General features: G+C 40.8%; 1 protein-coding gene across 3 annotated transcripts; it reads left to right on the top strand.

Moving 5' to 3' along the window:
- Nucleotides 1–56,564: 56,564 nt before the first annotated feature.
- On the top strand, nucleotides 56,565–128,679 carry LOC108719725 (BTB/POZ domain-containing protein KCTD1). Of its 3 annotated transcripts, XM_041567857.1 has the most exons (6): nucleotides 56,565–56,829; nucleotides 83,134–83,214; nucleotides 109,821–109,999; nucleotides 122,925–123,069; nucleotides 124,089–124,394; nucleotides 127,751–128,679. In XM_041567857.1, the coding sequence occupies exons 3-6, from the start codon at nucleotides 109,836–109,838 to the stop codon at nucleotides 127,907–127,909; spliced, it is 774 nt and encodes a 257-aa protein (XP_041423791.1). In that variant the 5' UTR covers nucleotides 56,565–56,829; nucleotides 83,134–83,214; nucleotides 109,821–109,835; the 3' UTR covers nucleotides 127,910–128,679. The 3 variants fall into 3 exon arrangements, with proteins under 3 accessions (XP_041423791.1, XP_041423790.1, XP_041423789.1); XM_041567856.1 differs by lacking the exon at nucleotides 83,134–83,214 and having other exon boundaries at nucleotides 56,566–56,829; XM_041567855.1 differs by lacking the exons at nucleotides 56,565–56,829; nucleotides 83,134–83,214 and adding an exon at nucleotides 88,123–90,249.
- The last annotated feature ends 15,500 nt before the right edge of the window (nucleotides 128,680–144,179 follow it).

The raw sequence follows: 144,179 nt of genomic DNA, 5'->3' as shown, positions 1-144,179 counted from the left end.
AAAACACTAGACAGTTAACAGTCTGACTGACAAACTCATGCAACTGGCAAGACAAGACAGCTACCAATTCCTTTTCTGCGAAAAAAAATAGCATTGTACTAAAGCTCCAAACCAAATCAGTGTTTTTATTACGGAAATACATAGTCACACTGTATCCAGGGCTCCTCCTCCTCCTGAACTTGCCATTGTTATTTACAGTTCTGCAACTACTCTAAGCAAGAACATGTTCCTGCACCAAATGAAGTTTGACCAATGTAATCACCCATTGGTAATTTTAGACTCTTTAGAGTATGTCACACACAGGCAGAGCAGGGCACACACAGGCAGAGCAGGACACACGCAGGCAGAGCATGGCACAAACAGCCAGAGTATGTCACACACAGGCAGAGCAGGGCACACACAGGCAGAGCATGGCACAAACAGGAAGAGCATGGCACAAACAGGCAGAGCAGGGCACAAACAGGCAGAGTAGGGGACACACCGGCAGGGCACACACAGGCAGAGCAGGGCACAAACGGGCAGAGCAGGGCACACGCGGGCAGGGCACACACAGGCAGGGCACACACACACAAGAAGAGCAGGGCACAAACAGGCAGAGCAGGGCACAAACAGGCAGAGCAGGGCACACAAAGGCAGAGTAGGGCACACGCAGGCAGAGCAGGGCACAAACAGGCAGAGCATGGCACAAACAGGCAGAGAATGGCACAAACAGGCAGAGCATAGCACAAACAGGCAGAGCAGGGCACACAAAGGCAGAGCTGGGCACACACAGGCAGAGCAGGGGACACACAGGCAGAGTATTGCACACACAGGCAGAGTATGGCACACACATGCATCGCAGGGCACACACAGGCAGAGCAGGGGACACACAAGCAGAGCAGGGCACAAGCAGGCAGAGCAGGGCACAAACAGGCAGAGCATGGCACAAACAGGTAGAGCATGGCACAAACAAGCAGAGCAGGGTACCCTCAGACAGAGTATGGCGCACATAGGAAGAGTATGGCACACACACAGGCAGAGCAGGGTGCACACAGCAGAGTAGCGTTAACACAGGGTGCACACAGCAGGTAGGTGGGGGGGACACACAAGGGTGAGGATGCAGTTGTAGTATGTTAATGTATCCCAAAGGATAAAGTGGCCTTCTTGGAATTGTACTCTCTGACTGGGGCGGGCCAAGGCACCCCTAGCTAACCCGACAGAAACCACACTCCTCACACCAGTGTGTTCTTATGATAATATTTGTGCATTTATGGCCACCTTAGGGGTACCTGCCCAGCATCCCCCCATTGTTGTGCCTTAGGCGGGTGCCTCTTCTGCCTAGACACCTGTACCCAGCATTGGCTAGTGAAACAGTAAGAGATGTATGCAAACCATACATAATTAGTGTATGTATTACTATGATACTAAGCTCTATAGTTAGTATAGGTATGGGTATATAGAATTTAATTAAAAGTAGGGAGGGGTGTGTGTATGGATGCTGGGTTTTCATTTGGAGGGGTTGAACTTGATGGACTTTGTCTTTTTTAAACCCAATTTAACCCATAACCATACATAACCAAGTTCAGCAGCCATTTGCTGCAGGGTAGTTCTAAGATGATATTGTATAGTTGTGATTTTAGGGGGGAAAAGGATGTCAGGTTGAAGCTCAGAACCCTTGAACACAACTAGGTGAATGTTTTGTACTTTGCCTAAATTCCCTGCTAAGTAGTTTTGTAGTACTATGCAATGGATTGATTTAATTGCTCAGAAAGAAGAGGGCAAAATCAAAATATAGCAAGATACCATGATTCAGTCTGCTACAAAAAAAACTAAAGTTCACTAAAAGGTTCACCTTTCAGCAGGATAACAAATTAAGTTAATATTGGCACAAGTGGCTTGTACTGCCCTCGTGGCACTGTACTGTGTGTGTGCAGCTAGGCAGTCAGCTAAACAATAGATAGAATCTTCAATAAACTGAAGAAGTTGCTTTCTTGTTATATTACTGGTAGATCCTTATTTTTTACAACATTTTCTACAAGGCGAACCCTGGCAATGTGTGGTGTATGGTGATTAGTGTATTTATTAGCCAGCCATAGATTTGTGGAGAAATTCTGAATTTCGCCATGTGCAAATTTTTTAAAGTTAAACTGTGGCAAAAACTCGCCGTGAAAAAATTTGCCAGCAAAATAAGCCCCCTTAACAAAAAACGCCCATTGACTAGTATTAAAACATAAAAAGTCGCCATTAGAAAAACCGCCTATTAACTTTAATGCATTAGGACAAAAAAAGTCGCCATTAAAAAAATGAATGTAAGTGCAGTATACAAAGTACAATTTTAGAGGAAAGTCTTATCTAGCAAAATGATATCTGCATGTGATTCTTTAGACTTAACTTTTACTTTCTCTACTAGCTTCTTCTGACCAGGGACACTCACAAAAGGTGGTGGAACAGAGGCAGTGGCACTGAGCTCAACTATACGGCATTGCAAGGAACTGCTTTGGACACAAGCACCTTTAATAATGAAAGCTGACAATTCATAGAAAGACAGCATTCACAACTGCAGCTATGGTTTTAGTTCCTAAATGAAGACTTGTAGCTGTCAACACACATTTGTGTAGTTCATATTCTATTAGTTTTCATCTGTTTGAAATAAACCAGGGCTGTATTTAGGCGCTAAACATGTCCCTACATCGTGCACGCTGATGTCAAGCATTGCGCGCACTGACGTCATGCGATTTGGCGGAAGTGACGTCAGCACCCCGTGCGTGTGATGTCACTTCCGCATTCCTCCTCGGCCCCCCTACCCTTCACTCCCTCAGCTTTGTCGTTGGATTTGCTAAAAAAAAAATGAAAATGAAAAACATAGGCACCCCGAGGGCCGCCCCCAAAACCGTGCCATCCTAGGGGGCCTATATATAAAAACGGAACCTGAAATGAACAGAAAAAATAAATGTATTAGGATATGATGAACTGTCAATCACACCCTTTAGATTCTGGTTTGGTAGCAGATGCCCTCAGTTCCTTGGTTTTAGTTTGCTAACTGCTATGCGTTTAGGCATTAAGCAGGTGCAATGCTTTTTGCCCTAAAATTGTCTCTTCGCAAGAAAAAAAATGCACCAGTCAGGATAGTCAACAGATTATGATCAACTTGGGTCTGTAGAATATTTACTAAAAGAATTTAAATTTAATGCTGGATGATTTATATGGAAAAATAATTAAAATACAGATAAATGTGTTCCCCTGGATTTATGAATGAATTACTACAACTAAATAATAGGATGGTTCTTTCATAGTCAGAAAAAGAGAACTTGTAAATGCATAGATATGACAAGAGTAGAGATCCAGATATCCTGGAGGGTCATATTTAATGACATCTAATTCCCAGTATGGTCAGAGTCTCACGATCTGACGATGAATAAAACATTCTGGTAGATGTCTGTCAAATATGGTTAAACTTGTTAGAGTGGACCTGTCACCCAGACATAAAAAGCTGTAGAAATGAAAGTCTTTTGCAAATTAAACATGAATCCCAAATAATTTATTTCTTTAAAACATCCATACTTTTTATACACTCATGATAGAAATATGATAGAAAAGAATTTGCAATATTTTCTTTGGGTGACAGGTCCCCTTTAAATATACACAGATATCATCTAGCAAATCAAAGTGCTTGGGGCAGGTGAATTTAACTCAAGCATTATAAAACTATAAAATCTTACGTCAATCATTTAAGAAGGAGCATTGTAATTAAATATGGCAAGCATGAGATTATAGAGAACTTATAATTTGTGTATTATATATATAGCTGCAGTATCTTTTGGCAAGTAAACAAAATACAAATATATTATTATTATTATTATTATTATTATTAATAATAGTGCAATCATGTAATTACCAGGTAGTATAGGTATGTGATCCCTTGTCTAAGATAGCAAATAAATCCACTGGAGAGCCAGTCAAACATCTGTGTAGTGTTTATTTAAACATGCAGAGCACTACATGTTTGGAACCTCTTTGGTCCTTCCTCTTGTGCAGTTAAAGAACACTAATTTAGAGTCAGCCTATTTAAGGCCACCTACCCCCACACCGAGTCATGTGAAACAAACCAAAAATTCCCAGTGTACACTAGCTCCATCTAGTGGCCAGGTGTTATACATGCTGAACACTAGATTTTTTTTTTATTGCTGCAAATTTCCTAGTGGGATCCTCTGAAGTGTATCCCTCAGTGCCCATTAGGTGAAGGATTCAGTCTCTCTTAAATTTCCACAAAGGTTCCAGGTTTGCTGGATTGCCAGAAGGTATGTGCCAGGACTAAACATATAGGTATGTGATCCTATTCTGAGGGAGTATGCCAAGAAAGGGTAGAGCCTCATTCATATACTGGAGGTAGCCCTCAACATAAATAAGTGTTTTCCAGAGTGTTTTTTTGTTTCAAACCCCTGTAGGGACCCATAGGGTTAATGTGCCCCTATGGCTTTAAATCCCTACACTCCCTGATCTCCCTAGTTGCTGGGCAGATGCCCATGTAGCTAGTTGTAAATTGCATAGTTATATTATTGGTCAAGAGGTGCTGTGACCACATCCTGTCACACTTTGGTATAGTGAGTGAGAAGGGGTGGATCTTCCTCTTAGGCTTCTGGTGTCTGACCCATTCGGATGTTTCCAGGGAGCCTGGGTACACCGAGGCCCAGTAAAGCCAGTTTGCCCTAGAGGGACCTGAACTTTTAGTGCGGAAGTCAGGGAGCAGGGACCCCATGAATGAGGCTAGTGAGTGGCAGGAATATAATTGTTATAGACTCTCTAGGAGACTAAGACAGTGAGGGAAGATAGTAAGAGCAGCTTTGTGCTCCATCAAGGAGGTGTAGCAGGGAGTAGCTTCCCAGGCTGTAAGATTTGCCAACAGTGAAGGAACAACAGTGGATAGGGTGTCAGGCTTTAGGTTTTCCTCCCTGACCCCTCCACTGGGTGAGATCCAGACCACGTGTGAGGTATTTCTGCTTGGAGGTATGCTGTACTGCCTTGACTAAAGCCTCATGTATCTCTGATATACTGTCTGAGCTGTGTGCCTATATATTCTGCAAAGGCCTCTTTACTGATGTAAGTAACCTATGGATCATTTGTCTCTGACAAATAAAAGTTTTTTATTTTGACTGTTTGACTGCAAGAACCTTCTGGTGCCCATTTCTTTATTGGTTAAAGCACAGTAGCATGTGGGAGTTGTAGTTGCGCTACACTGCACCTTCATTTCTTCCATTTTGAGAAGGCCCTGCCTTAAGTGTTAGAGTCTAGTCTAGTGTAACCCATGCTCTAGTTTACTAGCTGGTGATTAACCCTGTTGGCCTGGATAGTACAAAATAGTGTTGAGGTCCAGAATTTGGTTAGGGCATCTCTTAGTTCATAACAAGGTCACACACATATATGGAGACAGCAATTAACCAAAAGATTCAAGAATACCCAGGCTAGTAAATAATCACTCCATATCTCAACCTATTTGACTTGAAAAGCTGGAGTTGGTATGTCAATTTGTTTTCCTACAGTATGTACATGCAGGAGAACCTGGGAAAATAAACATGCACGACTTTGCAATTATCTTTAGATTTCATTTTCACATTTGCAACCTGAACAATGATCTCTTAACTGTAGAGCCTTTTAATGCAGAAAAAAAGGTGGTAGTTATTTTAAAGTGATTCCATGTTCAGAAATGTATTTTTTAAATAATGCAGTACAGTACAGTAATGAAGAGTAAGTAAAGAACAATATGCCATGTTAAGATCTGGATTAACAGATGTAAATAGTAAAGAACAATATGCCATGTTAAGATCTGGATTAACAGATGTAAATTAGTCACAGCTCATAAGAGAATGCATATTTACTTGGGTTATTTAGCTCATGCTCTGTTCCCAAATACATAAACTCCGAATAGAAAGGATGCATTGTTTTCTCAATTCTTTACAGGACTTCCACGGGAATTTCAGAAAATAAAGAAATCAAGAAAAGAAAACATGAAGAAAAGATATTCTATATTATATACTATAGGACAAATGGTAATATTCAGCTGCTGTACCATTTCATGAGTACACATTCCCATGTGAGTTATATTTCTGTCAGTCAGCACTAACTGTATAACAGAGTTGTATGTAGGCATATACTACACATGACCAGTTCACCACTTGCACCTTAAACCAGTCAACCCCATCTGCAGGATCAGCTGAAGGAAAGGGTATCTGCAAGCTGAAAACTATGCACCAGGAACAAAGAGCCATAAATATGGATTCTGGCCTGACAGAAGGAAAGTACTGTATATAGGCTATAAATAGAAACTGTTAAGGTGGCCATAGACGCAAAGATCCGCTCGTTTGGCAACATCGCCAAACGAGCGGATCTTTCCCTGATATGAAATTAACGAGCATGGCTATATCGGGGGTAATCTGATTGTTTGGCCGTATGGCCGAACGATCCGATTACGATGCGCAATGGGCTCTGGCGGGATCGGTCGGGTCAAAATCAGCCCTGACTGATCAACCAAACGACCGATCTCCGCAGGACGAAAGATGTTGGCACATGCCACACACAATCCACAAAGGATCTGTGTGTCTATGGCCACCTTTAAGCATGAGCTATGTGGAAGGATTTCAGCAGGGGAGACGGGTGACATTTTGGGGCAACTTCAAATAGCAGTTTTTCCACTTGAGAAGTTATAGTTTTATAAGAATATATAGAAGCCGGACTATTTTTAAGCCTCCCTAAATATTCCTTACTGTACTATCCACTTACTGATTTCAGATACAAATGTGGTGCAAAAAACGAAATTTCAGCATCAACATTTCCTGATGAAAAAGAGCCCTTGCAATTGCTGCGGAAACCAGTGAGAAATATTATTAGAGTGCATACAGGGCACGAAATGCGTTAGTTTGCACACCCACTGCTGTGACATTAATATGTGTGCTTGAATAAAGCCTATTTAATATCAGAACGCCTCCTTTGTCCTGGTCAGCGCTAAGAAGCAAGGGTGATACAGTGCATACTTCATATGGTTTCTAATAACTAACTTTATGCTGATGATACTCAAATGTATCTCTTCTCTCTCAATCCCGTCCCAGATCTCCTAGCTAGAATATCTTATTGTTTGCCAGCCATTTCTACTTGGCTGTCCCTGTGTTACCTTTATACACCGCTATTATCACCTCTCCAAGCTGGTGCCTTTTATGCATTGTATCTGACACCTACGCAAATGAGTCAAACCTCATATTTGAAAGGGTCTTCTACACATTTCTGGGTTCATTTAGGAAAGGTGGTAACCCTAAATGACACTATCAAAGGATAAAGGGGATCTAAAGCTGATCTGCTAACAAATCATCACAGCAGCTTGTGCATGTTATTGGCTGAGATGAGATATAACCCTATATTAAGAAGTAGGATGTGATTTTGTAAAGCACAAATCTGATGAATGGCTGGATGACCTGAAACATTGTTGATACCAAGCATGTTGCACAGATGAAGAGAACAAAGAGAAGGCTCTGATGATTTTATAAGTATATTGACTTTATTTATTTTGGCTCAGTTCATATATAATGGAATTTTTTTATACTCCATTATTTTTTCTTTTTTGTTTTTACCATGAAAATTGGATCCTGCTGAGTGGAACTGAAATTGCATCACGTGGTTTGCTGTTGCAACCAAATTCAGTTGGAATCCGATTTTCATGCTGGTCTGGCTGAATAGGATCACAGTCTATACTGTGAATGAGACTTCAGGCAAATCTATTCCAGGAAGCAAATATGCAGCCCCCTGCTGTCACCATAGAAAATATATCTGATATCTGAAATATGCACACTCATCCCATTTAGAGTCTGTTGAACAGATTCATGCCTTTTACACTATTTCAACCGGACTATCTTTGTAATTTAGCAAAGTTTGGGATCTATTAATTTGACTCGGCAAATATTGCAGCAGCTGCATTTCATTCGACATATAATGTCCTTTAATTATTTCTAAGAATGCATTTTATGTCAGTAAGCACTAACGTTCCATCTGTTTTTGCATACAGTGAAAGGAAAGTGTACGCATTTAAAACTGTGACTTTTTAAGATCTAGTGAATACAAGTATGGGATCCGTTGTCTAGAAACCTGTTATCCAGGAAGCTCTGAAATGTTATATAACAAACATTCCATTTTATCCAAAGTATCAAATTTTTTGAAAATGATTTCCTGTTTCTCTGTAATAATAAACTAGTACCTTGTATTTGATCAAAACGAATTAATGCTTATTAGAAGGAACAACTACACGTCTATTGGGTTTATTTAATGTTTGCAGCAATAAACACCTATATAATGTTATATGGGGGTGTGTAGCCTAGACAATTAGCCAATTACTTGTCTACATGTATGTGATCAACAATTTATCTCATTGTATTGCAGTACTATTTTGTACTTGGCAAGAATATTTTTGGGACTGTACAAATGTATGAAAGAGCATGTTTTCAACAGTTTAACAAACTATAATTGCTTGTCATCTGCTCACCGAGTGAATGCATCACACTGTTTAACAGGTTTTATCCTTTAAAGTAGTTGCTATTGTATAAAGGGCATTGTTATTGGAGGTACTGTGACTGTTATGGGAGGTACCATGAATGAATGCTGAAATCGATTATAGAGTGTTCCTCCCCATTATTTTCTACTTGAGATAATACGGCTCCTATTCCATAAGTGGTAACATCCATTTGAACTTTAAAACGTTTTGGAAAATCAGGAGTGGTCAGGACTGGAGTGCGTGATAACTCTCAGGGTGCTTCCTCACATTGAGGAATCCATAGTATAACCTTCCCTCTCTTCTGGCTGGTTTAATCTGTAAGGGGTTTAAAAATGGAATTACTATATAGTTAGGAATGAATTTCCTATGGTAATTCGCAGTACCTAAGAATACCTGCACCTGTTTCTGGGTAGGGGGAATATGCCAATTGGTAATAGCCCTTACCTAAGAAGGATCTGGAAGTAGCCAGCCCTCCACCCACACGATGTGCTAGACAGGGCACCTCCGCCATGGCAAACTGGCACTTGTCTGGCTGTAATGTAAGGCCAGCCTTTTGGATCTAAAACTTCCTGTAAGTGTTGAAGATGTTCCTCCCAAGTGTCAGTGTAGTCATCAATATCATCCAAGTAAGCCTGGGCAAAGTTCTGGCACTCACTAAGAAGGTAGTTCATCAGACGTTGAAATGTGGCAGGTGCATTCTTAACGCCGATTAGCAGAACTTAAATTGATACAATCCAAATGAGATTATAAAGGGAGATTTATTTGCCAGTAACCCCAACTGAGATCTAGTGTGATTAGGTAGCGGGCTCCCCCAAGGCGATCCAGAAGCTCATCTATACTGGCATAGGGTAGGCATCAGTCTTTATGATAGAAGTGAGTTTCCTGAAATCCACACAGAATCTAATACTCCCATCTTTTTTAGGAACCAACACTACAGGGGTAGTCCATGGGCTTTGTGCGGGTACTATAACCATCATTTCCAACATTTCATCAAGTTCTTTGCATATGGTAACCTGCATTGATTCCGGTATACCATAGGCCTGGCAGCGGATTGGAGGATGATTCCCTTTAAGGACTTGGTGTTCTGTTAAATTGGTGTAGCCTAGGATGGTTGTGAAGAGGTATTTGTATATTTGCAAGAGTTCTTGAAGTTGCTCCTGCTGGGAGGTGTATAGTTATTCTCCCAATGTTACTTGCTGGAGAGATGGTGTTTGTTGATCCCGAAGTAAATCAGGAACGCTGGACTCATGGTAATGCTCAATGGGAGGATTGTAAATGGCTGAAACCATTCCACCTCTATTATAATAGGGTTTCATCATATTTATATGTACACTTCTACATTGTTTGGGGGCATTTATGGGGAAACCACATAAGTTGTATCATGAAGCCTATGTGTTACTACAAAAGGGCCATCCCATGCAGTTTGTCTTTATGAGACGGTAGGAGAAGGAGAACTTGATCACCTTCTAAGAATATACTCTCACAAGCATTACTGTCATACCAAGCTTTCAGATGTTGTTGAGTTGTGGAGAGATTTTGATGAGCCAGACATGCCATCTGGTCTAGTTTTTTTCAGAATTTAAGCACATATGTTATAACTGGCTCACCATTCCTTGGTATTCACCTTCCAAGTATTCCCTTAGCAGTCCCAAATCCAGAACTAGCTCCAAGGTCCCGGTCACGGCTCACTCTTCCACCTATTACAACCACCGTTGGCTTCAGGAGGAGCCCTCCACTACTCGAGTGCTGCCAGGTTTTAGCGTGAGAGGACCAGGGAGGGAGTTCTGGGCAGGCAAGGGAATAGTCAAGGTCACAGGCCGAATCAAACACACCAATTTCGCAGTACAAAGCAGGATCCAAGAGTAGTCAATATATGGCAAAGGTCAGCACAGGCAGCGGACTAGACAAGGCCAGGGACAGTCAGGGTCAGGAACAGATCAGAAACACTCAGTATCGCATCCAGGAACTATTGTAATAGACCTTACGTTGGGCAATAAACATTAGGCAAGGAGCCCTTTAAATATTCAAACTTCGAGCAAATGCGCCATGATGTCATGCTCGGCATGTCAAATAAAGCCGAAGATAGCTGAGCCACGCAAATAGAAGAACGTGGCACTCAAATTAAGAGGACAGTGCAGAAGGGAGTGGACGCGGCAGGCTGTGGATGCGACAGGCGTCACTATCGCACCCCCACTAGACCACCAGTCTCTCATACCCTATATGCAAACAAGACTTGTGGCAAGTAACGTTCCCAGTCTTTCTTGCCAGATACCAAAAAAGTATTCAACATAGTTTTCAGGGTCCCATTAAGACTTTCAAACAGCCTGTCAGATAACATTACATAAGTCCACTACAGTTAATATACATTGTTTTCCCTGTTCGACTGGGCTTTGTCAATGGTCCTATCAAATCTACAGCCACCCTCTGGAACGGCTCCTCTATGATAAGGAGGGGCTACAAGGGTTGTTGTTGCATTTCTCCAGCTCTCCCAATTCCTGTCACAGGAATGGCAGAAGTGTGCCACATCCTGAGAAATGCCTGGCCAATAAAAGTTTTTTGTTAATCTGTGTTAGGTTCATTGTACCCCTTGGTGTCCTGCTAAGGGAATTTTATAAGGTAAACACATTAATTCAAGGTGATTGATTCAAGGTTGGTTAACTACTAATTGTCAAGTGCCAGCCCATGGTTGCCTAGGAAATGCCTTAGTGACCCTATAATAACTGTCTTGCTCCAATTCAATGCTGTTACCCTGTTAATCATCTAATCAATTTTTAAGCGTGTGACAATCTAGCTGATTTTCGTCCAGATATCAATCAGGGAAGCCTGTCGAAAGGCCCCATACTCATATACAACTTGGCGGAAACTTTCATATCAATGCAGGTCTGTAGGGTTTAAAATAAGCACTCTGACCCCAATGAATTAAAAAGATAAGATAAGTTCCACTTTATTCCACCAATAAACTGACTGATTTATTAGCACAATCATTAATCGGAACTATTTATATGAAATACATATTCAAGGGGAAATCATCCTTTATATTGGAATCTATTTACTGAATTTTATTTATTGTAGCAGTTGTAATACTAATTATTGGGCCCCCTAGCAACAGCATTGGGCCCCTAAACAAGGCATTTTCCTTACCACATATTGCAACTGTGTATCAGTCACAGTCCCATTGCCCTACCTATAGTTTCCAGGTCCCCCGGCAGTTGGCCTGTTTGCTCTATAGTTGCCCCCTGCTTTTCAGAAACATGATTTGTGAAAACTCTTGAACTAAGCATTTGTGTTCATAGAGGGGCCCAGACAAATATGTCGCATAGAGTTTCAGAAAGCAGCCCTGCTTTAGAAAAAAAAAGGATGCTGAAAAGAGAATGGGCGCAACATACCTAAACAAGGGTTTGCTCAGTTAGGCTTTTTTTAGGGTAAGCAGGGAATTCCAGGATAACTGAACCAGATATTTCCTTTGTAACTTCAATTAACTAACGCAGTTGTTTCATTAAGAAGTTTTATTCTTTTATTCTTAGCCCCTATGCTTTGCTCTCTCTCGATTTGGCAATAATGCTAAAAATATTAATTAACTAAAAAAAATAATCAGCTCAGAATGTAAATGTTTTCCCTTTATAAAAAGCCATCAGGTTGGAGGGTAATGAAAAGTTTATGAGGGAGGCTGATGAGCTATTTATTAGATCCATTTGCTCGGCGGCATTTATTTGTCACTGTGATGTCTTTTAAGATTTACCGCTTGGTGCTGCCGCACTCATATGGTCTTTTGCTTCAGTGCTGAAAGGGTAGCAGCGCAACTCATAGCTCATCCCCAGGGGCCAAAACAGAAGAATAAAAACAGCGAAACATTTGCATCTATTTAAGAATGCCAGTTCTAAGACTTGTATCAGAGAAAGTAAAAAAATCCATATCTGCGGGTTAAACAGGGCTGCTTGGTAACTTTGAAGGCAGCTAAGCTCTCAAGGCATATATTTATTGTCAGAAGTGACCCAGGAATTCATGCCTTCATGATTAAATATACAAAGTGGAAGATAGTAACGATATTTTGCATTTTTTCCCCGTCTCCTTTCTACTGCCGAGCATCTGCCTAGGTGGCCAAAGAAAAATTTCATGTGTCTGTTATAGGAGGAAATGAAATGAGCCGACGGCAAAAATACAATTATACAAATGTTATTACAGACTAGCCTGCGTCTGTCCTAGTTTAATTCACAATTCGATGCCACAGGCAGTGCTGCTAGCTGTAGCCTTATTGAATAAATCAACATTTGCTTACATCTAAATTATAAGGGGAGCCACGTGACTTTGTTTATTGTATAAATTATAGCCAATGTTATTCATTAACCCTAAACAGGACACCCTGACGTTTACAGGCTGTACAGAGGTGTTTATAATTGGCACAGTGTTTGTTTCCTTTGCCTGCTATCACAGACAAGACCACGTGTTTCACAGTTACTGGTCAGAAAAGTCAGATGCAGTCCTCCAGTGTTGCTAACAGCTTAGACTTCAGCGCTATGTAAGGGCTTAGGTATCAATCAAAGTGACGGAGCCAAACATACATGGATATCCTTAAACTGTGGCCTCTCGGTGCTGCTGCAGGTCTCTAGCAGTTTTTCTCTGTCATGGAGCATATATTGTTTTCACAACAGTAAGAGATTTTGATCCAAGACCAGCAAGTAAGACTGCTCACTTTCTGATGCATATTAAAGGCAAAATACAACCGGAAGAAATGTTTTTCAAGGCACTTATTGAGGCTTCGAGCTGAGGCATCTGTGTAGTCCTTCATAGAATGTGGCTGCACATGAGAAACATTGGCAAGGGCCACAATATCCCTTTGATGCTTCCACAGTTCAGTTCCCCCATTTGAAGGGGTAGTTTGTCTTTAAAATAACTTTTAGGGGGTTATTTACTAAACTCCAAATGGCAAAAACCCGAAAAATTTGTGGGTTTTTTTTTAGTATAAAATCCGAATTTTTAGTGGGAAAAAAATCATGAATTTTTCAGAACTTATTATACCCAGAGGATGGAAAAAGTCAGAATCCGAAAATCCGCATCTCAGGTTGCATATAAGTCAATGGGAGAAGTCCCAAAGATTTTTTGATCTGCGCTGGGTTTCATGCAATACCTCGAAGTTTTCAGGCAAAAATCTGAGTTTTTGGGTGGAGATTCAAAAAAATGTGTAAAATTCGTATTTTTCACGATTTTTTCGGATTTCTCCTGTATAAAAATTTTCGGGAAAGTGTATTAATAAATAAGCCGAAAAAACCCATGCGGATTTGGTCAGAGTTGTTTTCAGAAACTATTGAGATAAATTCAGACTTTGATAAATAATCCCCCAAGTATGTTATAGCATACAGTGATGGGCGAATTTGTCCCATTAAAATTATAAACCCGCATTGAAGTTGATGGCCGTCCAAATAATTTTGATGCGTAACGTTCCAACTTCATCATTTATTACTTTTTTATAGACTTTTAATTATTTGCCTTCTTATTCTGACTCTTTTCAGCTTTCAAATGGGGGTCACTGACCCCATCTAAAAAAGAAATGCTTTATAAGACTACAAATGTATTGTTATTGCTACATTCTAGCACTCATCTTTTTATTCAGGCCCCTCCTATTCATATTACAGTCTCTTATGTAAATATCATGTCGACCCTAACAACCAGATTGCAGAAATGGCAAACTGGAAAGCTGCTGAATAAAAAGCTAAACAACTGAAATAATATTAAAACAAAAAAAAAGAAAAAATTAAAACCTTTCCAATTGTCTCAGAATAGCACGCTCTACATCATACAGGTATGGGATCAGTTATCAGGAAAACCGTTATCCGGAAAGCTCTGAATTACAAAAAGGTCGTCTATCATAGACTCCATTTTATCCAAATAGTCCAAATTTTTAAAAATGATTTCCTTTTGCTTTGTGATAATAAAACATTACCTTGTACTTTGTACTAAGATATACTGTAAATAATCCTTACTGGAAGCAGAACCAGCCTATTGGGTTTATTTACTTTTTAAGTCCATGATTTTCTAGCAGGCTTAAAGGGATGGTTCGCCTTTAAGTTAACTTTTAGTATGTCATAGAATGGGCAGTAACTTTTCAATTGGCCTTCATTATTTATTTGTTATAGTTTTTTATTATTTTCCCTTTTCTTCTGACTCGCTCCAGTTCTCAAATGGGGGTCACTGACCCCATTTAAAAAATATATGCTCTGTAAGAGCAGGGACACACGCTCAGATTCGGGGAGATTAGTTTCCCAGTGACAAATCTCCTCTTCTTCAGGGCGACTAATCTCCCTGAACTGCCTCCCTGCCGGCTAGAATGTTAATCACCAGCGGGATGGCAATCGGTGGGATTTGTTTTCCGAAGTCGCCCGAAGTTGCATCACAAGGAAACTTCGGAAAATGAAACACTCCAAGCATCATCCGAGTGCCATCTAGCCGGCGGGAGGCAGTTTGGAGAGATTAGTTGCCCGGAAGAAGAGGCGATTTATCGATGGGCGACTAAATCTCACCGAGTCTGAGCGTGTGTCTCTACCCTTAGGCTACAAATGTTTTGTTATTGCTACTTTTTAATACTTACAGTATCTCTGTATTCAGGACCTCTCCTATTCATATTAACTCAAAGGTGAACATACCTCTGTGAGTACTTATCTTACTGTTCAGGACCTCCCATATTAATTTTTCAGTCTCTCATTCAAACTGCTAGCTAGTTGCTTGGTAGGTTGGACCTTAGCAAACACATAGCTGCTGAAATTGAAGAGCTGCTGAACAAAAAACTAAATAACTGCAAATGAAGACTAAATAGAAATTGTCTGTCTTAGATTCTCAATGTCTATATAATACTAAAAGTAAAAAAAAAATGTGCAGGTGCATTTAACAATGAACTTACTGTGCCTAATATAAAAAAGGATTATTTTTTTATCAAGAGATGCACAGGTACAAATTTAACGAGGTATGCACCTTTTTACAAAAAAGAAAGGCATTTTTTCCCTTGCAACCTTTTAAAATAAATGCATGATTATTAAGTAACAGTGATGGGCGAATTTATTCTTCAGGCGCGAATTCACGTCCAATTTGCGCGATTCGCCGCCAGCAAATAAATTCGCGAAACGCCTGCGAAAATGTGCCCGAAAAAAATCAATGGCGTCAAAAAAACGGGCGCCGTTTCGCACATTTTTTTCCGCAAACGGCGCAAATTCGCCCATCACTATTAAGTAATAATTAATGTTTATTTCTGGCAATCCTGTAGATTTGACATTCACCTCCGGAGAAGGGGATCTCCAACCCCATCCCATACTATGAAGATGCAGAGGGAAAAAGAAACTGTGGCTGTCTGTAAAGTCCCAGAACTTCTGCACATGCCTGGTGTCTTTGTTATTAATTTGTATACCATTAATTCAATAGTATTAATGATTATTCTGGATTTTCCAGTTTGTCTCTCACTGTTGTCGATCCCTGCCTAAAGCTGGCCATAGGCGCAAAGATCCAATCGTACGAATCAAGGATTCAGTGACTCTTGTTAATTGTGGGCTCTGTAATTTCTCTTGTTCTTTTTCATACAGTATATTATAAGTTTGTACCACTGGCCACATTCCTCGTATAGAGGGTGGCTTTATCATATTTCAAAAAACCAATGAATGCTCACATTGGAGTGGCTGATGTTGAATCAGTGATATCAGGGTCAGACATAAGGGCAGAGACACACGGTCAGATTCTGGGAGATTAGTCGCCCAGTGCCTAATCTCCTCTTCTTCGGGGCAATTTATCTTCCCAAAATGCCTTTCCCTGCCTTCCCGCCGGCTAGAATGTAAATCGAAGGCAGGATGGCACTCGGAGCGCTTCGTTTTCCGAAGTTGCCCAAAGTTGCCTAACGAGGAAACCTCTGCAACTTTGGAAAACATCCCGCCGGCAATTTACATTTTATCTGGCGGGAAGGCAATTCGGGGAGATTAGTTGCCTGGAATAAGAGGAGATTTGTCGCGGGTTGACTAATCTCCCCGAATCTGACCGTGTGTCTCTACCCTAAGAAGAAAAGAGATAGAAGCCTAGATGGAGAAACACGGCAGGCTAAATATTCCACCTTATATAGACTTGATGCAAATTTTATTAAAATGGGATTGATGATCAGGATCATAAAGAAGAATATAAATGTGAACTGAAACAATGTAGAGTGGCTGGTGTTTGTATCAGATGTTAAACTACTGTATGTTACACATATATATGTTAGAGTCGGTGATAAGCAAACTACACTTGATGACCTATTTATCAAAATTCAAATTTGTGAATTTGAATAAACGTGGAAATGCAGCAAACTCAATTGTGAGTTTATTTATTAGAAAACCTGAATATTAAAAGAAACTTGATAAAAAAAAAACTTGAAAAACTTGATCATTCTCAGTAGGTGTACAAATTCTCCAAAAAAACATGAAAAATTAAAATTAAAAAAATTGCTTTCATTTTGCACTTACTGATCAGCTTTTAGATGCCAAAGGTTGAGTTTTTCAAGCTTAATACATTAATAAAAGTCTCATTATGTAATCTCTAATTCAAATTTGAAGAATTGTGGTAAAACTTTTAAATTGAACTTTTATAAATCAGCCTTTAGCGTTATGTTAGCCTTGAAACTTGACAATATAATTTCTAAAGCTTTCACATGCAAAAGTTCTGCCCCAGGATAAAAAGAAACAGAAATAAAAAAAATATTTAGAGTTATTGAGATCACCCATTTTTCATTGCAGCAAAACAAAACAGACCAAACAGAAGATCTTATAATGAGGCAACCTGGAAAAACTAACATTTCTTCCAAAAGTCGACAACCCCTGTAAGCAACCTCGATACTGCAAACGTTTCTTTTCATTAAACCATGCACTGACTAGAACAGCAAGCTGATTTCTAGTGCTGTTTCTTGATTATAAACTAAGTACCTTTCCATATTTTTCCTTCCTGGAATTCCTGGGGCTAAATGACTAATGAGCTGCATGGGTGCATAATAATATCGGACTGAGCACTATGAGATTTGTTTAATCTTGGAACTGGGAATGCTAGCAGTAATTATTTCTCCAATCTGTTTCTAAATGAGATTGTACAAGTGTGTATTTAAACAAGTGATGAAGAACTGATATCTGGTAAATAGCAACCGATTTAATAAGTTGTTGATGTTTTCAAATAGGACGAACAAATATGAATGCAGGATGCATGCGAGATTATGTGGGTGCATTTAAAAGATTCAGAGACAAACGACTACCATGCACAACTCTACATAAAAGTGCTTGCTTACATCTTTTGTTTAAAAGTCCCTGTGTGCACGATAAAAAGCATGTTATCCGGTGTCCTGCTAGGCACACTAAAATTCTGCAACTCAGTGGGGCCTGAAATCTGATTCACCTAATATCAAGGAGATGTATGAAAGACCATCTTCATATATGTTCAAAAATATACTATTTTAAAAAGGAGAGCTTTCCACTAATATGTTCCCCAACACATGGGAATTGCTTTGAAATGCTAAATAGCTTGTATAGGTCTAAAGGTGGCCTTAGATGCACCGATAATATCAGACAAAACTAATTTTCGCACGATATTCGGTGCGTGTATGGTGGGAAAAGAGCCGACCGATATCGGCAGAAGACTTGAATATCGGCCGGCTCGTCAATCGGGCTGGACAGAAAATTTTGATTGGGTGCCTTTGAAACATCAGCCATTGTTAGTGCTGAATCGTCAGATTTTTTATATATTTTATATCTTTTATATCTGGAACGGTCTAATTCCTATGACTGACGAATGGCTAGTGTCAGAGGGTTGATATTTGTTACCCCCGCCCTCTATGACGCCATAATGCTATAGGGCCCAAGGCAGGATGGACTATAAGGGCTAATGGTCAACTGTGGACAATGGTCACTCATATAACTTTTATAAGCCATACAAATAAATGAACTCCACTCTGTTACTTAGAAGAGTGTCAGCATAGTGTCAGCATGTCTCTTGGGGCCCCTTTTGCAGAAGTGCTGCTCAATTACTGGCTTTACCACAATGGCTATGTTTAGCCAACAGATGTTTACAAGGCTGTGGACAGTTGGAACCAGAAAACTCTTATGTTGCAAAACTGCACATCTTACAGGAATGTATAAATATATATGCCAGTAAGTCTCCTCGCCAGACCATGTATGCATGCATGCATGTCCTTGTACCCCTTGTCACAATTACTGTAAATGCCTTCTGAAAGCTATATAACGCTTGGACCAAGAGGTGGGTCTTTGGTAAGTCCTTGGGTGACATTCTGTGTGTTACTCTAACAGCTTACCCAGACAAAACTGTTATGTTGTATTCTGTATGAATAAATTGCCTGACTATTACTAAAGGTTTTCCTTTACTGAGTTTTGTCTTACACAAGGTCAAACATGGTACTTCTAAAAATACCATCAAGATACAGTTAGAATTCTATTGTTTCTACCTGTATATCTGACAATTCAGCTCTACACGTGTGTATTGATACAAACGATCTTTCTTGGAAAGATCTTTTCCAAGAAAGATCATAATTGTTACATCTATGGCCACTTTTAGTTATACTGGGCGGGCTGGACCACAGAAAAAGATACGATGGGCCCCACCAACCCAGACCTATTCCCCACCTGAGATACGTTGTACTGCTCCATAACCTCCCCCATTAGCCCTGATCATGGCCATAAGAAGGAAGACACGACACGCAGGGGGCTGGCGAAAGGGCATTGCGGCTGGGGTGTGGGACCAGCAGACAATCAGATGCGGCACCAGCAGAGGGGCAGGGGTTATAGTTGGAGAAGTGGCTTGGGATGGGGTCCTGAGGTGGCAACCCTGGTTCTCCCAGTCTAACGCTGGTGGTAAACAATTCACACTGTACTACAGGACTATAATTATACATGTTGCAAAAAATGAATCTACGTTATAAGTGTAAAGGACAGAATTGTACAGCACAGATTCATTGTATTCAATGGAACTGCATCTTGATGGATCATAGGAACGTTATAAGGGTTTCTTGTAGTGGATTTTCACTTGAATTCACATTTTCTACTGGATATTTTATAGTTAGAGATAATTTGAAAGTAATGTCAACTTGCACGATTTCTATCTGCAATGAAATCAACATGAAGGAAGAGTTGTTGAGCAAAGATTAGATATGCTAACATATTTGGCCTGAAGCTGGAGAGGTTTAACAAAGATATAACATCAGTCTTCAATGACAAAATAGAATGAACAGATTTATTAACTCATGATCACAATCCAGATCTTGACAAGGGTGCTCAATGTAACTAAATATCTTCAGTTGACTTAGAAACTCTCCATAGACATGAAAATAAGTATTGTGTTAAAAGAATGTACAAATGAAAAAAAACAAAAATAGGTTTGGTTGAGGGTGAACCACAACACTCAACTTTAAAGCTAATTTAGGAATAGCCACTGTTTTCCTTCTTTGAAAAATTGCAGCAGCAGAGAGTTGCAACCTTCTTCAACTGCCCAAAGTTGAAAAAAAATGGCAGATTGTGGCTGTTTTTTTGCAATTTGCACACTGCTTTGATGGATGCTGGCCTTAATGGCCACAAAGTTAAAATGTAAACCACCAGCTACTTTCTGTAATTATGTATTGTGTCCAGTAAAAACACAAATTCAAATGTGTATTTGTACCCCAAAAGTATAGCGTATCAATTAAGGATAACCCCAAAACCTTTAGAGGCACATTCACCGGTAGAATTTGGAATTCGTGTGAGTTTTTTTAAACTCCTCTAAACTGCCATACATTCGAAATTCGAAATGTATTAATAAAATCTAATTTGTTAAAGCCAAACACATTTAAATGACCCAAAAACTCAAATCGAATTTGATTAAAATGACTAAAACTCGATTGTCAGGAAGGCTACAAACATCACCAAATTGATCCCTGGACATCTCCCATTGACTTATACAGTAATTCAGCAGATTTTAGGTGGTGAATAGTCAAATTTGAGTTCTTAAAGGGCCAGAATGATTAATCTCGAAATTCTAATTTGAATTAAAACTTAAATTGAGTTTGGATAATTCACAATTCAAATTTGAATTCGAATTTTCACTTCGACCTTTAATAAATCTGCCCCTAACATGCCCCTTAATGAAGATGCCTCACGAGAAAACTTCGGACAACTTCGGAAATTCAAAGCGATTTGTATGGCGTGCCACAGGTGATTCGTATTCTTGGCATTTTCGGGAGAAGATTTGTCGCTGTGTGACTAATCTCCCCGTCTGCCACCACCCTTAAAATGCTCCCCACCTAGTGGTATATATGAAATCATCAATCAATAGTAACATTTCCAAGTCTGTCTAAGCCAAGTCACGACTTCCTCGGTTATCGTGAGTAAGAAAAACAATAGTCCATCTGAAAGCAGTTGCATTGTGAAGTGCTGGCTCTTTCTGAAAGCAGACGGCCAGGCTAAATGACCTGAGATGTCTACACACCAATATTACAACAACAAAAAAATTAATTTTTTGATTCAAGAAAAAATATTTAAATGGTACAATGTACACAATTTAATTTATTATTAAAAACAACACCATATAAATCATGCCAGAGTCCCTTTAACATTTAAAGCAATAGCTTGCTAAGGGAGCACTTGAAGATTTACAGAGACTGTGTATTTGGTACTGCGTTAACATACTGTATTCTATTAGGTGGTCAGACAGTTTGATCTGGAAAAGATAGTTAGATAGTTAGATAATGAGGTCTTTAATGCCATTTTGCTAAAAAAAATAAAAATACTTAAGGCGTTATCTAGTTTCTGTGTTGTTACTGTTCCAAGTGGGTGTATTCCCAGATTCTAATAGTTCATCAGTTACCCAGTTTCTCCCAATACCACTGCAAAGTGGATGAGGTTTGTCCCGTGCCAACTGGTGAGCGCCACACGTGGGGTGTAAGACTGTGAGAAGTGCCAGAAGGGGTATCGATAGGGTTACATTAACATTTAACACCAAATGCATTATCTATGCATCAAAAACAGCAGCTTTTTTATTTTAATGATGTTTTTGATTACACCTGCATATAGGGATGCACAGAATCCAGGATTTGGGTCAGAATTCGACCAGGATTCGGCCTTTTTCAGCAGGATTCGGATTAGGCCGAATCCTTATGCTCGACCGAACCAAATCCGAATCCATATGCAAATTAGGGATGGGGAGGGAAATCGCGTGACTTTTGGGCACAAAACGAGGAAGTAAAAAATGTTTTCCCACCCCTAATTTGCATATTCAAATTAGGACTTGGATTCGGTTTGGTATTCGGACAAATCTTTCACGAATGATTCAGAGGTTTGGCCGAATCCAAAATAGTGGATTCGGTGCATCCCTACTTGCTTAGAGTGCAGGGCATTCTCTTTCCATTTCTTTCTGGTACAAACAGTAATACAAATAAGCACCTTACAATCCTCCAAAGGATTTGCTTATATAATTTCAAGAACGCAGGCAATAGCAAGAAAGCTTTACATTTTATTTCGTATAGTATTTTCCATGGTCCATGAATCCAGCCACATATATTCTTTTCTGGCTAATATTATTATGCCTTTATATTTATATATATATATATAAACCCTTAGTATACATTACAATAATGCCTTTATCGTTATGAAATCAGCATTTTTATGAACTGCAATATAGGAAAAACTTGTTAATGCCATTTTTAATTTCAAGTTTTTCTAGCAGACATTCCGATGGCTAGAGGCACCTATTATTGACAGCGGCAGAATCTAGTTTATAGATACCGTATTTCTTTAACTTTGCTTCTCCTCATTCATATGCAGCCTAGACAGCAACGCTACTGAGGAGCTTGCGGCAATTTATTTAACTGCTGGGTGTACGGCTAATGTCTTCAAGGCTTTTCAGATAAAACCTTTTTACTTTGTGGTTCAGAATAAAATGTATTTTCAATTCTTTTGTTCAAAGTAAACTTCAGAATTGCTCAACTCAATTTATATTTTATGATGAGGCATTTTAAAAGCTGCACATCTGGCCACAGACATATTCACAAATAATCTCCAAAGTGAAATCATTTACATTTACTTTTTATGTGTTTTTATAGTTTCCTTATTACTTCATACACTTAAGAAGGTATGGCAAGTTTTATCATAAAATAATCTCATGGGGAAAGAAAGTCCTTGAAAACAATATTTCCCGAATAAGTGTAATCAGAAATCAAAATACTTTTTTGAAGAAAGAAAACCACCTGTGTGTTCCATGCTTCCAGGCATGTATTGATATTTTCCTTCTGTTGCTGCCAGACTGAGAAAAGAAAAATAGATTCCCCATAGAACAGACAACCAGGGAAATGTACACTAGGTACCCGCCTGATATTAGCTTTCTGTATTTAAATATTTTCATTCAATTCAATTAGCAGTTAACTACAGTTAACTACACACTGTTGAGAGGCGGGTACAGTAAGAGGCACATTTACTATGGGTTGACCATCGAAGTTAAATCCTTCGACTTCGAATATCGAAGTCAAAGGATTTACCGCAATTCCTTCGAACGATTAAATCCTTCGAAACGAACGATTCAAAGGATTTTAATCCATCAATCGAACGATTTTCCTTCGATCAAAAAAAAGCTAGGAAAGCCTATGGGGACCTTCCCCATAGGCTAACATTGATGCTCGGTAGGTTTTAGGTGGCGAGTAGATGGTCGAAGTTTTTTTTAAAGAGACAGTACTTCAACTATCGAATGGTTGAATAGTCGAACGATTTTTAGTTTGAATCGTTCGATTCAAAGTCGTAGTTGAAGTAGCCAATTCGATGTTCGAAGTAGCCATCTATTCCTTCACTCGAGCTAAGTAAATGTGCCCCATAAAGAGCAGCTATCCACGACACTAGAGCAAGCTCCACTGGCATCCCAGGGGTTCTATGTATGATATCTGTTCAGGTCTACTTATCAAACCCTACCCACCTTAAATGAGGGAAATTTAAGTGCAAAGTAAGGCAGCTTCTGGCAAACGCACTGTAAACACAATAGCTATTTAGCACCTAAGAGTGAAAAGCTTTTAAAAAAATAAAACACAGTAGTAAAATATTCAAACTTTTATCCAAAATGATAATTAATAAAAAAATACTGTTGCTTTTTTGTTGTTGATTTGATTGCTCAGTTGCTTGCACCACTCACAAGCCTGTTACTGTCGCTGGGACCAGGGCGGTGTAGGGAAAGCGTCATTCTGTAAATTAATACTAGTCACCATTCATTCTTACCTGTTCCAATGTCATTCTGTAAGAAAGCTAGTTACCATTCTGATTTTCCCCTGATTTATAAAATAAAATAACTAGTACAAATGCTTTGACCATTATAGTTGTGCAGTGGTCACTGCCATCGAACAGACAGCAAAGTCTAGTACAGGTATGGGACCTGTTATTCTGAATGCTCGGACCTGGGGTCTTTCTGCAGTAATTTGGGTCTCCATATCTCTACAAAAAAAGTATTTAACTATTAAATAACCCCAATAAGATTGTTTTACTTCCAGTAAGGATTCATTATATCTTAGTTTGGATCAAGTGCAAGGCACTGTTTCAGTATTGCAGAGAAAACAGAAATAACTTCTAAAATATAGAATTATTTGTTTAAAAGGGAGTCTATTGTAGATGTTACCTTCTTTTGAATACAAAAAAAACAAACAAAGCTATAAAGATTAGGTTATTTCCTACCATACCTATTACTATATTACTAAATTCAGTCAGTTTATACAGCGTTTCTACATAAGACCATAATCAGGAAAAGAGCCTGAATTCATTTTACAGTCATTTAATAATAATAATCATCATCATCATCATCATATCTTGTAAAAAAAGGATTATTACTGCTTTTAGAGATAATTACCCAAACTTACATGGCACCACTTTAAAGAGCATTAAAGAACACTAGTAGGGTATGGGTTACATTAGACTACATTTGCTGAACCATGACATTTCTACAGGTACTAGGTGTATTTATGCAGTGGTGGTACAGAAGGTGTATAAGCAAAAAGAATGTGGTACCATAAGCAAACAAGCAAGTGCAACACTGTAATATGTGGAGCAGGGATTACATCAACAGACAGTGTAATGCCTTATGCATCATGAGTTGTGCCAAGAAGTGACATAAAGGAGAACCAACCCCTTTTAATTAAAATCCCCTACCCCCTACCCTATATAGACCCCCCTCCCTGCTCCCCCCAGTGTTACCCTGGGTAAATGCCCTAACTGTTTACTTACCCCACTTTGCAGATTCAGGGTTGCCATCTTCTTCTCTTCAGTAATCTTTGTGTCGGTGCATGCACAGTTGGCACAAACTGCTGGTGCACATGTGCCAAAAGCCACGGAAATTGCTGAAGCGCCAGAAGAAGACCCAAAGATTTACAAAGAGAAAAAGATGGCACCCGTGAACTTCGATGCCCTGAGTTTGCAACAAGGGGTAAGTAAAACGTTAGGGGCATTTACCCAGGGTAACACCTAGGCTGGGGGGAGCAGGGAGGGGGATCTATGTAGGGTAGGGGGTAGGGGATTTAAAAAAAACGGGTTTGGTTCTTCTTTAAAGAAGAGGCCTACACCAAAATCTGTGCAAATCTGAGCGGTATCTCACCTTTTTTATGTCTAGTGAAAGCACAATTGAGTTTAAGAGTGATAACCCTTCTTAGAAAGCAAGTGTGATCGTCATTTCTTCTCTGTTCAATTATTAGGAAAGAGAGATAGGAAAGAAGCCTACTAAGTAAGAAAGGACAATTGGTGGTTAGTGGGCAAAATATTTTGCCGGGTTTCACAGTGAAAAAGATGCCCATAGACGCCAATGGGTGAAATAAATTGTGGCCAATAGACTTCAATGCATTTGCCAAATTTTTTGCTGTTTAGACAATTTTTCAGAGAAGCGAAACTGGTCAGATTCCCCCATCACTACTGGTGGTCAATAAAGCCATAGGGGAGAGGGCCAGTACCAAAATAAAGGATCAGTATCACTAAAAAAAAGCCTTATTGTGTGCACAGACCTTTTTCTCTCATTATATTTGTATTTGCAGGTACATTAGAAAATAAGCCCCATGCAACAACGGTAAATGTTCTGTGTAAGAAATGCTGTAAAGTTTAAAAGGTTGAACTTGATAGATGAGTACTTTTCTTGCCATATGATGTGTTGGAAGCAGCACTGACTTTGAAGAGAAGTTTGGGTGTGTTAATAAAACATGAGTATGCAGCAGAGATATGATTAAATTAAACAATAGCTGAAGTAGCTATAACAACCTTCCATAATGAAGCATAATGATCAAGTGTAATAACATTAAAAAAAATTGAGCAGGAAAGATTAGACTTTCAATGTCCCAGAGAAACCTTGCGGGTTTGCTGAGAATTCTGAAACTCCCTTGAAGCCGTGACAAATACAAAAGAGAATTGGACTGAAAGAAATGTGGGAGTGGTAATGAATTGGATGTGGCATGTCTCCCAGCCATCAAGAAGCTTGTAAATAATAAAGCAAAGAAATAGAAAGTGATGTTCTCATAAATATATATCTTTAGGCTGGAATGCCACTAGAAATCCTTCTGTCACTTTTGAGTACTTCGCTCTGGGGATGTCTAGTAAGAGGGTATATTTTGATGTTAAACAGGTTGCACATACTTATACTATGTCTAGAAAAGGGGGACAGTTATTCTAATGTGTTTGTCCAAGCTTTAAAATGTTTGATGGTGACCAAATTTGTTTTTCTTTCAGCTTAGTAAATAGCTGTTAATCATAAACGCACACTTCACAAATGTGTCTATTGCAGGGAACCGCCTTGCGCCAGATAATAGTGTGTAGCTGCAGGTTAATCAACCACAGTATAACAAGAATTTTAGTGATAAACAATAGATTTAACCGACCATTGATAATGCTTCTAGATACTACTCTGTTCCCTTCATGACAAGGCCGGATGCCATTTTCTTACTATAGGTGTGGGATTCATTATTCAGAAACTCATTATCCAGAAAGCTCGGAATTATATGGCCATCTCCCATAGGGGCAAATTCACTAACCTGCGGAAAGTCGCCAGCGCCGGCTTCGCAACAATTCGCCAGGCATAGATTCGCCAGGACAAAGCTAATTCACTAAAATCTGAAGTTGCGTCCAGGGCGCCGAACTCTGGCGAAGTTGCACTAATGTTACTGCACCAAGTGGAGCGAAGTTGCGCTAGCGTTGCCTAATTTGCATACGGTGTGAAGTTAAAATTGAATGGACGTATTTGTTGCAATAAATAAACTACACAAGCCCAGGAAACCTTAATAAAATAAAGTTGTTATATTGCCCTACACATGAGCCCAGTGTATAGTTTATGTGCCATATGTTAGGAAATGTATGGGGGAGCCCATCACCCTGAAAAAGTAAAAGCAATAACAATAATAATAATAAAACAGAACCTTGTATTTGATCTTAACTAAGATATAAATGATCCTTATCGGAGGTAAAACCATCATATTAGGTTTAATAAATCCTTAATAAATGTTTCAATGATTTTTTTAGTCAACTAAAGGCATGGCGATCCAAATTACGGAAAAAAACCCTTATCCAGAAACCCCTGGTCCCCTGGTACCATTTTGGATAACAGTACCATACTTGACATTGTGATTACTATTGATCTGAGACTTCTAAGCAAAGAAAGTACTCCTAGTTAGGGATGGGCGAATAAATTCGCCATGGTTAAATTCGCGGCGAATTTCTGCGTTTCGCCGCGGGCGAATTTTTCGCGAAATTGCGGCAAAAATTCGCCTCGCGACTCGTTTCGCCGCGCGTCGAAATTTTCGTCGCGCGACGAGCCGCGACGCCGCTAATGCGCGTCAAAACAAAAAGACGCGCGACAAACTAAACATCACCCACAGCAGCCAATAAGATGTGAGCCATCCCTGAGCCAACCCACTGGCTATATAAGGAGCTGCAGAGGCGGCCATTACTCGTGGCGTTTCTGGTAGAGGTAGAGAGAGCAGGATAGTGAGAGATTTGTGTGTGATTTAGCTAGTGGAGATTGTGTAGAGAGCTTTTTTTTTTTCTGAGTCAGTGCAAGTGGAGGTTGTGGATTTCAGTTTACTGTTTTCCCTCTTCTGCTTGCCTGCTCACCACCCAATAGCCCTTTTTAGGGCTAACTGTCTTTGTCTTTGTCTGTGCTGGTGTGTGTACTCCTTGTGGGTGCACACTTCTGCTGAGGGGATTTAGTTGAGGGTTTTATTTTTTTCTCCTTTCCTTCCCCGAAATATCCAAACCCCCCCCTTATATATATATTTTTTTTTTTTAAGTTTAGTTGCCCAATATGACGGGCCGTGGGAGAGGGGGGATGGGTGGTGGTGGTGGTGGTGGGAAGAAGGGTGGGTTAGGGATGGGTGGTGGTGGTGGTGGTGGGAAGAAGGGTGGCCGAGGAAGAGGCCGTGGTGCTGGCCGTGGGCATCCAACCCCACAACAGCCATGTGCCATGCCCAGTCTGGGCACTGTAAATCAGTCGCAGCACAAGCTGCCATCAAAGCAGCTGCCATCACAGCAGCAGCTGCAACAACAACAGCAGCAGCTGCAACAACAACAGCAGCAGCTGCAACAACAACAGCAGCAGCTGCAACAACAACAGCAGCAGCAGCTGCAACAACAGCAGCAGCAGCTGCAACAACAGCAGCAGCAAATGCCACAGCAGCAGGTGGCTGTGGGTCGCAGCAGCGGGGCAACTGGTCCACGTAGGACTGTGCCCGATTTTTTTGCCACTGCTTCGCGACCCATACGGTCGCAGCAGGCAGAGGCAGTGGTAGACTGGCTGACCCAGGCTACCTCATCTGCAGCAGGCACCAGTGAGCGGCAGGAGGTGGCATCACCTGCTAGCTCAGTGTGGGATGACACCCCATCCCTCTTATTTGATCCTGAGGTGGACTTGGGCCCAGACACCCTGGATCTTTTTGATGATCAGGCAGGAATGGGGGGGGCATTCATGTCTGATGAAGAGGAGGAGGTGGTCATGTCACAGCCCACATCAATAGGGGATATTGGGCAGGGTCCCCTTATGGCAGGGCAGCAAGTTGCTGGTGTGGGGTCAGACACCAGCATGCTGGATGTGGGTATTGATGCCATGTATGATGCAGGGTCTGGTCTGGGGGAGGACGATGACAGGGACAGACCCTGGGAGCCGGCTCCAGAGGATAACAGCAGCAGTTCAGGGGGGGAACTGTTTGTTGTTGATGAGGATGAAGAGCCGGCTCCACCGACCACTGCTAGTGGGGGCAGGCAACAGGGCAGCACTGCGCCTAGGTCCAAAGCCTATGTGCGTACGGGTGGGGACCATCCTCAACCCTCCACAGCAGGCAAGGCAGTGGCCCGCACTTCAGCAGTGTGGGCTTTTTTCACGTGCCAGGCAGAGGACCAGGCAATAGCAGTGTGCCAGCTCTGCCGGCAGAAGGTTCGAAGGGGGCAGGCAGGGTCACATATGGGAACATCAGCTTTAAGTTCCCATATGAAACGTCATCACAGGATGACGTGGGAGCAGCACCAAAGTGGCAGGGCACCGGGTGGCAGTGGTGCTTCCTGTCCACCTCCTCCCATTCCTCAGGGAAGAGGTGCTAGCTCCCCAGACCCTGCAGCAGGTGAAGAGGATTCTGGGGCTCACAGTCGGAGGCAGCCACTGTGTAGCTCAGCCTCTTCTGCAGCCTCCTCCTCCTCAATGCGGCCCCTGTCCCGCCAGGTTTCCCTCCCCCAGTTCCTCAGCCGCAAGACGCCTCTCTCCCCCAGCCACCCCCAAGTGCAGAGGCTTAATGCTGCCTGGCAAAGCTTCTGGCAGTGCAGCTGCTGCCCTATCAGCTAGTCGAAGCAGCCCCCTTCCGACAGCTGATGGCTTGCGCTGCCCCTAACTGGCGGATCCCCAGCCGCCATTATTTTGCCAGGAAGGCCGTCCCTGCCATCCACCAGCATGTGGTTGAGAATGTGTCCCTGTCGCTGGATCATGCTGTTGGCGGCAGGGTGCACTGCACCACTGACACGTGGACCAGCAGGCATGGGCAGGGGAGGTACATAACCTACACTGCGCACTGGGTCACCCTCATGAGTGCTGGGGAGGGTGCAAGCCGGGGCGCTCCCCTCAGGCTACAGGTGCCTCCCCGTGGGGTACAGGGCAAACCCCACATGTCCACCTCCTCCTCCTCCACTATGGATGAGCCACCCCTGAAGCGTCCCCGCAGCTACGCTTCAGTGCAGCACAGGCGATGTCAGGCTGTGCTGCAACTCCTCTCCCTGGGCGAGAGGAGTCATACTGCACCTGAGCTCATGGCTGCCTTCCAGACTCAGGTGCAGCGGTGGTTCACTCCCCGCCAGCTCCAAGCAGGTAATATTGTTTGCGACAACGGTCGCAACCTGCTGGCCGCCATCCGCCTAGGGCACCTGACCCACATGCCTTGCTTTGCACATGTCCTCAACCTTGTGGTGCAGCGCTTCCTCAAGAGCTACCAAGGGTTGGGTGACATGCTGGAGAAGGTACGTAGGGTATGTGCCCATTTTCGCAGGTCCCCCACCGCTAGCGCGTCTTTGGCACGGATGCAGCGGCAGCATAGTCTGCCACCCCACCGGCTCATCTGTGACCTGCCGACGCGCTGGAATTCCACCCTGCACATGGTGGAGCGCCTCGTAGAGCAGCGCTGGGCGGTCAGCAATTACCTGCTGGAGCACAGTGCCAGGGGTACTCAGGGGGCAGATTTGGGGTACTTTAGTGCAGAGCAGTGGCAGCAAATGAGGCAGCTCTGCCAAGTACTTGCCCCCTTTGAGCAGGCGACACGCTTTGTTAGCAGGGACAATGCGTGTCTTAGCGATGTCATACCCCTGGTGTTCCTCCTCAAGCGCACGTTGGATGGGCTGCTAGAGGAGGGTGACGTGCCTGAGGAGGAGGAGGAGGAGAGTAGGCCCCGTAGGCAGGCAGAGGGGGCTGAGGAGGAGATGGTGCCCGATGAGGAGGATGAGGGAGAGGAGGACTGGGTGCCTGCGCAGCATGGGGAGCAGGGCACATGCCACCCAACCACCCCAGCTATTGTCCGCGGCTGGGAGGGTACAGAGCAGGGGCAGGTCGAGCCAGATGACCTGCTGCATCTGGAGGGCAGTCAAGAAGAGGTTGGTCGGGGGCACCTCTTTTACATGGCTGCCCATATGCAGACTTGCCTCCGAAGCGATCCCCGGGTCTGTTCTATCAAAGACCGGGAGGATTATTGGGTGGCTACTTTGCTTGACCCACGGTACAAGGGAAAGGTGGGGGAGTTCCTTGTACCCAGCCAGAGAGAGAGGAGGATGGGTCAATTGAGGAAGGCTCTGTGCTCAAAATTAGTGGAGGCCTTCCCCCAGTCTGACACTTCTCAGGCCTCCACTACTCCACACACCCAGCAGAGACGGGGGCCTAGCAGCAGCAGCAGCAGCAAGGGCGGAGATCTCATGGGTGTGTGGAAGAGCTTTTTCGAGCCTCAACGGCCAGCAGCAGGCCCAGTCAGCACCCAAAGCCACCACCAGCAGCGGGTGGAGCATATGGTGGCTGACTACATGGGGTCAGTCAGCGTGCAGGATGCCATTCGCCCTGACGATGACCCCATGCATTATTGGGTCTCGAGGCTCGACCAGTGGCCAGAACTGGCACAGTACGCTCTGGAGGTGCTGGCTTGCCCCCCTGCCAGTGTCCTGTCAGAGCGTGTCTTCAGTGCCGCAGGTGGGGTGGTCACTGAGAAGCGGACACGGCTATCCACTGGCAGCGTGGATAAGCTGACATTCATTAAAATGAATGAGGCATGGATAAGCGGGGATATCCAAGTGCCCATTGCAGACAGCAGAGACTAGCCTCCTCTCCTCCTTCTCCTCCATAGATTTATCCTCCTCTCTCCATTGCTGCCCATACTCTCCTCCTCAGTGGTATTGCCCATTCCCCATCTGTCTGCACCTGCTGCCCTTGCTGCTGCTGCTGCTGCTGTAGCCTGCTACTAGCCCTAGTAGTACTGCTGCTGTGCTGCATTGTCTGCAATTTTTTTATGGTGGGGGCCTATCAAAGCTCCTACTGCTATCGTAGATACTACTGCTGCATTGTCGGCAAATTTTTTTAGTAGTTGAGGCCTAACATGGCCTCTAAATATGTTTCTTCGAATACTGCCACATTGTTGGCTAATTTCTTCTGGTTGAGGCCTAACATGGCTTCTAAAAATGTTTCTACGAATACTGCCACATTGTTGGCTAATTTCTTCTGGTTGAGGCCTAACATGGCTTCTAAATATGTTGCTTATAATTTTGCCGCTAAGTTGGCTAATTTCTTCTGGTTGAGGCCTAACATGGCTTCTAAAAATGTTTCTTCGAATACTGCCACATTGTTGGCTAATTTCTTCTGGTTGAGGCCTAACATGGCTTCTAAATATGTTGCTTACAATTTTGCCGCTAAGTTGGCTAATTTCTTCTGGTTGAGGCCTAACATGGCTTCTAAAAATGTTTCTTCGAATACTGCCACATTGTTGGCTAATTTCTTCTGGTTGAGGCCTAACATGGCTTCTAAATATTTTTCTTACAATTTTGCGGCTAATGTCTTCTGTTTGGGGCCTGCCTCATTTAATTCTTCTGGCTCTAATATTGAGTTGATTAAAAGTTACAAGTTACAAAATGACTGTTGCTGCCACTGCTGTTGCTATTAATGCCTCGTTATTTGGCAAAAGTCTTCTCTGTTTGGGGCCTGCCTCATTTAATTCTTCTGGCTCTAATATAGAGTTGATTGAAATTTACAACATGACTGTTGTTGCCGCTGCTGTTGCTACTAATGCCTCATTATTTGGCAAACGTCTTCTGTTTGGGGCCTGCCTCATTTAATTCTTCTGGCTCTAATATAGAGTTGATTGAAATTTACAACATGACTGTTGTTGCCGCTGCTGTTGCTACTAATGCCTCATTATTTGGCAAACGTCTTCTGTTTGGGGCCTGCCTCATTTAATTCTTCTGGCTCTAATATAGAGTTGATTAAAAGTTACAAGTTACAAAATGACTGTTGCTGCCACTGCTGTTGCTATTAATGCCTCGTTATTTGGCAAAAGTCTTCTCTGTTTGGGGCCTGCCTCATTTAATTCTTCTGGCTCTACTATAGAGTTGATTGAAATTTACAACATGACTGTTGTTGCCGCTGCTGTTGCTACTAATGCCTCATTATTTGGCAAACGTCTTCTGTTTGGGGCCTGCCTCATTTAATTCTTCTGGCTCTAATATAGAGTTGATTGAAATTTACAACATGACTGTTGTTGCCGCTGCTGTTGCTACTAATGCCTCATTATTTGGCAAACGTCTTCTGTTTGGGGCCTGCCTCATTTAATTCTTCTGGCTCTAATATAGAGTTGATTAAAAGTTACAAGTTACAAAATGACTGTTGCTGCCACTGCTGTTGCTATTAATGCCTCGTTATTTGGCAAAAGTCTTCTCTGTTTGGGGCCTGCCTCATTTAATTCTTCTGGCTCTACTATAGAGTTGATTGAAATTTACAACATGACTGTTGTTGCCGCTGCTGTTGCTACTAATGCCTCATTATTTGGCAAACGTCTTCTGTTTGGGGCCTGCCTCATTTAATTCTTCTGGCTCTAATATAGAGTTGATTGAAATTTACAACATGACTGTTGTTGCCGCTGCTGTTGCTACTAATGCCTCATTATTTGGCAAACGTCTTCTGTTTGGGGCCTGCCTCATTTAATTCTTCTGGCTCTAATATAGAGTTGATTAAAAGTTACAAGTTACAAAATGACTGTTGCTGCCACTGCTGTTGCTATTAATGCCTCGTTATTTGGCAAAAGTCTTCTCTGTTTGGGGCCTGCCTCATTTAATTCTTCTGGCTCTACTATAGAGTTGATTGAAATTTACAACATGACTGTTGTTGCCGCTGCTGTTGCTACTAATGCCTCATTATTTGGCAAACGTCTTCTGTTTGGGGCCTGCCTCATTTAATTCTTCTGGCTCTAATATAGAGTTGATTGAAATTTACAACATGACTGTTGTTGCCGCTGCTGTTGCTACTAATGCCTCATTATTTGGCAAACGTCTTCTGTTTGGGGCCTGCCTCATTTAATTCTTCTGGCTCTAATATAGAGTTGATTGAAATTTACAACATGACTGTTGTTGCCGCTGCTGTTGCTACTAATGCCTCATTATTTGGCAAACGTCTTCTGTTTGGGGCCTGCCTCATTTAATTCTTCTGGCTCTAATATAGAGTTGATTAAAAGTTACAAGTTACAAAATGACTGTTGCTGCCACTGCTGTTGCTATTAATGCCTCGTTATTTGGCAAAAGTCTTCTCTGTTTGGGGCCTGCCTCATTTAATTCTTCTGGCTCTAATATAGAGTTGATTGAAATTTACAACATGACTGTTGTTGCCGCTGCTGTTGCTACTAATGCCTCATTATTTGGCAAACGTCTTCTGTTTGGGGCCTGCCTCATTTAATTCTTCTGGCTCTAATATAGAGTTGATTAAAAGTTACAAGTTACAAAATGACTGTTGCTGCCACTGCTGTTGCTATTAATGCCTCGTTATTTGGCAAAAGTCTTCTCTGTTTGGGGCCTGCCTCATTTAATTCTTCTGGCTCTACTATAGAGTTGATTGAAATTTACAACATGACTGTTGTTGCCGCTGCTGTTGCTACTAATGCCTCATTATTTGGCAAACGTCTTCTGTTTGGGGCCTGCCTCATTTAATTCTTCTGGCTCTAATATAGAGTTGATTGAAATTTACAACATGACTGTTGTTGCCGCTGCTGTTGCTACTAATGCCTCATTATTTGGCAAACGTCTTCTGTTTGGGGCCTGCCTCATTTAATTCTTCTGGCTCTAATATAGAGTTGATTAAAAGTTACAAGTTACAAAATGACTGTTGCTGCCACTGCTGTTGCTATTAATGCCTCGTTATTTGGCAAAAGTCTTCTCTGTTTGGGGCCTGCCTCATTTAATTCTTCTGGCTCTACTATAGAGTTGATTGAAATTTACAACATGACTGTTGTTGCCGCTGCTGTTGCTACTAATGCCTCATTATTTGGCAAACGTCTTCTGTTTGGGGCCTGCCTCATTTAATTCTTCTGGCTCTAATATAGAGTTGATTAAAAGTTACAAGTTACAAAATGACTGTTGCTGCCACTGCTGTTGCTATTAATGCCTCGTTATTTGGCAAAAGTCTTCTCTGTTTGGGGCCTGCCTCATTTAATTCTTCTGGCTCTACTATAGAGTTGATTGAAATTTACAACATGACTGTTGTTGCCGCTGCTGTTGCTACTAATGCCTCATTATTTGGCAAACGTCTTCTGTTTGGGGCCTGCCTCATTTAATTCTTCTGGCTCTAATATAGAGTTGATTGAAATTTACAACATGACTGTTGTTGCCGCTGCTGTTGCTACTAATGCCTCATTATTTGGCAAACGTCTTCTGTTTGGGGCCTGCCTCATTTAATTCTTCTGGCTCTAATATAGAGTTGATTAAAAGTTACAAGTTACAAAATGACTGTTGCTGCCACTGCTGTTGCTATTAATGCCTCGTTATTTGGCAAAAGTCTTCTCTGTTTGGGGCCTGCCTCATTTAATTCTTCTGGCTCTACTATAGAGTTGATTGAAATTTACAACATGACTGTTGTTGCCGCTGCTGTTGCTACTAATGCCTCATTATTTGGCAAACGTCTTCTGTTTGGGGCCTGCCTCATTTAATTCTTCTGGCTCTAATATAGAGTTGATTAAAAGTTACAAGTTACAAAATGACTGTTGCTGCCACTGCTGTTGCTATTAATGCCTCGTTATTTGGCAAAAGTCTTCTCTGTTTGGGGCCTGCCTCATTTAATTCTTCTGGCTCTACTATAGAGTTGATTGAAATTTACAACATGACTGTTGTTGCCGCTGCTGTTGCTACTAATGCCTCATTATTTGGCAAACGTCTTCTGTTTGGGGCCTGCCTCATTTAATTCTTCTGGCTCTAATATAGAGTTGATTGAAATTTACAACATGACTGTTGTTGCCGCTGCTGTTGCTACTAATGCCTCATTATTTGGCAAACGTCTTCTGTTTGGGGCCTGCCTCATTTAATTCTTCTGGCTCTAATATAGAGTTGATTAAAAGTTACAAGTTACAAAATGACTGTTGCTGCCACTGCTGTTGCTATTAATGCCTCGTTATTTGGCAAAAGTCTTCTCTGTTTGGGGCCTGCCTCATTTAATTCTTCTGGCTCTAATATAGAGTTGATTGAAATTTACAACATGACTGTTGTTGCCGCTGCTGTTGCTATTAATGCCTCGTTATTTGGCAAAAGTCTTCTGTTTGGGGCCTGCCTCATTTAATTCTTCTGGCTCTAATATAGAGTTGATTAAAAGTTACAAGTTACAAAATGACTGTTGCTGCCACTGCTGTTGCTATTAATGCCTCGTTATTTGGCAAAAGTCTTCTCTGTTTGGGGCCTGCCTCATTTAATTCTTCTGGCTCTAATATAGAGTTGATTGAAATTTACAACATGACTGTTGTTGCCGCTGCTGTTGCTATTAATGCCTCGTTATTTGGCAAAAGTCTTCTCTGTTTGGGGCCTGCCTCATTTAATTCTTCTGGCTCTAATATAGAGTTGATTGAAATTTACAACATGACTGTTGTTGCCGCTGCTGTTGCTACTAATGCCTCATTATTTGGCAAAACTCTGGTGGGTGTCTATCAAGGCTCCTACTGCTGTTGCTGACACTACTGCTGCATTGTCGGCAATTTTTTTTGTAGTTGAGGCCTATCATGGCTTCTAAAAATGTTTCTTCGAATACTGCCATATTGTTGGCTAAATTTTTTCTGAGGGTTGAGGCCTATCATGGCTTCTAAAAATGTTTCTTCGAATACTGCCACATTGTTGGCTAATTTCTTCTGGGGGTTGAGGCCTATCATGGCTTCTAAAAATGTTTCTTCGAATACTGCCACATTGTTGGCTAATTTCTTCTGGGGGTTGAGGCCTATCATGGCTTCTAAAAATGTTTCTTCGAATACTGCCATATTGTTGGCTAAATTTTTCTGAGGGTTGAGGCCTATCATGGCTTCTAAAAATGTTTTTTCGAATACTGCCATATTGTTGGCTAATTTCTTCTGGGGGTTGAGGCCTATCATGGCTTCTAAAAATGTTTTTTCGAATACTGCCATATTGTTGGCTAATTTGTTCTGGGGGTTGAGGCCTATCATGGCTTCTAAAAATGTTTCTTCGAATACTGCCACATTGTTGGCTAATTTCTTCTGGTGGTTGAGGCCTATCATGGCTTCTAAAAAAGGTTTCTTCGAATACTGCCACATTGTTGGCTAATTTCTTCTGGGGGTTGAGGCCTATCATGGCTTCTAAAAATGTTTCTTCGAATACTGCCACATTGTTGGCTAATTTCTTCTGGGGGTTGAGGCCTATCATGGCTTCTAAAAAAGGTTTCTTCGAATACTGCCACATTGTTGGCTAATTTCTTCTGGGGGTTGAGGCCTAACATGGCTTCTAAAACTGTTTCTTCGAATACTGCCATATTGTTGGCTAATTTTTTCTGGGGGTTGAGGCCTATCATGGCTTCTAAATAGGTTGCTTGTAATTTTGCCGCTAAGTTGGCTAATGTCTTCTGGTGGTTGAGGCCTATCATGGCTTCTAAAAATGTTTCTTCGAATACAGCCCCATTGTTTGGCTAATTTCTTCTGGGGGTTGAGGCCTGCCTCATTTAATTCTTCTGGCTCTAATAAAATTCATTACAACAATGCTTGCTGCTTGGTTGTCAAATGTATTCACACTATTATTACCCCTGAAACGACTGCGGCCAAAAGTCCTTTGCCTCTGTCATTATTCTTTCTTTTGAAATGATAGGAGTGCTCTAAAAAATGTATACAGGGAGGGCATGTGTGTATAGCAGTAACTGAGTGGAACATAGGTGCGAATTGCTCTTCCCATTGATTCCAAAGCAAAACATGGCATATATACATTCATCACTGTGTACAAAAGTAAGGGAAATGTTTTAATGGTAGTCCCAAAGCCATGTCTGGTCTGGGAGTCAAAATAGGCCCTTGCATTCAAATTACACAGAGGCCCAAACAGGCCCCAAACATCAGCCTAGTAAATTTGACTGGAAACCAACCAACCTGGCAACCCTGGCTGACACAAACATAGCCATAAACTCTGCTTAAATTCATGCTGTAAGTAATAATTTAGATTGAATTTGTCCTCTATGAATGCTTTTGTCCTTGAGTTAAATAAACGAGACAACACAGTTTGCTTAATGGAAAGAGGAATTTCATTCCTAGATGATGTCCATCTTACATCCCACTTTCAGCTGCATCTGCTATTTTGCGACTTTCAACTTCACAAGCAGTCTTGTCCCAGTTTGCTGTCCATAACCTTCAAAGAGAACAAACGCCATCCTTTGTTTCCAAACACTTTACACAACGTATTCATAGATCCAGTGCAAAGCCCTTAAAGGGGTGGTTCACCTTTAAGGAAACTTTTAGTATGCAATAGTATGGCAAATTCTAAGCAACTTTTAATTTGGTTTTATTGTTTGCCTTTTTCTTCTAAGTTCTGACTCTTTGCAGCTTTTAAATGTGGGTCAATGAGTTGACCCCAACTAAAAAGCAAATACTATGTCAGGCTACAAACGTATTGTTAGTCATTGCTACTTTTTTACATTTAGGCCTCTCCTATTCATATTCCAGTCTCTTATTTAAATCAATGTATGATTGCTAGGGGAATAATGTTACTTCTAATAGTGCCTAATTGCCAAATATAGTGTGACTTAATATCATAATTTATTTTAAAAAATCAATGTATTTGAGTGTTACAGTAGTCAATTTATCAATTTCGTCGCCGTCGCGACGAGGTTCGTCGCCGTCGCGACGAGGTTCGTCGCCGCCGCGACGAGGTTCGTCGCCGCGCGACGAGGTTCGTCGCCGCGCGACGACATTCGGCGCGCGCCATATCAAAACTGTGTTTGCGCATGCGCGCGCGTGCGTCATGTGACGCGCGTCGTGTGCGCGCACGCGTCATGTGACGCGCGTCATGCGCGCGTCAAAAATGGGCGTCGCCACTATAAATAGCCCCGCCCGTGCTTACATTTTTAGGAGTGCAGTTTGAAAATGGCAGGACCTGGCATGATGAACCGGGACCAGCTGCGGTACTTCGTCAGGTACCTGCACCAGGAGGGATACGACAATATCCCTCCTGGAGTGAGAGGAATCCAGGCGCTCCGAAGGAGCATAATGGATCGGCTGAGGCGCAGGCTGCGGAGGGAGTACCACCTGCGCTTAAGTTTGCGGGAGCTCCAGAGGATCTGGAGCGACTTGAAAAGGCGCCACAGCGCATTTGTAGATGAGCTGCGCGTGGAGGTGGAAGGTAGAGTTATTTAAAAAGAAAACATCTTATAATGATTTGCTATTTTACAGCAAAAATGTATTTAAGTGAATGCTGTAATTAGGATTGGAACAGTTGACTTTGACTGACTGACATAATTGCAGACAAGTTAGATAACAAGTAAATGAGCTGTCAAATGGAGATTATTTAAAAAGATTATAATATTTATTTAAATGCAATACATGAGTTTCCCTTCTTAACTACAATAAAGCCACTTGATTCCTATTTATTTTGGTATTTTGGAGCAAATGTGTATTTGTTTAGGCCTGTGACAAGGCTAATAAGAATTTTACTTCACTTAAAGGTAGATTTATTTAAACATAATAAATAGGTTTCCCTTCTTAACTACAATAAAGCCACTTGATCAGGCTCGGATCTGTGGAAAGGTCACCAAGGCCCGGGCCTAGGGCTGGAAGATTTTAGGGTGGCGGCATGCTGCCCAACCACACCCATATTGGTTCAGAAAAACTGGGGATGCACAGGAGATACAATAGTTTCCCATGCAGCAATCCCCATTGCTCCTGTCCAGATGATAAAAATTTGCCCGAATAAAGGGGAGGGGACAGGGGCGACGAATGGCAGTGGGCCTAGGGGTGCCTACTATGTAAATCTTGCCCTGCACTTGATTCCTATTTATTTTGGTATTTTGGAGCAAATGTGTATTTGTTTAGGCCTGTGACAAGGCTAATAAGAATTTTACTTCACATAAAGGTAGATTTATTTAAACGGAAAAAATAGGTTTCCCTTCTTAACTACAATAAAGTTAATTTTCCTGTAGTTACAACATGACACCTTATCCTGTATAATTTATACTGTACAAATGCAATTGCTGTGTTACTCAAACTGAAATTTATTCATTGCCAGCTGAATGGATCCAAGATGATCCTGATGATGGGGAAGTACCACCACCACCACCACCACCACCTGACCAGGCAGCACCGCCTGCACCTGATGAGGCAGCACCGCCTCCACCTGATGAGGCAGCACCGCCTCCACCACCTGTCCAGGCGGCACCACCACCTCACCAGGCGGCACCACCAGCGGACGACCAGGGGCTCAGTGTAGGCACTCAGACAGAGCATGCCTACTATGACCAGACTGAGCTCCTGGTCACAATAGCTCATCAAGTTAATGCCATGCGGCAGGAGCTGGGAGAGCTCAGGGACATGGTTGAGTCCGGGCAGAGGGTAGTTCCTCCTCCTCCTCCTCCTCCACTTTAATTTATTTATTTAATCTTGCAGCACCCGTTGTGCTATGTTGTAAATTAAAATTTTTTTTATATCTCTATATTTTGAGTTCATTTTTCATTTGACTAAACTAATACTCACATGGTACTTGGAATTGTTTGGATTCTAATAACACAACGATGACTATTCTTAATCGTAGTCATTAAAATTACATTACATAGTATTTCAGAATCATTACAATAACATGATGTAAATATAAGGTTCATTCACATAAACATATGGTTTATTCATTTTTATCTGAGATACAAAGCATCCAGATACTATCTGCTCAGATTTATTAGTTGTACTTGTGTTAGTAATCTACTATTAGATATATGAAGTACAGATGGTACTTTTTGGTTAAACAGTGATATAGAGTAGTAGTAGATACCATTACCAGTTGACCAGAGGTAATGTGAAAAAATCCACAAACGTTAAAAGTTTAAGAAACTTGCAAAATGGGAGCCATTTTTTCAAGATAGGAGTCCTCTAACAATGCAGGGCATGTGTGTAGCAGTATACTAAGTGAAACACGCATGTGTATTGGTCTTCCCATGGAGTCCAATCCAATTCAGCACATTCAGACACAAAGCAAAAGATACCATGTTCATTTATCATCACAGACTACAAAGCTTGAAACTAAGGGGAAAATTTTTATTTGTAGGCCCAAAGATGAAAAAAGGTTATACAAACAAAACACCCATAGAAGATGGGCTTCATCAAATTGCACTGCGCGTCAAAAATAACGTCGCGCGTTAAAACACATACTTGCGTCCGCGACAAAATATTTCGACGCGCGACAAAATCGGGCCGCGCGACTCGTTTCGCGAATTTTTCGCCGTTTCGCGAATTTCGCTGGAAATTCGCGAATTATTCGGCGAAGCGAAACGCGACAGATTCGCCCATCACTACTCCTAGTTGCTATTACTTTAATATATTTATTAATTATACAAAACGATTACAAATAAAATATATAGCAATGGAGCGCTATTACTTTGGAATGCTGATAAAAGACCCTCTACTCTTTGTAATATAAACTTTGGTTGGAAAAAAGTCATATGGGTATGGAATTCTTTATCCAGAAACCACATATAAAGAAAGCTCCAAATGACAGGAAGGTCATCTCCCATATAGTCCATTTTCAGCAAATAATTCTAATTTTTAAAGATGATTCCCCTTTTCTCTGTAATAACAGTACAGGTATGGGACCTTTTATCCAGAATGCTCAGAATTTAGGGTTTTCCAGATTAATATGCTTTCTGCAAATCCTAAGTCAAATATTATCTCCCATGAGAGTAAATTATTGACTTCCTTTTTTCTAGCTGCTTCTAGGAAAGCTTTATTTAATTTCTGGTTACAAAAGGAACCCCCCTCATTATCGGACATCATCTCTTATATGAATCAGCTTAGTTGGCAAGAAGCCTTAATAACTAAAACTAAAGGAAGTATTTCCAAAGATTCTTTTAGGCTGGTTTGGTCTCCTTATTTTGAAATCTGTAACTCCAATACTGGCGATCAAATAATGCGCTTTCTTCAATAGTTAGATGACCTATCTGACACTCCAGATGATAAATGGGCTTTTTCTTCCTTTTATTACTTGTGCATCCACTGGCTTAGTTAATTTTTAGTTCGTTTTTTGTTATTTTTCATGAATGATATATTTTTGATACTATCATGCCATTGTCTCCTTTGCAACATATTTTCTTCATCTGCATAACATTTGTTGTCATTTTGATTTCATTTGTTTAATATGAAAATCAAATAAAATATTTTAAAAGAAAGAGGGTTTTCCGGGATGATGGATCTTTCTGTGATTTCAATCTTCATACCTTACTTCTACTAGAAAGTCATGTAACATCTAAATAAACCCAATAAGATGGTTTTATTTCCAATAAGGATTAATTATATCTTAGTTTGGATTAAATACAAGCTACTGTTTTATTATTACAGAGAAAAAGGAAATCATTTTTAAGGGGCAGATTTACATAGCGTCGAATATCGAGGGTTAATTAACCCTTGATATTCGACTGCCTAATGTAAATCCTTTGACTTCGAATATCGAAGTTGAAGGATTTACCGCAAATAGTTTGATTGAACGAAAAATCGCTCGATCGAACGATTAAATCCTTCGAATCGTTCTTCGACCAAAAAAACATTAGAAAGCCTATGGGGACCTTCCCCATAGGCTAACATTGCACTTCGGTAGGTTTTAGGTGGCGAACTAGGGGGTTGAAGTTTTTTTTAAAAAAGACAGTACTTTGACTATCGAATGGTCGAACGATTTTTAGTTCGAAATGTTCGATTCGAAGTCGAAATCGTAGTCGAAGGTCGAAGTAGCCAATTTGATGGTCGAAGTAGCCAAAAAAAACATTCAAGATTCGAAGTTTTTTTTATTCTATTCCTTCACTCGAGCTAAGTAAATGGGCCCCTAAGTATTTGGATTATTTCATTATAATGGAGTCTATGGAAGACAGTCTTTCCGTAATTCTGAGCTTTCTGGATAATGGGTTTATGGATAGTAGCCTAATATGGTGATCAAATTACAGAAATATCTCTTTTCAAGAAAAGCCCAGGTCCTGAGCATTCTTGATAACAGGTCCTATACATGTAAAATAAACTTAATAAATGGTATTAAGTTTGCCTAGGAGCATTAATCCATAACAACCAATCAGCAGGCAGCATTTCCCGATCATCTTATCTTATTGGTTTTTATGGTTTATTGCACTTGGTGCCTTTTGTTTTATATGGGGTAAAAACTCTAATGAGCCATAATAATGTTTAGCTATAAGTATAGCCACTTGGATAATCATATAAATGCAAATAGAATTGTTATCCTATTGGGCAACTAATTTAATCAAAAGTAGAAAAAGGTGTTACTCTGACAAGAGAATGAAACATAATAAGAAAGGGTTCTCTATCCAAGCTCCATGTCAATTTATCAGTCATCAAGTAAGACATGACATGATTGGTTGATGACATAGGGGCTTATTTGTTTATAACATCACTGCACACCCTGTTTTACCCTAGGTATAAGGATTATTTTTTATTATTTAATTACTAATAAAATTATAGCAAATATTTTTCCAGTTTTTATATAGTAGTGTAAAAAAAAGAAAACTAAGATGCTTTAACAAAGATCCATTATTCATAGATGTGTGCCATGCTATGGGAATATCCCTACAGGTACCTATCCTATTGTGTGACAGGTTGCTGCTCTAGAAGCAATTGTGCCCTTTTTTTATACATAAATATAAATTAATACAGGTGAAAAAATGATGTGTCAGACAAAGGGCATTGTATTGAGTTGCTGACCCTCATTCACAGGTCCAGGGGTTATTATCCTTTTCTCATCAAAGGGGAACTATTGCAAAAATGAAAATTTAATATAAGCCTTGTTATACTGAAATAAGAAACTTTGTAAAGCAATTAAATATTCTGCATTGTTTCTGAAATAATCAAGTTTATGTCCACTACCCCTCGCTCAGCATCTGTTTGTCTTCATTCTCTCTTCTTGCAGCAGTTGGGTGTCACATAATCATTGACAGTTACATCCAATATACATCATAGGGGTGGTTCCTTTCCTATCAGATGTATTAGAGCTCATTCAAATAACTAATTCCAGATCCAACAAAATCACAGTAGTTCCCCCCTCCTGGGAACTCTCTACATGCACAAATTCTGCATGTAGAGAGACAGGATATCTGTTGATTTTAATAGTTTAGCTCTAATACATCTTCTAGGCAAAAGGAGCCCCCCTATAAGATATATTGGATCTAACTGTCAATGAATATCTGACACCCAACTCCTGCAAGAAGACCTAACCTAACTGTTAATTGATCTTGAAGAAAGGAAAAAGAAAGCTGTCTGAAGCCTCTCCAATTCAACTTGTACTAAGAGCTATATTCAATAACTCTGCATCTCCTCTCTTGCTTAAAAGCCATCCAGCCCCTTCTTGAAGCTATCTAATGTATCTGTTAGTACAACGTATACAGTGAAGTGTTGGGAGGTAACACTAGCTAGTTTCCCCTTTTGAATTATCAATGCTTTAAAAAACAGAAGCAGTGACTTATAACCAGTTGCTTTTATCTGCACCGCACCCTCATCAGGGCTCTATGAATGTGACTGTTTTGCCACTAGCAATTTTTATTGCCATGGGAAAGCATTTGCAGATTGGAGATTATTCGCCCACAAAAAAGGAGGTTTATCGTGAGTGTGATTAATCTCCTTCCGACAAATAGTGATGTGGAAATGGCGGAGCTCACCCAACACGCTCCATCTTCTCTTCGATCGCAGCTCTCGTGATAAACCAGCTACTTCTCTCCTACTGCAACTTCATATACTGATTTGCTTGTGAGCAAATCACAAGCATTTCTTGGAGAATGGTCAGATTAATAACAAGTTGGCTTTATTAAAAAGTTCTGATGAAGTGCCGAGCATGTTGGAACGAAATGCGTTAGTTTTGCACACCCATTGCTGTAATACAATTTATATGTGAGCTTTAATAAAGCCAACTTGTTATTAATCTGACCGTTCTCCAAGAAATGATTTGATCAGCGATCACAAGCGAATGAGTATATGAAGTGATTACTCTCCTTGTCTGTCATTGCCCTTTTGTTTTCCTCTGCCAGGAGGGGGGAACTACCAGGAATAGCCAAACTAACCCTACCCTCAGGGGCGATCCTCGCCCATCCGCCGCCTGAGGCAGCAGCAGTTGCTGCTGCCCCCCCTTCCCTGGAAATTCGCTCTTAAAGTACCAGGAGCAGCATTTTTGCTGCCCCTGGTGCCTGAGGCGACAGCCTCAACTTGCCTCATTGGCGAAGCACCCCTGCCTACCCTTAGTGCCTGCTGCCCTCCACAAAAATGCACAAATCATATCTTGCAAAATACAGCCTATCATCTTACATTGGTCTTAAATTAAGTGTGATGTGTTGGTGAAAGAACATGCAACAAATGTATAAAATCTTACATTTTATTATCTTGTAGATCAGTGATGTCCATGATTTTCCATGCTGTGGGCCAATTATTTGCTATTTTATATGTCAGGGTATCAAATGAATATAATATATTGATGTCATATAAAGAGGTTTAAGGAGATCTCAAGTACGCTTGTGGCCATAAAAATCTGTTTGACAAACACATTCAGCCCATGGGCTCACCCTGTTCTATGTGGACTAGGCAGTCTTGGTCTGTAGTCTTTCATGCCCATTTACTTTCCATTCATCCTCTCTACAGCTTGGAATTGTAAATACTGTCTTGCTAGAATCAGTCAGTTACCAGACAACAATTTCCCCCATTGATCAATTTCATCCACCTTGTTTCTTTCCATCCTGCTTTCATGTTCGCTAATCCCCTTTTTTGTTATTGCTGCTTCTCTCTTTTGCAACAGCTGCTCCTCTAACACATAATTTGCTCATCTGAAAATGTAGGAGAAGCTCTCACAAAGCTTTCCATACACATATCATATTGGTCGGTTTTGACAAACAGCAGATGCTTGATTTGAATCATATGGGATTAACGCAGAGCCATCAGCCATCGCTGCCCTTAGTCAACCCTAAATTCAATCAACATCACAATGAGCCCCTAGTCTGATATCAATAGTAAAGGCGTTGTTATCTTTTTAGATTGCACCAGTCTACACCTGGATTGTCAATTGGCGGCTGCTTCTTTGTGCTTCTAACTGGGCAGCATTGAATGATGTTCTCCATTATGTATATTTGTGAGGGATCCAGTTGTATGTGTGCCTAGGAAGCTGAGTTTGAAATAGATGTTCTACTGTATACATGAGTATCATACTCCGCTTTGAGTTATAAGAAATGGATTTGTCAGTGCTTGTACTCGTTTTTGGTAAATATACATATTGTCATTAGTTTTGGGAGTTTTTTGTTTATTTAGTGCCATATTTTATACCACAGGAAGAGAAAATGGACACAGATGGGGGAGCAGAACTATAATAGTGTTATGGGTGATTAGAGGGTGCTGCTTACTAGACCATATGGTCTAATGTTAAGATGCTGCATAGCATGGGCATTGATATGAAGCTTTTATGATAACTCCTTGCTCCTTAAGGTGCAGGGTTCTTGCATTAGTCAAAAAACCACATAAGTGCATGATATAGAATGGATGAACATATAGGGGGTTATTTATCAAAGTTCGAATTTATCTCAACATGTTCTGCCAAAAACTCAGATTACATCCGCATGGGTTTTATCAGCTTATTTATTGGTTATTACATATTCCAAGAAATTTGTGAATTTCACGATTTTTTAGGATTTTCCACCAGAAAACTCCCATTTTGTATTCTTTTTTCCCAAAAACTCAGAAATTGGGGAATTGCACAAAACACAGAGAACATCAAAAAATCATTGGGACTTATCATTGGGACCATTGACTTATATGCAACCTCGACAGGTCTGAGATGCCAAATTTTATGATTCTGACCTTTTCCTTCCTAGGGGTATAATAAATTCTGAAAAATTCATGATCTTTTAAAAGTCCAATTTTACACAAAAAAATCACGATTTTTTTGGAATTTTTGCATTCAGAGTTTAGTAAATAACCCCCATAATGGCTACTTGGTAATTTTTTTGTTTTTTAACCAATAATATATTCTACACATAAATGATTATTTCTAAATGGTTTATTTACAATCCAAAACCTGAAATAGATTATGGGTGAAGGATTGTCCCTTCCAAATCTCCATCTGATTTGTGTGCTTACAAGCATGGGGAACTGGAACACCGAAAGTAATGGGCAGCTTTGCAGATAACAAACAAATTGGTGTCTGAGATTACTGATGTGTAACAATGGCCCCTTAAACAGATCAGCAAGCGAGGAAAGATTTTGTGCCAAATCATGTTGGGCCGTTAACCCAGAACATTTCTGGACAGGAGGTAGCGAGGCAAGAAATTAAATAGTTGCTTCAATCACTTTAAAAGATAACTTTTAATCTCCTCAGTGCCTTGCAAAGAAATGTAACCTGGTATCATTACATTTAACTGAAGCAGCAGGATCAAACATTGGTTGAGAGAAGCAGATTTAAAGGAGCAGTATATGGTTGACTAGACTAAACCTTGATCTTTTCCTCTTGGTTGTCATATGCTCTTTATCATTCTGCTTTGTAATATTCATTGAAGCTAAATACCCTTGCATATAATGGCTACACAAACAATATACAGCAATTGTCACTTCAGTGCTAAGTTAGCAAATGCCACCTTCAGGGTTCACAAACTGCCCTTACTGGAGTCATAGGGAAACCCAGCAAGGCAGTTTGTGAAGATGTATGACGGGTCTGTTTGCACATATATCTTGCAGCTGATTAATTATGCTATTAACTTTCTCATGCAGAATAATAATATACCTGTTAGTCTGTCCGTGATTGTAAAAAACCCTCTTCTTCATGCCAATACCAACCCAATACCAGTGGCAAGTTCAAGATCCTACTGCCTCTGGCACTGTCTAGCATAGCTGGTGTTAAAGGAGTCCCCAGTCCCATGCAACAATTCTAGTGCCCTGGTGGTTTGGCATTTTGGGCTCCCTGTATCAGCATTAGGTAAACATGATCTGTTAGTTTTACAGAATGGATTTATCTTTATCTCCTAATATTAAGAGTTATGGGCTTTCCTTTGCAGAAAAACAGATTTTGCATAAACATTGCCCTTGCTTTATGAAGGTGCAGCAAAGTCCTTTTTCCAAAAAGCCATTGTCAACTTTCATTATGCAGATAGGCTGTACCTGTTAGTATATTTCCACTGCAGTTTTGTTGTGCAAGCTATAGAGCAGGATTCCCCCCGGGTATTGCTGTAAGAGAAACAGCAGATGGTTCAGCCCTAAGGCAGATTCCTTTTCCCTTACTCATTCTCTGTAAATGACAAGAAATGTAATATAGTTTCTCAATTGTATGCTTTGTAGCTCTCCGTTGTTCTCATTGTTTGTATCTATATGAATATATTATATTTATATCTACTGTATAGATAAATCAATCCATAGAAATTGATGACATTCTATATAAGAATCATAACTGAGAAGCACAAATACCCAAGAAGTCTTTGTGTAGATTTAGGAATCTATAGTGTGAAAACCCATAGTTATCCTAATATATGATGAAATAATAGTACAGGCATGGGACCTGTTATCCAGAATGCTTGGAACCTGAGGGCTTCCAGATAACGGATCTTTCTGTAATTTGCATCTTTATACCTTAAGTCTACTAGAATAAGTCTACTTATTGAAACCATGTAGCAGTAGCAGCCAAGACTCCCAAGAATCCCACAATGCCGTGCATGTTCTGTTACAGACAAACATGTAAAGTAGGGTGCACAGCATTATGGGAAATTAAGTCTTAGCTTAGAGGAAAGTTGACTACTGCTGCATAGTTTCAGTGATAAATGTAATTCAAACAAGCAGAACAGAGAATAGCAAATGACATAAATATTTTATTTTTGCAGCAATTACATTTACAAATAACTTAAATCATTGACATTTTGTAATTAATGCTTATTGGAAATAGCTTAAATTTTAAATTTGATTTAGTTATGCAACATTTAATATATGGGTTAGTGTTAGTCTGAAGAGATTTAGATCCAAGGTTATTTAAGCAAATAGCTAAAAAGTAATAAAAAAAAGTTTTGCTTCTCCAGGATTATCAAAAAGATTTTTTGAGTAAATGGACAAGATAATCACCCTTCATAATGCGCTCCTGATTTATCTGTGCATTGGTTATCACATTATCTGCCTCACAAGGGCCAAACATAAAGAACTTTTAATTGTCCTGTTTGACCTGTTCAGCTCAGGAAACAACAAAACCATTTTTTATGATTAAAACAACAGGGGGGAAGTATGTCCAGCAGACTGTTTTGCATACACAAGAAACACAAGTAATGTACCCTCCTATCCTGACCCTCCAAACCAGTGGTTGGAAAACAGCAGTGTATCAGTCATTCAGCCATCATTCCAAAAAATGTCTAGGGCAGCAAATAGGTTATCACCCCAAGTCTCACTATATTTAACCAAAGCTTGAGGTGGGGTGAGGTGGATCTAGGAAAGAAAATATGCATTCTCCTAAAATTAATTAATTAAATACTTTATTTTTTAAGCAGAGCCCACCAGCACTGTTTTAAGCCCCACAGCACTGCTTTAAGCCCCCCAGCACTTCTTTAAGCCCCCATGGTGTAGCCCCACAGTTTGGAAACCACTGCTCTACACATTCTTGTGCTGCATCTGGTGCAGCACAAGAATTCACCATCACACACTATAGAGGTGAGGCTGTAGGAGAGCACAGGGTGCTAAGAATCAGAATGTCAGAAAATCCCAGAAGCTAGAGTCTAGTTTGGTGTTGAACTACTGTATATTAATTAATGAATGCCTCCTCTTATTTAATTCTTTAAAAGTATATGATTCAGCTGAATTCTGGTGGTAGTTACATTCAGTTTTATATATAAGACAAAAAAAATGAATAGTAAACTGTGTGGTTACATTATTCATACAATCAATACATTTCAGTGTTAATGATATGCAGAATCTGTAGTTTATAAAGTTCTATTTGTTTAAACTTTGTGCCTCCCCCTGAGAGTGTTAGCATTTCCCAAAGGAACCGGTTTATTTTGCTCTAAACAGCATGCACACAGTGTAAAGGTTTGCCCGAGGAGATATTGGGCATGTGATTCCATTTATAATCACCTCAAATGCTTAACCACATCACAACTTCCAGATTTATCAAAGTGCAAAAAGAGTGCTATTTGAAGGTTGCCGGTTCATGGGAAAAACTGGAAATACATTTCCAAATTCATCTAGAAGGTCTGCACTAATTTCAGTAAATATAAGTGCAATCAGATTGTAGTGGGTACATCAAATAGACATGTTCCTGATTCTGTAGAGTAATGGCACTCAGTTTACTTTTTTTAAAATGAATGGGAAAACAATGTAATAATTATGTTGAAAAGATTATTATTTAGAAACACAGCAAGCTAAAAAGATTAAAAAGGCAAGTGTGTTACATGGGTTAGATTTACTTAGTCCCAGATAAATTTAGAAGCAGTTTAGGGTGGTGAAAACCCAGTTCTATTTACTGAGATCTTTACAATTTAATAACCAGAGCCCCAGGGCTTAAAGGACAAGGAAAGTCTAAAATAGAATAAGGCTAGAAATGCTGTATTTTGTATACTAAACATAAACATGAACTTACTGCACCACAAGCCTAATTAAACAAATGATTTATACTTTCAAATTTGGCCACAGGGGACTGTCATCTTGTAACTTTGTTAAACATCTTTGCAAGACTAAGACTGTGCACATGCTCAGTGTGGTCTGGGCTGCTTAGGGATCGTCATAAACAAAGCTGCTTGAGTTCTGCATGGCTGGGAAGTAAGGCGGGGGCTCCCCCTGCTGTTCATAAGTATGATTGTTTCCCTGCTCAGCAGTTAGGGACCATCTGACAATTCCTATCCACAGCAGTAAATGAAGGGAGAATTTCACTGCATACAGTCAGGTTTCTTATAAAAACGGTACACATTTTTTAATTAAAGTATACTGGAGATAGGTTTCTTTTTCATTAAAGAAAGTAAAAATGGGATTTTACTTTTTTGCCTTTCCTTGTCCTTTAATGAAACACTACCGAACTCTTCATTTCCCTTTAAAATTCTAGACATGCTGCGTTTTATGTGGACACGCTGCCTTGGTTGTATAAACTTGCACATTGTAATATAGTAGTACCACTGTTAAGGGGCAGATGATGTACATGGTCCTGTGTGATTCCCATTCAACCATGAGACTGTATGGAAAAAAAAAAGCTGAGACCTTATTTATGGCAAGTAAAGGTCACCACTGCCTACAGAGTCTGCTCAAAATCACTAAATGTGCCCCCCCCCAACCATCCTCTTTGGTGCATATGGTTATAGCAAATGCTCATGCTCAGCAGATGAACAACCCCTTTAAAATTAACTTAATGGTGAACACCCCCTTTAAAGTGGACCTGTCACCCAGACACAAAAATCTGTATAATAAAAGTCCTTTTCAAATTAAACATGAAATCCAATTTCTATTTTTTATTAAAGCATTCATAGCTGTTGTAAGCTCATCTAAAAATCTCAGCTGTCAATCAAATATTGTCTGCCCCTCCTCTATGCCAGTGGCATAGAGGCGGGGCAGACAATTACTTTCACTTTCCATTCAGCACTTCCTAGATGTCACTGCTCTCTCCACATTCCCCCGTTCTCTTTACCGTTTAATTGTGTAGCCAGGGCATTCTGGTGCACAAACAAGATTCTGAGATGATACAAGACTTGCCTTAATAACACTGTCCACAAAATGGCTCCTGCCTGCTTGCTATAATTATGAATCCCCAGACTGAAGGAAACACGATTCAAATAATTTATATAGTGTAATTAACGTTCATTTTGCTTGACTAATGTGATAAAATAGGATTTGGAATTTTTTTTTGTCCCCTTTAAAGTATTCCAGATTCTATTTTTTTCATGTTAGACAAGCAAAATTAACTTAAAATTACACTGTAAAGATTATTTGAATCATTTCCTTCCATGTGGGAATTCATAATTATAGCAAGCAGGCAGGAGCCATTTTGTGGACACTGTTATTAAGGCAAGCCTGGGGGACCTGATGTCCATCCCCATGCCCTGGCTACACGATTAAATGGTTAAGAGAACTGGGGGAATGTGGGGAGAGCAATGACATCTAAGAAGTGCTTTTTAGTATGTTATATGTAGTCCAAGATTATATATTTTTTAAAGAAATAACCCCAATGGCAAAAGGGGAAAAGTAGGCTATAAAAACCTAACTGTCAAAAGGAGATTGATTATTTACATAGGAAAAGAAATACCCGTTGTTGAGACTAGTCAGGTGCAGGGTTATTGCGTAGCAGGCGCAGTTATCTGAAATTTTGGTAAAAGAATGTTGCATTCTATTTGCACTCAACCTAATGAGTTTAAATGCAGTTCCATTGAGTGTTTGTTGCAAAAATACAAAGAGCAGTGTTTGCGTACATGCAAAGTAACACAACACCAACACTCATGGGTTATATAGCATGGCCCAATGTGTTTTTATGTTTAGCCTCCTTTGCACACTGTCATGCTGCAGCTCAAGTGTGTTGTCAAAAAAATGCCTGTGTGGAAATAGCCTAAAGGGTAAAGCATTTGGCCTAATCTCTGGCATCTCAATAGCAGGGCCATCCTTGGTAGTGTAGGCCTGGGGACTTCATTATTTACATTAAGTCAGGCTGTCACACTTGCAGCCCTCCAGCTGTTGTTGAATTACAAATCCCAACCTCCCCCAACAACAAGGGTGTTGTGTTTTAAAAAGAGCTGGAAGGTGCAGTTTGGATATCCCTGACATTGTTACTGTTCATTTGTTTTCTTATCATCCCAAAGACTACTTATCTCACTGCTACTTGGGACTGTAGCCTAGAGATATATTTGTGGCTTACTTCTCTGAGGAGTCCCACTGGTAGCTGTCCCTGCTTGCACCCCGCTTTAAAGAGACCTCTGCTTAATAGTTGGACACTATGTAAAAAGCAACTGCGACTGCAGTCATTTTATATCCTTATTTACACCTATATGAGACTTGCGTTTATGATATCAATAATGTCTGGCACAAACAATAGATGCCACTTTCTAGAAAACTTTTAGAGCCCTTAAACAGATACTGACACTGGAAATTAAACTGGATCTGGCAGGGATGATCTTAGCCTATTTATGGCTGCGGCCTTCCCCGCTCCTCTTTTGGTGGCATTTTTACCACCCTGGTAACCAGTGGGGTGTTGCAGCCTGAGGCAGCACCCAACTCAACTGGGATCTGCATAGATCTATTATCATACATTGTCTTTGCATACTATTGATAATTTTGCCATAAAAGTATTTGCCTGATGCTTATCTATCTGACTTCCCATGTTTGTGTATGAATTTGTGCAGCAGATGTCTGTTAGCATTAGAATCTTTAAATGACGGGTTGAAAAGGGACAGTCAAGTTGACAAAACAGTTGAGTTTAGGATATTCAAGACCTATCTCTGAAAAAAGGATCATCATGATCTATAAGTAACATGTAGTGCACATTAATATTTTAAAGAGTAATTTTTTAGTGTCGGTAGCACTTTTTTAAGGATGAGCATTTTTGCCTGTGTTCAGTTATCCTGGGCCATTCATGCAATCCTGTTCAGGTGGGTACAGGAAGAAATGCAGTCCTGTATTTTCTATTTTTTTTTTTACTCTTTGTAGCACTGAAGCTGTGTTTTTTTCCAGCTTTCCTCTGTGCTCATGTACACATGAATGACCCAGTGCAGCAAAACACAGGCAAAAACGCTCATCCCTAAGAGCTCGTACACCATGTACTGACATGAATATAGATAGGCTGTGCAAATAAAAAATGTTTCTAACATAGCTAGTTAGCCAAAAATTTAATCTATAAAGACTGGAGTGACATGAATATAGATAGGCTGTGCAAATAAAAAATGTTTCTAACATAGCTAGTTAGCCAAAAATTTAATCTATAAAGACTGGAGTGACTGGATGTCTAACATAACAGAACACCACTTCCTGCTTTATAGCTCTTTAACTCTGAGTTAGTCATCGACTTTAAGGGGGGCCACATGGGACATAGCTGTTCAGCGAGTTTTCAATTGATCCTTAGCATGCAGCTCAGGTTCAAAAGCAACAGTTATGACACATGTGCCCCCCCCCTCAAGTCTCTGATTGGTTGCTGCCAGCGGACACCAAGAGAGCTGCAAAGCAGGAAGTAGTGTTCTGGCTATTATTTTAGACATCCAGTCACTCCAGCCTTTATACATTACATTTTTGGCTAACTAACTATATTAGAAACATTTTTTTATTTTGCACAGCCTATCTATTTACCTAGTTTTTATTCTTACACTGAACAATTCCTTTCAGTTTTTCTTTTTACTCATATAGTGACCATTTTGTGAACTTCCTTTTTAAAGTAATTGTTCAGTAAACTTATTTTCCAGTTTTTTTTGGCATGCTAGCAGTTTTTTTAGATAAAGCATTTTCAATGCCTTCAGGGTTACCATAACACTGCTACATTGCCAGTGTAAACTAATTTAGGGTCCTAATGTGTTCTGAAGACTGGAAGACAAGAAACCCCTCTTCTCTGTCTCCTACCCTTAGTCTGGAAAACATATAAAGATATGCAGAAGTTGTGGAAAGTGTGACCTCAGATGTTGAGTAGCAGAGGTGCTGTTTGGAGAACAGTTCTAGGCACCAATGCAACAGGTGAGGTAGGCAGCAGACAGAACAAACAGGGATTGAAGCTAAAGGAGTAGTAGAAGTCAAGCCAGGTTAAAACAGGAATTCAGCACAGAGAAACGCTTAGTGTCAACCCGAAAAGGACTGGGCGCAATGGATCGACAAAGGTTGCACTCGTAGACGTGAATGCATCATAGTGTGCTCGTCTGAACGACTTGGGAGAATTGATGCGCATGCAAAAAACCACACGTGCTCGGCATGAAGACTGACACCCTTTAAGCTACTGATTCAGTCCCTTCAGGCCAAGTCAGCAACTTAACTACCAACGGGTCTGCTTGACAGATATCTGGTCAAAAATTGGCCAAATATCAATTGACAGATATTAAGCATGTGATGCGGTTCTCATCCAATGAGTTGCCATAGGCCCAAAATGATGAAATTATTGTCGATCATTTGGTCCTCAAATTTATTTTCTATTATTTTTTAAAGATTAACCTACCTATTCTTAATCTTTCCAATACACCTCAGCAACAGACTGACTGTAAGGTTTCATTATTCATTTTTTTCCATTTTCCTTGGTCGTTAGGATCACTAGCAACCAAATAACTAGGTAGCAACCAAGCCTGAGAACTGCAGAGGAAGAGCTGTGATGTAGAATGGGCTGATTGGGTGGAGATTGGGAGAGTAGACAGGTTTAAGAGGAAAGCAGGGAGATTTAGATTGAGAGGGAATTGGGGTGGGTTTGGGGAAGAACCACAGAGGATTACATATTGGTAATACAAACACAGGCCCTGACTGGTACATTACTGCCTATGCCAGTGAAATAATGGTCAGGAGGTAACCCTAGTAACAAATGCCAGGTCTGTTAAACAACTGGCTTGCAACATTGTTTAAGGAGACATTGCCAGTTATGCACAGAATGTAGATTCGGGGAGTTTTAAATAGCCTCTTCATCGGGCAACTAATCTCCGAAAACTGCCTCCCGCCAGCTAGAATATAAATCGCCGGCGGGATGGCACTCGGAGCACTTTGTTTCCGAAGTCGCCCTAAGTTGCCTCATGAGGCTATTAAGAGCAGGACTCGACGGACGGATGCAGTGGAAATAAGGTAACTCTATTGTCCGATCGTGTTATAGCGTTGATGCGACGCAACACGACTGTCGGATGCAGACGCTGCACGCATAAACAATACGACACGATCCGACAATAGCATTACTTACCTTATTTCTGTTTCTGCGCAGCACATCGGATCGCGCCAGAATAGTCTGTGGAGTCCTGCCCTTACATTCTAGCCGGTGGGAGGCAGGAGATTAGTCACCCCGAAGAAGAGGAGATTTGACGCTGGCCAACTAATCTCCCCGAATCTAAACGTGTGTCTCTACCCTTAATGTAAGATGGCTAATGCCTCTGAACTGTTAGATTGTGGGTGTGTGTGTGTGTGTGTGTGTAGCACCACACAACGTTCATTTTGTGCAAACTGTGGGCCAAATTGTCTAATTATCATGGTAATAGTGACTAGCAAGCACTTCAGTTCTTTGTTCGTTGCTTAGTGCAGTTACAATCAGAAACAGAAAATAGAAGTTCTTCATTGTGTTTTGTGATTCTGCATGGTTGAACATTGGAAATGAGTTTGTGTTCAAGGCCCCCGGGGCAATGATTCAGACTTGATTGGGGTAAAAGCAGCCTCCTAGTGCTTATTTTTTCTACACGTCACTGTGGAAGTTCTATAGCCCAGGGAATGAAAATGGTGCTGCTGTTCTGCTGCCAAACAATCGCACATGCCTCGACCAGACAGGAGGCGATCTTTATCAACAAGTCGCACGACCTTAGCGCAGTGACAATGTCAGGTCAACTTGGGGTAGTAGAAAGACTCAGACACATCTAAATACAAATAATAAAAAAAAAAAAAAAGAAACAAGCAACAATCCTTATAATTATCATCATCTGCTGTTTTCTCTCTCTCTCTCTCTCTTCTGGCAAAGAAACACTCCATCCATTTGCAGAAATCGCCCGAGGAAACGTTACATCAAAACTAATCACAACGATTAAAATCAGCTTTTCTGTGCAAGGGGAGAGTAATCAGCAAGTTGGAGACTGGAGCCAGTCACACACACACACACTGGGAAAATAAAATGAGAAACAATACATGGCACATGTTAAATGTATATATAGAGAGAGAGAGAGAGAGAGAGATATAGATGAGGGATTGTTGGAATAAGAAGGATATTGTTGGCAGGACTGGCTAATTGAATTTCATGTTTTTATGCTGGAGATTGATTTAGACTGGAGGTAGAGGCATGAGCTAATTGTATCCTGATCCTTTGCCTTGAGGGGTTTCAGAGCCCTGGAGCGACTATTCTCTGTATTTGGTGCTGTCTACCTTAGCCAAGCCATTGCATTTCTCTCTGGTGTAGCGAGCGGAGCAGATCGCTGGAATAAATCGGCACCAAGCGAAAAGAAAAAGGGGGAATTTGTGTATTTTTTTTTTTAGAAAAGGAGGAAAAAAGGGGAGAAGTAGAAGGCAGAGCCGTTCCGCGTTCCAGGTAAGAGCAGCCGCTATTATTCGCTAATAGATGGGACGGCTGGGGAATACAGGGCGCAACTTGCTTTTACGCATGTGCCAGGCGCCTGCTAAAGCTTCTACTCTTCCTCGTCTCACACTCGCATCGGTGTCTGGGAGACGCTCGCAATTGAGCGATTCCAGTGCTGAGTCTTTAGCCTTTAGAACAATGTGTGTGTGGGGGGTCAGTGTAACGCCGAATAAGGCGCAGACACAATGCCAGCGGGACGCGTCGTGTGGGGTTTCCTGCGCGCTCGGATCCGTGCGCAAAGCCGCCGAGCTGGCGCTCTAACGCGCGACGAGGAAAGTGAATGTCGCGCTCAGTGATTCACAACCACTGAGGTATCCAAACCAACATGGTCCCTTTCAAACTGGATAGCCTCAAATTCCACATTCTTCTCTAGGCTACTTAGACATGATTTCAGATTCCTCCCGTGTAAGTGAGCTGAGCTGGTGACTAGTCAGGGTGGCAGTTTGGAGATTAAAGGCAGCAGCTCTGTATCTGACTCGTTCCAGCTCCTGCTGTCAGTGAGACTGATGTGAGTTGTAGTTCAGCCACAGCTGTTTAGGAATCCCTCTGCTTTACTACTATGTTTACTTTTCTGGCTTCAGTGGAGGCAACAAGCTCTCCTTTCACCTCAAGCCTCTGCTGCTTAAGAAAGGACACCATTGTGGTGTTTCCACTTGTGCCCAAGAGGGGCATTTTTCTCTCATCTGATGGGAATTTATCACTTCCTTCCTCATCCTTTCATTTGCTCTATGCCTTCCCCATTGTTTCTTCTGACAGGTTAAATGCAGTGTTTATTCTGTCCCTGTAGACAAGTAGTCAGGACCTTGTATTTATCGCACGTGCACTAACTGCCTGTGAACTGAAGGGGGCAGTGGGGGCCCATCTGCTGGAAATACACCAGAGCTTTGGCTGTGCCCTGTCTGTCCTGGCATCAGTGAATAATCAGAGGGGCCAAGAGTTCTTTGTAGATCAGTCTATTTCTAAAAATATATTACATATGTAGGTATATTCCTCACTATCAAGGGCTCTAGTATATAGATCTATAACATTCGCTTGTTTACATCCTTCAGGCAGTTTTTTAGAATGAATGGTTGGTCAGTCAGGTATTTCTGGAGGAATTTGAACTTTGTTATTATATTAAAGGGTGTTTCACCTTTAAGGTAACTTTTATTATGCTACAGAATGGCCAATTGAAAGCAACTTTTCAATTGGTTTTCATTATTTATTTTTAATAGTTTTAGAGTTATTTGACTTTTACTTTGAACTCTTTGCAGCTTTCAAATGGGCGTCGCTGACCCCTTCTAAAAAGCAAATGCTCTGTAACACTACAAATGTATTGTTATTGCTTCTTTTTATCACTGATTTTTAGGGATGCACCAGGATTCTGGTCGGGATTCAGCAGGATTCGGATTCGGCTGAATCCTTCTGCCGGCTGAACCGAATCCAGTATCCTAATTTGCATATGCAAATTAGGGGTGGGGAGGGAAATCGCATGACTTTTTGTCACAAAACAAGGAAGTAAAAATTTTTACCCCTTCCCACCCCTAATTTGCATATGCAAATTAGGGGTTGTATTCGGTTCAGTATTCGGCCGAATCTTTCACAAAGGATTCGGGGGTTCGGCCGAATCCAAAATAGTGGATTCGGTGCATCCCTACTGATTTTTCTATTCAGGCCCTCTCCTATTCATATTCCAGTCTCTTATTCAAATCAATGCATGGTTGCTAGGGTAATTTGGACCCTAGTTACAAGATTGCTTAAAATGCAAATTGAAGAGATGCTGAATAAAAAGTTAAATAACTCAAAAACCTTAAATAATAAAAAATGAAAATAAATGGCAAATTATCTCAGAATATCACTCTCTACATCTTACTAAAAGTTATCTCAAAGGTGAACAACCCCTTTAAGTGATACAAATGTACAGTAAGTATCTGCACTGTAACACTTTGCATCTGTTTGTTCCTATAACTAACCTTGGAAACTAACTCACTGGCACAAGATATAAAGGGATAAAGTACTTAAAGGGATTCTGTCACTACAAATAATTCACTCTTCAATATAAAATTTAATTACATTTTAGCTGTAATATTGGTGTGTAGGCAGCCATCTCAGGTCATTTTGCCTGGTCATGTGCTTTCAGAAAGAGCCAGCACTTTAGGATGGAACTGCTTTCTGGCAGGCTGTTGTTTCTCCTACTCAATGTAACTGAAGGAGTAGCAGTGGGACCTGGATTTTACTATTGAGTGCTGTTCTTAGATCTACCAGTGACTTCTTATCTTGTGTAAGGGAGCTGTTATCTGCAAAATACCAGCAAAAAAGAATGACTGAGCACAATCCACCTGACTGGAGGCAGCTGGGAAACTGACAATATGTCAAGCCCCATGTCAGATTTCAAAATTAAATATAAAAAAAATCTGTTTGCTCTTTTGAGAAATGGATTACAGTGCAGTATTTTGCTGGAGCAGCACTATTAACATGCATTTTGAAAAAAAAAAAATCCTATAATAGTATCCCTTTAAGCCGTGTAAATTCGAATGTACAATGTAGATCGTTATCTCCTATGGAAGCATTTTGCATTCTCTTTCATCTGTGCGGCTTGAGGGGTGCACTCTCTAAAAATATAAATTGTAATAAATTACGAAAATTAGTTTAGAAATTATTAGCATTTAATCCTTACATGGCCATTCAACATACGTGTATTGTGTACATGTAAGTACAGATAAAGAAATAACAAGAGCAAGATCAACTGGAATATGATGCCGCTTTCCAGAGGAATGTGTTGTCTTTGCGGTTGGCACAGTATGCCAATAAGAGTCTTTTGCCCTTGCATGGTGCCAACAGTAGCTCTGCAGAACATTTACACAGAGAAAAGTTTAGATAATCAGAATTGAGGTATAACTAATATTAGTATATTCACATATTAACATAGTAAGTTAGGTTGAAAAAAGAAACACATCCATCAAATTCAACCTTTTAACTTTTTTTTATCCTGCCTAACTGCCAGTTGATCCAGAGGATGACAAAACCCCCACCTGAAGCCTCTCCAATTTGTCTCAGAGGGGGAAATATTCCTTCCTGACTCCAAAATGGCAATTGGACTAGTCCCTGGATCAACTTGTACTATGAGCTATCTCCCATAACCCTGTATTCCCTCATTTGCTAAAAAGCCAACAAACCCCTTCTTAAGGCTATCTAATGTATCAGCCTGTACAACTGATTCAGGGAGAGAATTCCACATCTTCACAGCTCTCACTGTAAAAAACCCCTTCTGAATATTTAGACTGAACCTCCTTTCTTTTAATCAGAATAGGTGACCTTGTGTCAGATGGAAAGACCTACTGGTAAATAAAGCATTAGAGAGATTATTATATGATCCCCTTATATATTTATACATAGTTATTATATCACCCCTTAAGCGCCTCTTCTCCAGCGTGAACATCCACAATTTGGCCAGTCTTTCCTCATAGCCATCCTTTTACCAGCTTAGTTGCCCTTCTCTGCACCCTCTCTAATACAATAATGTTCTGTTTGAGCACTGGAGACCAAAACTGTATGGCATATTCTAGATGGGACGTTACCAGTGCTCTGTACAGTGTAAGAATGACCGCTTCCTGCTGTGAATAAATGCCCGTTTTAATACAGCTCAAGACCTTATTTGCCCTTGATGCTGCTGACTGTTTATCATCTACAAGGACTCCAAGGTGCTTTTCCATTATGGATTTGCCTAGTGCAGTCCCATTAAGGGTATAAGTGGCTTGGATAATTTTACATCCCAGGTGCATGACTTTACATTTATCAACATTGAATCTCATTTGCCACTTAGCTGCCCAGATTGCCAGTTTGTCAAGATCCTGCTGCAAAGATGCCAAATCCTGGATTTAATTAATTGGGCTGGATAGCGCGTGACAGTCGTGTCGCGTCGGATCAATGCTGCGACACCATGCAACAATTCTATCTCTTACCTTATTTTTGTCGCAATTTGCATGCGTTCACTCGTGGAGTCCTACCCTTAGGGTCAGGTCTTATGTGTTATTACAGTTTTCCTACTGAAGGTGATTTGCCCTTTAAGTTGCTATTACTTGTACTTTATCCAAACTAATATAATTAATCCTTATTGGGGGCAAAACAATCCTGTTGGGCTTAATTAATGTTCTAATGATTTTTTTTTAGTAGACTAAAAGTAACTTACAGAAAGATCATTTAACCAGAAAACCTCAGGTTCCAAGCATTCTGGATATTGGGTCCCATACCTGTACAGGTATTGGATGCGTTATCCAGAAACCCCGATATACAGAAAGCTCAAAATTACAGAGATTCCATTGTAATGAAATAATCTGAATATTTAAAAATGATTTCCTTTTTCTCTGTAATAATAAAACAGTAGCTTGTCCATGATTCTAACTAAGATATAATTAATCCTTATTGGAAGCAAAACCAGCTTTTTGGGTTTATTTAATGTTTACATGATTTTCTAGTAGACTTTAGGTATGGAGATCCAAATTACGGAAATATCTGTTATCCAGAAAACCCCGGGTCCCGAGCATTCTGGATAACAGGTCCCATACCTGTACTAGAATGGAGTGCAAATTGTTGCACCTCACTCATTATGTAGCCTTGCCTGCTTGGGCAGCACTGCATGAGGAAGGGAAGGGAGGTGGGTACCACATGGGTGTCCTTTATCTTATATTATTCAGATTGTACAAGCTGGGGAGCAGCCTAAGGGCTCTTACAGACGAGCGTTTGAAGCTGCGCTCCCCTGCGTTCCGTTTTTATGCGTTCAGCCGCAGGGGAGCGCAGGAGAAGACGCAATCGTTTTTTTCCAATGGGGCTGTACACAGGCGCATTTAGGCGCCGAACGCAGGAAAAATGCCGCATTTCGCGTCTCAACCTGCGTTCGGCGCCTACATGCACCTGTGTGAGTACAGTCCCATTGAAAAAAACTGAATGCGTCAACCCCTGCGCTCCCCTGTGGCTGAACGCAGAAAAACGGAACGCAGGGGAGCACAGCTTCAACCGCTCATCTGTAAGAGCGCTTAACCGGATGTTACACACTTGGGATACTAACAGAAGAGAACAGTGACAATTACCCCATAGAAGTGACAATAGGTTACTATCTAGAGATGTTTTGTACTAAACTTTAGTACTATTAAACCAGAGTACACTTTTCTCTTTCCAAACTGTACAGTCAGAACAATTCATTTGTGGTCAGAATTACTTTGCCCACATATGGGAGTCAAATAGGGGTTAAAATGGAGAAAAATAAAAGAAACAGTCTAATTTGAAGGTAGTTTATCTTTAACTTGGCCCCAGGGGTTTTACTGCCTCCTGTTTCAGGAATTGTTTGACACAGCTGAGTACTAATATGCTAGAGCTCTCATAATATTTTATGTCAGGAAAAAACATGAACAGAATGCTAATTTTCATAATAACACAGCAAATGAAAGGACAACACAGTGGGAAGACATCATTGGTTCATTAGTTCTCATCAGATCCTATTTGGTTCCTTTTACCACAAGCTAGTCAAATGGGAGCAGCCGGATGCTATCACATACACCAGTAATGCAGCAGTAAAATATCAAAGGTTCCAAACTGGTAACCCCTTTGGCTTGGCAACGGATCAGGATGGAGTTCTTTGGACAAATTATCCTAGTATTATTGTGAAGCCAGTGGTAAATACAGGCATAATGTGTGGTAGACATGATTGAGGCATGTAAGGACTTCCTACTACTGATATGAATCATACAGCTTTGAAAGGAGAAAATACCGTTAATAAGAATAAGAAGCTCCCTTCAGTTCCCTTTTACTGTTTCTTTGGAAATGCGAATTCTCACTTGTATAACGTTTTGTTTTCTACTACTTTTGAGCTCTGTTTCTGCAAGTGAAATACAGTACAGGTATGGGATCCGTTATCTGGAACCCCATCATCCATAAAGCTCCGTATTACAAAGAGGCTATCTCACATAGAAGCCATTATAATTAAATAATCCAAAGTTTTAAAACGATTTCCCTTTTCTCTGTAATAATAAAACAGTACCTTGTACTTGATCCAAGCTAAGATATAGTTAATACTCACTGGAAGCAAAACCAGCCTATTGGGATTATTTAATGTTTACATGAGTTTCTTGTAGACAGGTATAAAGATCCAAATTATGGAAAGATCCGTTATCTCAAAAGTCCCAAGCATTCTGGATAACAGGTCCCATACCTTAAATATATAAAAATATGGAACCCTGCCTTTTGTTTTAATTAACAAACTTTATTTTGTTATTAACTGAAATTATTTTTTGTTTCGTCTGGGGTTGAAAGTAAAATCACATTCTACTTTAAGTCCATATGAGCACAATTAAAACAAATCAGCAATCACTGAGAAGCCTCTGTATAAAGAGCTACTTCTTATCTCAACACCTATCAGCTGGGCAGGGATTTGTTTATACAGAGGAGGAACTGCTGAATTGTTTGGATTGTGCTTGTAGGAATAGGATGGAGAATATGATTTTTTCCAGTTTCAGATATTGCCTTCTATATTGCTTACTGTTTGTGTTAAGGCCAAACTATATTTATTGAACTAGTGTAGAAAAAGGTTGTATTCTGCCCCTTTAAAAACATAGCAGTCTTATAACAATAGTGATCTATGATTTTGAATTAAAGTTTTCCATTGCATCTCTTTTCTTGTTAGGGCATCTTTTTAACATTACTGACACTGTACATGCTTAGTGTGCTTTGGGCTGCTGTTGACAACAAGCTTAGCTTAGCAGTCACTAGAAATATTAAAAACATTAGCAGAAAGTAAGGTAGCATCTGTTATAGAAGCTGATGCTAAAGGGCTGATTTGTTGAGCTTTAGTTCTACTTTAAGGGCTCTTACTGACGAGCGTTTTTACCTGCGCTCCCCTGCGTTCCGTTTTTCTGCGTTCAGGGGAGCGCAGGAATAGACGCATTACATTTTTTCCAATGGGGCTGTACTCACACAGGCGCGTGTAGGCGCCGAACACAGGAAAAATGCAGCATGTTGCGTCTCAACCTGCGTTCGGCGCCTACACGTGCCTGTGTGAGTACAGCCGCATTGGAAAAAATGTAATGCGTCTATTCCTGCGCTTTCCTGCGGCTGAACGCAGAAAAACGGAACGCAGGGGAGCGCAGGTAAAAACGCTTGTCAGTAAGAGCCCTAACAAATACTGCTCTATGTCCTTGCCCATCCCACTTAATTGGTGTCATTAAAGCTATAAGCTGCATTCACTATTTGAATCTCATTTTCTTTGGGTGCCAAATCCCCAAATAATTGGGGATAATAATAAATAATTATAATATACAGGTATGGGAATTGTTATCCAGAAATGCTTGGGACCTGGGGTTTTCCGGATAACAAATCTTTCCGTAATTTAGATCTTCATACCTTAAGTCTACTAGAAAATCATGTAACATTTAATAAACCCAATAGGCTGGTTTTGTTCCAATAAGGATTAAATAGATCTTAGTTTGGATCAAGTACAAGCTACTGTTTTATTATTACAGAGAAAAAGGAAATCATTTTGGATTATTTAATTATAATGCAGTCTATGGGAGATGGCCTTTCTGTAATACGGAGCTTTCTGGATAATGGGTTTCCAGATAGCGGATCCCATACCTGTACTGTATTTCCCTTGCAGAAACAGAGCTGGAAACAAGTAAAAAAACTAAATGTTATACAAGTGAGAATTCTCATTTGCAAAGAAACAGAAAAGGGAATTGAAGGTACTGTCTTATTATTACAGAGAAAAAGGAAATCATTTTGTAAAAATTTGGATTATTTCATTATAATGGAGTCTCTGGGAACCGGCCTTTCTGTAATTCGGTTCTTTCTGGATAACGGGTTTCCAGATAACAGATCCCAAAAATAACCTAAATCTCATGCTTCCACTTTGTTACTTATACTAATGGATTCTTTCATTATAATGGAGTCTCTGGGAACCGGCCTTTCTGTGATTCAGATCTTTCTGGATAACGGATTTCCAGATAACGGATCCCATACCTGTACTAAAATACTTATAATGCTCTTTCTTTTTTACAAATACATTATAAAAAGTGAAGTAGAAAAGTAAAGTAGAAAAGTTTAACTGTGAAACAAAAAACAAGTATTTTTCCAATGAAATAGTGAAACGTGTATTGTCTAACAGAAGCATGGTCCTGCTGAGCTGCTTTGCTAAGTCCTGCCATAACCTCTGTCCTTATTATCATTAACTGAACGTTGTTGCTGTACTCTGATGGGACACAGTTACATTAGATAAGATATTCAGAGCTTATTTTAGAATTTGCTATCCAGACGAAGTCCAATTGTGAGTAGAGGATGTATTTTTGTTACTTCCGTTCATGATTCATCCCCCTGTGGGAAATCATAAACACAGGACTCTCAGTTAAGCCACAATGGTGACTGTACTTGGGGACTGTGCAGAAGTAACTTTTTATAAGGTCGCTGCTTTGTGCTAAATGGATAAATATAACACCCTACAATGAAATGCTGCTTTGCCCTGCTTTATTGCAGTCAAATAAATATATTTACTAAGAAAGCAACTTAGACCAGTGATCAAGCAAGGGAAACAAAATAAAAATGGGATTGTATGGCCCTGCTTATCTATGGTTATAGGAATTTCCAACACAGTAATTAAGTATTCCACTTCAAACCTAATTAGCTACGAGTCTGCCCTCCTATTTCAACTGCTCTGCCCCCCCCCCCATTTGTGGTCACCCCAGCAATGCACATTTTTGAACCAGTGCTTGCTTGAAAGGAAAAATGTATTGATCCTTAAACTGATTTAAATGAAAGATACTTATTGATCAGTCAGCCATGTCTTGGCATTGCCTCTGTTTATTTAGGGCTAGTCCACACGGGGAGATAGCGACGCGTTTGCGGTCGCCGCGACCGGCGCAGGCGACAGTTTTGTATGGGCGCCTATGTAAAAACGCCTGTGCTAACCACACGAGGCGATGCGCTTTTCAACAGTCGCCTGAAAAAGCCTGGCGAGGCATTTTCAGGCGACTGTTGAATAGAGATGTCGCAAACTGTTCGCCGGCGAACTTGTTCGCGCGAACATCGGGTGTTCGCGCTCGCCGGAAGTTCGCGAACGTCGCGCGACGTTCGCCATTTTGGGTTCGCCATTGTTGGCGCTTTTTTTTGCCCTCTCACCCCAGACCAGCAGGTACATGGCAGCCAATCAGGAAGCTCTCCCCTGGACCACTCCCCTTCCCTATAAAAACCGAAGCCCTGCAGCGTTTTTTCACTCTGCCTGTGTGTGCTGAAGAGATAGTGTAGGGAGAGAGCTGCTGCCTGTTAGTGATTTCAGGGACAGTTGAAAGTTTGCTGGCTAGTAATCGTTTTGATACTGCTCTGTTATTGGAGGGACAGAAGTCTGCAGGGGTTTGAGGGACATTTAAGCTTAGGTAGCTTTGCTGGCTAGTAATCTACCTTCTACTGCAGTGCTCTGTATGTAGCTGCAGTGGGCAGCTGTCCTGCTTCTGATCTCATCTGCTGACTGCTGCAATAACAGTAGTCCTTGTAAGGACTGCTTTTATTTATTTTTTTGTTGTTTTACTACTACTACTACTACTACTATAAGAGCCCAGTGCTATTAGTCTAGCAGTGTTGGGGAGTGGGACTGGTGTGCTAATCTGCTGCTCCTAGTAGTTCAGCAGCACCAACTTTAATTTTTTTTTTTAATATTCATTTTTTTTTTATTTTACTTTTTTTTATTTACTACCGCTGTAGTAGTGTATAAGTTGACCTTTTAGGCATTATTTGCCCTGTAGGCATTATTTGCACACTGTTTTCTTCAACCCGCCATCTAGCTGTGTGACCTTGTTCACATTCTGTCTAAATATCCATAATATTACCGTCTCCAGAAAAAACACCGGAGTGACTTTTTTCAAGCAGCCATAATATATTTTACGTAATCCGTATCCACCGCTGTAGTAGTGTATACGTTGAACTTGTAGGCATTATTTGCACACTGTTTTCTTCAACCCGCCATCTAGCTGTGTGACCTTGTTCACATTCTGTCTAAATATCCATAATATTACCGTCTCCAGAAAAAACACCGGAGTGACTTTTTTCAAGCAGCCATAATATATTTTACGTAATCCGTATCCACCGCTGTAGTAGTGTATACGTTGACCTTGTAGGCATTATTTGCACAGTGTTTTCTTCAACCCGCCATCTAGCTGTGTGACCTTGTTCACATTCTGTCTAAATATCCATAATATTACCGTCTCCAGAAAAAACACCGGAGTGACTTTTTTCAAGCAGCCATAATATATTTTACGTAATCCGTATCCACCGCTGTAGTAGTGTATACGTTGACCTTGTAGGCATTATTTGCACACTGTTTTCTTCAACCCGCCATCTAGCTGTGTGACCTTGTTCACATTCTGTCTAAATATCCATAATATTACCGTCTCCAGAAAAACACCGGAGTGACTTTTTTCAAGCAGCCATAATATATTTTACGTAATCCGTATCCACCGCTGTAGTAGTGTATACGTTGACCTTGTAGGCATTATTTGCACACTGTTTTCTTCAACCCGCCATCTAGCTGTGTGTATTATCGTTTCCAGAAAACCAACTGAGTTTTTGTTGTTGTTGTTGTTTTTTAAAAAATAATGCCAGGCAAAGGCAGGCCGCCACGCAGAGGCCGTGCTAGGGGCCGTGCTGCTATGCAATCCTGTGGCCCTAGCAATTGCCCAGTTTTAAAAAGCCAATGACCCTGAACTCCCAAAATGCTGAAGAGGTAGTTGACTGGCTTACACAGCACACCCCATCCTCTACCGTTTCTAACTTTACCACAACATCCTCCTCATCCTCCACTGCTATGGCCACCCCACGTAACACTTCCTCCACCACCGGTGCCCCTTCTTCACTGGGGTCAGAGGAGTTATTTTCCCATGAGTTTCTTGAACTGAGTAATGCGCAACCATTATTGCCAGAAGAAGATGAACGAGATGAGGACCTTACACCAGATTTAATTCTGGCAGAGAACACGACAGAGATGGACATAATGAGTGATGAGGAGGAGGTCCCCGCTGCTGCTTCCTTCTGTGATGTGTCAGAAGAAATTGATGCATCTGAGGAGAATGATGATGAGGAGATTGATGTTTTGTGGGTGCCTAGTAGAAGAGAGCAAGAGGAGGGTAGTTCAGATGGAGAGACGGAGAGTCAGAGAGGCAGTAGGAGAATAAGACTTAGAAGAAGCAGGGAGGACAGCCCGCAGGGATCAGTAGGGCAACAACATGTATCGGCACCTGTGTTCAGCCGGCCAACGCACCCGCCATTGCCGCCAATACCGCCAACTCCGCCAACTTCTACTGTTACCGCCAGATCGCACACTTCCAAAAAGTCAGCAGTGTGGGATTTTTTTAATGTGTGTGCCTCTGACAAAAGCATTGTAATTTGCAATGAGTGCAGTCAGAAACTGAGCCTTGGTAAGCCCAACAGCCACATAGGTACAACTTCTATGCGAAGGCACATGAGCGGCAAGCACAAAGCACTTTGGGAGCAACACCTCAAAGGCAACAGGCAAACTAAAAGCCACACTCCTTCTGGTCCAGCATCTTACTGCTCTACCTCTGCTCTCCTTGACCCGTCTGAACCACCCTCCACTCCGCCTTCCACCTTGACCACCTGTTCCCATTCCCAGTCATCTGCCACCAGCCAAGTTTCTGTGAAGGCCATGTTTGAGCGTAAGAAGCCAATGTCTGACTGTCACCCCCTTGCCCGGCGTCTGACAGCTGGCTTGTCTGCACTCTTAGCCCGCCAGCTTTTACCATACCAGCTGGTGGACTCTGAGGCCTTCCGCAAATTTGTAGCAATTGGGACACCGCAGTGGAAGGTACCCAGCCGCAATTTTTTTTCTAAAAAGGGAATACCACACCTGTACCAACATGTGCAGAGCCAAGTTACCGCATCTCTGTCACTTAGTGTTGGGCCAAAGGTCCATATGACTACTGACGCATGGTCCTCCAAGCATGGTCAGGGCAGGTATGTCACCTACACTGCCCACTGGGTGAACTTGGTAATGGCTGGGAAGCAGGGAATGGGTAGCTCAACAACAACAGTGGAGTTGGTGTCACCGCCACGGATTGCACGCGGTTCTGCCACCACCTCTACTCCTCCATCGCTCTCTACCTCGTCTTCTTCTTCTTCTTCTTACTCTGCTGCTGGGTCCTCCTTCTCCACACCTGTGCACCCCCAGCTCCCCCTAGGCTATTCGACGTGCCAGGTACGCCGTTGTCACGCTGTCTTGGGGATGACGTGCCTGGAAAGCAAAAACCATACCGGATCTGTACTCCTGTCATCTCTGCAGTCACAGGCCGATCGGTGGCTGACCCCACACCAACTGCAGATCGGAAAAGTGGTGTGTGACAATGGAAGCAATCTGTTGGCAGCGTTGAGACTAGGCAATTTAACACATGTGCCCTGCATGGCACATGTGTTAAATTTAATAGTCCAACGTTTTGTCTCCAAGTACCCAGGATTCCAGGACGTTCTCACCCAGTCCAGAAAGGTGTCGGCCCATTTCAGACGTTCCTACACAGCCATGGCACGCCTTGCTGACATTCAGCAGCGCTACAACATGCCAGTCAGGCGTTTGATTTCTGACAGCCAGACTCGCTGGAATTCAACGCTCCTTATGTTGGAACGTCTGCTGCAACAACAAAGGGCCGTCAACGAGTACCTTTTTGAACTGGGTGGTAGGACTGGATCTGCACAGCTGGGGATTTTTTTCCCCCGTTACTGGGTGCTTATGCGCGATGCCTGCAGGCTCATGCGACCTTTTGAAGAGGTGACAAATATGGTCAGTCGCACCGAAGGCACCATCAGCGACCTAATACCCTTCGCTTTATTCCTGGAGCGTGCCGTGCGACGAGTGACAGATGAGGCTGTAGACCAGCGTGACGAGGAGCTGGAAGCGCACGATTTCTGGTCGGAATCACCAGAACGAACCCAGGCACCTGCTGCAACGCAGGGAGAGGTGCCAGAAGTGGAGTCAGAGGAGGAAGGTGGCTTTGTGGAGGAGGAGGAGGAGGACCAACAGGAGCAGGCTTCCCAGGGGGCTAGTGGTGACCTTTTGGGGACCCCTGGTCTTGTACGTGGCTGGGGGGAGGAGACCGTGGATGATGCAGTCCTTGATAATGAGGAAGCGGAGATGGATAGCTCTGCATCCAACCTTGTGAGAATGGGGTCTTTCATGCTGTCATGCCTGTTGAAGGACCCCCGTATCAAGAGGCTTAAGGAGAAGGACCTGTACTGGGTCGCAACGCTACTAGACCCTCGGTACAAGCATAAAGTGTCAGAAATGTTACCAACATACCACAAGTCCGAAAAGATGCGGCATTTACAAACCAGCCTGCAAAACATGTTGTACAATGCTTTTAAGGGTGATGTCACTTCAGGAACTCATCAACATTCCAGGGGCAGAGGTGCCAGTAATCCTGCCACGAGCACACCTGCAAGGACAAAGCCCTTTGGCCAGTCTGTAACGTCAGACATGCAAATGTTTTTCTGTCCAAGGCAGCGCCACAACCCTTCTGGATCCACCCTCAAAGAACGCCTCGACCGGCAGGTAGCGGACTACCTGGCATTAACTGCAGATATCGACACTCTGAGGAGCGATGAACTCCTGGACTACTGGGTGCGCAGGCTTGATCTGTGGCCAGAGCTGTCACAATTTGCCATGAACCTCTTGTCTTGCCCAGCCTCAAGTGTGCTCTCAGAAAGGACCTTCAGTGCAGCAGGAGGGATTGTAACTGAGAAGAGAACTCGCCTAGGTCACAAAAGTGTCGATTACCTGACCTTTATTAAAATGAATGAGGGGTGGATCTCGGAGGGTTACTGCACGCCGGAAGACTTGTTCTGACTTCTATGCAGCTGTCCTTCTCTTCAAGCCTCATGACTCCACACACAGCTGTCCTTTAGCGTCCTCCTCCTCCCTCCGCCACCGTTACAAACTAGGGTGCAAACCCTACTGGTTTAATTTTTTCTGGCCTCTGTGCTTCAGTGGCTGCAACCAAAAAAACTGGGCAAACAATGTCTACAAGGTCAACGTATGGCAAAAAATGACTATTTTCAGCATTTATATGGCATATTTTTTCTGGCAACTGTGCTTCAGTGGCTGCGTCCAAAAAAATGCATATTTTCTGCATTTATATGGCATAATTTTTCTGGCCTCTGTGCTTCAGTGGCTGCAACCAAAAAAATGCATATTTTCAGCATTTATATGGCATAATTTTTCTGGCCTCTGTGCTTCAGTGGCTGCAACCAAAAAAATTTATATTTTCAGCATTTATATGGCATAATTTTTCTGGCCTCTGTGCTTCAGTGGCTGCAACCAAAAAAATGCATATTTTCAGCATTTATATGGCATAATTTTTCTGGCCTCTGTGCTTCAGTGGCTGCAACCAAAAAAATGCATATTTTCAGCATTTATATGGCATAATTTTTCTGGCAACTGTGCTTCAGTGGCTGCGACCAAAAAAATGACTATTTTCAGCATTTATATGGCATATTTTTTCTGGCCTCTGTGCTTCAGTGGCTGCGGCCAAAAAAACTGGGCAAACAATGCCTACAAGGTCAACGACGTTGACCTTGTAGGCATTGTTTGCCCAGTTTTTTGGCCGCAGCCACTGAAGCACAGAGGCCAGAAAAAATATGCCATATAAATGCTGAAAATAGTCATTTTTGCCATACGTTGACTCAACGTATATGGCAAAAAATGACTATTTTCAGCATTTATATGGCATATTTTTTCTGGCAACTGTGCTTCAGTGGCTGCGACCAAAAAAACTGGGCAAACAATGCCTACAAGGTCAACGTATGGCAAAAAATGACTATTTTCAGCATTTATATGGCATATTTTTTCTGGCAACTGTGCTTCAGTGGCTGCAACCAAAAAAACTGGGCAAACAATGTCTACAAGGTCAACGTATGGCGAAAAATTACTATTTTCAGCATTTATATGGCATATTTTTTATGGCAACTGTGCTTCAGTGGCTGCGTCCAAAAAAACTGGGCAAACAATGCCTACAAGGTCAACGTATGGCAGTTGTTTAAAGAGAACAGTAGATTACTAGCCAGCAAAGCTACCTAAGCTAAAATGTCCCTCAAATCCCTGCAGACTTCTGTCCCTCCAATACAGAGCAGTATCAAGCAGATTACTAGCCAGCAAACTTACTATCATCTGTCCCTGAAATCACTAACAGCTCTCCCCCTACACTATCTCTTCCAAGCACACACAGGCAGATTTTTCAGATACATTTTTGCCCTTGATCCCCCTCTGGCATGCCACTGTCCAGGTCGTTGCACCCTTTAAACAACTTTAAAATCATTTTTCTGGCCAGAAATTTTTTTTTTAGATGTTAAAGTTCGCCTTCCCATTGAAGTCTATGGGGTTCGCGAACCGTTCGCGAACCGCTCGCGTTTTTGCGCAAGTTCGCGAATATGTTCGCGAACTTTTTTTCCGACGTTCGCTACATCCCTACTGTTGAAAAGCGCATCGCCTCGTGTGGTTAGCACAGGCGTTTTTACATAGGCGCCCATACAAAACTGTCGCCTGCGCCGGTCGCGGCGACTGTCGCGGCGCTTTGTCGCCGCGACCGCAAACGCGTCGCTATCTCCCCGTGTGGAATAGCCCTTAAAGAGAGGTATATTCACATGCACACTGTAATTAATCATACAGATTATCAGTTTGGTTTTAGATTTGAAACTTACTTGTGCTGATATTAATGAATAATTCAGACTAAATTAAAGGTTATTGATATTTGTTTGTTAAACTGTCAGTCCACAGAGACTAGCCATTTGTTATTCTGCCTATAACACTTTGCTACAATCTAAATGGTATAATAAACAGAAACAATACATATGCACACACAGAAAACTGCAACAGTTGTTTTTGCAACAAATAATTATCTAATATAAAGCAGCACATTTTGGTTTCCTCCAGTCTAGCGTTTTTCAGTCTTTCTTATGACAGAGGTTGCCATTGTGGATGTACATTAAGGGGGTTATTTATGAAAGTCTGATTTTTATCTGGTCGGACTTTTAAAGGGGAAAACCGTTACTTGCATTTTTCGAGATTTATTAAACCCGATGGTGTTAAAGGACCAGTAACATCAATTTAAAAACAAATAAAAAATTGTTATTATAGAATGAAAAAAACCACAAAGACATATTAAACTTTTAAATCGGTAAGTCTTTATTAAGAGATAACTTCCCGAACCTCCGCTTGTGCTCCTCTTCAGAAAAGGCGATCCGGCGATCCATCGTGCGGCGCTCGATTTCTCCTCCACGCTTTTTTAGCCAGGGAGGAGAAATCGAGCACTGCATGATGAATTGTCGCTGTGTCGCCTTTTCTGAAGAGGAGCACAAGCGGAGTTTCATTAAGTTATTTCTTAATAAAGACTTAAAGATTTAAAAGTTTAATATTTCTTTTTTTTTTTTTTTGCTATACTAATGAATTGTTTTTAGAAAAAAATTGATGCTACTGATCCTTTAAACGCCTCCAACTCAGACCGAGTCCATGTAGAAGTCAATAGCAGATGTCCCGTTGACATTTTGAAGATATCCTGATCTGTGCTGGGTTTTGTTCATTAATCTCAAGATTTTGTGGTTTAGTGCGTCAAATCCGAAAAAGTTGTAGGTTTCTGGTGTCAAATCTGAAAAAGTCGCAGGTTTCCAGTGTCAAACCCAAGAAAGTCACAGGTTTCGGGAAGTAAATCCAAAAATGTCACAGTTTTCGATGACAAATACAAAAAAGTCACAATTTTCGGTGACAAATCTAAAAAAGTCACAATTTTCTGCAACAAATCCAAAAAAGTCACAATTTTCAGCAACAAATCCAAAAAAGTTGTATGTTCAAGATTTTATTGAGTCTTTTCCCACAGAAGAAATTTTCCGTAAAATGTATTGATAAATAGGGGGTAAAATTCTGTGGGGATTTGGTTTTCATAAAATAACGAGAACATTTCGGAGTTTGATAAATAACCCCCTTACAATTTGCCATGATTGCAAGTGATTAGGTTGTCTAAGCATTGTTCACCAATACCAATACTAGGGCAGACAAAAATACCTATGACAAACTTTGCAATAAAATAACTTAATAACACTCATTTATATAGCACTGACACATTTATGAAGCACTTTATAGAGATTATACATCATTCACATGAGTCCCTTACCTGGTGGAGCTTACAATCTAATCACATTCACACATGCTGTGGTCATTTTTATAAGGAGCCAGTTCACCTGCCTGTATGCTTTTGAAATGTCTAGAGGAAACCTATGCAGACATAACAAAAATAAACTCCCAATTAGGGATGCACCGAATCCAGGATTCGGTTCGGGATGCGGCCAGGATTCGGCCTTTTTCAGCAGGATTCGGATTCGGCAGAATCCTTCTGCCCAGCCGAACCGAATCCGAATCCTAATTTACATATGCAAATTAGGGGCGGGAGGGAAATTGCATGACTTTTTGTCAGAAAACAAGGAAGTAAAAAATGTTTTCCCCTTCCCACCCCTAATTTGCATATGCAAATTAGGGTTCGGTATTCGGCCGAATCTTTCACGAAGGATTCGGGGGTTCGGCCGAATCCAAAAAAGTGGATTCGGTGCATCCCTACTCCCAATAGACTGACCGCCAAGGCATTAGTCCAGAAATGGATAAATAGTTTAGTAGGAATTAGGTTTAAAGCCATTCTGTTGTAAGTAGTATCAGCAATCACAACTTGTATCATACACTGTGCTTAGAAAAACATTCTGCCCAGTGTTTTCACAGTAAGAGTTCTCTTCTCTAGTCCCTACTCATGGTAATTGGACTACATTACCTCTACCATCTCCAACTTTTCATTTGATTTCTCCAAATATCATAGCCCAGGGCTGTCCAGAAAGTAAAATTGTGATCTACCCATAGATCTTCAAACAGCTTCTTCTGTGCATTTATTCTTTAGATTTTTTTTAAGGATGTATTTGGGGGATTTAAATAGAGCAATGTTCTCATGGTTGAAAATAAATGAGTCGCAGTTTCCATGGTACTGTAAAAGAACCTAGGTAACACTCTTTCAGTGATATATCTTGATGGAATAGCATTGCTTAAAATTAGGGATGCACCAAATCCTGGATTAAGCCTTTTTTTCAGCAGAATTCACATTAGGAAAAATCCAAGTGCTTGGCCAAACCGAACCCGATTCCTTCAAATCTTGTGACGTTACCTCACATGAAGGAAATAGCATTAATTTTAATTCACTACAAGCACAGTTCTTTTTAACTCTTTTATACTCTTGTCCTAATTTGCATATGCAAATCCACTATTTGCTCGGATTTGTTTCAAGATTCAGCAGAATCCTTCATGTAAGATTCAGAATTCAGCCAAATCTCATAATATGGAGTTGGTGCATCCCTACTTAAAGTAGACTACATGTTGGTCAGGTCTAGGCACCCCTGGCATTGTCAAACTGCCTATAGTAATTGATACATTTGTGAGTATCATTGTATATCACTACACACTCCAGTTTTAGACCCTGTGCCTTAGGGCAGTGGGCGATGGGGAGATTTGATGACCATGACTATACAGTAGAACCCCCATTTTACATTTTTCAGGGGACCTGAAAAAAATGGTGTAAAATCCAGGAAAATGTAAAATCAGGGAAATGTATTATGCATAATGTAAGTGAGACCACAAACAATGTAAAATGAGGGGAAACTTAAAATCAGGGGATGTAAAATGGGGGTTCTACTGTATATACATGACTGCAGGAGACAAATCCCCAGAAATACTTTTACTTTGGAAAGAACTAAAATCACTAGCAGTAAACCTACATATCACGTAGTTTCCTCCCGAGGGATCTGCGGAAGAATTAAGGGATCCGTTGGTTTTACCGCTGGCGATTTCCAATAAAGACGTATTTTCTGGAGATCTGTCACCCGCAGTCGTGCATTTTTATCGCTAATGACTAATTTCCCCGTAGGTCACCGCACTTATAGTGCTGGCATCCTGAGTTATATTAAAAACATACAGGCAGGTTAATAGGCTTCTGAAGATATTGATTCTACTGTATATGTGAATGTGATAGGGACCTTAGATTGTTAAATGAGGCAAGAACTAGTGTGAATAAGGAATCCTTTCTGTTAAGTGCTGTGTAAATGTGTTGGTGCTATATTGGGGATATTAAATGGTTCTCCTGTCTAACTTGCAGACAAGACATAGGGGCACATTTAGTAAGGTCGAATTTCGAAGTTAAAAAACTGCCTTTTTCGAACGAAGTAAAAATCGTTTGATCGAACAATTTAATCCTTCAAATTGAACAAAGAAAAAAACAACCAAAAAAAACCGTTGACTTCTAAAAACTTACCCAAAGACTCAGAGAGGTTCTAGGAGGTCCCCCATAGGCTAAACAGCAATTCGGCAGGTTTAAGGTGGCGAAGTGTCAAAGTCAAAGTTTTTTAAAGAGACAGTACTTCGAGTTTCGAATGGTCGAATTTGTGACGTTCTTTCAATTCGAATCGAATTTTGGCCTATTCGATGGTCGAAGTACCCAAAAATTACTTCGAAATTTGAAGTTTTTGAATTAGAAAATTCACTTCGACTCTTAGTAAATGGGCCCCATGGTGTCACACCTAGAAGTTCAGGAGGACATGACAACTAGAAACTGGGCATTAGAAAATAAAATACTAGAAACTGGTGTTAATAGCGAAACCTCTGGATAAAGAATATTTATATAATTATTTTTATTATATTTCCCCCTATATTTTACTGGAATTGTTTCTGTTTCTGCAAGTCTCCAAGCAACCAGAATGTGTGAATTTGAGTACTTGCAGCCTGAAGCAAAGCACCGAATATATTAGAGTGCATGTAATGGCACCGTCCCGGAGGGAGAATAAACTTTACACATACAATAACAATTACTATCAGAATTGGAACTACAAGTGCAATTACTGGACTGGCTATTTATCAGCCAATGGGGATGTTAGTGTTCAGCATGTGGAGGAGGAATCCATTTGATTTCATAAATCAGGATAGTAAGCTTTTTTAACATAGAAAATATTTTGTATATGATATTTTTCTGATGAAACCCGAGAAGGATGACATTAAGTGACATCAATTCCATCTTATCACATCCATAAACCGAATATCCCACTCATTTTACAACAGCTTGGTCTCAATTGACTTATTCTCCCATCCATAAAGCTTCATGGGTCTCTGAATATCTCTTATAGCTCATAATGGCATCTCTCTGAGCGGCTGGATGAATGGAGAGGCAGGTGCTTGGAAACAACGTTGAATTTAAGGAGTCTTTAATGAAAGATGACAGTAATAAAGATTGGGAACAGAAGATACAAGTAAAGGACAAGTAAATTGCCACATCCAGCCTTTTGTCCCCAAATATATGTTAACAACCTTAAGCTGTGCAGAGCATAAGAAATAATAATATTTATTCTCAAATTGGTTGTCAGAAGCTACTCCTTCACTTTCAGATATCCAGTCTCTTCTAAATAATCTTTGTTGGCAAGAAGCAATAAGGATTAAATCAAAAGATCCAACTCACATATGTATATTTACAGAAACTTGGTCAATATTTTGGGATCAAACAGATTCTAACTTAAAATTTCGAATCCTCGACTGGCTCAAGAAATAGTCTTTCCTGTAGTGGCTAAAACCTATACGTCCATTTTCTTCACATTCCTTACAGAATTATTGTATCACTGGTGCTTAATATTCACTGAGTGTTGTCAGGTTGTTAGATTTAGAACTTGTTTTTGTTACTTTACTTTTATTTTTACTTTCACTCTGGTAAAATGTAAATAAGACACTCCAATTGTTTTCATTATTGTATTCCTGTTCTACATCTCGAGTCTCCATAACCAGTTTGGAGATGCCTCATTTTACAACTTTGCATTTTTGTTAAATTCCTACTAGTTTTGGTTTTAAAACTCAATAAAAACATTTACAAGAAGAGTAAAAAAAAAAAAAATTATAATAGCATAATTAACTAGTTTCGGCAGTCAATGCAAAAGGCATGCTAATGGTAGTTATTTGATAAATTAGAGAATCAACCCCAGAACAAGGTATGGGCTATAGTTCGTACTCTTTATTAAAAAGGGAGGCAGGGCTATTTCATATAAGGTTATGAGAAATTCCCACAGAATTCATTGACCATAAATATGTAACAGAACTTTAAGATGAGGTAGAGGGTTCATTATACGGTGCAGTTACATAGTTACATAGTTACATAGTTACATAGTTAAATTGGGTCCATCAAGTTCAACCCCTCCAAATGAAAACCCAGCATCCATACACACACCCCTCTCTACTTTTAATTAAATTCTATATACCCATACCTATACTAACTATATAGTCCAAGCCATTCTTAAAGGCATTAACTGAATCAGCCATCACAACATCACCCGGCAGTGCATTCCACAACCTCACTGTCCTGACTGTGAAGAACCCTCTACGTTGCTTCAAATGAAAGTTCTTTTCTTCTAGTCTAAAGGGGTGGCCTCTGGTACGGTGATCCTCTTTATGGTAAAAAGGTCCCCTGCTATTTGTCTATAATGTCCTCTAAGTAATATAGATGTGATGGTTTTGTGCATAGGGAGGCAGTTGGTAACCAATTGATGTGTTAGGAAGTTTTCCTGATGTAAATAAGTATTTCTGAGAAGCACCATGGAGTGATCTTCCTGATCCTTCCTACTTTGCCTTAGGTGCACAGTAGAGTGAAAAGCTGAACTTTAAACAAAAAGCTGTTTTTTTCACTCTTCTGTGCAATCCCTAACAGTTGGCACCCCCAGTTATTTCACCTTTCCGTCTCTTTTATGCCTCATTTACAATCACAAGTACAATCACAAGACACAAAATTTAGAGCACTTTAAAGTGCAGAGGCCATCAATGGTTCTTGTGGCCATCAATGGTTCCAGGCACTGATGCAAGCGAACCATGGAATTGGCCCAAGCCTGTTAAAGAGATGTATCAATAGCCACTTGGCACGTTAATGCCGTTATTAACATAATAACATAATGAGCCTAAAGTGATGACATTTGGACCCAAACCTAGTGGAAAGTAAATCATCTCTTTGTTCAATTAGCACTATTGCTTTTTAAATTGTATAAATAATGTGAGTCTTTAAGCCTTGGATATAAGGTTTTTAGAGAGCTGGGGTACCCAGAAAAGCCTGGGAAATCTTGTTTAACATCTTTATAATAACAGAATCATGCAATGTTTGATTGACTTTTAACGTCATATGACATTTTTTTGCACTAAAACTTGTGAAGTCAAATTATGCTCTTAAATACTCGTTTGTACGATATTTATAGCGCAAAAAAATTCAGAAACTTGAATGTAAAACGTTGCCATCTAAAAGATGCCAAGTTACTGTAGAAGTCAGTGGGAATTATTTATGGTAATTTTAAGGCTTTTTTATGCAAGTTTTTTTTTTTTTTTGACCCATTGAAAATGATAGGAATAGAAGAAATTAGGATAAGGATTATTAAGCATTAAATAAACAAGCATTACTTTTTTTTTTTAAATTAGAGCTTACTCAAAGTAGAAAAAACCTCTAACATTACACAACCTTGATATATAATTTTTGAATTTTGATATATAAACCCATTAGGGTTTTGATTCAGTCTGGCAGTGATTCTGTGGGGCTGATCCCTCGCGGTGATTCGGATTAATGGTGGGGGACATGTATTACCAGGTATTTGTAAAAATGCCAAAATATTCTACAGCGTTTTACAATAAATAGGTCTATACATCAAATAAAAAACACCAATAACCACTACAAGAGGTAAAGTAGGCCATGCCTGCTTAAAGATCAGTTTGATTTTGCTCTTCTAGACACACCTGAAAGCTGAGCTTGAAGATCAATTAAGGTGACTTTTGTGGTTAATGACTTTATTTGCTGTCCTGTATAGTCTAGGAACTATTTATTATACAGTGGCAGTCGCTGAGATGGCAGTTGTAGTCGTGCTGAACAGAACCATCTGGATAAATGAGACAGTTATTCTTTTCATCACACTTCCTTTATTAGCGAAGAGATACAATTTCATAAGGCCAGATAAAGCCACAGAAACAAGAGAAAGGCAAAAAGAGACAGTAAATATTTAAAGCAGTGAAAGAGAATAATGTTTATTATACTGAATCTCGTAAATGTTGTAGTCACATTTGTGTATCTGTAGAGTAGGTAGTACCCTGAAAGGATTAATAGAAAACAATAGTGAAAGATTATGAAACCAGTTTAACATTCTGCACCGTTTCTGTAATAATCAAGTTATTCTTGGGCCTATTTATTAAACCTCAAATTTTTCTGCTTGAGTTTCTAAAGGTGAATAACTACGTTTTTAGCGGATAATAACCAATAACCATGCATTTTTCAAGATATATTTTGCTCCAAAGTTGCTAAAAATCTGAATCGAAAAGACTCCAGCTAAAACCTGTCATGTAAAAGCCAATAGCAAATGTCCCTTTAACAATCGGAAGATGTTTCTTGCCTTTGTGATCTTCTAGAGTTCTGGGCTGGTTTTCATTCGATAATGCGAAAAAGTCGAGTTTTTCAAGCGACAACTAGAAAAAGTCATACAATTCCAGTGTAAAAAAAAGAAAAAGCCACATGATCCAATTTGATGAATGATTTTGTTGCAACCGACTTTTTACCCCCCTAAATGTATGAAAACCAGATGCCATGTGGCAGATACAAAACATCAAATATAAGGTTTGATTATGTAAAAAATAGTAAATAATATAATATAGAGACTCCATTTACTGCTACTGATCTTCAACAATATAGTTAGATATCATCCCCTGCTTTCATCTATGAAAGAGAAAAAAAGAAGTCATATTCCTTTGTTGGTTTGGTGTAAATGCAATGCTATAAGGTTGAAGTTATTTCCTCAATGTACAATTCACTAGTCTGCTGCTGCTTTCATGTCTTTTGTAGAGTAATCTGTGTTTGTACAGTAGATCCAGGCCGCCATTAGAAATCACGGGGCCCCGTACAACAACATTTTCGGGGCCCCACCACACCCACCCTGGTGCCCAAGCCCCGCCTCAGACCCCACCCGCTCCACCACACAGACGTCAGCGCTAAAAAAGTAACGAGGCCCCCTTATAAGTTTTAAAAAAAAAAAGAATTTGCGCCAGGGCCGCCCATAAAAGTTTTTTTTTAAAAAGTATTGGTGCCAGGGCCCCCCTTACAAGTAAAAAAAATTGGGGCCCTAAAAAATATTTTTAAAAAAAACATTGGTGCCAGGGCCCCCCATACAAGTTAAAAAAATTGGGGCCCAAAAAAAATGTTTTTTAAAAAAAAAACATTGGCACCAGGCCCCCGTTACAAGTTAAAAAAAAATTGGGGCCCCAAAAAATATTTTTTAAAAAAACATTGGTGCCAGGGCACCCCTTACAAGTTAAAAAAATTGGGGCCCCACATTTTTTTTAAAAAAAACATTGGTGCCTGGGGCGCCCTTACAAGTTAAAAAAATTGGGGCCCCCAAAAAAATATTTTTTTAAAAAAAACATTGGCGCCAGGGCCCCCCTTACAAGTTAAAAAAAAAATGGGGCCCCAAAAAATATTTTTAAAAAAAACATTGGTGCGAGGGACCCCCTTACAAGTTAAAAAAAATTGGGGCCCCCCAAAAAATATTTTTTAAAAAAACATTGGTGGCAGGGGCCTATAGAATGTTAAAATAATACATTGGTGGCCAGGGGATTAAAAAAAAACAAATTGTTCAGTAGAATTGAACTTGTGGCTTCAGGACTTCAACTTCGCCTCCTTTGTGACTTTGGTTCAATTTTGGCTGTTTTCGTAACTTCGGGTCTTTTCGCTGCTTCAGGACTTAAATTCCGACTGTTTTCGTGACTTCGGGTCTTTTCGCCACTTCGGCTTCGGCGATTTTCGTGGCTTCGGGTCTTTTTGCCGCTTTGGGAGATCGGCTGTTTGGCTTTTCAGCACTTCCTCATTTTCGGCTGGCCGCAGATCTTCATCACTGGCAAGGGGGGCCCGGCTCTTTCTAAACTGCAGCACTGCCGGGACCCCCTTCATGCCCGGGACACTTGTCCCCCCCCTGATGGCTGCCCTGAGTAGATCATGTTGGAGTATTTGCTTTCTGCATTTATGAATGAGCAAACCAGGAATATTGTCATTTATCCTTCATGTCTGTACAGAGCTATTTGCCAATAATTACAAGTACTGTATTATGTTATATGTTTAATTGGGAGTCCATTCCATCTGACCTAGTATATTACAGGTATTTTACAACTTCCACATACATAGGCACTATGTTCATGACTTAGAGCAGTCAGAGCTACATGGAATATAATTATATAAAACACTCAGTTTTCTCGAGTTTTGATAAAAATTTTCTCTATTTTTCTGTAAGTAATAGTGTGCCCCCAAAAGGCCAGGGGGGGTTCTGATGACGTGCAGTAGCTTATATAGAGGTACAGTGTCATATTCAGTTGAGTATTACGTTATCACTATACCTATGCTGGCATCAGGTTATAACGTGAAATGCAAAATGCCTGCACCCAAGTGGAGGTAATGATTTTGGGTGCAGGCAGCGCAGCAGAAGAGGAGGCGCGGGGCAGCGGTTTCTCGCCCTTCGTTATTCCACAGGGCTGCCCTCTTCTGCTGCACTGCAGCAGAATCACCTCTGTCATACCTACAGAAGAGAAGGGGAGCAGTGGGGCAGAGGATTCTCCACTAGTGGAGAATCTGTGTCATGTGGCCCTAATCTTACGGCACTTTTTGGCTATCCATGGACCCAATGACATAGTGTCATACCTGGGCTACAAGGCACAATATCTTTTAGCCTTATCTAATACGAGTCTCAATACAATAGAAGTCCTAGGGGATGTGGTAAGGCGCTTGGCCAGGCTACCAATTATACAGAGGCTTCTTAGGCAAAGCTACAATTGCTGGCTGAGCCAGTAATACCTTATCAGAAGCTTGGGTAAATAAAGTAAATGAAAAATAAACATACTCTCAGCTCTTAATATTTCCACTAGGTAAACATCAAGAAATGTAAAATGAGTAGGATGTCATTTAATGTGTAATTGATCTTGCCAAATGTGAGACTGCTAATCTGATCCTGAGTAAGAGGGTAAATGTATTTTCATGTGTTAACCCCCCCCCACACACACACACACAAATACACAGACCACACAGTTTTTTTTTACCTTGGTTGATAATCCTTTTAGGGAAAAACTGCACTGGCCCGGTGAAATAATTAACTGAGCCCCATGCCACCATCTTACTTTATTCCCAGATGTCCCCATCTTTGGCTTGCACCCAATTTTACTCTACTGTGCCTGCAAGTGTCGGTCAGGACTAGGGACACCTGAGAAAGGTAAGTAAAATGCCATTGTGACACTGATAGTTTTTTCCCAGCCTGGAGCAGCTTTTTCCGGCCCAGAGATAACACTTAGCAATTAGCTAAACTAACATATTGGCCCTAGTGAATCCAACCTTCCTTTTTACTATTGATTTTTTTACCAAAAACGCCACAAATTTGAATGTTTTAGGCAGTAACGTAACTAAGCAGCGTCTGGCCCATGTCCATTTTACTGTCCAACATTTGGAAAGTTTCCTCCTTAAGTGATACCAAGGTCAAAAATATATGAAAAAGTCTAATATCATCATGGGGTCAGCCCTAAATTCCGGGCACCTCTCTGTCTATAGAATTTTTGAAGAACTTACTTGCTGATTGAAGGCAGGTTATACAGAATGTTCTCTTACAAAGCAGTAATGAAACAAATACTACTGGTGATAGATTTTTTATTTTCTGTGTTTTGTAAGGAAGCACAGTACAAAACCATGTATTTTTTGGCAAATAAAAGTTATTTTATTATTCCAATTACAAGTGATATGATAGCAGGCTCCTTTACATTTATGCTAATAAGAAAATATGCCTTTTAAAGGTCTCATCTGTGTATTTTAAAGGCATAATCATCGAATAATTTCTCTTTTTAATTAGTGATGTTTGGATGGGTGGAGGGTTTTCCACAAAAGTGGGCTACTTTATTTCACCGTTGTAAGGTTTTCAAAGTACCAACTTACCAGAACATTTGCACTAGGGTTATTCAGTTTCAAAATTCTTGTCTGGGTTTTAGCATTGTGAAACACAACAAAGATTGTCCCAAGACTTCATAGCTCAGTGCACAATATCACAGCTCTACCCCATATCGGAAAGAATTACACTGCAGCACTCCGAATTGGTGAAAAAACGAGGCCCAGTCTTTGGCACAAATAAACACAGTTTTTTCACTGATTCTTTGTGAAGTATCCAGTACCCTTCCCTTGCAATCAATGCTACAAAACTCAGAGGTAAAGTAAAGCAACGTCAGTACCATTATTTCATATGGCTCTATCCCATGTATCACTGGTAGCAACTCAAGTTTGCACCTTTGTGCAGGTTGGTATTGTACATTGAAAACCTGCCACATTTGTACATGGATTTGCTACCACCAAGTTGAAGTAAAACTAAATTAACCTGCATGCATTGGCCAGGCCACATCAGTCATGGTAGTAGGTAACTGGCTTAGAAAATGTTAGGGATGAGTGTCACGAGGGCAGGCTCTTGGTGTGGTTGGTGCTTCCAGGTTCAAAAAGGTGCATTTTCACATTTTTGTGCCTACTTCTTGCAAATTTCAGCTCATATTTATCACCCCCAGCCCAGGAACTTTTTTTGCTTGCTTATGTTGCTTTCCAACTTTTTTTAAAATTTGAATATGGCACAAGGGTAAAAAAGGTTGGGGATCCCTTCTCTATGGCACCAAGCAGATGCATAACTACTGTGCTAGAAGGGGGTGTGATTCCCCTACAGGGGATAAAGCAAATCTTCCACCCCAGCCTGTGGGTCTGTACATAGGCCTCTGGCATCATGTATCATTTTTACTGGCCAAATGACAACTGCTCAGAGAAGAAGCCATGAAGGGAAAGGCATCAAAAGTGCTGGGACAAACGTAAGTGTGGAGACTAGTGATTCGTGAATTTATGCGACAGGCGCGAATTTGCTGCGAATTCCCGCAATTCGCCGCCGGCGAATAAATTTCACAAAACCACTGTGAAAATTAGCCAGCCCTAAATTCGCTGTTGTCATAAAAAAGGACGCCGACGTCGTTTTCGTGGGAAATTCACAATTTTTTCTGCGAAATGCCCCAAATTCGCCCGTCACTAATGGAGATGTTTACAAATAGATTGTGAACATGCGCTGAGGGAAATTGATAGATGCCAGTGTGTTTTCTGACTGTAGCTGTGGTGAAAATTTTACTTGTTAATCACGATTTTAGGATATGTTTGTAAGTGCAATATAAGTTATTTTTTAAAGGTTTTTAATGTTGCTGCCCCTTTTATTGTTCACAAAATAGATAAGGAAGGCTCTAAGGAAGTTTTTAACGTGGATGAGTGTCATTACATGCATTGATCTAATATGATTTTTGTGAGTATAATGGGACACCAGAACTAATGCGCAGATTGGAGTGGTTCAGTCTCAATTACTAGAACTTAACTTTATTTCTTATTGCAATCACTTTAATCATGTTTTGAAGCATGTGTAGCACTTTTAAGGGCATTTATTCACTGCTTTATGGGTTCTCAAAATCGGTTTGGGAACCAATATTCTGACACTGTATGAGAGTGTTTGTGGCACAAGGTGTGTGATTTTTTCAAGAAAGCTAAACTATAATCATTTTTCTATCTTGTTTTTTTTCCATGACGTTCAATTTTTGAGCTTTCCTGTGTTGTGGAACAGGAGACAACTTGAGGTAAAAAAGATACAGTTTATTTGACACGAGCTACGTGGATTCTGAACTTACTAAGAGTCAGAAACCCGAGAAAAGAAATCATAAACTTGGGAACAGTAGACAATGAAACTTTCGTGCATAAAAGGGCCGTTACCATTATGAGAGAATACAGAAATCACTTGACAGCACAGAAAAAGACAGAACTGTCCATAAAACCAATGAGATGGTTCTTCCTCAAGGTCAAGGTGATAATAACCAAGCTAGCTTGAGAACAGAATCCATCCAAGTCAGGGGAGCTCCCGGGTAATTGTGCATACACAGAGCTTTTATTCTTTTTCACCAGTGACATGAATTTGGAAATTTATGCCAAAGGTATCGTATAATTTTTACTGATCAAATGGCAGCCATAGTATCAATACAATAATCTCAATTAATTCTCTGCATAGTGATCCTGACATATCTAGGTTTATGGAATTTAAGGCATCATTGGAGTCCCAAAATTCCTGTGCAGTTAATGTGTTAGTCCGAGTGGAACCAACAGGAGCTTTTTTCTCTCTTTGCTTCTCCACCTGCCCATTCACCCACCACCAAGATGAAAATGTTCAGTCTGGACAGACCAAACATGACCCAAAAAAAGCATGGTGACATTGGTGTGAGTCTGCCTGCCCTGATATATACTCTATCTCCAGTCAGCCTTATGTCCGGCTTTAGAATCCCCTGCAAGATTTCAGTGTGTGTTCATTATAAACATTCCCACAAGCAGTGCTCAATGGCAGACAAAACCGACACCTTTGTGAGCCTGTTATTGCCCTTGAGCACCTCCACTCAAAATACTCTCCGAGGCAGGGACAAGATGATATAACTTGTGCAAAGGTTCCTTACCCTTAAAGGGGTTGCTCACCTTTAAATTGATGATGTAGAGCAGTGATCTCCAGCCAGTGGTTTGTGAGTTGCTCAAAGCAGATGCTTATTTTTGAATTCCAGGCTTGAAGGCAAGTTTTTGTTGCATAAAAGCCAGATGTTCTGCCAAACAGAGTCTCCTGTAGACTGCAAGTCCACATAGGATCTAACAAGTAGTCAATCACAGCTCTTATTTGACACCCACAGGGACTATTTTCATGCTTGTGTTGCTCTCCAACTCCTTTTACATCTAAGGGGCAGATTTATCAAAGGTTGAGGTGAATTTTCGAATGAAAAAAATTTAAATTCTGAGCTATTTTGTGTGTACTTCAACTAGGGAATAATTCAAATTTGATTAAAGAATTCAAAAATTCGAATATCAAAATGTATCATGTACTGTCTCTTTAAAAATTCGACTTCGACCATTCGCCATCTAAAACCTGCCAAATTGCTGTTTTAGCCCATGGGGGACCTCCTAGAACCTATTTGGAGTCAATTGGTGGACTTTTGGGGAAAACTTTGAATCTAATTTGATAGAATGCGCTATTCCTTCGATTCGTATGATTTGAATTCGGCCGAATACGGACCTATTCGATCGAAAAGAACCTATTCGACCAAAAAAAAACAAAAAAACTTTGACTTAATTTCGGTTGGTCTTTTTGAATTCGAATTTCAACGTTTTTTCAATTCGAAATTCGACCCTTGATAAATATGCCTCCAAATGTTGCTCATCTGTAAAAAAGGTTTTGGATCTCTGATGTAGAGTAGACATTCTGAGGCAATTTGCAGTAGGTTTTACATTTTTATTTGAATTTTTTTTGGTTATTTAGCTGTTGGTTCAGAAGCTCTCCAATTTGCAGTTTCAGCAATCTGGTTGCTAGGGTCTGAATTACCCTAGCAGCCAGGTCTCCGATGAAGTATGTCTATACGAAACGCGTCAGACCATAAACTGATGTAATTCTTTTTTAACCGATGTTTAAATAAAAGTAATTTTTTACTGAAAAGTTGAAGCGACCAATCTGTGACCCTGGAAGTGCGCTCCCATACTTTGGGATTCTACACGGCTGATTGTTTCCTTAGCGACGGACTCGGGGCGGCAGCACCCGGGACACATTACCGAAAGGGTAAGCCTATCTGTATAACTTTACATGCAAGAAATATTGTGGACATAAGGTCTTTTTCTCCCCTTTTTGTTTGGGGCACCAATAAGAGCAGGGTTCGGGGCATATTGCACTCGAACCACTACATTAGAACGGTGAGCTAACTAAAAACACTGGAAATGTGTGATGAACTGAATAGATAGAGCTTATAGAAAAACTTATAGATTCCTCGTATTGGATGCATGGTGTAACATTGTTTGTGAGAACTGATTTGAATAGTAGACTGGAATATGAGAGTCCCTGAATAGAAAGATGCCTAATAAAAAGTAGCAATAACACATGAATTTGTAGCCTGACAGAGCATTTGTTTTTAAGATGGGGGTCAGTGACCCCCATTTGAAAGTTGGAAAATATATAAAATAAGGAAGAGCAAAAGAAAAGTTGCTTAGAATTGGCCATTCTACAACATACTGAAAGTTAACTTAAAGGTAATCCTTTAATGAAAGTGGCGGCTACAATAAGGAGTTCAGCGAGGTAGAATAGAATGATTTGCTGCCGGTCGTTATGCTGGTTATATGGAGGATGGCTCTGGCAGAGACAAAGTAGAATAAAGCCATTATAAAGTGAGTTTCGTGCTGCTTCCCCATCACCCTGTCCCCTGATACAGTATATTCGCCTATAGTGTGTCTGTAGCAGCAGCAGCCGCCGCCTCCCCCGGGCACAGACTGTCTCCAGAGCCGCCGCCGCCTCCACGTCCTGCTCCAGCCCCTCCTCCCGGTCTGTGAAGGTCATTACACGGAGCCAGTCGCGGTCCAATATAGCGCATGCGCCCGGGCCCAGGGACTGGCACAGCAGCGAGGGAGAGAAAGGCGGCACAGGCTCGTATGCTGAGCAGGGAGGGCACAGAAAAGAAACATGGCGAGGATGCCAGTCAGCGGGGACTGCACGGCCGATACAAACCACCTGCCTGCGCCTCCTCGGGCCGCCCAGCACCGCCTGCAGCCGGGTAGCGCTGGAGAAGAGGAGGAGGAAGAGGAGGATGATGATGATGAGATCCAGGAGGTACAGATCACTGGGGAGGAGGAGGAGGACGAGCTGCTGCTGCTGGAGGAGGATGAGGATGATCTGGAGGATGACATGCAGCTGGAATGGGACCCCGAGGAGCCGGACGTCTTGCTGGATCCCCCCTACACTCGCGCCCCCCCGTGTCTCTCTGCCCAGCGCCCCCCACTCACGGCCAAAGCGCGTTCCGCCACGGCGGTAGAGGAGGATGTGTTGCTGCAGTTCGGCGCTACAGGGGGAGGTGGGGACGAGGGAGGAGGATGCGCCCTGGGGTCCCCACTAGAGCGCCCGGAGCGCGCACGGCTGAGCGAGAATACCCGGCTTGCCACCCGCTATGCGGTGCGGATCTTTCGCGAGTACCTGAGCGAGAAGTCGCAGAGCCCGGACTTTGAGAGTATGGACAAGGAGGCGCTGTGCCGGGTCTTGCGCTCGTTCTACGCGGAGGCGCGATCCAAGAGTGGCCAGTTGTACAGCAAGTCTTCCCTGATCAGCATCCGCTCCTCTCTCAACCGCTATCTCAATGAGCCCCCTTATTGCCGCACGCTCGACCTCACCAAGGACCCGGAGCTGCGCAGCGCTAACTTGACGCTAGCTGCTGTCATCCGCAAACTGGAGGAGCAGGGAGCCGGACCAGTGGTGCAGAAGCAGGCGATCACCAGGGCAGACTTGAGGAAACTCTACACTTCTTGCGTCTTCAGTTCCTCCACCCCATTTGGACTTCTCAACAAAGTCTGGTTTGAGACCTGCATGTACTTTTGCACCAGGGGCAGGGAGAACCAGAGGGAGCTGGAAGAGGATTCCTTTGGCCTGGCCATGGACGAGGATGGGCGCCGCTTTGTCTACTTTAAGGCGTTGGGCCCCTATCACAAGTCACGTTCATCATCCTGGGGTAAGAAGCGCAGTTGCCCTGGAGGCAGCGCTATGGAGAGCGATGAGGAGAACCTGCCCCGCATGTATGAGACTGGCACTGAATTCTGCCCCTATGCCAGCTTTGTAAAGTATCTGTCCAAGCGCAACCCGCTGTGTAAAGCGTTCTTCCAAAGGCCACGGGATCATGGGAGTGAATCCGACGTCACCTGGTACGAGAACAAAGCCATTGGCAAGAACTTATTGGGTACCAGAATGCAAATGTTGTCCAAAGCAGCCAAACTGTCTAAAACATATACCAACCATTGCATTGGGGCGGTCTCAGTGGCCACGCTCAACAGCATCGCTGGCATTGGCACCAAGCTTGGGCCTCCATATCTTGCAGATAGCCTTAATGGATCTAGACATAGGCCAGTTATGCCTGGAAATACTTTCATCCTACCTAAACCTACAGGCCGCCTTCCAGAGGCCAAAACTGCAGCCGCCAAGCGGTCACTAAATAGTTCAGCCCAGTCAGTTTATGCATCTGGTGACATGTGCAGCCCTCCTTCACCCAAACGGCTGTGCCTCAGGCCTCCTGACCCATCTGACTGTGTGCATGTTGTCTCTGTCAAGAGTGACCCTCAGCCGTCCTGCCCAGAAACCAATGGCCACATGGTGCTTGCGGCCTCCCCTGCTGTCACATCCCCTTCTGTGATGTCCCCAGTCCAGGTAACTAAAGGCAAAGCTATGTATGTGTTCTATGCTGTCCTACACTGCATCAGAGCTTCTTACTCAAGCCTAAGGTTTTTTATGTAACCAAAAATGTAAAATAAGTAAACCATGGGGTAGATTTATCAAAGAGTGAAGTTAGAGATCTCCACAGTCTCTCCATTCATTTCTATGGGATTTTAAAAAGGTGTATTTATCAAATGGTGAACTTTCACTATCACCCTTTGATAAATACGCCTTTAAAAATCCCATAGAAATATACGGAGAGTGGCAGTATTTCACTCTGCAGTGGAGATCTCTAACTTCACTCTTTGATAAATCTACCCTATATGTTTAAACCTTTTCCAAAAATATCAGGAACCTTCCTAATTTTTGATCGCTTTCCTGATCCAAAAATCCATGCAATTCAGTGATATTGACATTACTTATGACACCCAAATGCACCGAGTGCTGGGTATTATGGCCTTCCAGTTGTGATTTCTATTTTCTTCTTAAAGGAATCTTCAGTGTAAAAATAAAAACTGGGTAAATAGATAGGCTGTGCAAAATAAAACATGTTTCTAATCTAGTTAGTTAGCCAAAAATGTAATGTATAAAGGCTGGAGTGACTGGATGTCTAACATAATAGCCAGAACACTACTTCCTGCTTTTTAGCTCTCTTGGTTTCCACTGATTGGTTACCGGGCAGTAACCAATCAGAGACTTGAGGGGGGCCACATGGGTCATAACTGTTGCTTTTGAATCTGAGCTGAATGCTGAGGATCAATTGGAAACTCACTGAACCGTTATGTCCCATGTGCCCCCTCTTCAAATCACTGACTAACTCAGAGTTAGAGAGCTGAAAAGCAGGAAGTTGTGTTGTGTTCTGTTATGTTAGACATCCAGTCACTCCAGCCTTTATACATTACATTTTAGTTAACTAATTCTATTGGACACATTTTTTATATGCATATACTATCTATTTACCCAGTTTTTATTTTTACACTGAACTGTTCCTTTGTTATAGCCAATAACATAGGGGCCAAAGGGCAAACGCTGTTCTGTAAGCTAAACAATAGTTCCCTGGAAAGGATATTGTTGCTTGGAAAGGGCAAGTTAGTGCTCAGGTAAATACATTTACTGGAATTATGGCAGTTGCTGGTGCCTGATGTGTTCCAGACAGCATGTAGAGTAAGTATATTGTGTGTACAGTAGGTGAGCTTTATGTAACATAGATAAATTGTGACTTAAAGGACAATAAAACCCAGTGCAGTATAGTAAAGTTGGAAAAAAGACTATACTGCACATGCACAGCCTCGGGAGTTGCAATGCTTTAATGAAAAGTACCCCAGACTGGTGTGTTCTTTATAGAAGAGGCGCACTGGGTCATGGGCCCAGCACAACAATTCGAGGGTGACTAACAAACTAGAAACCTGCAGTGACTTTGGTTTTCACTGTCCTTCAAACAAGTGCTATTTTGGATTGAGTTACAGGTATGGGATCCATTATCCAGAAACTTGCTATCCAGAAATATCCAAATTTTGTCAAGGTCATCTCCCATAGACTCCATTTTAATCAAATAACTCACATTTTAAACAGCATTTCCCTTTTCTCTGTAAGAATAAAACAGTGACCTGTACTTTATCACAACTAAGATATAATTAATCCTTATGGGATACAAAACAATGCTACTGGGTTTAAATGAATGTTTCTTTAATTTTTTAGTAGACTCAAAGTATGGAGATCCAAAGTCCGGGAAAGATCATTTGCATAATAGGTCCCGTACTTGTACTAAACATTATGGAGACAAAGTGCCCCAAAACTCTTTCCGTGCCATTATCCTTAGTCTTTTTAAAAATATATAGTAATGTTTGGAATCAAACTCCCTGGGTTTTTGAGTTCTGGTTACGTGTTAAGTTACGCTGAGTGACGCCAAAAGTCGTCTTTATGCTGCAGTGGTGTAAACAAAAGACGTGGAGGTAGATGATCACTGATCTTGCTGTGATACTTGATCTGTAATAGCCAGGAGAGGAAAGGAGAAAGCCATATCTGTCCCATGATTACTGGGAAATTACATTTCAGTGGCCTGTCATTTTACTTGACATGATTTTTATTGGTCGTCATCCACATCTGAATTCATATCAAATTCTAATGCAGAAGTATCAGTATATTTTATACTGTTGCTATCGGCATGTTCTCCCTTTCACATATTTTATACTGTTGCTTTATACTGAGCCCATCGTTTGTTATCTTTGTGCATGTTTTGACTTTTTACATTACAGATCTATTGCAGACTAATTCGATTTTAGTTTAGGACAAATTATCAGTGTTGGAATGTTTGTTAAAAGTACTGAAATAATAATAGTTCTGGAATTTTGGGGGTGTAATATTAAAGAAAATGGGAAAATTCTACTCTTAGGGGGACAATTGAACCGTGGAACTTTGGTCTGGGCCCATTTCCTTTAAAGTGGCCCTGACTGGCATAGGTAGTATATGAGTATAGTTGCCTAATGTTCATGTACATTTACAAGCAGTACTGGCTTTAGGTCCCTTGTGTAGGTTGGACTTGGAGAGTGAGTGAACGATATGAAAGTTTGAAGAGCAAATCTACCTACTTACAAACAATCAAACCCCTCAGTTTAACAGGAGGCATTTAAGCCTTCTAAAAAAAAACAGATTTTTAAAAGGGTATAATCATGGGATAAAGGTGTTCTTTAAAGGGATACTGTCATGGGAAAACATTTTTTTCAAAATGAATCAGTTAATAGTGCAAACAGATTTGTTTATATTCCATTTTGAAATCTGGCATGGGGCTAGACATATTATCAATTTCCCAGCTGCCCCATTTCATGTGACTTGTACTCTGATAAACTTTAGTCACTCTTTACTGCAAGTTGGAGTGATATCACACCCCTCCCTTTCCCCCCCAGCAGCCAAACAAAAGAACAATGGGAAGGTAACCAGATAGCAGCTCCCTAACGCAAGATAACAGCTGCCTGGTAGATCTAAGAACAACACTCAATAGTGAAAACCCATGTCTCACTGAGACACATTCAGTTACATTGAGAAGGAAAAACAGCAGCCTGCCAGAAAGCATTTCTCTCCTAAAGTGCAGGCACAAGTCACATGACCAGGGGCAGCTGGGAAATTGACAAAATGTCTAGCCCCATGTCAGATTTCAAAATTGAATATAAAAAAATCTGTTTGCTCTTTTGAGAAATGGATTTCAGTACAGAATTCTGCTGGAGTAGCACTATTAACTGGTGGGTTTTGAAAAAAAACATGTTTTCCGATGACAGGATCCCTTTAAGAACAATGATTTCCATTGACCTGCATGTTAGTCAGACCCATGTTGAAACTATGCAGAGCGTCAGTAGGTTCAGAGAAGTATTTCGCCACTTTGTTTTGCCGTACTGTTCGAGTTTTAATTTAATTTCGCTGCCGCTTTTTTTTTTTTTTCCATATCTTTTTCCTGTTTCAAATACTACATTTCAGACTAACTAAACCACATATCTTGTGTGCCAAATCACCAGCAGGGATGTATGAATTGGTGCACAGTCTAAGAAATGTGTTGTGTTTGATTGAAAATGTAGCTGTTGCATGCGCACACTGATTCTATTGTTTTTGTCTAAAAACTAATTATTTCACTTTGGCAATTCTCTTTCCTGTGCATGGATTGGCATTCACAGGTTCTACTTTTGTAGATAAACTTTATAAAACTTGTACCTGCAGATATGGCATGTGTATGTATAAGGTTAATTATGCCAGCAATGTGTACATTTTGAAGAAATAACACATTTTTTTTTCGCTTTGGTAACACTTAAAAGGACAGTACATACACATATATATATATTTATATATATAAGTGCCTGCACACTAATCTGGTAATTTACGATCTTAGACATACAACCACAATTTGGAGTAAAAAATTCCCGGACCAGCACCTCCCTTTCGTTATGTGTCCTTTTTTATTAATATACACAAGTTAATTTGGCTTACACATAAGCAAAATTATATTATGAAGGGGCAATATCTATGCACTGGAAGTCTAATTACCTACCAGGACCAAACATGAAGTAGCTTTAATTTCCCTGTTTAGCTCAAGAAATGTGGTTAGAACGATAGGCAAAACAAGCCCTAATCATCAAGGCCGGAACTAGGGATAGGCAGAGTAGGCACGTGCCTAGGGCACAAAGCTGGGGGGGCACCTGGCATGTACCTTCTCTGTTGCCTACCCCATGTCCGGTCCCCTCTCTCCCTGACTGTCGCTGAATTTTCTTCATCTTTTGCTCTGCTGCGCATGTGCACGCTCCATTTTTGTGAATTGCAATACATCAGTGTATATAATTAACATACAGATAAGTTAAGTAAAACAAGAGGGCCCTTTCCAGAAGAGCTTATAATCTAAGGATGGGGCATTTTCAAAAGACAGAAACAGTGAACAGTGACCTATTTTTCTCATGGGCAAACTGGTGCTGCTTTGCATGTTTCAAGCCAAAGGCTTCAAAAGAGGATGAAGTGATCAGTAAGTAATACTATTATGCATTAGATGTGTCACATCTTTAATGGGATACTGTCATGGGAAAAAAATGTTTTTTTTTTCCAAAATGCATCAGTTAATAGTGATGATCAAGCAGAATTCTGCACTGAAATCCGTTTCTCAAAAATGCAAACAGATATTTTATTTTGAAATCTGACATGGGGCTAGACATATCGTCAGTTTCCCAGGTGCCCCCAGTCATGTGACTTGTGCTCTGATAAACGTCAGTCACTCTTTTCTGCTGTACTGCAAGTTGGAGTGATATCACCCCCCTCCTTCCTTCCCAGCAGCCTAACAACAGAACAATGGGAAGGTAACCAGATAGCAGCTCCCTAACACAAGATAACAGCTGCCTGGTAGATCATCACTCAATAGTAAAATCCAGGTGCCACTGCAACACATTCAGTTACATTAAAGTGGGAGAAATAATAGCCTGCCAGAAAGCAGTTCCATCCTCTAGTGCTGGTTTATTCTGAAAGCACATGACCAGGCAAAATGACCTGAGATGGCTGCCTACACACCAATATTACAACTAAAAAAATACACTTGCTGGTTCAGGAATTAAATTTTATATTGTAGAGTGAATTATTTGCAGTGTAAACAGTGTAATTTAGAAATAAAAACTACACCATAAAAATCATGACAGAATCCCTTTAAAGAGTTGTCAGACAGTTGTCAGGTGGCTAAATCCCAAGTATTAATTTTGTGGATTTCTTTTGTGCAAATGTATTTTATAAGGAAAAAAAATCTGAGCATCATATCTTTTTCTTAATTTTTTTTCTCGCAAAACAGTAATGTGAAATGTTATTTTGTTACTAGGGTCACTGCCACCTGCAACCAAAAAGCAGACTAAGGGGTCTATTTATGATGCTGTGTTTAAAAACATCAACCAAATAACACTACACATCACCATTTGATCAACAGGCATTGCTGTGTAAAACACAGCAGATTTATAAAGCTTTGTGTCCATTTTCGGCGTAAAGGCTTTCCATGTAAAATTCTAGCAAAAAAGGCAAACGGCTGCTTGAATTTATTGTGTAAAAAATAGTGATCATCCATTGAAAAAAATATATTTTTGGGGGGAGGAAATTGAATTACTGCCTGAATTTTTCCTATTGACTTTAATGGATAAATAAATATAATAAAGTTAAGTATGCACATAAAATATGGTGATTGGGTGGTGTAAAACAAAATACACTTTTGTTTTATATATTCAAATTTATTTTACACCATTATTATATGCCGCTATATATATATATTATATGCCATTTTCCCTACGTAAATGATTTTACACAGCATGACCAAAAGACCCCTAAATGTGAGGTAAAATAGTTAGTTATTATATACTATATACTATTGGTTATTTAATTCACACCTATTGCTGCCACTGGTGTATAATTAAGCACATAGCCATTTAATCTCCAGCAGCAACTTTTGGCTGTGACATTGACTGTACTGAAGAGCTCAGAGTGATCATTATAGAATATGAATATGATTCAGTTACAACTTCCCCAGTCAACTGCAAGTGAAGTTATAGTGTGTTGGAAACTTCTAGGAGCAGCAACAGTTCAGTCATGTCCTAAGTTGGAACACTCACAGCCAAGTTCCAAACTGTCTGAGAACGAACTTTATGAGTCTGGGCTTGGGCGATGCTAGGAGAACACTACCTGCCTGACTATGTAAATGCTAACTGTAAAGTATTATGTTGAAGGAATAAGTATTTAGAGCTATTTTTCATTGTTTGGGCTAGGGTCCCTGTTTCCAATAAATTAAATTCCTCCTTTGCCCAATGCCTCCTGCATTGAGAGAAGAGCTTTGGGAAGGCCCTGTCCTATTTTAGCATGATAAAGCATTGATGCACGAGGCAAAGTTCTACATGGAATTTCCATGAGACTGCAATGGAAAGAAATGATTGGCATGCACAGAGCCCATAACTGGGTGAATGAACTGGACTGTAAGTCCGAAGTAAAATCTGAATTCTCCAAAATGTAGTGGAAAGCCTACCCAGAAAAGAAGAGGCTCTTAGAAAGGCATCAGGAGTACCGTACTTTGGTTGTTTATTACACAGTGCACATGGAACATAAACAACTCATTTATGAAGCACAGGGGAACCGATTTAAGATGATGTTGGATGAAATTATTCCCTACTTTTTTCACTTTGCACAGGTAATTTCCCTTTACCAATTTCAAAACCACAATCTATCTATCTATCTATCTATCTATCTATCTATCTATCTATCTATCTATCTATCTATCATCGTCTGTTTATCTGTCTGTCTGTCTATCTATCTATCTATCTATCTATCTATCTATCTATCTATCTATCTATCTATCTATCATCGTCTATCTGTCTGTCTGTCTGTCTGTCTATCTATCTATCTATCTATCTATCTATCTATCTATCTATCTATCTATCGTCTATCTATCATCTATCTATCTATCTATCTATCTATCTATCTATCTATCTATCTATCTATCTATCTATCTATCTATCTATCTCTCTCTCTCTCTCTCTCTCTCTCTCTCTCTCTCTCTCTCTCTCTCTCTATCTATCTATCTATCTATTGCTCTCTCTCTCTATCTATCTATAATCTATCTATCTAGTGGGTTTTTGATTGGCACATATTCTCACATGTGTAGCAGTCAGATGTGTAGCAGCCCAAATGCCGCCGCCCTTGAGCGCAATAGCGCAATTCGACTCGTAAAGTTACAAGAGGTGGCTTTTTGCCACCCCTTGTAACTGGCCACTCGCTGCCATCTGAGGCCCTAGTTGCAGTGTCTATAATTGTTGTAAATGACCTTATAAATTTGGATTTTTTGGGGGGTTTGCTACTACTTGATGGCCGCCTTAGTTCAGTTTGTTGTGTGTCTTTTTGGCAAGTTGGTTAACATGGGTAGATACTGTCTTGTATGGGCAACATGTGGGATTTTATGTGTCCAGTTTTTTCCCAACTGATTTTTCCCAACAGAATTATAAAGTCTGTAACAATGAGAAATATTTTCATATATTTGCATAAACAGAGATTAGTGTAAAATGCCGATACATCTTTATTTAACCAACACACTAGGCATAGATGTCTGCTCCATTCATGTTTAGTTGAACATGAGCTGAATGAGCAGCAGTTAAAGTTCCCAGGTGTCTGTGAAAGGACGGTGGCGCTGAAAGTGAGAGGATCAGGTTGCACTGTGTGCCTTCCTTCTGTTCAGTGGCGTGCGTGTGTGATGTCCATGCTCCTGATTGGTTCAGCTGCAGTCACATGATAGTTCATTCGTTTGCTGTTCACCTCATTTGACATCAGAGGTCAGTGACTGAAGTTGTTGTTGTTCTTTTTTGCTCTTGACGTCAAATTCCTTCCCTCAGGCACCTCTTAAGCCTGAAGAAACGGCAGCAAATCATTGGCCAATGGATTATCTTTGCTAACATCTTGTTATGAATATGGGCCTTTGCTTAACTCCTTCAAGGCATAAAAGTGAAGCCCTTTCAATAGGGAAAATGCTGTTCTCTAGGTATAGGGAGAAGGGGGCACAAAGCTGCTGGACATGCATGCCTTATGTGTTTGACATTATTTTAAAGTGTAATTACAGTTCAAATCAGCATCTGACTTCTGCTCCAAGAGCTGCTTCAAGAATCAGAACCAGGAATAAACAAATACCACACTGTTTCAAATGCAGTTATAGGTGTGTTATTCAGCTGTATTTTGCTACATTGTTTCAGGAGTCAGAACCAGCAGCAATGAATTAGTCAGACAGATGCCGCTTTCAGCGGCAATTACAAAACAAATGTCGATAGTTACTCAGGCTATTAATCCCACATCTCATATATGCATAAACTCAGGTAATTGCAGATATTTCTAAAGGAAGGCAATTCTTTATGATAAAGAATAAAACACCACATGTGCTGCTGCGGGCTAGGGTTGGGTGTGGGTTGATTTTTTTGTCAACCCGCACATCACTAATACACAGGACTTCCAGCTGGATAATTGGCTCTATCATAAGCTTCTAAATTTGTGGATTTCTGCGAATTTGGGCACCCACATGCTGGGCAAATCAGACCAACAGCTGGATCATAATGCAGGCAGCCAAAGGGCCAATTAAGCTGCCGAGTGGGTCTGGAGGGGCCAAGTTATCAGCTTTTGTTAGCCAATGTATGGCTAGCTCAATGTCACTTAGCAAATTTAAAAAATGATACTCCAAAGAGTTCTATTCAAAGCTAAAAATCAATATTTTTATTAAATACAAAATTTAAAAAAGTAGGCATACAGACCCATTGATGTTCCGCCTTATGCGTTTCATACCAACTGGTACTTAATCATATTGATTATCTATCGCCTTACGCGTTTCATACCAACTGGTACTTAATCATAGTGATTAAGTACCAGTTGGTATGAAACGCGTAAGGCGGAACATCAGTGGGTCTGTATGCCTATTTTTTTAAATTTTGTATTAAATAAAAATATTGATTTTGAACTTTGAGTAGAACTCTTTGGAGTATAATTTTTGAAACTTGATATTTGGGCCCTTGTGGACTGGGGGCTATATTCCAAAAGAGACTTTGGCCCTTGACACTGGCTCTATAGATTGCAGCTTTTGAGCGTTATTTCTACTCAATGTCACTTAGGGCAAGGCCAGACATGACGTTTTTATGTTGCGTTTTTAAAATGGAAAACGCACTATGGCAATTCTCACAGGGAGATTGCAAGCTAAAATCCGTCACAGAACGCCAGTATTGGCGTTTTTTTTAGCAGAAATGCCAATACGTCAAAAAACAACTAAATCAATAGACTCTATGGGATCTGCAAGTTTGAAACCACACTTAACGTATATACACAGCGTATTTTAAATATGGCATCCAAATTCTCGCGAGATAAATGACGCATATACGTTTTTAAGGGGGGTGACGTAATTATGTTGTGAATTGACGATCATTCTTGCTCCATTTTGCATGTAAATAGTTTTTCTATTTCTAAATAGCTTTCCTATTTTCTATTTCCAGCCAGCGGAATTATATGAAACGAGAACAATGTTGCATGTTGCATGTGCATGTTGGGAAAATAAACCTACGTGCTGAAAAACGCATGAAAAATGCATGTCAACGGTTGCGTGTGGTTTTAGTAGCGTATTTAGGCAATGTAACATCGCAAAGTAAAAACGCGATGTCTGACCATGCCCTAAGGCTGTATATGTGCATGGGCAAGTTGCACTGATCCATTGGATTAACCTATGTGCTGATAGGTTGGATCACTCTGCAGAAATGACGAGCCATGGAATTCTAGACCACCCATTGCCTCCAAACTAGAGTAAACTGTGGTCATTTTTCTGATTAAAGTACAGATGTAATGGATTACAGAAAGGCTGACTACCATAGGCTCAATGTTACCCAAATAATTAAAATTTTTAAAAATGATTTATTTTTTCTCTGTAATTATAAATCAGTACCTTGTATTTGATTCAAGCTAAGATATAAAAATCCTTATTGGAAGCAGAAACAGCCCATTGGGTCTGTTTAATGTTTACATGAATTTCCAGTGGACTTAAAGGAGAAGGAAAGCCTAAAATTAAGTAAGCTTTATTAGGAAGGTCTATATAAATACAACAGTAAACCCTCAAACTAATGCTGCTCTGAGTCCTCTGTCAAAATAAACACAGCATTTCTTTACTTCTATTGTGTACACATGGGCTTCTGTATCAGACTTCCTGTTTTCAGCTTAAACCCCAGGGCTAGGGTTTAAGCATGCTCAGTTTGCTCCTCTCTCCCTCTCCCTTCCCCCTCCCTCCTTCCCTCCCTGTTGTAATCTGAGCTCAGAGCTATGAGTGAGCAGGGAGAGACTCAGACAGGAAGTGATGTCAACACCAAGCTAATATGGCAGCTTCTGTCCTAAAGAAACAGAGAGCTTTTAATGCTGTTTAATCAGGTATGGTAAAGCATTTTTCAGAATAAATATAGTGTTATAGCTTGCACTATTGTGGCTAATCTATTGGCAATAAACTGCTTCGGCAGCTTTCCTTCTCCTTCAAGGTGTGAAATGATATCTCATATATATATATATATAAATATATTGTATATATTACGTTTCTTTGAATTGATCTCATTGGCTTATTCAGAATGTTTCCATTTAGGCGGTTAAAACACTTATCAGCACCATTGCCGCTCTAAGACAGCAGTGCAGTTTGCTAGAGATGTTTGTTTCCAGATTGCCATGGTGACATCTGTGCACCTAAAACAAGTGCTTACCTATTCCCGCTCTTACCCCTGGCATCAAATTCAGATATGTTCTAGTGCAAAAATGCAACCAGTTGGACTGGGTTGTGCCACAGAAATAAGATCAGTTGACACGCAAACAAAAAGGAAATGTGATACTTGGTGCCATTACTGCGGATTTACTTGGCAGGTTTAGAGAAATGGGTGTGGATAATGTTCATTCCTCCTGGCCGAACTCTCTTCTACCTGCCTGGGTAGACTCATTCCAAGGCATTACATGGATGTCTCTCCTTGCACCTTTTTAATTAAATTTAATAGTTTTAAAAAAAAAAAAAACTTTATCTGGTTAAAGCAGACATTGCATCACCCCTCAAATTTGATTCATAATAGGAATGTTTCATGACAGTTATTAATAGTATTGTATGTCACTGTCCTTTCCTCACCTCTGCAATGTCTCTTTTATGAACTGAGATCCAAAAAATAGCATAGCATAGGCAGCGTCTTGCTAGGGTTTTAAAAAAAGAAAGGGGCAAACTAATTTTCCATAAACGAAGCCTCATGCTAATTCCTTTATTGTATGACGTTAGCTTCAATCAAAATACCAAGTAATATTGCAAAGTCCACTATGAATTTCAAATTTGTTAAATTCTTGGCGAAATGTATTAATAAAATCGAATTATTAAAACTTGTACTAATTTAAACGACCCGAAAACTCGAATCAAATTCAATTTTTTTTTTAAAAACCTTGAATCGAGTTTGGATAATTCCCTAGTCAAATTTGACAGTTTCGACCATAAATTTTTTGAAAATCTGAATTCTCAATTCGACCCTTAAAGGAGAAGGAAAGCTACGGAAGCATTTTATTGCCAATAGATTAGCCACATTAGTGCAAGATAGAATGCTATGTTTATTCTGTAGAATGTTTTACCATACCCGAGTAAAAAGCTCTAGAACAGTGATCCCCAACCAGTAGCTCTTGAGCAACATGTTGCTCTCCAACCCCTTGGATGTTGCTCCCAGTGGCCTCAAAGCATAAGATTATTTTTGAATTTGTGGCTTGGAGGTAAGTTTTGGTTGTATAAAAACAACACACATAGGGCCCAGGCCCGGATTTGTGGAGAGGCCACCAAGGCCCAGGCCTAGGGCGGCAGCATTTTAGGGGGCGGCATGAAGCCCAACCACACCCACATTGGGTCAGAAACAATGGGGATTCCCCGGATATACCATTGTTTTTTAAATTTCCCATATGACAAACCCCATTGCTTCGTTCCCAATGATGAAAATGGGGGGGATGGGGGCGACGAACGGCAGTGGGCCTAAGGGCACCCGCTGTATAAATCTGGCCCTGATAGGGCCTACCAAATGGCCAATCACAGCACTTATTTGGCACCCAAGAACATTTTTCATGCTGTTGTTGCTCCCTAACTCCTTTTATTTCTGAATGTTGCTCACGGGTTCAAAAGGTTGGGGAATCCTGCTCTAAAAGCTCTCTGTTTGTTTAGGATAGCAGCTGCAGTATTAGCTTGGTGTGACATCACTTCCTGCCTGAGTCTCTCCTGTCTCACTTATAGCTCTGGGCTCAGATTACAGCAGAGAAGGGGGAGGAGCAAACTGAGCATGCTCACACCCGGGCAAGGTGGTTTAAGATGAAGGCAGGAAGTCTGATGCAGAATCCCATGTGTAAACAAAAGAAGGAAAGAAATGCTGTGTTTCTTTTGACAGAGGACCCAGAGCAGCACTACTTTGAGGGTTTACTGGTATATTTAGGTGGACCTTTCTGATAAGGCTTACTTCGTTTTAACCTTTCCTTCTCCTTTAATATACCTGCCCCTTAGGGTCACCCTAGAGTGGCCAGCTCCTCATTTCTAAATAGCATACATCCCTTATTTTTCAGATGACAGTATTTATCTGTACATAACCTTATTGCATTCAGAAAGCCATGTGCTACTTACAGTTGAAATGATTCATGCACATAAGTAGAAGCATGTTTAATTAGTTTCAAGGGTTTAATTAGCTTTGCCCCTCTGCCTGTAAAGAAGGCCGCGAAGAAAGGTTGAGCTCAGCATATAAGCGAACCTGTTGTATTGACTGTCCATACATGTCTGATTCAAAGAACTTGAACTACAGTAAACTAATCATACAGATTTTGTTAACTGGCACTTATTTTAGCTATTACTCATACTTACCACAGACATTCTTATGCTGCGGTTTTGTGACTTTGCTGCTCTAGGTCAGACGTTTCATACGGAACTACTTTTGTGGCAAGTACAGTTCATCATCACTTTCCTTTGTGACTGCGACTGTTGTTTATGGGGACAGTGAATTAGTCACTTCTGCAGCAATGAGAGGACACTTGCAGCAAGTCTCTTAAACGTGGTTTAGAATGAAGACTTTATAGCAAAAGATATTGCTTAAGCATTGTCATTATTTAATGTGGCCTAGTGCATTAACCAATAGCAGCTAATGAATTTAAACACACATTCCATGATTTTATATGATGGTATCATCTATATTTCTTGGTAGCATGTAAGGGATCCGTTATCCGGAAACCTGTTACCTCGTTATCTCCCATCCAAATAATCCAAATTTTAAAAAATGATTTCCTTTTTCTCTGTGATAATAAAATAGTTCCTTGTATTTTATTCACACTAAGATGTAATTAATCCTTCTTGGAAGCAAAACCAGCCTTTTGGGGTTTTATTTATTTTTTCTAGTAGACAAGGTAGGAAGATCCAAATTTTAGAAAGATCCTGGAAAGCCCCAGGTCCCAAGCATTCTGGATAACAGGTCCCATACCTGTATGATAAATATTACATTTCATTTAACCTTTGCAGATATGGAAGCCTAAACCTATGCAAATGAAATTTTAGCATATTAGTGTATTTATTTTATACATATTTTTTTACAAAATGTTTTTTACAAACGGGAGACTCCAGCAGAATCAACTCTCTCTGTTTACAAGCCTTTAGTAGAACAGTGGTTTTAATCCTGTAAATTCTGTGTGCGGGCACTAAAGAAATGACGAATATTTCTCTGAAATAGGAACAAGTTCCTATGATTAGTAATGCAGGACTATTCTATTAGTTCTTTTAAAATCAGCCTCCCCTGGCCAAGCCCTGGTTGCAAGTAGAAGAGTCTTCTATTGTTCTCACTGGGCTGGGGAGAGATGAGCTAAGGACACACTGTGAGATTTGCGGAGATTTGCGCCCGGCGACTAATAGAACTGGTCTTTATATCAACCCTATAAACCACTGCCCTTGGTAGCTTTTTGGGAGAGTATTGGAAGTAAAAGGGAGAGAGGAGACTTAAACAGCAGATACTGGATGCCAACTCAAATTTTCCTGGCCTTTTGACCTAATCTGCCCGGACTAAATAGGGTTCAAATACAGGTATGGGACCTGTTATCCAGAATGCTCAGGACCTGGGGTTTTCCGGATAACAGATCTTTCCGTAATTTGAAACGTCATGCCTTACGTCTACTAGAAAATCATGTTAATATTAAATAAACCCAATAGACTGGTTTTGCTTCCAATAAGGATTAATTATATTCTAGTTTGGATCACGTACAAGGTACTATTTAATGTATGCAAAAAAGCAAATCGTTTGTAAAATGTGATTATTTTACTAAAATGGGAGATAGCCTTTTTTTTTTGTAATTCAGAACATTCTGGATAACAGGTTCCAGATAATGGATACCAATATATGATAATGTATTTTGCTTATATAGCAAGTCAGGTTTCTTGCCTTGATTATGCCCCACACACTAGAATATGTGCCTGCACACTTCAAGTTCTGGGGGTGGAGGTAGTTTCTGTGCATGCTTGAATACTAATTCCAGAATGTACTTACTAACCTTACAAAGCCATGGGGAGCAGTGAGTTAAAGGAGAAGTAAAGCTTAACTAAAGAAGTAGGTAGAAATGTTGTACATTGGGTTTTGTGCTTCTGTACAAGCCCAAGGCAACCACAGTCCTTTAGCAGTAAAGATCTGTGTCTCCAAAGATGCCGCAGTAGCTCCCCATCTTCTTTTCTGCTAATTCACTGTGCATGCTCTGTGCTGCTGTCACTTACTGAGCTTAGGGACCCTCTCACAATATACAGTACACATAGAATATCACAATATAAGGCTGCTTAATAATTAATACAGATAATTACTACATGGCAGCACAGAAACCAGTGCAATCAGCATCAGAATTGAATAATCAGCCTTGTAGCATCAGCTTATATTACAGACAAACATAATTTCCTGCTGGATAATTAGTGACGACCCCTAAGCTTAGCTTCTCAACAGCTGCTCAGAGCCCACTGAGCATGTGAGTGTCGCAGACACTTTCCAAGATGGTGACCCCCTTTTACAAGTTTGAAGTCCTGGATCATTGCTGCTATTGAGAAGCTGAAACCTTAGGCCGGTGCAATAAGTTCACTATATAAAATATGGCATTTTTAGCCACATTAAATTTTAGGGTTTGTGCTTCTGCTTGTGGCTTCAAACTAAACCTCAGTGCTCCTTGCTTGAATTTAATAAAACTGTTTTAAAAAAATCATAGCAACCCTGCTTTTCAATGGAAAAAATAGCAACAGGTTTAAAAGCATAAGCACAGCCAGTGAAAATCAGAATTATGGCTGGGCATATCACAGTATGACTTGGACAGAGAAGACCATGGGCATTTTTCCTTGATTATCTTGTCTTTGTCATTTTTGTGTTGCTTAAGAATTTTAGGAGGGACGGAAGCCTGTTATTATTATTGGACTCGGACTTCTTCCCCCAGCTTTAGTATAAAGGGAGGATGGAATAATTTGCTTTCACATATGAAAACCTCTAACATCAAAGTAGATATTTTGTTTGGACAAAAGAATTGTAACGGTCTTATTTTTCAACTCTCCAAATCTACTGAAGCAATTAAATCAGTTTCCATGCTTGGATGACTTGAATTGTGATTTTGGAGTCAGTTTGCACCCCTTTCCACTTCAACACTTTGTTAAATGAGCCCTTGTCTAATTCAAAGAGAAAATGCCATACCCAGGATATTGGGCATAGCTGCAATAAAACAAAAAGCGTCTGTATTCCTTTAAGTCCTTCATGGCTGTGACATGTGTGTTCTATTCATTTTTTTGCCATTGGAAATTGGTTTGTGGTTATTATAGGGTTAATATTTTCTTGATTTTCAGAGTATAAATCTTTAGTGGTTGTTAATAATTTGATTCAGTTGCTTGGAATGCGCTGTTTGTTCAAGACACTCAAAAGTGGTTTATAAATGATAAATACAATCTCTGACACGTCAAATAAAAATACCATAGTGTGAACGATTTTTCTTTTGGTAAGTCTTAGTCGGGCAATTGGACCGCAAGCCGGGAAATGTGGATTTCTAATGGACTGTATTGATTTTAGAGCTGAGAGCCAAAGGCTTTTGCCAATATATTTATGGACGATATACAGGATTTATGAACAGACAAAATGCCCGGCTATAATCATATATTGATTGGAGTCTTTTGTTTTAGTACCAGGGAGTTTCACAAAGCTCTTCACAGACGAGGTAGTGGTAGAACCCAGTGCTCACAGGTAGAGATCCAGAAGAAGATGTTTTGGTGCTGGCAGTAGACATTTGCTTGTAAATAAAGTACAAATATATTACTATAATAAATTCTGTACATTTTCAAAGCAGATGTCCTCCTAAATGTATAAAATAGGCACCTACAGGTAACTGAAACCCCTTGCCATTTATTTCATGAGTCCTGTTTTTCCCTGTGACCAAGCGAATGTCTTACTTGATTTTTAGTTTCTACCTCTCTAATAGGGGAGACCTGCCTTTTGGCCACAGGTATGAGAAAAATACTACAAAATCACTTCCAAGTTTCAGGGAACATTGTCAGAGCTGGGATTCTGTCACTTTTAGCACTCAGAGTTAACATGACGTGTGTAAGAAGCATTGTGTCCTGCAGCGGGTCAGGTACCCATGGGTTAACAAAAAAAGAGAGGATAACCTGCGGGTAGAACTTTTGGGTGTGGGTATAGACGCTGGTCGGCGGTTCTGCAGGTTTGCGGGTTGTGGGTGGGGTTGTGAGTCTTATCAATAGTGTGTTTTACTCCTTGACGTATGTTTTCTGATCATGCTTACTTCTAATGATGTCACGTCCGGTTTACAATGACAGCACATTCTGTTTCTTGATGGTCAGCTGATCAGGTTGTGGATAAGGTACTTGCAGGTCGATAGAGGGTTCAAACGGGTAAGAATATGGTTTGCAGGACTCTACCGTGAGACCTCTGCTACCTCTTCCACTTCTGCATATTATTGAAGCAAGTTTGAGGTATGTTTGTAATGGGGAATGGATACTGAAATGATGGCAAAATGTACCTGTGACAGGTGCCACCATGACTATTGAGCTGCTTTTAGAGCAGGAAGAGTAAGGACTGCCCTGCTTGAATACTCATCCCTCACTATGAAGATTTGCACTGGCCCAATTATTCTACAATACCCTGTGTTAGCAGATTAGGGCAGATGTTGCATGAATAGACTGGTGGCACAATAGCTGCCATTGAGTTCTTGCTGAAGTTGATTCCAAACAAGGCCCTCTCTGCATTGACATTATAAGGCACATTTATCAAGGGTCGAATTTATGTGAGTTTTTTAAACTCCCTTAAATTCGATTCTATTCGAAATTCGACTGGGGTGTTATTTAAGAAAAAAATCAAGTATCTAAAACTCTAAGACTAATTTTACCGACCCGAAAACTCAAATCGAATTTGACCAAACTCGATTTAAGTTTTTTCTCCAAAAAAACCTTGAATGTCAGGAAGGCTACATACATCTCCAAATTGAGATAAATAGAGTGCTATATAATATGTCAGCACTTTAGAAACCTAAGATTCAGTGTCAGACTGGGACACCAGGGACCCACCCAAAGACCTTTAGACCAAGGGGCCACTCAAAGTATTATTTTCTTCCTTTAGTTACTCAACCTTTATTCTCCTATTCTCTTTTCTTTACGTATTATCAGGGAGTTTTCCTGGTATCCCGGTGGGCCAGTGCGACACTGCTAAGATTGGCTAGATTTTGACCTATTAACACATTTTTCAAAATGATAAAGGTGTCAGTTTTTCAGAATGTGTTCAACTGCTTTAAACATTTTCAAAAGGGTTTCTATTAGTGCTCAGTGCAGTTCTGCTGCAGCGCCGATCACTAACGCCTGTTCCAGTCCTCAATTTCTAACACAGAATGCATGTGGGAATAAAGGATTGAGTTAATTTATTTTTATTTGTTTCATTAAAGAAGAAAAAATGTGGAATAGGAGTAGGGTTGTCACCTTTGTGTGGGCCACTTTCCAGTCAGTGGAACCCCCAAAATATCAGGAGCCTGCTTTACTCCTCTTTGGCATGTGATGGATTGTAATAGTATCAGCCTCTGTGTGTTTGCGTGTGGGCAGTTTTCCTTTATTAACCATTGAACTGTGTGTTAATAAATTTGGACTAAACTCTGTCGTCTGCAAGAGAACAGGCCTTCTCCTGTCTGACATCACAGCTATGCCCTTGTCTCTGGACTTGTTGGTCCTACATCTGTCTTTAGTAACATACCAGCCTGGATGTACTGTTCCTGTAAGGCAAATTATTGTGTCTTTCATTTGGTGACTTTCTTCTTTTCCGGCACACTGGCCATGTGAATGTGTAATTTGTAAGCACGTCAAACTGAGCTGATACTTGCCAAGACTGAAATGCTGCAAATCAAGCTGTGCTGCCATTTTACCCCCAGCATCCCAAAATGATTGCTGAAGGGCCAGAATGTGCCTTTTACAGCTGGATTTATTTCTTTTCTGAGACATACACGGAGCAGGAAGCATTTCTAAGACCCTCTCATTATGCCAATTACTGCCTGCTGTTCTGCAAGAGTTACATTTATATTCTTACACTCCAGGATCAGATGTAATTGTCTATGATATACCCTTGCCAGGATGCCTTCAATCAGCGACACTCACTGTTTTCTCATTCTTCTTCTAGTTTCAAGTTCTCTTCTTTGTATTGTGTCATCTAGGCTTTAAAGGGATACTGTCATGAGAAAAAAAATTTTTTTCAGAATGAATCAGTAAATAGTGCTGCTCCAGCATAATTCTGCACTGATATCCATTTCTCAAAAGAGCAAACAGATTTTTTTATATTCAATTTTGAAATCTGACATGGGGCTAGACATATTGTCAATTTCCCAGCTGCCCCAAGTCATGTGACTTGTGCTCTGATAAACTTCAATCACTCTTTACTGCTGTACTGCAAGTTGGAGTGATATCACCCCCTCCCTCCCCCCCCCCCCCAGCAGCCAAACAAAAGAACAATGGGAAGGTAACCAGACAGCAGCTCCCTAACACAAATAACAGCTGCCTGGTAGATCTAAGAACAGCACTCAATAGTAAAAACCCATGTCTCACTGAGACACATTCAGTTACATTGAGAAGGAAAAACAGCAGCCTGCCAAAAAACATTTCTCTGCTAAAATGCAGGCACAAGTCACATGACCAGGGGCAGCTGGGAAATTGACAAAATGTCTAGCCCCATGTCAGATTTCAAAACTGAATATAAAAAAAATCTATTTGCTCTTTTGAGAAATGGATTTCAGTACAGAATTCTGCTGGAGCAGCACTATTAACTGATGCATTTTGAAAAAACTTTTTTTTCCCATGACAGTATCCCTTTAAGATATCATCACTGTCAGTACAAGCTGCAGCCCAATGTAGTTCTGAAGGCAGCTTGAAAAAGCAGCACAGTTATTTATATAGCGCCACCAAGAACATTCATTTATAAAAAACATTCATTGCTACTGATTTTACATTTAAATTTGTAAATAAAGAAAGGTTTTGCTCTCTTTTGCAGGATACACGACCCAATATGTCAAGACCGCTGATAACCAGATCCCCTGCATCTCCATTGAACAATCAAGGCATTCCTACTCCTGCACAACTCACTAAGTCCAATGCACCAGTTCACATTGATGTTGGTGGACACATGTATACTAGCAGCCTGGCAACCCTCACAAAATACCCAGACTCCAGGTAAACACTGCAGATTGCATGCATGTTGTTAGCTCACTCACTCTTCACTATTAGCCAGCACCATTTATAAGGATATAATATACAGGATATTCATGGCCCTTGTTTATTAAACATTACAGGTGACTTTTAATATCTTTATAAATTTCATCATGGGTTACATTTTTAAATGTATATAAGTTAGTCAAGAGCTTTCTCTCTTTGCTGCAGAAAAATGCTGGTACAAGTGACAGGCAGTGTGAGAGAAGATAGAGTAGTTATAAAATGGCAAAAATGGCAAGTTTATAATTATGTAGGAGCTTGCTATTTGTAAGGATAGAATTTACAGTTTGTCCCATAGACAAATGACCAACTGTGTGTGTATATATATATATATATATATATATATATATATATATATATATATATATATATATATATATATATATATATATATATATATATATACTGTATATATATGTCTCTATATAAATGTAACAAACAATGGAAAGTTGTGCTCGCCACTAATTTTTAAAAAACCATTAGGCGGGGGTGCAATAAGGCTGTGACCACAAAATACATATAGACAAATACAAGATTCCTCTGCACTCAACCCATTATCAATATATTTAAGACAGCGACATTTTGTGCATACTGCTACTAAAAAATGCCTTACCCTTTAAACAAAACAGGGATTGTTTGTCCATATATTGCAATATATTTAAGCTGGCCAACTACGTCAAAGTCATCCCATATCTGGCCAGTCCTATGCTCAATTTTATCTGATTCATTGAGAATTCTATTGCTTCATTATCATCATTTTGTATTTGTCTATATCAATTTATATACACAGTATGGCTCTCTGCCAGTCACCAGCCTAGAACTCAGGCCATTGTTGGCATTATTCAGACTGTAGAACCAGAAATGATCAATAACATTGTCCACTCTTCATCTGAAATAGGGAAATTGATATCTTGATGGGGGTTTAACAATGGCGGCCCTGCTGCTCAAGTAGCAAAGTCAGTCTTCTTTACAACTCAAGTTCTGGCATCAGCAATGAAGCTGATTTAATGTATATTTGTCAGTAGAGCTTAGTAAGCAGGCATGGTGCCATTAAAGGGGTGTACAAGTGGGAGAACCAGTGGTGACCTCCTCTGATGAGGCGCCCAATTGTACGAAACTTGTCAGGAGGGAGTGGTTTACATGAGGTATGGAGACAGGGGTGAGACACTGATATGAGCTTATTTATCACAATGTTGTAATTTAATTGCTGTGTTGATTGTGCACAAATAAATGCCTGAAGTGAGTTACCATGCTTATTATTTGCTTAGAACCAGTGGTGTAACTACCATAGAGCTAACCTTGCAACTGTGAGGGGCCTGGACCTCAGTATGTGCTGTATGGCTATGCCTCCCTCCTTGCCCCTCACCTCTTTCTTTTTGCCGCAGACTAGTAAACTAGCTTATATGCTTGTATGCAGGTTATTTGATGCAGTGGGAACCCTGAACTCTTTTGGCTGGTGGCCTTGGTGAGACATGTTACGCCCATGTTTATACATTTTTGATATATTTTTAATCCCTTTATGAATAAAACTTTTTTTCTGTATTCCATCCACTCTGTACATTATGGGGTATACAATCCTCCACAAAACTGTCTGAATATAAGGGATGCACCGAATCCACTATTTTTGATTCGGCCGAACCCCCTGAATCCTTCGCAAAAGATTCGGCCGAATACCAAACCAAATCCGAATTTGCATATGCAAATTAGAGGTGGGAAGGGGAAAACATTTTTTACTTCCTTGTTTTGTGAGGCACACGATTTCTTTCCCCGTTCCCTAATTTGCATATGCAAATTAGAATTTGGATTCAGTTTGGCCTGGCAGAAAAAGGTTGAATCCTGCCCGAATCCCGAACCGAATCCTGGATTTGGTGCATCCCTACTGAAAATAATTCAACAGTTTCTATAAATAAGGGGAAGTGTATGGCTATTGCCTTCTCACCTCTTGATGAGAATCCTAATGAACTCAGGAAAATTATTGTTAGTGGTACAGGTGTTGCTGAGGTTGAGCAGCCTAAGGGCTCTTACAGACGAACGCAGGAAAAATGCAGCATGTTGCGTCTCAACCTGCGTTCGGCGCCTACACGCGCGCCTGTGTGAGTACAGCCCCATTGGAAAAAATGTAATGCGTCTATCCCTGCGCTCCCCTGCGGCTGAACGCAGAAAAACGGAACGCAGGGGAGCGCAGGTAAAAACGCTCGTCTGTAAGAGCCCTAATTATGTGGTTCCTTTAAATCCTTCAGGGCTGCATTCAAACAGCTAATAGACGGGCCCTATCAAGAACAGTCTGTTTCACTTGCACAAATACAGTGGTTAAACTGTAGCTTAAAATATCATTCTAATACACTCTCTTTGTACATTATATTTTTAGGACGTCATATTTTTAATATTGCTACATGACTAACATGCTCAACTAACCATTCCTCTCCTTCCTTGACGAGCACTAATTAGGCATTTATAGAATAACACTCACATCTATTTATATTTATTTCTGTGTCACTAAGAGTCAATGTGAATACAGTCAAAGGGAACTACACCCAGTATATAAATAACGTTTATTTTCCCTTTCATTTCTATAAGGGATTATAAACCCAATAGTTATTTATAAAAATATTCAGGTCTGAAAAAAACAAGATTTGCATGTTCTGCTCTGCTGTGTGTAATTATATCTATAGAAGATGGAAATTGGCTTTACCAAGAAATATATTTCATATCAAGGAAACTTGTGGCTAGCCCCCTTTAAAGGAGAAGGAAAGCTACCGAAGCAGTTTATTGCCAATAGATTAGCCACAATAGTGCAAGCTATAAGACTATATTTATTCTGCAGAATGCTTTGCCATACCTGAGTAAACAGCTCTAGAAGCTCTCTCTGTTTGTTTAGGATAGCAGCTGCCATATTAGCTTGGTGTGACACCTATCTGAGTCTCTTCCTGCTCACTCATAGCTCTGGGCTCAGATTACAGCAGGGATGGGAGGAGGGAAGGGGAGAGAGGAGCAAACTGAGCATGCTCAAGCCCTAGCCCTGGAGGTTTAAGCTGAAAACAGGAAGTCTGATACAGAAGCCCATGTGTACACAGTAGAAGGAAAGAAATGCTGTTTCTTTTGACAGAGGACTCAGAGCAGCACTACTTTGAGGGTTTACTGGTGTATTTAAATAGACCTTTCTGATAAAGCCTACTTAATTATAGTCTTTTCTTCTTCTTTAATGAATTGATGTCCATGTTCGGCAGCGATCTGTCCAAGAGGAGCAAGATGGGGTAGGCATGTAAGTGCCTGGCCGAACCAAATTCAAATCCTTAAAAACACATGACTTTTCGACACAAACAAGAAAGCAAAAACATTTTTAACTGCATACCGTTCTATTTAACCCTTTCTGGCCCTAATTTGCGTGTGCAATTAGTATTCAGTGTGGTTGGGAATTCGGCCATCTTTTACGTAGGATTCTGAATTAGTCTGAATCCCAAAATAGTGGACTCGGAACATCCCTAATGAAAACCAAATGCATATAGTCTCAGAATATCAATGTCTATGTCATACTAAAAGTTAATTGAAACTGCCTCTTTAAAATCTTTAAAACGCTAGAACAATGAAACCCTGTGCAAGGCAGAAACTGCAATGTAAGTTAGTAATACCTTCATAATACTGAGCAAAGTGAGGATAAATTCCTAATCTTTACTAAAGACACACTCAAAGGGAGAAAAGAAAGATGTAGTTGACCTTTAACCATTTGTAGTTAAATGAACTGGATGCTGAATATTTTAAAAGGGCACCGTAGCTGCCGAATACCTTTCTCTGTAAATAAAGGTGCCACATAGGCAGGGTATTGAAATGCCTGCTTAAGTAACATGGACTTGTTTGTGTAAAACTGCTGGCACTAGGTGAAATATGATGAGTTGGCTGCCCTAGTTATACAGTGCAGTTACTAAACAACTTTTGGCACCTTCACAGAGTTGCACAATGAAATGAATTCAGGTCTTTTCAGTCGCTTTATACCCCAGGAAACATTTAGGGTGTGTATATAGCTCAAAGGCATATATGGTGTGAATGTGACTTCTGAAGAGAATTTCCATCTATAGAAATGTACTTACATGCCTGCGTACAATAGCACTAAAGTCGTAAAAGTGCCAATGTTTCAGAACGCCTTTGTATTTAGTGCCCAGCACTGCCTAGTTTCTCTTGGATCTGTTTCACTAGATCAAAGGACCACTTTACCAATGCAGAATTATTTTGCCATAGATTTTACCTTCCCCTCCAGGTACCTGTGAAGGTGTTAGTTACCTTGCAATTCAGTGTTGGACTGGGGGTTCCACGGCCCACTTGGGCTGCCGCCTCAAGGGCCCCCACATCAATCCTGGGCCCTTGTTGCAGTCATCATGACCTCCTTCAATACTGCAACCACCTCCCTCTCCCATGTGTACCTGTTCTGTATTGCGGCCGTAATCTGGAGGGGGAAGTCAGGGGCCCCTACACCACAGTCATCAGGTCCTCCTCCAACACTGCACCCCCCACTCCCTCACTGGTACCTGCTCTTTTTTGCAGCCGTAATTGGAAAGGGAAGTCAGCCATGGTTCTAGGATGGTCTGGGTCAGCTCGGCCCACCAGGTTTTTTTCCCAGTGTCCCTCCGGCCCAATCCAACCCTGTTGCAGTTTAGCTGACATCGCCAATCAACTAACAAGCGTAGACGACAATTCGCTAGCGAAAGAGACCGTCGCTAGTGCAGTTTCGTGCCCTGTGGCCAGGCGAATTTTCAGGCAAATAATTGCTACTCTGCAAATTTACTAAAGTGCGAATGCTACAGAACGTTTCCTTTGCTACCTTAGACCAGGCGAACTGATAAAACGAAGCTACATCCTCCTCGATCTTATGTAAGTGACATCATATCCTGTATGCCGGAAAGTCATAAAAGTTGTAAAAAACGCTGGATGTTTTTTCATATTTTAAACTGGAATAACCTTCTAAAATCCTAACGATTAAAGATTTTTGTGTTAATATTTTTTTCCTAACCATTTCAGGGGCATGCCATATTTGTTTTAGGGTGGGCTCATGTCTAGGGCATTAGTAATAATAAGTGGCCACTTCAAGCATTTGTACCAACAACATCTCTAATAAAGACGTCTATACGACCTATATGAACCCACCCTATTTAAATTGACCTAAGAGTACTAATGAATTTTTGCTAGGCAAAATTGTACGCTAGAAAGGTCGCTATGAAATGGTCGCGCTGACGCATTAATTCTAGCAAAACTTTGCCAGCGTTCGGCTGGCCAGGCGCAACTTCGCATTTTAGTGAATTAGCATAGTGGTAACGAATTTACAACTGGTGAAGTGGCGCGAAGTGTGGCAGAGTGTTTGCTGGCGAAAATTCTTCCTTTAGTAAATCTGCCCCAAAGTGATTCCCACTTTTTTGCTTCCCACCGCATTTCTAGCTTGCCAGCAAATGGTCCCGTCAAAAAACCTTAGGCTAATGGCGCATGGGTCATTTTCTCAGAGAAATCCCAATACACTACCTTCTGCTCCTTGCACATGTGTGCACTTACAGGCACGGGATCAGCCTATCAGCACAAACACACAGAATGGATTTTAATTTGAAAATTTGAATTTAGCTTTTATTTGTGCTGACCTGATCCTGTGCCTGTTATAGCTCATAAACAGGGGGCTAAAGGCAGAGAATCAAGATTTCTCCATTAGCTTTAGGCCACAGACCTTCCTTCTGAAGGCCATGTCTTTCTCTCTTCACTCTCCTTCTTTATTCTCCTAAACCACAGGAAACAATTTGTCTCCCCAAAGAAAAACCAATTGATGAAGTAGATACAGTATAAACCATCAGTAGCTGAACCCCAGTATTAACATCATGGGGTTTAACAAGAGGTTTCCAACTGACAAGTGTAGAATGTGTTTCTGGGCATGTGCAATGTGGTGGTAAGATGGTTGTACACTGTGATCAATGCATGAGGATGTGGAAAGGTGAAGTCCCTGATATATGTACATATATATAGTATATATAATTTGGGTTGCTCTGGTTAGTAGGGCACTATTTCTGTCTTTGCTGTTTGTATATGATAACCAGAACTGGCTTCATCAGATAGGGCCTCACAGGGCTGCCTGATTTCCAGTGTGGCCCCGTCTCAGGGTTTCTTTTGATTGGGTTTGCATGGTGGCTTAGTGATTAGTGCACCTGCCTTAAAGGGGAGGTAAAGGCAAAAAGAAAATAAAATCAGATTTTTACTTTCTTTAATGAAAAAGAAATCTATCTCCAATATACTTTAATTACAAAATATGTACAGTTTTTATAAGAAACCTGACTGTATGCAGTGAAATTCTCCCTTTGTTTTACTTGCTCGAACTGCTGTGGATAGGAAATGTCAGACAGTGCCTAATTGCTCTGCAGGGAAACAATCTTACTTTCAAAAGGCAGAGGGGAGCAGCTTTGTTTGTTTCCTTGTAGAGCAACCGGCGACCATGTAGAGATTCAAATCCACAGACCCAGTGCAGTCTGTATATTCTGATTATTAATCAGTCTTGCTGTATCTGCTTCTGGCAGATATTATTTGACTTGTGATGTTTTGATAATTTATGACGATTCCTAAGCTTAACCTCCCAACAGCAACCCAGACCACAATGAGCATGTTCGTGGTCTTGGTCTTACAAAGATGTTAAACAAAGTTAAAAGATGGTGACCCCTGTTGCCAACTTTGAAAGTTAGTTAAATCATTAGGTTTCTGGTGCAGTAAAGGTGGCCATACACTATAAGATCCGCTTGTTTGGCAAGGTCACCAAATGAGCGGATCTTAACCCGATATGCCCACTAACGGCTGGGCAATATCGGATGAATCCGAATGTTTTGCCCTGGGGCCGAACGATCGGATTACAATACTACGAATGAGCTTCGACGGGTCTCAGGACCGCATCAACTAGCCAATGCGGTCCTGGATTGTACGAAAAGTCAAACTTCACCGATCGATATCTGCCCGATTTTTGGCCTGATATCGATCGGGAAGGACCCGTCGGGAGCCCCCACACATGGGCAGATAAGCTGCCGAATCGGTGTAAAGGCCCGATATCGGCAGCTTTAATCTGCCCGTGTATGGCCACCTTAAGTTCATGTTTATGTTTGTTAAACAAAATACAGCATTTCTAGCATTTTTCTATTTTAGACTTGGTGCCTGGGTTTTCCTTCAGGTCCTTCTCTTTAAACACACAGGGAAGTTATTTGGCTCCTTATTAAATTTTATTAAATTACCCCTAGTGTGTGCTGTATAAATGGGAGAGGGGCATTTAATTGTAAGCTCCTATATGGTAGGAACTGCTGGGAATATGAGGATCAGTCTCTGTAAATCACTGCATACCATGTTGGCTCTGTGTATAGAAAAGATGATAACTGTTAACCCTCTTATAATTCTATTACATTGGGTGATTAAACATTTTACAAAACCCCTTTTTATTAACCCTTACTTGCATGTGATGAGCCCCTCTATTAACGTACTTTGGACAAAGATGTCCATCTGTCTTGTCGTACATCATTAACTATTTGCACAGCTTAGTTATTAAGCAAATATTTGATTTAACGCCCCTTTTTCTTCTTATATTTATTTTTTGACAGTGATATTTTTTCCGGTGTTTGCTGTAATGCGCTGGGTATGTTTCAGCACAGGCAGTGGGCTTGCAAGGTTTGTTCTCTTAGGTAATAACATACTGCAAACTTGAAAAAATGAACAAGTCTGGTGTAGGTGCCTGAAGGCTTAGCCACAGAGTCAGTCAGTGTGTCTGCTTGTCCTTATATGACTCCTGCATTCCTGACAGGCAGAGGGTTTCTGAGGTACGGCAGCTGTCACGTGTTGGTATATCTGCCATTACTGAACTTTCACATTCCTACAGTCAACAGTGAGGGCATTGCTGGGAGCATGGCTGTGCATTCACTTACACATAATCCCAAATCTCACAGGCTGAAATTCCCCTACTGCTAATTACTACAATGGACACAGACAGGAGGTCTCAATAAAACTGCTGAAAAGCACCTACCTGTTAGCACTGTAGCATAGCTAAACCCCTACCAAGCACTTAGTGTCTTGTTAAATGTGGCACATTAGGGAAACAAATCCACCTTATTTATAGTTTTTAGTTTAATAGTCATGGGGGCAAATTTACTAAAGGGCGAAGTGACTAACGGTGGCGAAAAATTCGTCATTTCGGAACTTTGCCGATTTACTAACGTTCGCTGGCGTAACTTCGCTAGCGAAGGAGATAGATTCTAGCGGTACTTTACTCCCTAAAGCCAGACGAATTTGCACTCTGGCGAATGGACGTAACTACGCAAATTCACTAAGATGCGGATTTCACTAAATGTTACCTCTTGTGCCAGACTTGCCTTCGCCACCTCAGTCCAGGTGAAGTGCAATCGAATAGATAGGACTTTCTCAAAAAATAGTCCCAAAAAACGCTGGTGTCTTTTCGTTTTTCAGGGTGATAGGCTGAAATAGAGCGTACATTTTTTTTCGGGGTATCCTGCTTCCCCCCTACATTTCCTAACATATGCCACATAAACTGTACACTGGGTAGGGCAATATAACAACTCTATTTTATTCTATTAAGGTTTCCTGGCTTGTGCAGTGTAATGTATTTGCTGCAAGATATACGTCCATTGAAATTTAACTTCCCGCCTTATGCGAATTAGGCAACGCTAGCGCAACTTCGCTTCACTTGGCACAGTAACGCTAGCAAAACTTCGCCAGCTTTTGACGCCCTGGACGCAACTGGATTTTAGTGAATTAGCGTTGTCCTGGCGAATCTATGCCTGGCTAAGTGTTGCGCTGTGAGCTAAGCCGTTACTGGCAAATTTTCGGAGGTTAGTGAATTTGCCCCTTGGTATCATTTGCAGCCTACAATGTTGTACCTTCCTCAGTCTAGGGTATCTAAATGTCCCCTGTAACCTTCCCCTGCACCGTGACTAATCCCCAACCTACCAACTACCCCAAAACCCAGTCCTAATGCACCCAGCTACGTGTCTGTTAACCTATGGGTCTAGATTCAGTATTTAAAGTGGACCTGTCACCCAGACACAAAAAGCTGTATAATAAAAGTCCTTTTCAAATTAAACATGAAATCCAATTTCTATTTTTTATGAAACCATTCATAGCTGTTGTAAGCTCATTTAAAAATCTCAGCTGTCAATCAAATATTGTCTGCCCCTCCTCTATGCCTTATGCATAGATGTGGGGCAGACAATTACTTTCCATTCAGCACTTCCTAGATGTCACTGCTCTCCACACTTTCCCCCCCTCTCTCTTTATCATTTAATTGTGTAACCAGGGCATGGGGATGGACATCAGGTCCCCCATTCTGGTGCACAAGATTCTGAAAGGATGGAAGGCTTGCGTTTTGTTTCCACAAAATGGTTCCTGCCTGCTTGCTATAATTATGAATTCCCAGACTAAGGGAAACAAGATTCAAATAATTTATACAGTGTAATTTAAGTTAATTTTGCTTGACTGATGTGATAAAATAGGATTTTGAAAAAAAAATTGTGTGACGGGTCCCCTTTAAGGTGTCCTAGATGCCCCCTGTATCAGACATCAGTAGAAGCATTAACCCCCTAAAATGCTACTAGCTCTCAGTAAATACAGTAGGTTCATCCCAGTTCCCAAGTACTTCAGCTGTTAATATCTATCACTTTTTGAACCACTCAATGTCTTTTTTACCCGTGAGCCACATTTAAAAATAAAAATGTTGGGCGGGGTGACACAAACACAAAAAAAGTTCCTAGGGGGTGCCCAATAAGGGCTACAATTGGTTATTTGGTTGGCCCTGTGTGGACTGACAGACTACAGGTGGGTCTCTTTATGCCTCCAAAAGTTGATTCCAAATGAGAAATCCAAAAACAAGCACCTGCTTTGAAGCCATTGGGAGCAACATCAAAGGCCTTGGTAAGCAGCATGTTGCTTGCGAGCCACTGGTTGGCAATCACTGTCTTAACTGGTTCCGCTGGAATGCAAAATGCCTTTCTATTGGGTGTGTCTTGCAAGGCCAAACACTGAACATTTGCCATCTCCTGGAGGGGTATAGCACAATGGCCATTACCAGAATTATTCTTGTTTTTGTTACTTGTAAAGCTTCTTGCCATGATTAGTTTGCTAGCCATGTCTTTAAGAGTAGGGTTGCCACCATATTTAGTAGTTCAAAAATTATAGGTGTCGATACAAAACAGCGCAGAGGTTCTGCTGCAAAAGTGCCTTTATTTAACACGACATGTTTCGACCACCAAGGCTCTTTATCAAGTGTATATAAGCCAAACCAGTGTACAACATTAAATACAATAAGCCCCATCCACCATCCATCTGATTGGTCACTTCAGCAAGTGCTGAGAGCACAAAGAAACTACACAGCGACTTAAGATTTTATTTGTTTTCACTTGGAGTAAAAAACCATGGACTATGGTGTCATCACCTGGGATTCCTAATGACTGATTCACTTAAGCAGCCAAGCTGCAAATCCTCTCAGCACTTGCTGAAGTGACCAATCAGATGGATGGTGGTAATGTTGTACACTGGTTTGGCTTATATACACTTGATAAAGAGCCTTGGTGCTCGAAACATGTCGTGTTAAATAAAGGCACTTTTGCAGCAGAACCTCTGCACTGTTTTGTATCGACACCTATAATTTTTGAACTACTATTGATGGCTTTGGATGGAAGCAAGGTGCTGCAATACCTAAACTAAACTACAGAGGAACAAGTACCAGTTTATTATATTTGCCACCATATTTGTTTTTGAGAGTCTGTACAGAGTGGCCGACATCAGTGGCAGAACTGTGGAGGTCTGGGGCAGGCTTCTGAGGTTAAGGGGTGGGGTTATGATGTCAGGGGCAGGGCTGGGGACAGAGGCTTCTCAGATGACAGCTGATTTGTTTGACTTTGCTTATTGGGACCAGAATGTGACTTTAGTTTCATTTTCAAAGTTTTCTCTGTTTAAAGCAATAATTTAGATAAAAGATTAGATATTTCATAGGTAAAATGTATGTTCAGCATAAGTGTTATTCAATAATCCAAGGTTGAAAAAGGGTTATACTGTCCCTTTAACATCTTTCATATGTAAATAGTTTTATCATTGATCATTGGATGAAAATTTGCAGATGTTTATGGTCAAATGGCTAGACCACTTCAGTTTACCCACAACTGTTGGTTTAAACTCAGTGAAAATTGAACGGGATTTGAGACAATTGCTTCTTTTAGGCCTTCAGTAGGTGAAGGAGGAGGTAAAGGAGCTAATAAATATCTGTCGTAATAGACATGAGATGAAATGTTCAATATGTCATTAAACTTGCTATGGAAAACGAAATTTGTTTGCAAATAGGAGCATCAGGCTAGAGTCCTGCAGCGGGTTGGGTCGTCGCGGGTGCCTGTGGGTTACCCTCAAAAAAAGCGGGCACCCTGTGGAATGAGGGGAGAATTTTCAGGTGCGGGTATACCCACAGGTATTGCGGGGAATTGCGGGTCGGGTTGCGGTTCTCATCTAAATTTCTTATCTTGTGTAATATTGTCTATATTTTACTCCTTTTAAAGTTTTACAAAACGTGTTTCTGTCCCGCCCACTTTTGATGATGTCACTTCCGGTTTACAGCACCATCACTTCCTGTTTGATGGTGGTCGGCGGGTTGCGTGTCAGGTTGCTGATAAGGCAGTTGCGGGTCCGGTTCGGGTAGCGGATCAAAGTGGGTAAATATGCGGGTTGCGGTTCTGGATGCGGGCTACGGGTTGCGGATTCGGGTCTTAGAAAGTGGTTCCGCGCAGGACTCTACATCAGGCCTTTAATCACAGATCTTTTGCATCCTCCTGCTACTTTTCCATTTATTCCTTTAAAGGGAGACTATAGTCCTACAAAGGTTAACATTGTTATGCATAGAGGTTTTGTTCTAGCTGGGAGGTACAGCGTCAGGTCCAGTTCTGCCTTGATGTAGCGAAGGGCTCCATAGATGTTTTGTGTTGCCAGTTTGGCAGCTCTGCAATGTGTTACCATGCATCATTTTTTTATTCATTTTTGAGTGTCAAAATTAGAATTCTAATGCAAGGATTCATCTTATGAATTGTTATTTAGTAAAACACACCCTAATCCCCCTCAAGCATAGCCCGGTGCTTAGCTGGGGGAGGGTAGGAACCCCTCTATTGATACTCACAAAGCATAGAAAAAGTACAAAAGGGCAGTTAAATGTGGGAAGATTCCTCTGCATTTATTGTTTATTGACTTGTAGGGTCATAATGTTATATTGTGACACAATAAGTGAAGGGGAAGCTTCCCACATTTAATTGCCCTTTTGTGCCAGTGTTCTGCTTTGTGGATCTTCATTATGGCCTCTTGGCATACTGGCCATTTTGACTACCATGTCACTCTGGAGGGAAACCATAGAGTCAAAAAAAGCCACCGGACCTGCACCTACGGTTCCTTTCCATGCAAATAAACAGGAAATATGCTCCTTATATGAGGGTGCAGGCATCCCAATTTATGGGGATAAATGGAGAATACTCTATCGGTGTTCCCAATAACAAGATGAGATTTGAAGGGCCCTATAATGTTGTTGAGCATGAGGCCAGTAGGAAACATATTTCATTGAAGAACTTATTATTAACACCTATTTATAAAGCAAAAAACGAAGGAAGATTGTATACATGGAACATAAAGATTACATAAAATAATACATCCAAACACATTGATAAAGAGGACCCTGCTCAACAGAGCTTACAATCTCACTGAATGGGAAAGTTCACGGCCTTGGTAAGACTGGGATGCTGGTAGTCCGTGATCATAACTGTGACAGCTACTCTTATCTCTAGGCTTGTGTTCCTCTCTTTTTATTGTCTACTAAAGTGTTCCAGTTCAAAAAAAATATGTCTACTTACAGAATCGGAAGACTGTTTGACGGTACAGAGCCCATTGTTTTGGACAGTTTAAAACAGCACTATTTTATCGACAGAGATGGGCAAATGTTTCGTTATATTTTAAACTTTCTGAGGACCTCAAAACTTCTCATTTCAGACGATTTTAAAGTAAGTACATCTTTCACTTGTATAACTCCACTGCCCCCCACGATTATTGTTTTATGTATTTCCTAGCTGATATACTGATAGGTAGTCTTAGTAAGAATATATAGAATATATAGACTATAATTAGCTTGTCTTTGAAAAATATAAATATCTAACACTTCCAGATTGAGACGCGTGGAAATCACAGCTACAGAAGGTTTTGAGGAACGTGTATGAGTATAAGTTGGGAATACCTCTGTATTCTTGGTTTGCAGTCATGGAAGAAAATAAAAACCTAAAATGTCATTGCAGACATGAACCAGTTTTGTTCTTCTCTGTCATGAAGGTTGTGGCACATGGGCATTATAATAACTGTCGGACTGGGCTGGCGGGAGACCGGGGAAAAACCCGGTGGGCCCCAGGCATTTTGGGCCCCGTTGGACCAGACTTGATCCCCACAGCAGATGGTTGCTGTGCTTCCTGGGGGAGGAAAGAGGGAGATTTGTAGTGATGGCGAGGCCCACTGTGATTTTCAGCTGGGCTGGAGGCCCGTGGGGGGGGGCAGGGGGCCCTGATGTGGCAGACCCAGACCCCCCCCCCCAGTGCGTGCTGCAGGTTGACCCACACCATTTCCTACTGATCGATATGAAAAGCGTCTTGCAGTTAGTGGTGGCTGGTCATCAAAAGTCCTGCCTGATGTTGCCCTAGTTTATTATTGATTGATTAATGAATGATTATCTGTATAACCACTTCACCTATCAAGTGCATCATTGCACAGCCATTGGAATAATATGGTAGCACAGGGATGTCTATATGGATGTCCAAACATCAGATGACAACTCTTGCCCTGTCCTCAGTTCTATAATGTCATGCTTTTTCTGATGTTCTGTATGCCATGGACCTCTTTCTAACTATCCACGTGAGCTATGCCCTACCTTTACATGGATTTATTCCCCAGTACACCCATAAACATTAAAGCCATATAAAAGAATGCATCTTATTATATTCATAGTCTGCATTCCACTCTGCTTTAATTGCATTAGGATTATTCTTTACTGTACGAAGAGGCCAAGTACTTCCAGCTACAGCCCATGCTCTTGGAACTGGACAGATGGAAGCAGGATAAGGAGGCTGGACGCTTCTCGAGGCCTTGCGAGTGCTTGGTAGTCAGAGTCGCACCAGACCTCGGTGAGAGGATCACTTTGAGCGGCGACAAGTCACTGATTGAGGAAGTTTTCCCAGAAATTGGGGATGTAATGTGTAATTCTGTCAATGCGGGCTGGAACCACGACTCTACACATGTCATTCGATTTCCTCTAAATGGCTACTGTCACCTCAACTCAGTTCAGGTAAGCGAAGCCCCACAATGAAAGGAATCTTGTGTGTTGAAAGGATGATTGTGACATAGCTCGAACAAGAATAGACTATGAAGGAGATGGAAAGTATTTTTGCACAAATGTTAGGCACCCCCATGTGATTGTATTTAGTTACCTGAAAGCCTGGGCCAGTGCTCCTATCAGCAGAAAACTGCACAGGCCCAGGGTTTCAGGTAAGTCAATACAATCACTTGGGGTGCCTAACATTTGGCACCCCAAGTGCAAAAAACACTTTCCTTCTCCTTTAATGTATGTTTTCACCTATGTGTCTACCCATATATACATCTTGTCTTGAACCATTGCATCAAGGAACTTGTTCAGCAATATATACTCTGAATATAATATTTGCAGTGTCAACAAGGTACTCAAAAGATTTTCATAAAATTCTGTAAAATGTAGTTCCTTATGTGAATGTATTAAAATGGTGAAATATCCTTCCTTTCTTTCTCAGCAGTTCTCTTGTGCTTAATGGTTCAGAGTTTAGCTACTAGGAGGAGTAATCCAGTATCAATGACTGGCAAAACTGAGGAAGGAACTAGAGGAAAATATTCGGGAGGGTTTTTTTTACAGTGAGAGCTGTGAAGATGTAGAATTCTCTCCCTGAATCAGTTGTTCTGGCTGATACATTAGATAGATTTAAGAAGGGGTTGGATGGCTTTTTAGCAAGTGAGGGAATACAGGGTTATGGGAGATAGCTCATAGTACAAGTTGATCCAGGGACTAGTCCGATTGCCATTTTGGAGTCAGGAAGGAATTTTTCCCCTCTGAGGCAAATTGGAGAGGCTTCAAATGGTTTTTTTGCCTTCCTCTGGATCAACTGGCAGTTAGGCAGGTTAAAATAGAGTTAAAAGGGTGAACTTGATGGAAGTGTGTCTTTTTCCAACCTAAATTACTATGTAAAAATAATACATATTTAGCCTATTTTAGCACTTTTGCCTATTTAGTTTTGCACGGCTAATTTACTAACATAAATCACACCGTTACTGTTACCCATAGCAACCAATATCTGCCTTCATTTTCTGACTTTTAGACTGATAAAAATTAACTGACTTTTTGCTGTTGGGAACTGTCCAGGCACATATGTATTTGGAGGGCCAGGGATCTTCAGGTGACGCACCTTGTACAGCTATTGTGCTGCAGATGTAGATATGCTCAGCTCTCTGCCTGTAGCCCTACACATCTGCCTTTCAGTTATGAGTGGAAATGCCAGGCACATTTACTATATACATATAAAGTTAGGTTGAAAAAAAGACACATCCATCAACCTCAGCCTTCTATGTCTAAACAGTTGTGTTCAGAATAATAGCAATCTGACATCACTAACCTGAACAATCACTGTTTTGGTAGAAATTATATTTATACATGGAAAATAATTTACTAGTAGGTGTAGTAGAGTAATAGAAACCCAACAGTCATAACATGCATGCTTCTGATTCTGTGTCATTGAATCATTAACTGAAGGTTGTTCCAAATAATAGCAGTGTTCAAAATAATAATCGCGTGTTCCAAATAATAGCAATGTGAAGTGCCTTATGCCCTTGAAAATAGGTGTTTCAACGAGGCAATGACCCCAAACACACCAGTAAACGGTTCCAGACCAACAAGATTGACGTTATGGAGTGGTCAGGCCAATCACCGAAGCTTAATCAAATAGAAAATGCTGACATAAAAAATGCTGTTTCAAAGGCAAAAGCAAGAAATGCAGAATTGTGGAATGTAACAGTTGCCAGAAGTTGGTGGACTCCATGCAACACAGATGTGCAGCAGTTCTCAGAAACACTGATTATACAACTAAATATTAGTTCAGTGATTCAAAGGAAAGCAAAAAAAAAAATTCAGTTTATACAGTGAATGTATGAGTTTATAAAGAAGGATGCAGACACTATTTTTTTCAACAGTCTAATATTCAATTTTCTTCACTTTCTGTAAAGGAATAACGCAAATTTGATAAAATTGTCTTCATTTGGAGTAGATTGTGCAGTGTTCCCAATGCACTTGTGTGTATGCACACCACTATGTTGTAGTCCCTTATCAACTTGTTCCAAAACCCTGTATTCCCTCACTTGCTAAAAAGCCATCCAACCCCTTCTTAAAGCTACAGTATCTAATGAATCAGCCTGTACAACTGATTCAGGGAGAGAATTCCACATCTCACTGTAAAAGAAAATCCTTCCGAATATTTAGAAAACCTTGATTCTTCTAATCGGAATGGGTGCCCACGTGTCATCTGGAAAGATTATTATATGGTTTCCTTATACAGTATATTTATTCATAGTTATATCACCTCTTCTCCAGCGTGAACATGCATAATTTGGCCAGTCTTTCCTCATAGCTAAGATTTTCCATACCTTTTACCAGCTTAGTTGCCCTTCTTTACACTCTCCAATTCAATAAATTCCTGTTTGAGCACTGGAGACCAAAACTGTACGGAATATTCTAGCTGGGGCCTTACCAGTGCTCTATACCATGGAAGAATAACCCCGTCCTCCTGCAAATCTATGCTCCTTTAAAGGACAAGGCAAGTCTAAAATAGAATAAGGCTAGAAATGCTGTATTTTGTATACTAAATATAAACATGAACTTACTGCACCACAAAGCCTAATCAAACAAATGATTTATGCTTTCAAAGTTGGGCACAGGGGGCTGTCATCTTGTAACTTTGTTAAACATCTTTGCCTGACCCTGCACATGCTCAGTGTGGCCTGGGCTGCTTAGGGATCGTCATAAACAAAGCTGCTTGAGTTCTGCATGGCTGGGAAGTAAGGCGGGGGCTCCCCCTGCTGTTCATAAGTATGATTGTTTCCCTGCTCAGCAGTTAGGGACCGTCTGATAATTCCTATCCACAGTAGTAAATGAAGGGAGAATTTCACTGCATACAGTCAGGTTTCTTATAAAAACGGTACACATTTTTTAATTTAAGTATATTGGAGATAGGTTTCTTTTTCATTAAAGAAAGTAAAAATGGGATTTTATTTTTTTGCCTTTCCTTGTCCTTTAATACAGCTCAAGACCTTGTTTGTCCTTGAAGCTGCAGACTGGCATTCCTTGCTACAGCAAGTTTATTAGGCTTGGGCATTTTGCAGGTAGGCAGTAACCCATAGGAGCCAATCTGTGATTTGCAAATTTGATTGATTGCCATAGGTTACTGCACTAGTGCAAGTTTGCCCTCTATTGGGAATTTAACAATATACTATAACATTTATACTACAATTATATACATTATATTAATGTTTCCGATTGAACTCATATGGAGTAAATCCAAAATGATAAGTTTGTTCTAGACCCTTTTACCAGTAATGGTTTCTTTCTCTCCTTCCCCCCCCCCCCAGGTCCTGGAAAGGTTGCAGCACCGTGGCTTTGAAATCGTAGGCTCCTGCGGTGGAGGAGTTGACTCTTCCCAGTTTAGTGAATATGTACTAAGGCGAGAACTGAAAAGGACATCTCGTGCACCTTCCATAATAAGAATAAAGCAGGAGCCGCTAGACTGAATAGACACTTTTCTAAATGGGACAGTCAATGTAAAGCAGAGGTCTGGAATCCAAACCAATAAAGACATTTCCATCATCTCAAGAGACTTAGCTGTAACGACAAAGCAGCTGCATCAGGAAAACATGTCAAAATGGTAACCTCACCATGGATGTTGAATTGTAGAAAGTGATATGTAAATTACAAAAGGTTACAGTGGAGATTACCACACATTAGATAAGCATAACAAAATATACTGTAACAAGATATATATGTTCATAGTTTTTATTCCATGCATTCTGACCTCTAAGCCGCTGGGAAATCCTTCCAAGTCTGAAGGGCTTAAGGCACAAGACAACCACTACATTTTCTATGTGCTTTGTTGTAAAATGAACATTGACAATGGCAGTCCTACAGTAACGTAACCTAAAGGCTGAGAGGCACACTTCTTGGCTTGCACTTATTCTCAGAGCCAAAGGGTGTAATATCTTTTGCTGCCAGTAGGGTCACCAGAGCACTGCTCTCCTTCAGGTAGTAAAAAATTATTAGAGGATACATATCACATTAGGAAGAGAATTTGTACATTTTTTTATACCTGTATATTTCTGTCCACCCTCTCAGAAATTGCTTTGGAGGACTAATAGTATCTATAGGTCTTTTGGTGATAGGGTTGTGAAACCTCCTTTTCTAAAATGTTTCCTTCCATTGTCCTTCCTTTCTCATAAGATCGTATAGCATTTGACTCTTCAATAAAAATGGGTTCCTGGAGACAGTGAAGCCAGAATTTCCAAGACTTGGTTTCTGTGGACATCCTTCAATCAAACTGAGGAGTGATTTGCGGAGTCTCAATATTATCAGCATATAGTTATGGCCAGGGGTTCAAGCTCAATATATGGATTTAGTTCTGCTGCTGGCTGTATTCAGAAATGTACATTTAGTGGTAATGTGTCTTGTCCAAGACCCTAAACTCCGCAAACCCCACATTTTTGCTTTCCTGGTTTACAGCAAAGCTTTCAGCAAATCAGTTACAAGGTCAAATTCATAGTACAAAATTTCACTATAAAGTTTGAGCCTAAAGTCCAGATTTATGTCACAAATTTGCTTTGATATTGACCTCTAGTAAATCCCTCCTCATCAACAGAAATTTCTTGTGTTGTTAGCATTAAAGTACTGGACGGTAGCTGCTAAAAATGTTTTCTCTGTACGGCCCTACCTGTCAGTGCAGGACAACTGCTACACATCAGCCATATTTATTCTGGGAATAGAGAACTGGCTAGTGGACTATTTGAGCCGTCACATCTTCGACCACGGGGAATGAAAGCTGAATCCATCTATTTTTCAGAGAATAACAGAGAGGTGGGGAACTCCATGCATCAATGTACTGGCTACAATACAAAGTTACCCGCGACCCTCTAGCGCACTGATCCCCAACCAGTAGCTCGTGAGCAACTTGTTGCTCTCCAACCCCTTGGATGTTGCTCTCAGTGGCCTCAAAGCAGGTGCTTACTTTTGAATTTCAGGCTTGGAGGCAAGTTTTGGTTGTATAAAAACCAGGTGCACTGCCATATAGAGCCTCAATGAATGTTGACAATCCACATAGGGGCTACCAAATGGCCAATCACAGCACTTATTTGGCACCCAAGAACATTTTTCATGCTATCGTTGCTCCCCAACTCCTTTAACTTCTTGATGTTGCTCACAGGTTCAAAAGGTTGGGGATCCCTGTAGCGGTAGGAGTGGTTGCACTGGTCAGCCCCTGAGTAGGCAACCTACTATATGCCTTTCCCCCCATTCCGTTAATTCCCAGACTTCTACAAAAGATCCAGTTTGAAGGAGTTCAGACCATTGTAATAGCTCCATACTGGCCACAACGAACCTGGTTTGCAACTTTCATACAACTGTCAGCAAACACGCCATGAATTCTTCCAAAGATCCCAAATCATTCTGTATTCCCGGAATAAATATGGCTGATACGTGTACCAGTTGTCCTGCACTGACAGTACGAAAAAAGGATTTCCTGGTAAGTAAATCTTCCTATAATACTGCTTGCAGGAGAATATGAACATGGAACACATTAACATTTTATATAAGTTTCATTTTGCAAAAGAAACTGCTCCTTGGATCCAGTTTAGGCTTAAGTCTTACATTAAACTTTCCCAAAGATTCAGTCTATGTCTAGCCAAACTGCACCTTTAGGATTCCATTGATGATAGGCAGGGTGAGCGCCAGTATGTGACCCGTGCACATTTAGCACTTTAGCTGTCGCTTGACATTGGCAGAAGTGTTGTATATTTAAAGGGCTATGATACAATAAAGTCACTGATGTAGAATACCTGGAGGATGCCTGGGCTGGCTCAGTATTTCTATGTAACAGCTATGAACAAACTGAATTATCTTCCTTACTGCAGCCATGCCCCTGATGATATACGGCTATGCACTATTTGGGCTACATGATAATAATGACACCAGGGCTATGTGAAGTGATATGAGAGTTTAAAGCACCTAGTGAAAAACAGAGCCTGACATAACTTTGCAGTTCGCTGCAGAAAATTCACAGTTGCCAAGGAAAACAAATCAATAGGACAATGAAATCATAAAGGCGTAGTTGCCCTTTTAGAAAGCACACTTCTTTAATAGGCTTCTATTATTTGGGAGTAGACTCCCATCTCCCAAGGTCTTGTAATCACAGGCAGCATGTACATCTGCGATACGGTTTAAAGATTTCATAATCCCATTTTCTTCTAACTAGTTCAACCCACGAGCCTTCAAATCTGCATTAAAGCTACATTGTGATTTAGGAGCAGGAGAGGACACAGGCAGAAATGTGAGGCTTATCCTGAGTTACCTGCCCTATGACAAATGGTATGGACGGGGCTGGTCTGCACCCCCTGAAGCTGTGCACCCACACTTAAAGGAGAATTCAACCTGTTCCCCGCTAGCCTGGATAGACCACCTCCCTCCTGCCTACCTGCCCCCCCAGGCAAATGCCCCTTATTTTTTACTCACCCCTCCATGTAGATTCTGGCCTTGGAGTTCACGGGTGCCATCTTCTTTCTTCTGTCTTTTTCGGAAGTTTCGGCGCATGCGCAGTTGGATTAGATTTCCGCTCCCAAACCACTGCGCATGTGCCAAAAGTCACGAAAATGTATGAAATATGTCGGAAATTTGTGACTTTCAGTGCTTGCGCAGTTGTTCGGGACCAGAAATTTACTCCAGCTGCGCATGCCTGAAAATGCCGTCAAGACACGAAGATTACCAGAGAAGAAGAAGATGGCTGCCGTGAACGCCGAGGCCAGGGGGAGGGTTTTTTTTTAATTAAAGGTTGAATTCTCCTTTAAGGGGTGCACTTTTGCACTTCTGCCTTATATGTAAGGAATGCACACAGCGGATATAATAAGACACCCATGGGCTTCAATAAATATCCAACCAACATTTTGCAGTAAGCTTATGTGTAATTTGGAAAGTAATTTAGCACTTACGTTTGCATTAATCAGGAATGATCTTTTTTTTGTGTAAGCAGCAAATATATTCAGCTGTAGAAAAAATGACCAATAGCCCTCACATATGCATCTCTTAAATCTCATTTTTACATTATTATCACCGTTGCAAAGAAGAATAACATTTTTTTGAATTTATCAGAGTTTTCCTGGCAGTTCGAGAAATGTTCCTGATAAATGTGTCACTTCATCAGAATGTGTTGGTTTGAGCAGTTGAACACACTAAATTTCTATAGAGTATTAGTGCTCAGCGCAGCTCAGCAGCAGCCCTGAGCTCGAACACCCACAGAATCCTTACTCCCCAATGAAAATCACATGTGGGAAGAAAGGAGTTGGACAATTAATCGCTGTTCTAGAATTGAGTAAATTGCTGCAGCATGGATAATAAATTGTTACATCAAAATGCTGTTTTTGGAGAAGGGGAAATGGGGTTGCTACTGCTGTTTTTACATGATCAATATTAAAGAAACCCTTTTCTTTAAAACACTGCCCTATAAGTGGCCTGAGACATTGTCTCTGAGAATCTGGCTATTTTAAGGGGGTTATTTATCAAAATCCAAAAAGTTCTCACTATTTTCTAAAAACTACCCCAACCAAATCCACATGGACTCCCCCCACCCCACTTTTTTTAATAAATTTTCCCAAATTTTCTTGTGCAGAAAAAGTCACGAAATCTTAAAAAAACCAAATCTGACCAGAAAAATGTGGTCTTTAATAAATAACCCCTTAAGTGTTCTCTGACAAGAACACGATATTTGAAGGGATGCACCAAATCCTGGATTTGTTCGAATTCCCTTTGCCCTGGACAAACTAAATCCAAACTTACATGTAACTTTAGATCATGTGACAACTGAAGGTGACAGTTATTTTTTGTATGCTGTTTATTTTTTAGGATTTTTTGGATCTGGACATGCAAATTATGATTTGGTACAGCTGAACCTTTTGTGGTGGATTCAGTATTCTGCCAAATCCTAAACATGTGCATTCAGTACATGGCTACTTCCACACATGAGCGAGTAGTGGATCTATATGCCATTACATGCACATACAGTATGAATAGAGATATTTGCCATATTGTCTTCTTATGTAACATTGGGAGGATTTGCGGTATTAAAATGGCCATACACAGGCAGATTTTGTCACCAGTCTGTGAGCAGTCATATTGGCCAAACAATCATTTGAACAAACAATTCACCCATACATAGTAAACGATCTGTGAGGAGCCTACACGTTTTGTTATGTACACTACAAGCTCTAACATATATCGACCTGGGTGTCTGTTCTTTTGTTTACTTTTACAAAAGACGTGCAGTGAACAATTGTTTAATGATGATTATCTGACGGTTCCATCCACTGACTGATTTCATTATATCATAACGAAAAATTTTAAACCTCACAATCGACTGTTGGGGTGATTTTGTTAGAACGAGTTTGGACACCATCAATGTAATGTTTAGGGGGTTATTTATCAGTCATTCGGAGCAAATAAAACTACAAATTTTTCGAGATTTATTAAATTCCAATGGTCTAAAAACTCAGAATCCGAAACCCCGGCATCTAAAAGCTCTCGAGGTCCTGCATAAGTCACCGGGGAAGGTCCCAGCGTCTGCGCTAATGTCCGTACTGATATCTGATGATTTTGGGGTTTCGTCGCAGAAAACTCCGAAAAAATTCCGAACAATTCTCAGTTTTTCAGGGAAAGCTCCGAAGTTTGCCCGACCCTATTTTTTCAGACAAAATCTGCCCGTGTATGACCACAAGTCTTTTCCATAGGTCCTACAAAACTGCCATTGTTTTGGCAAATGTCTAAAAACTCTGCTGAAATATGGATAAGCTGAATGTATCCTATCCATTTTTGTCATAGAAAAAAAATCAAATTTTTTTTTTGTCATTTATTAAACCCTGATGGTGTTAAAAGGAAAGAAAATAAAGTAAAAAAAAATACTGAATTTCAGACCTGCCCAGTTCACATTGATGTTGTGGTTTTCAGGCGATAATACGAAAAGTCACAGTTTTTGGCGACAAATCCAAAAAAATTCACATTCAGATTTTTTTTTTTAGAATTTTGTCTTTTCAAGCACCGGATTTTTTTGGGAAAATTTATTGATTAAGTGCACGGGAATGAAAGTTTGTGTTGCTCAGTAGTTGTAACAAGTTTCTGAACAAATCTGGGCCACGGCCTTTTCAGTAACTGCCAGCTAATTAGCGCTATTGCTGTTTCACATAATACAGAGAACCTGGATAAAGGGAAATACAGGTGTGAAATGTCATTGATTGGTTTGCATTGAATGATGAACTTCTGTTCTGCTGAATTGCTGATTCTTCCATTTCAGAAACCTTCTTCCTGATTGCATTGTTATTGCAGAAAGAGCAATTCTTTACTTGACTTTTGTATACATTAAAAAAAAAACAAAAAACCCTTACTGCCAGCCTGTAGATTATTTTTTTTCCTTTAATGCAAAACAATTTGGTTGACAAAGAAAGAGGAGACAATAAGGGCCCAAGCTGTTTCCTACTTCTCCAATTTTGAGTTTAGGTGAAAATCCTGTACAACTATTCTGAGCTTTATAACCCCTGTGCTCCATTCCAAACCCTTGCACTTATAGGCCGTTGCTCCTTCATATCATACCATCATAGGGGCCCTTGTACTGGGTGTACAAAATTACTTCATGCAGTCTTTGCAGATTTAAATGTAAGTTATGTAGAACAATATTGATGGGTAAGTTCAAATACATTTTCATACAACGATGTATTTTGAGTGGAATATTCACAGACACCACAAACTTTAAATTTGAATGCTATTGCTAAATCAGCATTAACAAACAGCTCTTGTTTGAATCTAGATATGACACACTATACAGTCTATAGTTGTAGCTATAGAATTATGTTGGGGGAGGGGGGTTAGGGCCGCACATTGCCCACCCCAGTTGCACACAATGTAAGGGACATTAAATACAATACAATATTTCTATGTACAGCCCTACCTGTCCAGAGACAGGACAACCTTATTGATTCTTTTGAGTCTACTCCTTTCCGTCTCCACTACCTCCTCAGTTTTATAGTTTGTCCTGCTTTGGCGTAAGCTACTTGTCCTGCAATAATATTAATCTATGATCAATAAGCAATGGATAATGAGCGACAGCCTAATGACGTGAGAGCTGTCTGGGTTCCATACACTATACAAAATTGAGACCAGTAATATATATCAAATGTGAACCCAGTGTGCTCCCTTGCTCCCTTTTTTTTTTTACTATGGCAGGTTGAGCCCCGGTCACAAGTACTTTACATATAGACTACTATTGGTTGAGCCTTTAAATGAGTGCTCCCCTCATGGCTGTGCCTCCTCTAGTGCACTTACCTGATCAATCACTGTTTTTGGTAGAAATTATATTCCTACATGGCAAATAATTTACTAGTAGGTGTAGTACAGTAATATAAAACCAACAATCATGACATGCATGCTGCTGATTCTGTGTAATTGAATTATTAATTGAGGCTTGCACCAAATAATAATACTGTGGAGTTCAACTAGTGAGGTCATTCATTCTGTGAAAAAACAGGTGTCAATTACAGCCCTTATTTAAGGAAGGAAGGCAGCAAATGTTGTGCATGCTGGTTATAGTGCATTTCTCGCTGAAAATCTGAGTACAATGGGTTGTTCCAGACATTGTTCAGAACAGCGTTCTTTGATTAAAAAGTTGTTGGAGAGAGGAAAACATATAAAGAAGTGCAGAAAGTGACAGGCTGCTCAGCTAAAATGATCTCAAATACTTTAAAATGGCAACCAAAACCTAAAAGACATGGGAAATAATGGAAAACATCCATTCAAACTGAGAAGAATAGCCAAAATGGCAAAGGCTCAGCCTATGATCAGCTCCAGGAAGATCAAAGAAGGTGTAAAGTTACCTGTGAGTACTGTTACAATTAGAAGATGCCTATATGAAGCCAATCATAGGCTTCTATAGAAGCCTCCCTCAGGGCAGACACCCACGATGAGATTTCCATTGCAGAAATTACCATCACAGATTGTGGCATTCCAGCAACAAGCAATTAAGACCAGCCTGCACACAAAGCCAAGGGCAACCCGGCAACCATTACAGATCTTCATTGCAAAATCAAACAAAATTTCATCTGGAATTAGTTGGTGACATGTCACAGCTTACCTAGACAATCTCAATATTTCGAGCTTCAAGGACTTAGCCGAAGGTCACACTGTGAGTTGTCTCCAGACTCTTCGCTCACATGGTTGGCTTAACAACCATCCAAAAAGCCAGTTAACCCCAACCCAAAACCTAGGCTTTCTAGGGATGACTCTAGACACTAAAGTCCAGAGAGTGTTCCTTTCGCTAACCAAGGCCAGAGCCCTACAAAGCACAGCCTTATAGCGCAACAGCTCTCCATCAGCCTAGGACATCCTGAGCGTACTGGGCCTCATGGTAGTGAGCATAGTGGCCATTGTCTGTGCCAAAGCACACCTTCAACCTCTACAGTAGTTTTTCCTAAGGCACTGGAACAAGGGCCACCAGGATCTCTTGCAGATCCTTCCCCTGTCAATGGCAGCCATACACAGTCTGACGTGGAGGACTTCAATAACACGATTGTATCAGGGCAGGCTTTTGGACCTTCCAGTCCAGGATATAACTATAGATGCAAGTCTCCTGGCCCCCGAGGGTCTGCTAAGGGAAGTGGTCACAACAAGAGACCAAACTGCATATCAACACCATAAAGATCAGGGCAGTATTCAATGCTCTAACACACTGGAAAGCCTTACTGCACAACAGGCATTTCGGAGTACACCAGACAATGGCTCCAATGCAGCGTATCTCAACCACCAGGGGGGCATGAGAAGCACTTCAACTTTAAAAGAGGAATCAGGGATCATGACATTGGCTGGAAAAGAACAGTCACATATCTGTGATCTTCATTCCCGAGGTTCTGAACTGGCAAGCGGATTACCTCATCAGAAATCCCTTGGACCCAGGGGAATGTCGGCTGAAACCCGAACATTTTCAGACCATAACAGCCAGATGGGGAACTTCTTTGGTAAAAAATGGTCTTACACGTCAACACACAACATCCCAGGTTCTGCGCCAATGTCAACAACCCCAAGGCAGAGCGGGTGGACACTCTGGTGAGCCCTTGGAACTGCTGGCTCACTTACGTCCCAATTCGGCTCATTCCCAGAGTAATTCAAAAGATAAAGACAGAATCAGTTCCCACTATCATGATAGCCCCATAGTGGTGCAGATGCACATGGCTTGCAGATCTGATTTAGTTTTTCCAGGAAGAACCATGGACCATGCCCCTCCTATCATAGTCCATCATTGGAAGACAACATTCACAATTTAAATGTGATAGCGCTGCTATTGAATCCCAACTTTGGTGAGACAAGGGTCCTCAACATTAGTCACAGTGACTTTTCTGGTGGCCTACAAACCAACAATCTCCAGATCTTACTATAGGACTTGGCGTAGATTCATGGCTTGGTCAGAATCCCAGCATGTTCACTGGCGGGTCTGCCAAATCCCACAAAGACTTCCTGCAGCAAGGTCTAGACAAGGGTCTTAGTGTCTTGGCATTAAAGGTCCAGGTCTCGACTCTCTCTGCACTTTTCAGACTAAATGGCCAACCCTGCCAGAATTTAAAAAGAGCTTCAAGGCTCTTCTACACATTCGCCCACCTTAACCTAGTTCTCAAGGCTTTTCAATACACTCCTTTGGAACCTATGGATACCACCATCATATTTGTATCCTTTAAAGTTACCTTTCTACTAGCCATTTTCTCAGGCCATAGGGTTTCAGATCTCACAGTCCTATCCTACAAGCAGCCTTGGCTGGTGTTCCACCAAGACAAATCAGTACTACGAATAGTGCCCTCATACTTACAGAAGGTAGCTTCCGCCATTTAAATAAACCAGGACATAGTCATTGCATCCTTTTGTCCCAAGCCAGCAAATGACTGTGCTGACTCCACAAACTGAATGCATTTAGGGCTTTGAAGTTGAAGCTGAAAATATCGAGGGCTTTGAAGTTGAAAATATCATCTTCATTAAGGAAGTCAGACTGTTGGTGTGGTTGGGACCAAACAAAGGCGGGCATCCTGCTTCCAAAGCTACTTTAGCCAGATGGAGAGTGTCCACTATTTCACAATACTTTTCTAGGGAGGGCAAAAGAACACCCAATAACCATAAGGTTTAATCCACCAGAAAGCTTAGCACTTTCTGGGCACTGCAAAATTAAGTTTCCGCTGACATTATTTGCAAGACGGCAAAACTTGGAGCTTTGTGCCTCACATGAAAACTTCTGAAGCGATCAGAGTGCCATTTCGCCAGCAATTCATATTCTATCCAGCGGGAAGGCATTTCAGGGAGATTAGTCATCTGAAGAAGAGGAGATTTGTCACTGGGCAACTAATCTCGCCAAATAGCCACGTGTGCCACCACCCTAAAGCAAAAGAGTAGCAGAAAAATAGTTATCGAGTATGGTTTTGAGCAGTTGTACTAGGCCAGTGCTGTTCAACCTCTGTGTTCTCGAAGGCCGAAATTTTTCTGGCCGACGTAGTGGAGGGCCGATAATGGAAGCCAGTGTTGAGCACTTTCTGTTTTTAAACCACACCCATGTTACCACAAGACCATATCCACATTAAAGGGGCAGATTTATCAAGGGTCGAAGTGAATTCGAGGGAATTTTCGAAGTAAAAAAATTCGAAATCCAAAGTAATTTTTTGGATACTTCGACTTTACTTCGAATCGTTTGAATATTCGACCATTCGATAATCTAAGTACCATCTCTTTAAAAAAACTTCTACTTCAATACTTCGCCAAATTCAACCTGCCGAAGTGCTATGTTAGCCTATGGGGACCTTCTACAACATTTTTAGAGGTCAAAGAAAATCCTTTGATCATTCTCTGAAGTCATTCGAATCGGTCGTTTTGATTGATTTAATCGTACGATCAAACGATTTTACTTTGATCGTTCAATGGCCAAATTCGATGAAAAATACTTTTGACTTCGATATTCTAATTCAAAGTATTTTAATTTGATGGTCGATTTTCAAAGTATTTTACACTTCGAAATTCGACCCTTGATAAATCTGCCCCTAATTGTAGTAGCACGTCAAAAAACCAAATGGTTTGTGCTCACTGCAGGGATATCACTTATCACTCGTGAAAAAAGTGGTCATATGAAGACATACCCTTAAATCCATATGCCCCCTCATCCCCTGTGAATAACACAGCAACCCTGAGCACATGATTAAACACCTTAGGGGTCCATAACAATAATTTATTTTCAAATGCTAAACCCCCAGAACAAATACCAGGCTTATGTTCCACAGGCAAAGTAGGACGCACGCAGGCAGAATATGGTGCACACAGGCAGAGAGGGGCGCACACAGGCAGAGAGGGGCGCACACAGGCAGAGAGGGGCGCACACAGGCAGAGAGAGGGGCGCACACAGGCAGAGAGAGGGGCGCACACAGGCAGAGAGAGGGGCGCACACAGGCAGAGAGAGGGGCGCACACAGGCAGAGAGAGGGGCGCACACAGGCAGAGAGAGGGGCGCACACAGGCAGAGAGAGGGGCGCACACAGGCAGAGAGAGGCGCACACAGGCAGAGAGAGGGGCGCACACAGGCAGAGAGAGGGGCGCACACAGGCAGAGAGAGGGGCGCACACAGGCAGAGAGGGGCGCACACAGGCAGAGAGGGGCGCACACAGGCAGAGAGGGGCGCACACAGGCAGAGAGGGGCGCACACAGGCAGAGAGGGGCGCACACAGGCAGAGAGGGGCGCACACAGGCAGAGAGGGGCGCACACAGGCAGAGAGAGGGGCGCACACAGGCAGAGAGAGGGGCGCACACAGGCAGAGAGAGGGGCGCACACAGGCAGAGAGAGGGGCGCACACAGGCAGAGAGAGGGGCGCACACAGGCAGAGAGAGGGGCCGCACACAGGCAGAGAGAGGGGCGCACACAGGCAGAGAGAGGGGCGCACACCGGCAGAGAGGGGCGCACACAGGCAGAGAGGGGCGCACGCAGGCAGAGAGGGGCGCACGCAGGCAGAGAGGGGCGCACGCAGGCAGAGAGGGGCGCACGCAGGCAGAGAGGGGCGCACGCAGGCAGAGAGGGGCGCACGCAGGCAGAGAGGGGCGCACGCAGGCAGAGCGCACGCAGGCAGAGCGGGACACACACAGGCAGGGCACACACAGGGAGCATAAGGTAGGCAGAACAGAGCAGGAGACAGTTTACACATGGTAAGCAAGCACAGCAGGTAGGTGGGGGGCCACACAAGTGGGGGGTCGCGGGTCACTAGTTGGACATCTCTGTACTAGGCCATCAGTTGGCATCAAAATCTCAGCGATTCCTCTGTAGCAAGCCAGGGTTCACCATTCTCTCTGCAGAGATAGGAAGACATTCCATTTAACTTTTTTGGAGATTGTCTTGTTGAGTTTGACCACCACAGAAGAGTCCTCTCCTGGCACTAATTGTAATGGGTGTGTGTGAATGTACTGTATGTGTGTGTGTATATAGCTAGAAATAATTATGTTTTGGTTTTTTTTTTTTTTTAAAGCCATGTTTTATATATAGGTTAAATCAAATTTCCTTGTTGGACTGAGTAAGCAAATGATTTTGTAATCTCTTGAGGCTAAGTTGAGCCTTGCTTTAATGTGGAGTTAGGTTTGCTTTCCTTTGGATCAATATCAAGGTTATACTTGATTGACCAATGTCTTAAAAAAGGATACAGAATACAGTATGTTGTACTATGTACTGCTGACAGATTTTTTTAATAATGTTTTGTCAAGTCAGATAATAATTCACTGTATATTTCAACAGAATAGCGGTTTGGCAGAACAGTAAATCAGTTTTAGTTTCACTAGAAACAGGAAATTGCAAAGTCTCAAACAAGAAAACCTCTGATCTCTTAATAAAATGAACATGGCATGAGCAGAGTTAAAACAAGAAAAGAAAAATCGCTGTGGCTGCCATGACTTGCTCCTAGTAAGCTTTTACAGGGAAAATACTGCTCAAACAATTTCTTATGAGCACTGCTGAACTTCTATAAAAAAAAGAACTAAACACTGAAAATGAATATGGCTAGAAATACCACATGTTATATATTGAACCAGCCTAAAGGTTCACCATCTCTATAGTAGTAGTGATTTAGCCTTCAAAGTTGTCACACGAGTTTCCCATCTTGAGAATGGTGGCACAATGGTTACCAGTGCTGCAATACAGTCATAGGTCCTAGATTTTCATTCCAAGGAGTGTACTCCTCAAGATATTGCGGGTCTCCGGTTTCCTCCCACACTCCAAAAAAAACATACAGGCAGGTTCATTGGCTCCTGATAAAATTGACCCTAATGTGATAGGCTAGGGACTGAATTTGAGTATTATATAAGGAATAAGATTAGTCATTAAGTCTAATGAAAATATAAATGGTTTTTTACTTTTTGAAATTCTCAGCATTTGGTAGCTTCCACAAAGGTTTTCTTACAAATCTCAGCTTTAGTCTTGCTCAAAGGTGTTTTCAACCCAAATATACAGTTTTTTTAAATAATGAAAGCAAATAAAATTTAAAAAAAAAAATTTGAAATATACAATACAAATTATTATTTGTTATTGCTATTAAAAGCAGTATATGTCAGCTGTTTCCCATTCCTCCCCTTCAGCCAAGACACTGTAGAAAATGGAGTCTTGGATGAAGAAGAGCAGACTATTTTATTATCCTTTATAGCAAGAACATCGCCAGCAGCACTTTCCACAAATTATGCACCATTCACATCAGTCCCTGTCCCGCTGGAGCTTAATATTATTTCTGTGTTATATATAGTCTGCACAAAGAAAAGACATTGCCTCTGAAGCAGTCTGCCCACAAGCTTTAGCCCTTCTAATGGTTTAGAATACCCTCAAAAGTATCTCTGGGGCCATGGTCTAGGATTTCTCATAGGCATACATTAACCAAAGGTATTCTCCTGTACTTGGAACAATTCTGCTTTACCTTAAAGCACACTGATAAACTACCATTATAGCAATTTGATCAATCTCTAAACTTTTAGAAACAATAAGAGAAATAGTGATAATCACTATGGATCACATAGCAGTTGCTAATACTCTTAAAAGAAACATGTTGCTGGAAGATAAAAGGATATTGGAGAATTTGCTAAGATTTACATGGGGGGAGTGGCAAAAGCAATGCAATTATACATGGTAAGGGGATTCTATCATGGGAAAACATGTTTTTATCAAAATTCATCAGTTAAAAGTGCTGCTCCAGCAGAATTCCACACGGAAATCTGTTGGTCAAAAGAGCAAACAGATTTGTCATATTTAAATGTTAAATCTGACATGAGGCTAGACATGGTGTCCCAGGTGCCCTCAGTCACGTGACTTGTGCTCTGATAAACTTAAATTAGTTAAATATAATGTACAGTGACTATTCATTGGTAAAAGTTGTGTGCTAGAAAGACAACTATAGTTCATATAAACAGGCTGCTGTGTAGCCATGGGGGCAGCCATTCAAGCCATTATACAAGCATGTATAAAAGAAGAAAAGGCACAGGTAACTTAGCAGATAACAGATAAGCTATTTAACAGAATACAATGGGATTCTACATAATGCATCTGGTATCTGCTTTGGAACCCGTGCTTTGAATGTCTGTCCCCATGTTTACACAACAGTTTGTTTATATAAACGATTGCAGTGTTTCTAAAGCAAGCACAACAGAGGTACCAGGGCAGGGAAACTACATTTTAATTTTTTTTTTTTTTTAAAGGTAAGTTTTATTGTTTTAACACGTAAAACAAGACATAACAGCACATCTCGTATGCATAACATAAAATCAGACATGAATTACCAGTCAACATAGAGTATTGTAACAGTAAGAACCCTTATTGGGGTCAATTGAACACTCGTAGAAGTATTCTTTATGAACTATTTTTGAGCCACCATTTGCGCCAAACTAAATTGTGAAGTTGCTTAATTGTCTTATGTAGGGGTACACCTAGTTTACCCTAATTCAGGGATCGGATCGATATCACACCATGGCCCCAAGACCTTGTCAAATTAGGTGGGTGAACCTCTAATTTCATATGTAAGTTTGAAAAGTGGGACAGCATTGTTGACCAACTGCTTCCATACTCTGAGGGAGGGTGGAGAACTACCCATCCAGTGCATTGCCACGGTTTTCTTTTCATAGAATAATAGGATACATGACCGTAGCCTGGCATGTTTGGAAGGGATTATAGCCTCTACAACCCCCAGGAGACAGATAGCTGGTGTTATTACCCGTGGGAAATCTAAATTATCCGCCAGGTAAGTTACAACTTGGGACCAGAAGGTAAAAATTTGTGGACATTCCCATATCAGATGGAAAAAGTCAGCTGCTGGTTCCCGACATCTAGGGCAAAAGACATCAGGGGTTCGCCCCATTTGTCTAAGTCGGGTGGGAGTTACATAAAGATAGTGTATTGTCTTATATTGTATTAGCCTATCTTTAAGTGATATGAGACAGGAATATGCATTGCCTGTTGCCTCATCCCAGTCGTCTTGTTCAAGGTCTGGAATCTTACCAGACCACCATTCCTGTGCTGCTTGGAAGGGTTTGGGGCCTGTCAGAAGCAGGTTTTGGTACAGTCGGGATACCATCTTGGAGGAATTGGAGTCGTGGAGAATTTCTTCTATGCCGAGGGAAGTGAGTTGGGGATTAAGAGTGACAAATTGAGAGCGGAAGGCATATCGAAGTTGCAAATATTTAAAAAATGGAACATGACCTGATTGGCATTTTTGCTGGAGTGTGAGATAAGTGGGAAAGGTCAAATTATCCATATGATCCCCCAAGCATTTGATGGTCTGATTAGGCCAAAAGATAAAGTCTTGCAAGTCCCGCAAATGCGGCAGGAACGAATTCCCCCACAAGGGGAGGTATCTGGATAAAATGGGTGGGGAGTGCCTTAGGAGTTTAAGGGCCAACATCCAGGTTTTATGTGGTGTAGTAAGGGTTGTAGGTAGTGCTGAATCTTTTAGGGAGCGATATGGGAAGTTGGCAAGTCCCTCCCAAGAGGATATCAAAAGCACCTGGAGTTGCAAGTTAGGGTTATAGGGGTCTGGATTGAAGCACCAGTGGAGGTAGTATATCTGCGAAGCTAGGTAATATAGATAGAAGTTCGGGAAGGCCAGTCCTCCCTCCTCCCGTGGAGCACATAATTTGGCCAAGGCTATTCTAGGCGTTTTATTGTTCCATAGGAATGGGATTAGAAGTTGATTCAATTTTTTGAAAAACATTTTTGGAATGTGGACCGGGGCATGATGGAATACATATAATAACTTGGGGAGAATAATTATTTTGATAATGTTAACCCTTCCCCAAAGGGTTAATGGTAATTTAGTCCAGTGGATTAGGGTTTGTGATAATTTGGTAAGTATTGGGTCCAGGTTTAATGTTAAATATTTAGTGATATCCGCATGGATAGTGACCCCTAAATATGTGCATTTTAATTACTTTTAAATAGGGATGCACCTAATCCAGGATTCGGTTCCGGATTCAGCCTTTTTCAGCAGGATTCAAATCCTTCTGCCTGGCCAAACCAAATCCTAATTTGCATATGCAAATTAGGGGCGGGAGGGTAATCACATGACTTTTTGTCATAAAACAAGGAAGTAAAAAATGTTTTCCCCTTCCCACCCCTAATTTGCATATGCAAATTAGGATTCGGATTCCGTTCGGTATTCGGCCGAATCTTTCACAAATAGTGGATTCGGTGCATCCCTACTTTTAAACACATTTTTTTGCTGTTACTGTTCCT

Source organism: Xenopus laevis, chromosome 6S, assembly GCF_017654675.1.
Source record: "Xenopus laevis strain J_2021 chromosome 6S, Xenopus_laevis_v10.1, whole genome shotgun sequence".
Taxonomy (NCBI): Eukaryota; Metazoa; Chordata; class Amphibia; order Anura; family Pipidae; genus Xenopus; species Xenopus laevis.
This window is presented reverse-complemented; position numbering and strand designations above follow the sequence as displayed.

Excerpts from the sequence above, each read along its gene's own strand:
- LOC108719725 (XM_041567855.1), top strand. The coding sequence starts at position 88,525 with ATGGCGAGGATGCCAGTCAGCGGGGACTGCACGGCCGATACAAACCAC. Across the intron at positions 123,070-124,088 it reads TCATTTCAGACGATTTTAAA|GATTATTCTTTACTGTACGA; the intron begins GTAAGTACATCT and ends TAATTGCATTAG. Across the intron at positions 124,395-127,750 it reads GTCACCTCAACTCAGTTCAG|GTCCTGGAAAGGTTGCAGCA; the intron begins GTAAGCGAAGCC and ends CCCCCCCCCCAG.